The sequence below is a fragment of the Sorex fumeus genome, unplaced genomic scaffold (genome assembly GCF_029834395.1).
Source record: "Sorex fumeus unplaced genomic scaffold, SorFum_2.1 ptg000064l, whole genome shotgun sequence".
Classification (NCBI taxonomy): domain Eukaryota; kingdom Metazoa; phylum Chordata; class Mammalia; order Eulipotyphla; family Soricidae; genus Sorex; species Sorex fumeus.
The window spans coordinates 6,026,421-6,148,634 of record NW_026606121.1 but is presented as its reverse complement, the minus strand read 5'-3'; the positions used below and the strand labels follow the sequence as shown (position 1 = coordinate 6,148,634).

At 54.8% G+C, this 122,214-nt stretch overlaps 2 protein-coding genes across 4 annotated transcripts; both read left to right on the top strand.

Moving 5' to 3' along the window:
- The first annotated feature begins 18,376 nt into the window (after positions 1-18,376).
- On the top strand, positions 18,377-57,752 carry CFAP74 (cilia and flagella associated protein 74). The gene is made up of 37 exons (XM_056128336.1): positions 18,377-18,443; positions 21,938-22,082; positions 23,389-23,487; positions 25,356-25,460; positions 29,749-29,922; positions 30,561-30,671; positions 31,085-31,187; positions 31,621-31,778; positions 31,954-32,158; positions 33,228-33,383; positions 35,419-35,592; positions 35,974-36,092; positions 37,907-37,973; positions 38,356-38,445; positions 40,434-40,583; positions 41,563-41,722; positions 43,528-43,604; positions 43,791-43,913; positions 45,869-45,990; positions 46,766-46,894; positions 48,116-48,203; positions 48,467-48,640; positions 49,807-49,940; positions 53,119-53,359; positions 53,755-53,844; positions 54,207-54,346; positions 54,579-54,713; positions 54,823-54,932; positions 55,023-55,078; positions 55,167-55,286; positions 55,383-55,538; positions 55,880-56,018; positions 56,094-56,248; positions 56,328-56,454; positions 56,537-56,685; positions 57,337-57,471; positions 57,570-57,752. Exons 1-37 carry the CDS (start codon positions 18,377-18,379, stop codon positions 57,750-57,752), a joined length of 4,866 nt encoding a protein of 1,621 aa, XP_055984311.1.
- Positions 57,753-71,678: 13,926 nt separating this feature from the next.
- Positions 71,679-121,928, top strand: GNB1 (G protein subunit beta 1). Of its 3 annotated transcripts, none has more exons than XM_056128452.1 (12): positions 71,679-71,849; positions 98,656-98,704; positions 108,367-108,468; positions 110,122-110,160; positions 110,767-110,873; positions 113,416-113,479; positions 114,980-115,142; positions 118,713-118,779; positions 119,180-119,381; positions 119,509-119,725; positions 120,380-120,496; positions 120,584-121,928. In XM_056128452.1, the coding sequence occupies exons 3-11, from the start codon at positions 108,412-108,414 to the stop codon at positions 120,484-120,486; spliced, it is 1,023 nt and encodes a 340-aa protein (XP_055984427.1). In that variant the 5' UTR covers positions 71,679-71,849; positions 98,656-98,704; positions 108,367-108,411; the 3' UTR covers positions 120,487-120,496; positions 120,584-121,928. The 3 variants fall into 3 exon arrangements, with proteins under 3 accessions (XP_055984427.1, XP_055984425.1, XP_055984426.1); XM_056128450.1 differs by having other exon boundaries at positions 71,680-71,849; positions 120,581-121,928; XM_056128451.1 differs by lacking the exon at positions 98,656-98,704 and having other exon boundaries at positions 71,680-71,849; positions 120,581-121,928.
- The last annotated feature ends 286 nt before the right edge of the window (positions 121,929-122,214 follow it).

Sequence of the window (122,214 nt, the reverse complement as noted above, 5' to 3'; positions counted from 1 at the left end):
TTTGCCCGGAAACTCTGTGTCCTGACCCCCCGGCTAGCTCCCCCCACCCCAAGGACAGTGACACCTGAGAGTTAAAAGGCTGTGCCCACCCTGGTCACTGGGCCACTCAGCCAGACGTTGTGCCACTCTCTCTCTTTCAGGAAAGGCTTTGCCAGGTGCTCGCGGCCTACAGGAAGGATAGTGGCATGTCAGAACCCCGGCAGGGAGCTGGGCGAATTTCAGGGTGGCAGCAGGCTGGGGCCCAGGAGGTGGAGATGAGTCACTGGCCCGGAGGGAAACTGCACAGTTAAATTTAAACCCCTGCCCTGTCTGCCGGGGAAGGGCTTTGTTATTTTCCTGGGGAGATGCTGCAACGAGATGACAGGGACAGAGAAGGTTTCAATGGGCTCAGAGTGGGATTATCAGTCCCATGATTTTCCAGCAGAATCCGCTCACTTGGCGAGCAGGAACTTGGCAGGAAGCACGGGCTGTGAGCCACACACATGCAGCCCAGGCTCCCCCGCCCCTTCCACAAAGACCAGTTCACTAGGAAACCAGCCCAGCTCAGTGGCAGTTTTTAGGCAGGAAGCCTGTGAACCAATAAAGCGTCAAACGGGGAGCATTGTCTGCCCCAGCGCCATGGCGTCCCAGTACGCTTGCCTAAGTGCAACGCGGAGAAGTCACAATTTTATTCTGGAGCTTCATGCTTTGTTTTTGAGGGGTGGAGGGTGCCAGGGGTCAAACCCAGGCCCAACAGACGTGAAAGCATGTGCCACCACTGGGCTACTGGGTTTGGAAGCGGCCATTTGAGTTCTTCTGAGTGATGGACAGCGCTAAACACAAATTAGCATTCCCAACAAAAGGGCTGTCAGGGCAGTGATAACTGCTTTGTGCCTCAGTGCCAGGTGACTGACACGGCTGCCCTGGAGAAGGCTCTGAGGGGGCTGGCCACCTGCCAGCCTGGCGCCAGCACCGGGCCCTGGTCTCTCTCAGGGCTAGCGATAACCCCTATATAGGAAATTTGCTGACATCTTTTTTTGTTTATTAGTCTGGCTTGATTTGGGGCCACACCTGGTGATGTTCAGGAATCGCTCCTGGTGGTGCTTGGGGGACCATATGCGATGCGGGTGATTGAGCCCTGGTTGGCTGCAAAGCTGTAAATCTCTCCGACCCCTTGCTTAAATCTACTTGATGTTAGACTCCAACGCTGCCACTTCCTCCCGGAAAGACCCGACTGAATGAGCCACAGTGCTCCCTTCAGCGACGGGCCAGGCACTGTCCAGCTTCCGGGTTTCAACTGCCAGCATGGAGGATCTGCTGGCCTTCAGCTTTTTTGAAATTTTATTTCTTGTGGGAAGCCACACCTGATGGTGCTTAGGGGTTACTCCTGGCAGTGCTTGGGTGCGAGGCAAGCTCCCTCCCTGCCATCTGTCTGCCCCATCCCAGTTCCTGCCACTTAACACAGAATATGCCTTGGATGCGCAGTGACCCAGTGACAGGTACTGTTGTGTCAGCATTTTTTTATGAAAATGTTTTTGGTTCCTGCCTCCTCAGCCCTGTCTGTAGGTGCTGAGGAATGAAAGCCTGGCTAAAGCAGGGCAGAGAGGCTGTCAGGATGCGAGAGAAGTGGCTTCTGCCGAGGAGAGACTGAAGCACAGGGACCGCCTGGGCCATGCAGCGGGAACTTGATTCACACTCTCTTCTTCCTGGGGGGAGGCTCCCCGCATCAGAGCCAGGCGGGGGCCAGCCTAGGGGGCCTGCGATGGAGGGAGGGGCGTGGAGCAGGGGACATGGGCCTGAGAGTGGAGGCTCCGGCCGGGAATCTGGACTCTAGACTCTGGGCCCCAGCTTCGTGTTCAGGGACCAAGGCGGCCCTCCCAAGTGTATCCTGGCTCAGCCCTCCAGCCCTGGCCCTGGCCCCAGGTTTTATTTATGTTTGTTCCATTATTTCCTCTGTATTGGTGCTACCACGTCTAGGGGCCCCACTTGTGGTTGTGGCACTCACCGGGTGCCAGGGCACAGCAGTGAGTTTGAGAACTACTGACTTACATCCCCAGACCCCTCATATTTGAAAAATTAGCTTTGATGGAAAGGCTGAAGAGAGGGATTCCATCCCCGGCCTCAGTAGCATTGCCAGAACGTGTGTGGGGGAGTTAAGCCCTGAGTACCATCAGGTGTGACCGTTCCCCCAAAGCCCTTTCTTTTGATACTCACATACTTGAAAAGCGATGCCAACATGAATAAAAGTCACTTGTTTTAAGTTCCAACCTTGGCGGGCTCTGTGCTGTGTGCACGGCATGTGCTCCGTCACAATCCCAGCCTACAGTCCAGCCCAGTCAGAGGGACTCCCGCCACACCCCTGCACAGGCAGGGCTGTTCCGGCCCCTTCTAGCTGCCTTTCTGAAGTGCTTCCTGGTGGCAGTGTGAGTCTGCGAGAGGAAGCTTTTCAGAGCACACACATGCATGCACATGCATGCACTCGTATATGTGCATGTGCACACATCCACACATGTACAGACTTTCACATGCACATGCCCCTTACACTCATGCACAAATGTGCACACACCCATACACGTGCATGTGCACACATCCTCACATGTACATGCCCCACATGCCCCATACACACATGCATACATACATGTACACACCTGCACATGCCCACGTGCGCACACATAAACATATGCATGCACACACATGTCCCACAGGGCTCTTGCTCCAGCAGTGTATCAGAGGCACGTGCCAGCCCTTTGCAGGGCTGTGGAACTGTGGCCAGGCCAGTGGCACCCCCGCTGACACACTGTGCAGAAGATGTGTGAGCTCCTAAGAGGCTCAGGCCCAGGCCCTCAGTGCCAGTTTCCTGCCCCTACCCCCCAGCCTGCCTCTATGGCAGGCACTTTTCTCCTCTAGGCACTGTGGTGTGCAATACAGGTACTGACAGGTTATCATGCATGTTCTGCCATCTCCTTTCAGCACGCAGTTCCTGTTCAGAGTGATCATTTCCAACTATCATTATCATAGTGGCCCCTTCTCTGTTCTAACTGCACAAACCCCCTGCATCCCCACAACTTGGGGCAGGCTTCTAACCATGAACCTGTCTTCCTGGCCCTCGTTTCACTGTCTTTGGATCACTGTAACTGTCACTGTCCTCCCGTTGTTCATCAATTTGCTTGAGCGGGCCCAGTAACGTTTCCATTGTGAGACTTGTTACTGTGTTTTGGCCTATCGAATACGTCACGGGTAGCTTGCCAGGTTTTGCCGTACGGGCAAGATACTCTCGGTAGACTGCTGGGCTCTCTGAGAGGGGAGGAGAAATCAAACCCGGCTTGGCTGGGCCGGCTGTGTGCAAGGCAAATGCCCTACTGCTATGCTATCACTCCAGCCCAGTCTTTGGGTATTAGTTTCATATTATTTTTTTTTCAGATCTAACAAATGAGTGCAATCAGTCTATTTCTGTCCCTCTCCTTCTGACCCATTTCACTCAGCACGATACTCTCCATGTCCATCCAAGTATAAGCAAATTTCATGACTACATTTTTTTCCTCAGGGCTGTGTAGTGTTCCACTGTGTACATTTGCCATCATTTCTTTATCCACGCGTCTGTTCTCAGGTACTTGAGTTGTTTCCAGACTCTGGCTACTGTAAATAATGCTGCCGAGAGCATCGAAGTGAGGGGGCTTCTCTGCTTGTGTTTTTGGACCCCCTCCCAGGGGATAGTCCCAGGAGCTGTATTGCTGAGTGTATGGAAGCTCAGTTTCTGCATTTTTGAAAAATGCCCATATTGTTTTCAAGAAAGTAGAGCCCATTGTAGTGCTGCTCAAATCAGTTTTCTCCACTGTCTTTGGGGTCATGCTACCCCCCCATTTTCCTTGGACAGTGGCTTGGCAGCTTTCTCCATGCAACAACGGGGTGCTAACAGCATACCTCATTGTTCCCAAGCTTCAATGGCCTCATTTTTACTTTTCCTTTTATGGGGGGCCACAGCCTGTGGTGCTCAGGGCTTACTCCTGGCTCTGCACTCAAGGATCACTCATGGCAGGCTCAGAGGACCATATGGGTGCAGGGGTGCGGGGGATTGAACCTGGTCAGGCTGCATGCAAGGCAAGTGCCCTTCCTACTTGTCATATGTTTCCAGTCCCTCATTTATTGCTTTTGCGCAGCTTCAGGCAGAGGGCACATCTGCTCATCACTGCTCTACTGTCAGAGCAGAAACGTGCCTTCACAGAAGATTTTCTTCAGTAATGATTTTACTGAGATAGATTTAACATCCCATAGGGCCAGAGTGATAGCACAGCAGGGAGGACGCCTGCCTTGCACAGGGTTTGAGCCCTGGCATCCCATATGGTCCCCCAAGCACTGGTAGGAGTGGTTCCTGAGTGCAGAGCCAGGCATAAGACCTGAACGATGTCGGGTGTGGCCCCCAACCAAATAAAAAAATTGACATCCTTTAACTGCCCCTGCCTTCCTGCCTGCCTTCCCTTTCATCTGCCAGGCTGCTCCTGTCTCTGTCTTGGTTTCTTCCTATTGCTCTGTATCAAGTGAGTCTTGGGGTATGTGTGTGTGGGGGGGTGGGCGTGGGTGCGCCTGCGTGTTTTCTTTTGGATTTGGGGCCACATCCAGGGGTGTTCAGAAGCTATTTCTGATTCTGTGCTCAGCAGTGCCCCCTGGCGGTGCTTGGGATCCTCTGCGGTGCCTGGGAGCAGCCCCAGCTGATGCAGGAAGGGTACCTTAACCCTGGCCTCCCCCTCCAGCCCATGTGGTGTTTTGAAGTTTTTCTTTTTTAGTTCCAGAGAGATAGTGAAGTAGGTACTTGCCTTTCACGTGGCTGCTTGGGCCAACCCTGATTTAATCCCTGCCACTGAACATGGTTCCCTGTGCCTTGCTGGGTTGGTATAAACTTCCCCACCTCCAAAAAGTTTTTCTCATTTTCATCCATTTGATGTTTATGGGTCTTTGTGACCTAGTCGATTCATAGTTTTCAACCAGTTGGAAGGTTTCGGTCACTTCTGAGGGTTCGCTCTCATCTCGGTACTGTCCTACACAATCCCATGGCCTGGGAGAAGGCTCCATCCAGCCCCTCAGGCCTGGCCTCTTGGGAATCTGTGTCTGGCGGTGCATGCTGCACACGAGGCTCAGCGAGAGCTCGACAGGCCTTGACAGCGTACTGGCCTGGCAGTGGACGTGACAGGCGTGTGTCTGAGGGTGGTGCTGCCCCTTCCTGAGGCATGAACCACCTCCATCGGATCTATCTCAGGAGTCCTGGGAAGCATGAACATGGGGGTGCCCTCCTGTGTCCAGGCTTTCCCAGCCAACCCGACCTAGAGAGCAAACCCACCTTGGCTGCTACTCAGCCCGTTTTTCCCAGCCCTCTTTCTTAATTGTCATCTGTGTATCAACTTCTCTATTTTGTGTGTGTGTGTGTGTGTGGGGGGGGGGGGAGCACACCTTGCTGTTCTCAGCGCTTACTCTTAGCTGTGTGCTCAGGGACACTATTCAATGTTGGGAACCAAATCTAGGTCGGCTGCGTGCAAACCAAGTGCCCTAACCCCTTTGCTACCTCTCTGGCCCCCTTCTTCCCTTGTCATAGGTGACAATTTACTGGTTCAACATCCATAACAACCCAGGATAGGCTCCCCATTCCCAGCAACTCATGAGTGACTGAAGTTGGGCTGAGAAGCCATAGACTCTCACATGTTTTGAGGAGCCCTACCTGGCTATGCTCAGGGTTTACTCCTAGTGGGCTTAGGGGACAATGTGGGGTGCTGGGGATTGTACCCAGCAAGTGCCTTACTAGCTGTACCTGTGCTCTGGCCCATGGAGCTGACCCTTGGGAAGAAGCAGGACAGGCAGGAAGAATAGGTGTTTGGGGCTGCCCACCAGGAAGGTGGAGGGCTCTAGACAGTCTGTGGGAAGCCCGTGTTGGTAGTTAGGGCCCTTGCCCTGGTTGATGGCCAGGACCGATAGGGAAAGGCGCAACACTCTTCTATGGCCCTGGCTGCTAGGGGCTGGCAACTAGCTGAAGCCTCACAGGAAAATGCACAGCTCCAGTGGGCGGGACTGTTGCTCACCCTGCTCTCAAAATAGTAAGTGTCCAGCTACCCTGCAGGGTTTTATTTCCAACATGAAAGCGCGGGTTGCATTGTGTGCTCCATTCTCGCTGATACTAGATCTGGTACTTTAAATAGGAAGAACCCCTCCAAGCTGGTGCATGCACCGGCCGGTGCAATGCCAGCCGCTTTGATCATTTCCTTGCTCTGTGCGGTTATGAAGGTCCAGAACTCTCTGGTATGTTTTCTCCAATCTGGTGTCATTCATTTTTCTAAGAAGCTGTGGCCTCTTTAGAGGGACAGAACCCAGGTACTAAGAGTGCTCATTGCTGCTGGGTTTGGTGGCTGTTTTTAGGCTGAAGCTGAACCCAGATGTGGCAGCCAGAGCCGCACAGGGCTACGGGAGAGCAAGATGCGACCATCCATGGTTGGGATTTTCCATGTGGCTTAAGCTGTTTATAGTAGCAAAAGATACAAAGAAAGTTGCCATTTTAACCTTCTTGATGTTGTTTGTGTTTACTCCAAGTAGTGCCAGGGAACCATGGGTGCCAAGGACTGAACCAAAAGCTCCCACGTGCAAAACATTAACTCCATCCCTTTGTGCTGTTTCTTGACCCCTTTTTATTTATTTTTATTTATTTTTTGGTCACACCTGGCGATGCTCAGGGGTTACTCCTGGCTCTGCACTCAGGAATTACTTCTGGCAGTGCTCAGGGAACTATATGGTATGCTGGGAATCGAACCCGGGTCGGCTGCGTGCAAGGCAAATGTCCTACCCGCTGTGCTATCACTCCAGCCCCTCTTGACCCCTTTTTAACCGTTTTAGTATGTGCAGTTGGATAACATCCACACTATGGTGTAGTTGTCACCACCAACCATTTCTAGAACTTTCTCATCCTCCCACACTGAACGTGAGACTCCATGAAAGCGCCCCTCGATGGTGCCCCAAGTCCCCACACCTGCCCCTATGCCCGGCCTCAAGATCCCACCACACTATGAGTCTCAGACAAAGAACGGAAACCCAGTATCTGGTGCCCGCTCTCTGCCCGTGTCTGGGGCCTCAACATGTCCTTCTGTCCCTCCTTCCCGGGGTGGCCAGGCCCGCTCCGGCCACCGTACGCCACGACCCACGAGGCTGCGGTGGGTCCAGCCTGGGTCGCAGGTGGGACTGCATCTGGCAAAGCAACGGTTCAGACTGGCCCAGAACCATCACGCAGGACGCAGGCGCCGGTGCACACTGGGCATCTCTGCGATGCCGCCCCATGAGACAGTCTCTTGCACACAATGCGGCGATCTGGGCTCCGCACACAGCTCAGGCCTCCCGGGCGCCCTCGCCACAGACACCTGCTTCCAGCCAGCGCCCGGAACGCCGCGGACTCCGCACTGCGCGTGCGCGGATCTCGACCCCACACAGACACACAAACACATACCATACCCAGACACCCTTTCTACAGACACACACACAGACACCCCCCCCACAGACACACACCGAAATACACAGACACCTCCCACAGATACACACTGACACAGACACACACTGACACAGACACACACACAAAGCCCCCACAGATACACACACTGACACACCCACACACACAGACACTCACACAGACAACACCTCCCACCGACACATAGAGACACATACACGCTCCTACACTGTGCCTGCGCGGATCTCACACCACACAGATACAAACAGTCACAGACACAATGTGTCCCCTGTGTCTATGGACACACATACAGACACACACACTGACACACAGGCACACACACACCCCACACAGACACACACTGGGACACAGACACACCCCCAGAGAGACACACACACCCGCTCCTGCACTGTGCCTGCGCGGATCCTACACCACACTGACACACACACACAGACTCATCCCCCCCACAGACACACACACAGACACACACAACACACCCCGCCAGACACACACGGACACCGTCCCCACAGACACACATACACAGAGGCACACGCGCGCACACTCACACACGCACGCACGCACGCACAGCCCGGCCGCACCCCCCCGCTCCTGCACTGCGCCTGCGCGGCGGACGGAACCATCGGCGGGGGGCGGGGCTGCGTCCGTCTCTCAGGCTGGGGCCGGTTTCCCGGGAGACCGCTCGCCGCCTAGCGACGCGGGACGGGCCAACGCCCGGCGTCGGAGGGACCTCGGTGAGGGGTCACTGTGAGTGACCGTGCGGGGCGCCGCGGGGGGCCGCGGAGGGCGTCCCCCGAGGGTCCCCGTGAGGGGTGAGGGTCCGCGGAGGGGTCCCTCGAGGGTCCCTGTGAAGTTTGGTGAGGGGCCGCGGAGGGGTCCCCCGAGGGTCCCCGTGAGGGCTGAGGGCCGAGGTCCTCTAAGGGTCACCGTGAGAATTAACTGGGGGCGAGTGGAGTTTCTGTGGCAATGCGACCCCCCCCCCCCAAGGCCGCTTGCTGCTGAGGAGTCTTGAGGGGGCCTTGGGGAGTGTCTCTGGCTCCACCTCTCCCAGTGGCCTCAGGGGTTGGGGGGGACGTCCCGTGCACGTCGCTGTGTCTCACGTACACGCACTGTGCCTCACGCTGTCCGGGTTGCACCCCCTTCCCGCGGTGACGGTGAACTGGAGTGAATGGCTCCCCTGTGCCTCTCAGCACCCTGCTCGGTCTTGGGCCCCGCTGCCCCTGGCAGGTGACCCCTGGCACTGCCTGGGCAGCAGGGGCCTCTCCATCGCAGGAGAAATAAATGCACTCCCACGGGGTAAGGGTTGCTAGAAACCCTCTGTGGCAAGGCATTTCCTTTTGCTCTTTCTTTCCTTTAGGGTGTTGTGGTTTGTAATAGAGGTATTGAGTGGCCATCATGTTCGGTCTATAGTCTACTTTCAGCATGCATCTCCCATCCTGAGTGGGTCCTCCAACCACACTTTACTTGGTGTTCCCTGCTCTATCTGAGCTGCCTTTCCCCCCAGCATGTGCTGCCGGCTTCCAACCCATGGAGCAGACCTGGTACTTATCTCAACTATTCTTGGGTGTTCATCTCCCATTCTGTTACTTTATATTACCCAGATGAGTGCAGTCTTTATGTCTGTCCCTCTCTGACTCATTTCACTTAGCATGATACTTTCCATGAGTGGGCGGAAGTGGGGCAAGCAAGGACAAGCCTACTCGGATCGCGGCTGAGCATCCTCCACCCAGATCCTCCGAATTCCAGTAGGCGGGGGTCACACCCACTAACTGGCCCCCTGGCGCCGTGTAATCCCATCAACGGCCAAGACTCAGAGACTATAAAAACCAGCTCCCGGAACCGGTCTTATTATAACATCTTATTATTTCATTCCTACTTTGTACAAACTGGCAGGCTACCGAATGTAACCTGCCCACATGGCAGAGTCTGGCAAACTCCCCGTGGCGTACCCAATATGCCAAATACCAGTAACAATGATGGGTCTCATTCTCCTAAAGAGCCTTGAATATAGCACTTTCTTAAAAATCTCAGGGCTAGGATGAAGGAGACGTTACTGGGGCCTGCTCGAGGCAATCGACGAATAACAGGATGGTCGTGATTTGTGATTAGTGATATTTTCCATGTAGAACCACTTGAAAACTCACCCATCTTCTTCTTGCCTCAGGCAGACCCCTCTCCTGGCACCTGAGCCGGCTTGTGTTTTAAATCCTTATTGTCCTTAGTTTTATCACTTAAATTTGCACCCTGAAACAATACAGTGAATAGCACTGTTTTTAAATTTTGTGTAAATGGAAAAGTGCTCCGTATTCTTTTAATTTTTGAAACAACTCCAAATTTATATAAAAGTTACAGAATCAGGGCCAGAGAAATGACACAGCAGGGAAGGCACCTGCCTTGCTCCTGGCAACCCAGGTTCAACCCCCAGCACCACATATCTAATTCCTGAGCCACACCAGCAGTAATACCTGAGCACAGACCAGAAGTCATCCCTGAGCACAGCTGGATACATCCCCTCCCCCCCCAAAACTCAGATTTTTAAAAGTTGCAGATTTATCACCAAGTATACTGGATTATTTCCTGGAAGTGTATGTGAGTTGTGACATGATACTGTATCACCTTGAAATACTTTACAGTGCATTTCCTCCACATGAAGACTTTCTCCACCATAATTACAGCACTTCCACTGAGGAGAGGAGCATGGATGGTCATCGGTTGATGCCACAAAGTTGTCAAAACAAAAGAGTCCAGTATCACACATTATGCTGAGTTCTTAAAGCTGCGTTGTGTTAGTCTCCTTCAGTCTAGAACATTCTCATTATTTCCAGACTTTCTGATTTCTGACTTCTCTAGAGTTTGCAGGCTGATTGATTACTCTGCAGCAAACCCTTCCACTGGTGCTTGCTCTAGCTTGACTTCCCTTTCCTACTTCCAGAGCTGTAAATTCACAGAACTGATGCCTTCTGGCCTGTTGCTTCTGTCCTGTCAAGTAGCGTGTGCTTGTCACTTTATTAATGATGATCACTTTGGTTATTGATCAAGGTGGAGTCCACTGCCTCCCTGCAAGGAAGTGACTTTTCCTTTATAATTACGGAGTGTTGTATTGGGGTACTTTGAAACCATGTGATATCCTCTTCCCTCCCAGGCTTGTGCACATGGCTGCCATGGTGGACACCAAGCTCATCCCTCTTGGACCTGGAGACCTCCTTCCCATACCATGGGATTGCCCACCATACACCTCATGCGTACTCTGCCTTATCTGTCTGACCAAGAAACCTTTGAAAGTACAGGAAGTGGGGAGAGGAAGAGCACTAACATTGATCTGTTCTTTCCCGATCAGTGATGAGATACTTCTGCACTATGGAAGCTGCAGTTTATCTTTTCGTCTGCATGACCCCATAGGATTGCATAGTGTAAATCATCACTCTCTGCTGATGGCCCTGGGGATTGTCTCCAGAGTGGCCGCTGCTCTGTGAGGGCCTATTATGTCTCCTGACGTTTTTGTGTGTTGAGCCAAATTATATCCTCAAAAATAATTGTATTTTGAAATAATTCACACCATCTCAGAATATGACCTCATTTGGAAATAGGGTCACTCGCTGGGGAATTAGTTAAAAGGGCCCTAATCCAACATGACAGGTGTCTTTATAAAAAGGAGAAAATTGGACATAGACAAATACACAGAACATTATGTGAAGATTAGGGTTGTATTTACCACAAGTCAGAGAACAATCAGAACCTGGGAGAGAAGCCTGGAATAAATTATTCCATAGTACTTTAGAGGGAGCTTTCTGCTTGTCCCAACCTCATTTTCGGATTTCTGGCCTTCCAACGGTGAGAGAATGCATTTCTGTTATTCTGAGATACCCATTTTGTGTGTGTGTGTGTGTGTGTGTGTGTGTGTGTGTGTGTGTGTTTATGGCAGCCCACGGAACTCAGAACATGTAAGAATTTCCTTTAGGGTACCTGGTAAAGGGAGGAATTGCAGAATCAGAGGATGTGGTAGAATAATGTCCCTCAGTGATGTCCATGTCCTAATCTTTAATCTGCAGACATGGTAGGTTATATGGCAATGGGGAAAATAAGGAGACTACAGATGGGATTAAGGCCGTTAATCATCTGTCTCTGAGATGAGAGAATTATTTTGGTTTGTCCAGTATGCTGTTACCACCACAAGGGTGGCAGAAGAGAAAACCCTGAAAATAACAGAATGAAAATTTCTGCCTGATGTTGCTGCAGGCAATGTGGATGACCTATGGGCACTGAAAGTTCAGTAGCCTGGGATGTGTGAGTTGCACAAAGGAGGCCCAGGTTTAATCCTCAGAAGTGGCATTACATAGTCCAACGAGCATGGAACTGAGAGTAGCCCCCAAGCACCACGAGGTATGTTACTAAAAAAAAAAAAAAATCGTCCCTGACACTGGAAAAGGCAAGAAAATGAACTCTCCCTCCAGAACCTATTGAGCCGATGCAGCTCACCTGATTTGAGCTCAGGGAGACATTCTGACCTTTGACCTCTAGGCTGTGAGAAAGTGAGTCTGTCTGGAACCTCTGGGTCTGTGGAACTTGTCATTGCAGAAATACAGAGGGCACATCTCTTGAGTTTCTCAGGTCATGGCTCCACACGGTTTTCACAACTCATTCAAACACCATGAGTGCAGACTGCCCTCTGCCTGAAGGCTTGGGCCCACTGTTCTTATGAGGCATTTAATGTCTTTCCAACTATGACTTGTATCTGATACTCTGTGATAATATGCCATTGTTTTCATTTGCATTTTCTAATTGCAAAGGAGCGGAGTTTTTCATGTATTACCAAGAAATAGTTTTCCTAAACTAGGACTCGGTTAAGAATTTAAAGGGAAAAGTATTAATGGTGCCAGGAAAAGAGGTATGATCTGGGAGATACTAAACACGTAGCAGCTCCCTTTTCTGGGCATTTAAGTGTCCTTTACTGTCAAGTGTCTTTCAGAGTTTTGCCATTTGGCTTTGGATTCCAAGGCCACACCTGATGATGCTCAGAGGCTATTCCTATCTCTGCTCAGGAATGACCCATGCCAGCACTCAGGAGTCAGCCACAGGCAAGGCCAGCACCTTAAACTGTGTACTATCTTCATGTTTCCTGAATACCTGCAGTGTGGTCTTAATGGTCAATCTTCTGGGTGGGTTATTGCTTTTTTGGAGCTTTTCTTGAGTTCTCCTTAGATTGTAATCTAAACAAGCTTTTAAATGTTTGTGTTCCCCAAGTGTCTACTGTTATTGATATTAAGAAGCCCTGAAGTCAAGAACCTCCTTCCACTTCTCAGTATTGCAGTTTTTCTTTCTATCTTGATCACTTGATTACTTGACATCCCATTATTCACTGATTTGCTCGAGTGGGCACCAGTAACGTCTCCATTTGTCCCTGTTGCGAGCTAGTGTAGCCCAACGGTGTCTGCTTGCTCCAGGAACACGAAGAGCCTCAAGATGTTCATTCAGGGTCTTGACGATGAAGTCTGACCATCTCATAGGTGGGCGGCCACACATTCTTTTGACGTCTCGTGGAAACTAGTCGGTAATGGCTCTAGTCCCGCGGTCATCTTCAAATCGCATTACGTGTCCAGCCCATCTGATTTTCAACATCTTGGCAAATGAGACAGCGTCCCTTATTCTCAATTGTCAATGGAGATCAGAACTCAAGATTCCTTCTCTCACTTGAGTGAAGTGTGATACTTGAAGCATAGCTCTTTCCATTCCTCTTTGGGTGACCCGAATAGCGTTCTCATCCTGTTTTCATAGGGCCCAGGTCTCTTAGGTGTATGTTAGTACAGGGAGAATGGTGGAGTCGAAGAGATGTGACCAGAGCCGGAGGTTCTTCGTCCTCTTTAGCTATTCCTACCTTACAGTCTTTAATCCATAAGGCATGCCGATTGGGTGGGTATTCAGCTAGCATGTTGGTTTGAGCCACTGCTGAGATGTCCACATACTTCCCTCTCCTCCTTCACCCCACTCCGCCTCCTCTTGGGATTGTGGTGGTAGAGGTGTTGGTTCATGAATCTGTAGAGTGATTTGGCGAGAGAAAGGTAACTTGACAACATTGAGTCTCTGTAGTTGAAAGTATATCTCTCCATTTACTTAATTATATTAACTATATTGTGCAAAATTTCAAACTCACAAAAAGTCTAGAGTGGTAATATGAACTACATGTATCCATCATTCTACTCTGGGAGTTAATAGAATTTTATCTTTTCCTCCCACTTTTAGTCTGTTTTTGTTTTTGCTTTTGGACCATACCCAGCAGTAATCAGGGCTTACTCTCAGCTCTGTGCTCAGGGGTCACTTCTGGTGGGCTTAGGGACTATATGTAATGCCAGGAATTGAACCTGGGTCAACCTCATGCAAGGCAAGCACTCTAGCCACTGTACTATCTCTCTAGACTCCTCACTTTTAGTTTCCAAATAATACAGTCTAAAGAAAGTATCATTTTACCTATCAATTAGGGAAGCAAAGTAGGTTTTATTGAGAGGAATTGAGAGAAACAGGTGCAAGAGAGAACACAGGCTTCTCCATAGGGGTAAAAGCAGAGAAGAGAGAAGAGAGATATGTGTTTAAGGGAGAACTTGGGGGACTGGAGAGGTAGTATAGTGGGTAGGGTGTTTTTCTCTCACATAGTTGATCCGGGTTCAATCCCCAGCATTCCATATTGTCTCCTATCCCCATCAGGAGTGATCCCTGAGTGCAGAGCCTGAAGTGAGCTCTGAGCATAGCTGGGTGTGGCACCCAAGCAAAAATCAATATCAAAACATAATAATCTAGAACAACAGATGTTGCAGATATTAAATACACACAGATATATACACATATGGGGGCAGGAGAGGTTAGTTGGTAGAGCACTTGCTTTGCAGATGGGAAACCTCAAGCTCGATCCTCAGCATCAACCACATACTGAGCGCAAACCTGGGGTCTCCAGCACCGTTACAGAGTGTGGTCTCCAGTGCTCTCCAGCCAAGTGTATGGGCACATGAATTCTAGTCACACAGCCACAACAATAATAAGGAAATGGGGATTGTCAGACTTTATGCCGATAAGGTTGAACATTTAGATGACTTGAAAATAAACTAACAAAATGTTTTCAAGAAAAAATGCAGAAATTTGGAAAATCCTTCAATCAATGGTCAAAAAAAAAAAAAGAATCTCAGTTCAGAGGCTCCTTTTCAATATAGTCGAGGAACAAAATATTTGATCTTCATAAACACTTTTTTAGGCAGGAGAACCCCAGGATACACCTGGCTTACTTCATGGGCCTCACTGAACTCATTCAGTTCCCAAGCTTGACCAAAAGTAGAAGGAAGGAAAGACATATCTGAATCTCACTCATGAGTATAGACCCTCCTTCTAAAGAGAAAATGACAAAGTCCCACTGTGTAAAGTTAAAGGAGACCGAAATAGAAATTAAATGGAGTAAATGACCCAGTTTCCTTAATAAGTCAATGTCATGGGGGTGGGGCGGTGAGACTTTTCAATTAAAAGGGTCTAAAGAGACAATGAGAGAACAAGTAATATGGAGATCCTAGTTGGATCCTGATTCAAGCAAGCAACTGTAAAATACTTTTCTTGAGAATCTGTGGGAAAATAACTATAAATTGGTATTGGATTTTATTAAATCAATGTTAATTCTGTTACGGTTGATAATGATTTTGTTTTGTGTTTATGTTACAACTAAGCCTCTGTTAGAATTGTATACTGAGTGTTTAAAGGTGGCTTTTGTTTCCAAGCCCAAGTTCTCTCTCTCTCTCTCTCTCTCTCTCTCTCTCTCTCTCTTTCTCCCCTTCTCCCCCACCCCTATCCCCAGAGGGACATCTCTTATCATGTTTCTTTTTGTTGCATTAATTCTAATGTTTTGAAATTTTTCTTGTCTCTTTGAATTTATTCTTTCTTTCTTTCTTTCTTTCTTTCTTTCTTTCTTTTTCTTTGTGTGTGCCTGAAAATCCAGTTCTCCCACTTTTTAGCTCCTTCCTTCCTTCCTTCCTTCCTTCCTTCCTTCCTTCCCTCCCTCCCTCCCTCCCTCCCTCCCTCCCTCCCTCCCTCCCTCCCTTCCTTCCTTCCTTCCTTCCTTCCTTCCTTCCTTCCTCCCCTGCCCTTCCCTCCTTTTTTTCCACCTTCTTTTTTGGGCCACACCCAGTGATGCTCAGGACTTACTCCTGACTGCACTCAGTGATCACTCATGGTGGGGATCAGGAGCATAGGGGGTGCCTAAGATTGAACCTGTGCCAATTGTATGCAAGGCAAGTGCTCAATTTACTGTACTACTGCTCTGGTCCTTTGATGAGTTTTGACAGTTGCCCTCCCTGTGTAACTGTGAGTTTCAAAAGAAAGGTGCAGTGGCGCACCAGACTCGAGCATTCAGTGGCCAAAAACTGTTCCCCTAATCAGCCCACGGACGGATGAAGCACTGGGGAATGGAGGAACAGGGCCTGGGCCCCAGACTGGTCAGTAGTCAGTTTATTTCTCTCTCCTCCTCAGCATAGTCCAATCTCTCTCCTTATAGCACAATCGTAGTCGTAGTTTTGGTCATAGTCCCAGTCATCATAGTTCTCTCATCCTCATCCTCGTCATCCTCAAAGTCCTCTGCTTCCAGTCATCGACATCATCTAGTCCTCCTTCTAGTCCCTGTTTTCCCCTTACAGCATAATTATATAGAAATCATGAGGGGTGAGGTACACAAAGGTGGGGTTACATTGTCATAACAACAAACAGAGGTAAAGCCACTCCTTCAGGGGTAGTCCTAGGGGATTAACTCAAGGACAAAATCTCATTTGAGGGTTCAGCACTCCAAATTATTAGATCAGCTCAAGGGTGGGATTCCATCCAGAGTGTATTGCTTTATCCTTTCCTCAGCTGGTAATACATTTAAACAATCATAGTACTGCACTGTCCTCCCGTTGTTCATCAATTTGCTCGAGCGGGCCCAGTAATGTCTCCATCATGAGACTTGTTACTGTGTTTGGCATATCAAATACGTCACGGGTAGCTTGCCAGGCTTTGCCGTGTGGGTGAGATACTCTTGGTAGCTTGCCGGGCTCTCCGAGAGGGGCGGAGGAATTGAACCCGGCTCGGCTGGGCCAGCTGCGCACAAGGCACACACCTTACCACTGTGCTATCACTCCAGCCCAAACAATCATAGTAAATTTACTTATAATATTTCTAGTCATTTTGTATGAACACAGTGAGAGATTATATTAAGCTTAAAGTTTGTCTCTTCCTGGGGACATCTCTCTATATATCCTGGACCACCGTCCTCAGGCCAGGTTAGTTTTTCCTAACCCCATCAGGGTCTTTATTCAGTCACTTCTTTTTGGGTCATGATGAGTTTGTCCATGACCGTGCGCTTAACTTATACTTATGGTACTTAGCTTGTCCCCTTTCGATGCCAGGGTATCTTACAGCTTACCCTGGGTGCATCCAGTCCATTCATCGGGACCTTGCTTTTGGAGTGGTAGGAGCTAAGGGCAACTGAGGCTTAAGTCAAGTAAATATGGATGCCCAGGAGTAAATATTATTTTGAAGCCAATTAACTCCCATGAGGAACAAAGGCATGAGGATCCCGGGGCTGAGATCTCCAAGCCTGCTCGGATACGGGCTGAGCATCCTCCACCCAGATCCTCCATCTTCCAGTAGGCAGGGGTCACAGACACACCCACCAACTGCTCCCTGCCCCCCTCCCCCCCCCCCCCCCCCCGCACCAACGGCCAAGACCCAGAGACTATAAAACCCAGCTCTTGGAAGTGCATGGCTGCGCGACATCTTATTATCTCATTCTTAATTTACTCCCTGTGGTGTACCCAATATGCCAAATACCAGTAACAATGATGGGTCTCATTCTCCTAACCCTGAAAGAGCCTTGAATGTGGCATTTTTTAAAATCTCAGGGCTAGGGCGAAGGAGACGTTACTGGTGCCTGCTCGAGGCAATCGACGAACAACAGGATGATAGTGATCGTGATCGTGAACTCCCATGTTACAAAGCATAGCATGAACTGTCTTCTATGTCTATACAAAAAGGATATTGCTAAACCATACGAGTGACATAAAGAAAAGAGAAAAGCAATATAGGATTATTAGTGCTTGATGGAATTGGGTGTGCCTCAGGCGCTCTGTCGTGGGAGTAACTCAATAAACCTAAACTCCCTGAGGGAGGAACATGAACAAATCAATGTTATCCAACATGTAACAACCACCCAAAACCAGGTATAAAGTCTTTCCACCACTACAATTTTCTAAAGCCCTCTCTCTCTCTGGCCCCATTCGCCACTACTCAAACCACCGACTTCTATCCTTGTCAAGTGGTTTACCAGTATTTGGGTTTAATACACACTTTTTTGTGTCTCACCCCTCTGCTTCATAACATTTGAGTAACAAGCTCAGCACTTAGCTACATCTTCACTTATCATATTTATGTCTTTTTACAAGATAAATTGTGCCTACAAAATTCAATTTTTAGGATTGTTTTGTTTTGTTTTGGGGCCACACCCAGCGATACTCAGGGGTTACTCCTGGCTCTGAGCTATGGACTTAATCCTGGTGACACTCAGAGGACTATATGGGATGCTTGGGATTGAATTCAGTTTGACCACATGCAAGGCTAACGCCCTATCCACTGTATTGTCACTCTAGACCTCAGGCTTTTCAAATTCGGTTATTTTTGGGGGTTGGCCACACTAGCAATGCTCAGGGGTTACTCCTGGTTCTGCACTCAGGAATCCTGGAAGTGCTTGGAAAAGCATATGGGATGCTTGGGATTGAACCCAAGTCAACCACATGCTATGCAAGACTAGTGCTCTATCCTCTGTACTATCTCTCCAGCCCTAGGCCCTGTGGTATTTTAACCTCAGATTTTGTTCATCTTTTTTTTTCCAGCCGATTTCTGCTTCCCAACATGGAAGAGGATGCCAACTCATTCCCTGAGGAGGTGCTTTTAGCCAATGACCCTCTTGTGGAAAATGGTAATAAAGGTCTTTCCCTGGGGGCAGCCTTCCAACATCAAGGGGCACAAAGTGGCATGCTTCACAGTTGTCCTTGAGTTCCCTTTTTTTAAGGGGGACTTTATCGTTTCAGTTCATTTTTATTCCTCAGTAAGGAAGCTTAAATTGTTCTGTTTTCAGTTGAAAGAGAAAAATTTGAAAGTGGCAGACCATAGTTCTTTAGTTTCTAACATCTATTTAAAAATCTGATGCCATTTTTATCCCAGTCCTTTGAATATGACCTATTTTTGTTTTCTTTGCCTGGAAGCTTTTAGATTTAAAAAAAAAAAATGATGATCCAAAATTTTCTAAGCTATGCTGGGCACCAGGAGAACATTCCAGTCAGAATACCAGGTTCTGTGACCAGAGGGATTGTTCAAGGCCCTTGCCTTACACATGGCTGATCTGATTTTAATCACAGTACCTCATATTCCCCCCAGACACCTCGCCAAGAGTGAACCCGAGAGCAGCCTAATGTGCCCCTATCCTCCTGCAAATACCAGATTCTATGGTCCTTCACTCCCCACCTCAGTGTTTTGGGGTGTGGTGTGAGTAGTCAGCTGCCACTACCCAAACGCTAAGCTTCCTCTCACCACCACTTTTCCTCTCCCATTCTCCTGTATCTGTGAATTGGTTCCTTTTAGAATCCTTTTCCAGCCACACTGAGATTCAACATGAGTGAAGATAAAACCAATAGTTCTATTTGCTTTGTTTTACTAAAAGTTGCAGTCATTCTCTAAGATAGTAATTTGTGTGTTCGCAAAATGTGTGTGTATGGGCTCTCTCACCACGTCCATTTGGTGGCCTTGAACCTCTTCCCCACCCCTCCAGCAGCCGCCACCAACAGACACATGAAGGAAGGAACAGGGCCGCCAATCTGGTTGGTGATCAGTTGCAGTTTATTCCAATCTACATCCTGCTGTTTACTCCATTCTTCCCGTGTGCCTATTCCAATCTCACTGAGCACCTCATGACAGTCTCTTATGGCTCCTTATTACCATCTCCTACTTCCACCATGCTACTTTGTGTGCCCGGTATTAATAGCCCAGCCTCCTAGGATGAGGGTAGCAATTCCACCCATTTCAGATAGCACAATCAACATATGTAAAGCCCTTTTTTCTGGGGAAGCTCTTCTAAAACAAAGATCTCCTGCTAGGAGATCTGCTCTAGGGCAGAATTTCATCCAAGGGCGTATTTCTCCTTTCCTTAGTCCATAAACAATCACCTTAGATTTACTTCATAATTATCTTTCTAGTCATTTTTTATGGACACGGTAAGAGATACATTAAGCTTACAGGATGGCTCTCCTGAGAACATCTCGCTACATTTCCCAGACTACAGTGCTCAGGCCAGATTAGTCCTTCCTAACCTCAGCAGGGTCCTTATCAGTTGTTTCTCTTTGGATACAGAATTTGTCTGTGACCCTGCTCTTATTGTTAAGTTTTATGGCACTTGGCCTATCCCATTTTGATGCCAGGCTAGCTTACAGCTTGCCTTGGGTCCATCCAGTCCCTTCATTAGGACCTTGCTTTTGGGGTGCTTGGAACTAAGGGCCACTGAGGCTTAAGTCAAGTAAATATGACAGATGCCTAGGAGTAAATATTATTCAGAGTCAATTAACTCCCAAGTTACAAAAGCATAGCATAAACTGTTTTCCTGTTTCTATACAAAAAGGACATTGCTCTAACGTAAACTATGCAAAGGACATAAGAGAAAGAAAAAAGCAATATTTCACTTACATATACAAAATCCGGAGTTCTAACTTAGAAGGATCTGACCCTACAAGTCACAGGGTCTGATTTGGGGATATAGATGATTAACAGGGGTAGCAGAGCACAGAGGAGAAGTTTAAGATAAACCGTTATACAAATGGGAGCACTGTGATGGGTAATCCTACAAACCTAAGCTCCCTACGGCAAGGGAAAAAGGACAAACCAATGTTATCCTATAGTAGTTCTCAAACTTACTTAAATTATATAATTCCTTTATAGTCTTAAAAATTATTGAAGACTCTAGACTTTTATAGGCTATGCATTTCAATGTTTGTTGTACTAAAATTAGAACTGAGGCTCACAGAAGAGCACCTGCCTCACATCTGTGAGGCCCTGAGTTAGATCCCTTCCACTGCCTCCAGAAGCTGAAGAAATGTATGCTCACTTAAGTTAGAAATAATGAGTGGGTCAGAGAGACTCTGCAGTGGGAAAGGCATGTGGTCAAGCCAGGTTCAGTCCCTGACCACATATGAACTTGAGCATGGCAAAGAGTGAGTAAGCCCTGTGCAAAGTTGGGTGTTCCCCCAAACCAACAACAACAACAACAACAGAAGGGGGCAGGGGAGAAAGGGGAGAGAGAGAAGGAAAGGCAGGGTCAGAGTGAAAGCACCGCAGGTAGGGAGCTAGCTTTGCTCATGGCTGACTTGGGTTCAATCCCCAGTACTCCATATGGTCACTCCCCAGTACTCCATATGGTCACTCACCAGGATTGATCCTAAGTACAAAGGAATAAGCCTTGAGCAGTGTTGGGTGTGGCCCCCAACTCCCCTAAAAATAAAATCAGAGAGATAGGGAAGCCTAGTGTCTATATATTGCTTTGCTTTTGGGTTCATACCTGGCAATGCACAAGGCTTACTTGTGGCTTTGCACTCAGGAGTTATTCCTGGCGGTGCTCTGAGGACCATATGGGATGCTGAGAATTGAACCCGGGTCGGCTGTGTGCAAGGCAACTGCCCTACCTGCTGTACTATCGCTCCAGCCCCAGCCTAAAGTCTATAAAGAAGAGTACGGTTTAATGAGATGCTGGATTCTCTTTTAACCCTAGGCTTAGTCTGTTGCAAGCATCTGCCACGTGGGCTCGGCAAAACTCAGCTTCACACATCGAATGAAAATGTTAAAATCCAATAGTGTCTTTTTGCGTTATAGTGAAAATAGCCTTGATTTTGCAGACTCTGAAAGAGCTCCAGAGTCCTCCAGGTCCCAGGTTGCACTGTTTAAGAACCTTTGCCCTCAATGCATTGTCCATGAAGTTTGAGCTTGTCAGGGTTTTTTTGTTAAACTCATTTTTTTCTTTTTTGGTCACACCCGGCGATGCTCAGGGGTTCCTCCTGGCTCTGCACTCAGGAATTACTCCTGGCAGTGCTTGGGGGACCATATGGGAAGCTGGGAATTGAACCTGGGTCGGCCGCGTGCAAGGCAAACACCCTACCCACTGTACTAACGCTCCAGCCCTGTTGAACTCATTTTTATATGCTCAGAATGGCTCTTTGTTTTCTAACTCTTGCTTATTTCTAGAAAGAGATGCACCAGACCATTCAGAATTGGAGGAATCTTCTCCAGAAGCTGCAGAAAATACAGCCACAGGCTACTGGTAACTGCTCTGTGTGGGCACCTCCTGCCCTGCCCCCAACTGTAGCTTTCATCCCAGCTAGGGAAGCTGGCGTGTACATAGGCTGCAGGGCATGTTTGACACACAGTGAGCAGCTTGTGTCCTCTCTTGGTTAAGTTCAGGGAAAGAGCAGAAGAAAAGAGACATCCAGGCCAAGAGCCGGGAGCTGCAGCTGAGGAAGGACTTGAACATCCTGGAGATGCTGCACAAGAAGAAAGAACTCTCTATTCAGAAAATGAGGTGAGGACTGAGGAGATGGCTTCAAAGACTGGAGTACAACTGTGCTTGCTGGAACCCTGACTTCAATTCCTGGCACTGCATGATCCCCCAGCAGTGCTGGAAGCCACCCTTGAGCATCACTAGGTGTGTCTCCCAAGCTAAACCAACCAAACAGAACAGAGATGAGCACCCCCCCTCCCCAGGTGAGCACAGCCTCCACAGCCCTTTAGTTGCAATGCACAGGCTTCCTCCTACCTTCTGGGCACTCTGCTTAAATCCTGCAGAGAGCGGCCCCTTAGGAGGCGGTGCTCAGCTCAGACAGCCCTGCTCCTTTTCCACCCCACCTTGGTCACGGTGTGGTGGGCACCAACACCAGAACCAACACTCAGGTCACTCGACACTTTTTGATGTTGGTGAAGGTTTGAGACTTCCAACTCACAGACTGTGGGAACAACCAGCTCCTGTCCTGGCTTCCTCACTGCATCTATGAGTATGTGTTGCACCTGAGATTTCTAGTGGGAATTTGTTTGAAAGCAAGTTTCATGATACTTTACTCTGAAGTGCTTCTGTGTCAGCCCAGGACTGGCTCGGGTCTAGCAGATGTGAGACCCTTCAGTCAATTCCTGGCAAAGCATACCCACCCCCAGCACCTCAGGCGTGGCCCCTCTTTCAAACAAACAAGCAATTCATCTAAATGCTTCAGTGTTTCCTAAAACAAATTGAATATTCTTCTGCTTGATCCCAGCACTGTTATTTCACTTAACAAAGCCAAGAATGTTTCCCCGTTACCATCGTGAAGCCGCTTGTGTTGTGGTTCGTCCTCCAGATGTCCTCTCGAGTCAGTATTTGAGTTTTGTCTGTGGCCTTTAGTTGCGGTGAAAGTCACATAATGGAAGGATCCCACCAGGGCTCCCAAACCAGCAGGGATACTAAGGAGGGATGATGCCCTGTGTGGCCCCCTGGGACTCTCACTGTGGGACTCTCCAGTGCCCTTCATCTGTGCAGGTCCAAGTTAACTCTGCTCGAAGATTCTCAGCACAAGACCATTTAGGCTGAGGTCACCTGTCTACCTGCTCACCTGATAGGGTTTCCAGAAAGCAGCGGAATACTCTGCTATGTGCTGGATTGTACTAGAAAAATCTTGAAACCCTGATGGGTGAGAGGTCACTTAGTCCAACTGCCATCTTCTGGGCTAGTGGAGCAGTAGTGGAGAGCAAAGGCACCGAATTTCAGGGAAATATTGATCTAAACTCTGGTTCTAGTGTTCAGAAGCAAAAGCCCTGGATTTCAGGGCCATGCTGATCTAAACTCTGGTTTCAACTTTTAGAAGGGAGCTGCATGCTTGCCGCCAGAGGATGGATTTCATCGCCAAACAGCAGGCGACTGTGTCCGCCAATCTGGCTGTGGAGAGAGAGGCCAACAACATGTAGGTGGTTGCCTCTGGGCTGGGGGTGGGGCAGGAAGCAGGGGGCCGTGGGCTCAGCAGTGTCGCCGGGAAGCACTCTCATTTGTCAGGGTGTGTGTATCATGCACCTGCCGCATGCTAGAAGGCAACGAAACATACCAGCCTCTGCCTGTGTGTTGAGAACGAGACTGGAGCTTCCAGGAATGGGCGATCCAGTGGTCAGGCACTTGGGTATCACTGAAGAAGAGGTGCTGGGCTGCAGCGTGATGGTCAGGCTCATTCTGGGCCCCATGAGAAATACCCATGGGAATGGGCCAGTGTGGGGCCGGTCTAGGATACTGGGCGGGCTTGGCTAGCGAAGAAGCATCAGCACTGGCTTACTTAAGGGGGATGAAGAGATGCCTGCAAAACCACCCCACATGGGGCCACGTTCATCCCCAGCACCACATATGGCCCCCCAAGCACCACCAGGAAAACTCTTAAGTGCAGAGCCAGGAGGAAGCCCTGAGTACTGCTGGGTGTGGCCCCCCAAAAACACACACTAAAAGACCACCAGTTTGAACACAGCAGCCCAGAGACCACTCGTGCCTGCACACTAAGCTCCCCTGAGTGGTGCCTTGTCCTCCTGTGTCTATCCTGTTTTCTTGACGGCAGCCTCTGAGGCTCTCGGGGGCATTCTCTCACCTTCCCAAGGTCTCCCAACTGAGAGGTTCAGGGGGATCTTGGTCCTGACTCTCTGTCTGAAGCTCTGGAGGCAGTCAACCCACTCACTTCATGGAGAGAACAGGGGTATCCACCTGTTCGGGCTCCCGGAGCTGGGACTCCACAGGATGTAGGCCTGATGGAACACAACCTGGGCAGGAGCCTCCCAAGGCCCAAGGATGCAGGGATAAGGCCACTTGGAAGGGTTGGGGGTATACCCAGGGGTAATCTGGGGCCTACTCTGTGCTCACAGTTTGCCCCTGGGTGTACTTTCAGGACTATGCAATGCTGGGTATCAGATCAGGGATGGCTACATGCGAGGAGGGGCCTTACCTCCTGGACCATTTTTTTGATCCTTGGAAGGATTTTTTTTCTGGTTTGAGGGCCACACCCAGTGCTGCTCAGAACTCACTCCTGGATCTGTACTCTGGTATCCTTCCTGGTGTGTTTGGGGGACCATATAGGGTGCTGGGAATTGAACATAGGTCAGCTGCATGCAAGGCAAGCACCTGACCCAAAGTACTATTGTTCTGGCCCCCTGGAAGGATTTTTAAGCTTGCCTATCTTATTTATTTTTTTTTTTTGCTTTTTGGGTCACACCCGGCGATGCACAGGGTTATTCCTGGCTCATGTACTCAGGAATTACTCGTGGCGGCGCTCAGAGGACCATATGAGGTGCTGGGAATCGAACCCGGGTCCGCTGCATGCAAGGCCCTACCTGCTGTGCTATTGTTCCAGCCCCCAAGCTTGCCTATCTTTGAAAACAAATGCCCAAACCACTTCGTCTCATTCTGTCCCCATGAGGAGGTGACCAGGTCCTCTGGTCACTGTCCTTCTACACCAATCATCATGGGATGGCCGCATCTCTGAGTGTCATTGGGCTGCCTGTGGGAGAGGGGAAGAAGAAAGACTAGGCACAAGGACAGTCTCCTTGGACAGAAAGGAGAGCCAGAGGGGCTCTGTGTGGCTGCAGCCACAGATATCCCACTTCTGCTCTGTCCTATCAGGGAGACCAGAGCTTCCTGGCCACTTTCTGTGGCTGCAGTTCATGTGCAGTTGACCTTGTGAGTGATCTCTCTTGGAAGTGAAATGGCTGTGAAGGGGGCACAGAGGCTGAGAGAGGCCTTGCAGGACCCCCCATGGGCCTGGCCTCTGCTCACTCTTTCTCCTGTTTCTCCTGTCCCCAGTGCCGCTGTGGGCCGCCTCCAGGCAGTGTCCAGAAGCCTGTGTACTGAGCTGGAGAAGGAAGAGGAGCAGAAGTCCCAGCTCATGGCCATGTTGAGGGAGAACGAGTAAGTGGGACAGGAGCAAGGCTCGGCATCATTCAGGCTTGGTTCTGGCTCAGGGTGGGAGCAGAGTTTTAGGCAGTTGAGTAATGAAAGGGGGGGGGCTTTCTTCATTTTCATTTTGAACTGTTTTTATGTTTACGGATAAGTCAGAACAATAGCTCTAACACTCCATGTTCTCTTACTCAGTGGTCCGTGATGTCCTGTAGCCTACGGGTCCTTCTTGGGGTCACATCAGGCTGTCCTGCCTCCCATAAGCACAGCTCCACATCCTGTAGTTGTTAGATGACAGGCCAGTGACCTGTCATCTGGTCCTGCAGTGTCTGCCATTTCCTCCTGCCTGTTAAAGTACACCCCCCCAGAACCACGGCCTTGGAGGGTACACATCCCCAGAACCATGGCCTTGGAAGGTGTACCCCCCAGAACCATGGCCTTGGAGGGTTCACAGCCCCAGACCATGACCTTGGAGGTTGCATCCCCCAGAACCACGGCCTTGGAGGGTACATCCCAGGACCAAGGCCTTGGAGGATATAACCCCCAGAACCACAGCCTTGGAGGGTACACCCCAGAAACACGTCCTTGGAGGGTATACCCCAGAAACATGGCCTTGGGGGGTAAACAGCCCCAGAACCATGGCCTTGGAGGGTACACCCCAGGACCAAGGCCTTGGAGGGTACAACCCCCAGAACCATGGCCTTGGAGGGTACACAGCCCCAGACCATGACCTTGGAGGTTGCATCCCCCAGAACCACGGCCTTGGAGAGTTGCTCCCTGGGCACCTCATAACCCTGGGCCCCATTCCTGGGGGTGGGGCACCTGAGACCAGGAATTGTTGGGTTGTGATGGTGTGCCGGGTTCTTCCAGTCGGACCAACCCTTACCTTTGGCAGTTGGAAAATCAGTGGGCATGTCAAGGGGAGTTCCCTCTCTCATCCCTTTCTACCCACGAGCTTCTGCATGTGTTGGTTATGATGGCAGCTGCCAAAGATGACTTGCAGAGCCCCTTCTGAGTCGGTTAGCTTTCTTTGGCAGCAGGAGCTTTCCTCTCCCCTCGGGTCACTCGCCAGTGTGGACTCTCTTCTGTTGGGTGGGTTAGTCTTGTGAGGAACGCGTTCTCTGGTCCAGAAAGTCAAAAAGTGGACATGGACACCTGTGCCAGCGCTCAGACCAGGTCTTATGGCTGGTTGGCAGGCAGGCACCCCGGTGGCCCCCACAGGCATGCTGGCCAGTGTGCAAATCCTTGCCCGTGTCCTCACTGGCTAGTCCTGTGGTGCGCACACCCCTCCTGGATATCGCCTAAGTTTGATTGGATAATCTTCAGGCATGCTCTCCTGGGGATTGCCTGGGGCTTGAGAAGTGGGTACTGGCTGTTTCAAGGCTTTCCTGGGGTCTGTGCTTTCTAGCATGTAATCAGTTCCTACATCGACCCCCTCCCTATTTGTCCAAACGTCGTGTCATTTGGTTATTATAGACCTCTGTCAGTATCAGGATTGAATGCTTTGTGTTAAAAATGGTGGGCTGAAGCGATAATACAGAGGTTAAGGTGCTTGTCTTGCATGAGGTTGACCTGGTTTCAATCTCTGATCCTTCAAGCCTGCCAGGAATAAGCCCTGAGCAATGCTGAGTGTGGCACAAAAACAAAAAACAAAACAACCCCGAAAAATGGACTATGAGTTATTTGTCTTTTTTGCACTCTGTCTGCTTTTCTTTCTTTCTTTCTTTCTTTCTTTCTTTCTTTCTTTCTTTCTTTGCCACATTCGACAGAGCTCAGGGGTTTCTCCTAGCTCTGAACTCAGGAATTACTCCTGATGGTGCTCAGTGGACCATATGAGATGCCAGGGATCGAACCTGGGTTGCTGTGTAAAAGGCAAACGCCCTCCCCACTGTGCTATTGCTCCAGCTCCTCTTACTGTTACTGACCCTCTGATCACTGCACATGTGGCCAGCAGGTTTTCTCAAGCTGACTCCTGTGACTTTATGACATGTCCTTCTGTTTCTCTGGGTACACTCTGGTACATGTGCACATATACTTCCCTGCCCCAACCTGGCCGGGTCATTTGCCCAAGGAGCCCTTGCTTCTTGCAGGAAGATGGTGTTTAGCAGCCTTGAGCTGGGTGCCCTGGGTATTCCTGTGCCCTGGCCCCCTGTAGATTCCTGCCCTCCTGTCTGCGTTTGTCTTCTGCCTGTGGTGGTGATCTGCCTGCCTCTCACTGTCCAGTCTTGATCAGTCTTGGTTCCACTGCCACCATTTGATGCTGTCCTTCTGCCTGTGCACCCCCGAGCTGCTGCCAGAGGGTCGCCCTGTCTCCTTTCCACTCCCTTGCCCTGTGCCTAATGTTCCAGGAAGGGCATGCAAATGTCTCTTGCAGCCCCCCTCCCCCATCGTGCTTTCCAGCCACTAGGCGTGAGACTCAGACCCCCGTGGAGTCCAGTTCAACATGCACATCATCGTCTATTCATGAACTTTCACTTCAAAGATCCAGTGTCTCTCCCAGCTGCATTTTCTGTGCAAATCTTTATTATTTTACCCTTATTTTTTTGTTTTGTTTTGTTTTTGATTTTTGGGCCACCTTGGCAGTGCTCAGAAGTTTCTTCTGGCTCTGCCCTTCGAAATCACTCCTGGTGGTGCATGGGGGAATTGTGAGGTTTGAGGGCCCCGAGTAACAAATCTTCACTTTCAGCTGTCCAGGCGTCAGGGGCCCACAAGCAGTGGAATTGGGTTCTGGTGCAGGGTTCCTGAGAGCCAGTGGGAGAACTCACTGGGCTAGGGAACAGGGTGGCGAGTGTCTGAGCTGGAGGGAGGAGAGAGCTGAGGGAACCCTGTGTGTGTTGGGAAGCCCCTGCACGCGGAGCAGCTTGCGGCCAGGTAGGAGCCACCAAAAGGGCGTCATCAGGTCTGGAGCACTGTCGTCTGGGGACACAGACACTCACAAACACTGGGAGTTCTCCAAGGTAGCTCATCGCTTCTGAGCTCTGCTGTAACCGTTTTCTTGTGCGGAAGCTGTGTTGGAAATACTGCCACGGTAAGTCACTGTGACCCCTCAGAGAGTTGTGGAGACGTGCGGGACATACAGGCCCAGAATAGGTGAGAGCCCCCCAGAGCACAGTGCTCTTCCCGCCTTCGGCTCTGGAAGGAGATGGAGGCTGGGTGGCAGCAGCTGGGCTAGCCTGTGGCAGCGCACCCACAGCCTCCGTTCTCACACACTCACCCTCCAGGCCTCTTCAGAGAAGTGCAGCCACCCAAGGCTTCCCAGAGCCTTCATTCCGCTCTCCGAGCTTTGCCTGCTGCCACACTCTAGGTCCTGCCCACTGTCCCGGGGCAGGCCAACAGAGGCTCTGTAGGAGCTGTCCCCAGGGGGCGCTGCCGCACTTCTCTGCCGCAGAGACACCGTCCTAGTAGCATGAGCACAGTGAAGGTCTCTGTCCTGAAGCCCTGTGACAGCCTCTCCCTGCCCTTCAGCTCCCAGAGGTCCCCACGGAATTTGGTTGGTGGCACCTCCTGTCATCTGCAAAGCTAGTGATGCTGCATCTCTGACAGTCCCTTTGTCGTAGACACAGTGGGGATGGTGGGACCTGCACTGCTCTTGCACTAGGCACCCAGAACTGATAAAGCACAACCCTTCAGCCGAGGGTGCTGGCCCTCCTCCATCAGGGTCCTGGCCCCTCCTCCAACCCTGTCATCCCGTCCAGACATCATCCCCTCCATGCCTGATGTCAACTCCCTCCACACCCATTGTCACCTCCCTCCATGGTTATTGTCACCTCCCTCCATTTCCAGTGCCACCTTCCTCCATGCCCAGCGTCACCTCCCTCCATGACTGATGTTACCTTCACCCATGCCAAGTGTCACCTCCCTCCATGCCTGATGTCACCTCTCTCTGTGCCTGATATCTCCTCCCTCCATGCCCAGTGTCACCTCCTCCATGCCCAGTATCACCGCTGCACTTGCCCAGTGTCACCTCCACCCATACCCAGTGTCACCTCCCTCCATGCCTGATGTTATCTCCCTCCATGCCCAGTGTCTCCTCAATCCTTGCCCAGTGTCACCTCCCAACCGTGGCCAGGATAACTGCCCCTCCATGCCATGTATACCCTTCCTCATGCGTGGTTTTGGGGAGGCCAGGGGCTCCGTGGAGATGGAGATGAACCTGTAAAAGTGCTCAAGGTCTGCCTGGATGATGTGATTAAAACCCAGTACCCAGCCGCCCAGATTCCCAGAGTGACCGCTCCGTGGATGGCCCGCCCAGGTCCCAGCACCTTTGCCAGCATAAACAAACGCATCTCCTATCTGTCAGGAACGCCATGTGGCACATTGAGATCCAGAAGGTGAAGTTTAAGGATTTCCAAAAGTCTGTCCATGAGAAGGCCATGGCGGCTAGCAGGTGCCTCCAGGTGAGGGCAGCCCAGCAGCTGCGCCAGCACGAGGCGGCCTCGGCGAGGAAGGCACGCAGCCAACTGCTGAGGGTCAGGTCAGTGCCTGGGCATCCTTTTTGTTTCTTGTCCTGTCGAGCCAGCTGGCCGCTGGCCCTGCTGTTGTCTGGTCATTCAGGTCCTTCCCTCATGCCTTTGTTTCAAGTCCTGAGGCTTCTCTCCCTGCCCTCCCTCCCCTGGACACTCCCGCCCTCTCCCTGCCCTCCCTCCCACCCTGGACACTCCCGCTCTCTTCCTGTCCACTGCTCTTCCACTGGCCTCTGCCTTTGCTTGAAGTGCCCCTAGGGCAGCCCCTATCTCAGGGCAAGAGAGGGCTGCAAGCATTCCCGTGTGCCCCTGCCTAGGTCCCCACAGTCCCCTCCCTGTTCCCAGTTCCATCTCACCCCACAGCCCCATCTTCAGATGGGGCCTCTAACTTCCCACCTAGTCTAACCCAGTGTCGGATCTTAGCGCCCACCGCGCTGTCCTCCCCAGAGTTCGCAGCCCTGCTCCTTCCAGGCTCCCTCTGGTGTTCTCTTGGTGGTTTAGTGGCAGAGCTGCCTGCGGTGTGCCCGCTGTGCCCTGTCTGATGGGCTCCTTCCAGGTGGGAGAGAACAGAGTGCGGTTCTGGGGTTCTGTCCACGGTCCCTGGAGCAGATGTGCCAAGGCCCGTGGCCGTCTCGCCCTGTTGCTGCAGGAAGTCTATGGAAATGCAGAAGGAGCAGGGGCTCCGGCACCAGAAGTTGCTGGCTGACGCGCAGAGGAACCACAGGGTGGCAGTGAAGTTCCTGAAGGCGACCCTAGGCAGGTAGCACTTCCTGCCGCGGGCTGGGGAGCTTTCGCCTCTGTGGTGGAGCATCCCCCCCCCCCCCCCACTTACTATGCAACCCTCCTCATCCCAAAAGATTGAGTCTGTGCTTTTCGTTTTGAACGGATTGCCAGTGTATTTTCAGACAAGATCCACAAGGTGCATGATCCCCCCAGAACACCTGAGGCCATGGCTCCTTAATGTCTGGGGTCAGCCACAACCCCCGTCAGTGCCGTGTGGCTCTATTGAACTCTCTCCTTGTAGACACGCACTTGCGCGCACACACACGCGCGTGCACAACACCACACGCATGCACGCATACATACTCCTGCATCACCCTAAGCTCCTCCCAGCCCTGTGGCCACACGAAAGCAGGCCCTGGTGCCTTCCAGCTCCCATGGACCTTCCTGCAGGGTTCGAGAGCGCACGAGAGAGGAGGAGCTGGCATCACAGGAGCACATGCGGAGGCGCATGGATGCTGTGCTGGCCCTGAAGAACAACATCACTGCAAACCGCGTAGGTCCTAGGGCCACACACTCGCCCCTCTCAGAGCCTGGCTAGTGCCCGGGACACCATCTGGAAGGGTCTGTCCCAGCAGAAGGCTTTTCTGCGTGTGCTCCATCCGCTCCCAGCCCCTCTTTCACAGGGCAGAAAGCAGAAAGCCCTGCCTCCAGGGGAGTGTTCCAGGGCACCGGAGCCTGAGTCATTTCCAAGGCTGAGGGGGCCGCAGTGCTGCAAAGGGCTCAGAGGCACGAGGAAGCTTCCTCACAGAGAACAGCCTAGCTGGGAAGCACAGTGGCAGGAGCTGGCAAGAGCCCGTGTTGCAGAGCAGGGAGGGGGATGGGAGCCAGAACACTGATTCTGTCAAGGGCCACCTCGGTGTCCCCTGTGCGCGTGGCCGGACTCACACAGGTGCAGGTGTGGTCACTGCAGTCTCCTCCGTATTCAGGAACTGCTCCGCAAGATTCAGGCCTGGAGCCAGGCCAAGACCAATGTGGCGCAGCAGAAGGCCCAGGCTGAGGAGAAGGAGATTCTGGCCCAAGGTGGGGACGCCTTCAAGCACCTCGTCCATCAGCGCAAGCGCCAGGAGCTGGAGGCCCAGACAAAGTGAGGCCTGGGAGCAGGCACGAAGGGGTCACGAAGTGTGTCTGTCCCCAGGGGCCCAGCAGCAGGAGCTCCACACCCCCACCCCGCCTCTTCCCTCCAGGCCGCAGTTCCTCTGCCCCCCCCCAGACCCCCAGCCCCATTCTCGGGCAACTGCCAGGTGTCCCCTTTCCCACAGAGCCTTTGAAGAAGAGCAGAAGCTCAGGAAGCTGGAGATCGTGAGTCGGATTTTGAAAGAGGAGAGCGAGGAAGAGAACAGGAAGAAGCAGCAGCATGAGCCTGCGCAGACCACGAGGCGCCTGACTCTGCGGGACAAGACATGGAAGTACATCTCCGACTTCTCCAGAGGGTGTGCCATGCCTGCGGGCACTGTCCACCTACCAGTGAGTGTGGCACAGGTCAGGAAACCAAAGCAAGACCCCTCCTCCAGGCCACCTCCCCTGGGCTCCTGGCAACCTCCTCCTCAGCCCAGTTCCCCTGGCCACTGCTATGGGCACAGGTCTGCACGTCCCCCCAGATTTCCTTGGAGGGACTTGGACCCCCACACAGCTCCTCCTGAGTGGACGGCAGCCAGAAGTGACCATCTCCTGGGGGGCAGACTGGGTGCCACGGGGAAAGGCCCCTAATCATGGCGCTGCTGCAGCAGAACTGACTGGGCCGGTATGTGGATAGATCTGTGAGCAGAGGTCAGTCCTGGGCCAGGGGAGACTTAGGTGTGTCCCCCGGTAAAGAAGCTTGTCCCCCTGCTGCTCCTCGGCCTCACGTCCCAGTGCTGGGGGTGGCTGTGTGTGTGGCGGATGTAGGGATGCCCGCAGAGGGGACTTTCCTCTGCCTGTCGACCTGGAGCTCCAGGGGGCACTTCAGCTTCTGTGCTTGGGCACCCAAACTTGGAGGCCGACTCTGGCTGGCCCAGGTCTCAGCACTCACAGCTGCTGCACGTCCCAGCCCCACCTGTGCTCCAGCTCTGCTGTCCCTGGGCCTCAGCCCCATGGCTGCTGGCACCTTGGAGGCTTGGCACCTGTCACCTCCGTCTGTCTCAGAGCCTCTGAGCCTCAGTTCTGCTGTCCTTGCTGTTCCTGTAGTGGCTCTGGCACCTCGTCTTTCTCAGGGCCCTCTCCGGGTGTCACCCTCCAGCTGTGTTCAACTGCTGGCACAGAGGCACATGAGAAAGGATCTGTAGGTCTGTAGGAGAGCCCACCCAGGCCAAGCAGAGAAACGTGGGGCTGTCAGCAAAGGCAGAAGTCCCTGCGCCTGCCTGTGTGGGCTGAGGGTGTGGTGGAGGGGACTGAGTAACACCCAGAGACCCTTCTGTGGCACCATGCAGGAACGACGCTAGGAGGAAAGGGGTGGGGGAAAGGGGTGCTGTGTCCCACTACGTGGCTTCCTGCCCTCCTTCCTGGGCATGTCTCTGTGCCAAGGTTAGCGTGCTGCTCCCCTTCCTAGGCGCAGGAGTACGACTTCTCTGTGACGCCTCAGTCCTCTCAGTTACTGCAAGCTGCCTCCACTGACTTTGCCCAGAGTGACTTGTGGCCCCTCAACGCAGAGGAGGAGACGCTGGCCAAGCCAGAAATCCCCGGGCTCTGGGACGAAGACTTCAAGCTCTGCCAGGTAGCATCTTTGGCTCTTTGGTTCAATTGATTCATTGATTTTGGGGTCACACCTGGCTGTGCTCAGGGCTTGCTCCTGGCTCCATGCTCAGGGATCACTCCTGCGAGGCTGTGTAGACCCTATGGAGAGCTGGGGAGTGAACCAGATCAGCTGCTTGCAAGGAAAATGTGTTGCCCACTGTGATCTTCCCCAGCAGCTCATGCTTTGAAATCCCTCATCTTTAGATGCCATCAGGGGTTTTTGTTGTTTTTTTTTTTGTTTTGTTTTGTTTTTTTATTGAATCAGCGTGAGATAGAGCATTACAAAATTGTTCATGATTGGGTTTCAGTCATACAATATTCCAACACCCATCCCTCCACCAGTATAATTTTCCAGCACCAGTATCCCCAGTTTCCCTCCCACCCCTCCAAGCCACCCCCCACCCCAGCCTTCCTCTATGGAAGGCACCTCTCTTTTCTCTCTCTCTCTCTCTCTCTCTCTCTCTCTCTCTCTCTCTCTATCATTTTAGGCTTTATGGTTTGCAATACAGATGCTGAAAGGTATTCCTGTATATCCTTTACCTGCTTTCAGCACTTAGTTCTTTCCCAGAGTGACTATTTCCAACTATTGTCATAATGGACCCTCCTCTACCTTAACTATTCTCCATCTCCCACACCACTGACCAGTCATTGACCAGTCCCCATGAAGTGTTTTTAATGGGTGTACACATCCTGTGTCCTCTGTGTGCCAGAACCCAGGCAGCCCAGTCCTGAGGCTTCCTCGGCTTTGACAAGCTGCTGCCCACCTCCCTCCTCATTCATACCACACAGTCTTGGTATTGGCCACACACAGGTCCACAGGGCCAGGAGGGCCAGAGGGCTGGAGTCAAGGAAATGAGAGTTGAGCAGATGGCTCCAGATTACTCTGTGCCCTGTTGGGGAGACAATTGCAGCAGGAGACCCCGCTGCTTGGGGCCCCCTTTCCAAGAATTCTCTGTCCTGCTGCTCTGAAACCAGCAGGCACCATGCTGTGAGCCAGGAAGCCAGAGTACTGCCATGGCCACTCAAGGCCAGGCGCCACCTTGCACCACCCACCTGTCATGGCTCTGGGACACATGGGTGACAAGATCTCTGTGATTCTGCTGGTTCTGGGGACAAGTGACTGACCAGGCCAGGAAGATGACAGATCATCCCTCAAACACGCCTACTTCTGAACACTGACCACAGGAAGCAGGCCCTGGAACCCCCAGGCTGAGAGACCTAGACAGTTCCTATAGCTGCATACTAGGTGCTTTACTAGTTATCTCTCCCACTCACTCCTGTTAGTCTGGGGAACCCTCTGACCATGCCCACATAGACTTAACCAGTCCCTGTAGCCAGGTACTGCTCACAGATATTAGTCACCATGCCGAGCCACTGTTGGTAGGCAGGGAAACCCTCACAAGAATGTGTTGCTTCCTATAGAGCATTTCTTGACTTTGTCAGGGCCAGAGTGATAGTACAACTGGGGTTCAGTCCCTGGACCCTCACACTGTCCCCCAAACACTGCAAGGAATGATCCCTGAGAACAGAGTCTGGCATTGCCTGAGCATCTCCAGGTGTGGCCCCAAAACAAAACGAAAAAGACCCTCTTGGGTTGAAGAGATAGCATAGCAGGTAGGCGCCTGTCTTGCATGTGGCTGATCTGGGTTTGATCCCCAGCATTCCATATGGTTCTCCAAGCACCTCCAGGAGTAAATTCTCAGTGCAAAGCCAGAAGTAACCCATGAACATCGCTGGGCATGGCCCTAAAATAAAACAAAAAAAAAAAAGACTTTATCTTGGCCTGATTGAAAAACATAGAAAATTCCTCTGCTCTTGATCTAGGAGCCTGGTGACCTGGACCTATCACTGCTCTGCCACTCATGGTCCCTGTCCCTGCAGAAAGGCCCTCCCACCTCATTGCCATGGGCCTGCACAGTGGCCTGCACTCCCCTTCCGCTGTGGCCTTTGACTCTGTGTTGACACATGTGGCCCTGAAGGAGGCCTGCATGACGCCCCTATCCTTATGAACCCAGGCACCCAAAGAAGACATGGACCGGAAGCCCGTGGGTGGGACAAAGATGGAAAAAGACATCCTGGCCCGCACCCTGGAGAAGCTACGCAGTGGGCTGGTCCACAAGCAGGTGGTGTCAGGTCGAGAGTTCAAAGGTTGCCCCTTCAACAGCAAACCCAAAGTCATTCACTTCAAGGTGAGGCGGGTGGGGCAGCACTCCTGAGCCTCCCATCCCGGAGCTCGGCCTGAGGCTCTCACCCAGGGACGTGGCTCCGTGGCTCCGGTGGGGCCACAAGGGGTGGGTAGCCAAGAGGGTGGGTGTCCTCGGTCATGTGAGCTGTTACCTGGACTCCAACTCTGGGTCCCAGAAGTCCCTTTCGACCGTGATGGGGACGACTCCCATTCAGTCATGCCTCTGGGTTGCTCTGTGGCACCATGGCCTGGCATCTTTGCCACCATTCATAACCGTTAGATTAGCACCGGTGTGTAGGGGCGGCCTCTGCTCACAGCCGCAGCTGCTTTGGCAGGCTCAGCAGTGGTCTTCGGGAAGCCTCGAGGGCTTCTCTGATCTTTCTAGGACTTTGACGTTGGCAAAGTGTACAAGAAAAAGATCACGCTGATCAACGCCACCTACACCATCAACTACTGCAGATTGGAGGGTGTGGAGGAGCACCTGCGGGATTTCATTCACATCCAGTAGGTGTCCTCAGCCCTTCCCGCTCAGACAGTCCAGAGACTGTGCACACACTGCCCGGTGTGAACCCAGCACCATGCTTGGTGTGAACCCAATGCCGTGCCCAACATAAACCCAACACTGTGCTTGTTGTGAACCCAGACCTGTGCCTAGTGTGAGTACAACACTGGGTTAGACCAAGCCATGTGTGGGGCTGGAGTGATAGCACAGCGGGTAGGGCATTTGCTTTGCACACGGCCGACCCGGGTTCGATTCCCGGCATCCCATGTGGTCCCCTGAGCACCACCAGGACTAATTCCTGAGTGCAAAGCCAGGAGTAACCCCTGAGCATCGCCGGGTATGACCCGAAAAGAAAAAAAAAAGAAAACAAACAACAACAAAACAAACAAAGAAAAAAACAAGCCATGTATGGTTGTATGGTTTAAACCCAACACTGCTCAGTGTAATCGCAGCTCTCCCAGTGTGGTCCCAACACTGCCCGGTGTGATCCCAACTCTGCCTGGTGTGAACCCAGGACTGCCCCAGTTTGAACCCAGGGCTGTATCCCAAGGTGCTGTGCCTACTGTCTCTGAGCTGCGATTGTCTGAGACCAGCTCTGCTGCCCACATAAACGCTTGGCTAGTGTGTTGTGGACCATTGCAGCTAAGACTTCCCTGGTAGCCACACATCTTTTCTATCTGAATATTGGAGCTGTCTCTGTTTATGTTTCTTTGGGTAGGGGCGTCTCTCCAGTGTTCAGGAGCCAGGGCCCCTCTGGCAGCACTTGGTTTCAGTGCTGCTACTGTGCACCAGTGCCATCAACACTCAGTGATGCTCAGGGGAACATTTGGTGCCAGGGAGAGACTCAGGACTCCGCATGCAAGGCTTCTGCTCTCCTCCTTCCCAGGTCCTCCCCAACCCTGACGCCATCTTTTACTCCAGGGTTACTTCCTTCAGCTCTAAATTCTTCACCTGTTCCAATGTTTCAATTTTCTCTTTGGAGACCCCACTTGAGCATAAGATGGATCTTTCTGTATGGCTGTAATTGTCTTTCTGTTCACTTTGTTTTGTTTGTTTGGGGGCTACTGCTGGCTCTGTGCTTAGGGGACTGTATAGGGTACTGGGGATCAAAGCCGGGCTGGCCGTGTGCAAGACCAGTGCCCTCCCTGCCTTATTATTGCTCTGGCCCCCTTCTGGCCCCCTTAATGCTTTCTTCTCTTTCTTATTTCCCCCATTTTCCCCTGATGAGCCCCACTGTGTCCTGGGGAGTCCCTCTCCCCTTCCCCACTGTGTTGGACAGTCCCTCTCCCCTTCCCCACTGTGTTCTGGGCAGTCCCTCTCCTCTTTCTGGGCAGTCCCTCCTTTCTTCTGCTCATGTGCCCTGCACCCATTTGGCTTGTGTTTCCAGTGGCCCTTTGCTGCAGGTTCTCTGGTCCATGTGCTTGGTGTGTATTCTACCCCATGAGCTATGTTCCCAGCGCTTGGTTTGTTTATATTTGGGCCACACCTGACTGTGCTCAGGGCTTATTTCTGGCTCTGCACTCACGGATCACTCTTGGTGAGCTCAGGGGACCATCTGGGGTGCCAGGGAGCAAACCTGGATGGGCAGTGTGCAGGCAAACACCCTTCCTGACGTGTTTTCATTCTCAAAATGACTATCTGCTTTCAAGCGGCGTGTCGGGGCCTGGCTCCAGAGGCCTTCTGGAGGACCTGCCTCCCCGTGCTGCCAAGAGGGTCCCTGTCGGGCTCTGGAGGAGGGAGACCCTGGAGAGGACCGTCCCTGGCCTCTAATCCTCACCTGGGGATCTGACCGTGCTGGGGGTCCTTGTGCCTGCAGCTTTGACCCCCCTGGTCCCATGTCCGCTGGGATGTCCTGTGAAGTGCTCGTCACCTTCAAGCCCCTGGTGAGTGAGGCTCCGCTCTTTCTCTCGGGGGTGGGAGAAAGTTTCCTGTTGCTGCTCGGCTCTGCAACACCCTTACGGGGAGGGAGCACCTCGGGAGGGTGCAAGGGCCTCTGCCTGGCTCTCTGGAATATATCCAACACACTCCCGAACCCTGGAGCCCTGTGGGTCCTGGTCATCTGGACCAGATGTGCCCTTCTGCCTAAATGAGGCTCATCAGAATGTGCCAACAGGTCTCATGAGGCACAGCCACAGGCCTGTCCTTGGAGCTTACCGTGCAGCAGGCAGTGGGCAGCAGGACCTAGGCTTTGGTTCTGTGTGTGCTCCCTTGGGTGCTGGGTCAGTGGACAGATGTCCATGGGCCGGGGCTGTTGGACTTTTCCAGGTGAACAAAGATATGGAAGGGAGCGTCTCCTTTCTGGCGCAGACTGGCAGATTTTCTGTCCCACTGAAGTGTTCCACAAAGAAATGTTCTGTAAGCTCAAAGATATCTAAGCCAGGTTGGGGGCCCGGGGTGGGGAGCCCAGGGTGGGAGTGGGTGACTGACGTGTGGCAGCTGAGACAAGAATGGGCATAGCGGGGCGGCTCCTTGGTAGGGCCCCTCGGGTCAGAGCCGGAGGCGGGGTTTTTGCGGAGACTCGCTTCAGGCAGCTCTAGCCTGGCCTGGGCCTTCTTTCCTCAGGCTGGAATTGCAGTTAAACTTCCCTGACTTAGAATTGGGGGGGCTTGTGCCTTTTGACACCTTCTCTCACGCTGTCCACCCTTTACCCCCACTGTGGTGACTGCCATCCCCTCTCTGTGTCTGAGGACTATAGAGTGTGATGTCCCTATTTCATGCTGCATTTCCCTAGAGTCAGTCTCTGTCCATCCAGTTAAAAGATTTTTTTCACTTGGTTTTTTTCACTCGGAGAGCCCGGCAAGCTACCGAGAGTACTCGATATGCCAGACACAGTAACAACAAAGTCTCCAATGGAGACGTTACTGGGCCCGCTCGAGCAAATCGACGATCAACAGGAGGGCCTTTTCACTTGGTTTATCTTTTTAAAGAATCAACTAGTTGAGTTTATTGCTTATTTTTATTGTTTTTATATTGTTTTATGTACTTGTGTCCTAGTCAAACTTTCTTCAGACTTTTCATAGCTGCAGAACCACATCTGACCCATACCCGCGTCTGCCCCATACCTGTATCTGTCCTGTATCTGTTTGTAAGTGGCAGTTTATCTACTGCAGCCGACTTTGTTTTTAATCCACTTTACACCCATCAACACCGGTCTGCAGACCAGCCTTTGAAGACTACTTTCTCTAGTCAGCGTCATTTCCTTCTTACTAATCTACCTCTTTTATTTCCTTAAATTATAAAGTTAGGGTTTGGATTTTATTTCTTTCTCCTTTTTTAAATTTTAATATATATTTTTTTTAGTTTCAAAGCCACACCTGGCGATGCTCAGGGCTTACTCTGGCTCTGCACTCAGGAATCACTCCTGGTGGGACTCAGGGGACGAAAGGGGGTGCTGGAGGTTGAACCCAGTAGGTCATGTAGGCAAGTGCCCTCCTTGCTACATTTCTCTCCAGCCCAAAAATCTTTATATTTCTTTTTGTCTGTTTGTTTGGGGGCCATACCCGGTGGTGCTCAGGGATTACTCCTGGTAGTGCTTAAGGAACCACGTGGGATGCCAGGGATCAAACCTGGATCGGCGACATGCCAGGCAAATGCTCTACCCATTGTTCTATCACTCTAGCCCGATCTTTAGTTTCCTAATCTGTCCACTCCGGAGAGTATGCCATGTGTCCTCAGGACTGTGTGCTGAGTGGGCCTCAGGCCTGTCAGCGTTAGATCTGGTTGACCTGTGTCTTTGGAGTCTTCCACAGCCTTCAACTGCCTGGTGGTGCTCTGGGTTCTTTCTCCTCTCCTCAACTCTCCCGAGCCTTCCTTGTTTCCATCTGGTTCTTCCGTCCTTGTCTGTCTGGCTGTTCTGGCTGTTATTTAAGAGGAGCACTTAAAGCATCCCTTCAGCTTTCTGTATTTTGGTAATGTGACATAGCTGTGAAGTGTTGATGTTTGTTTCATCTTGCTCTGTTGAAACATTTAATAAAATACAACTAATCTTTTCATCCTTCCCTGGTTCTACCTTTACCCCCACAGGGCACAGCCTTTCCAGGCTGCTTCTTTATTATTCACACACACACACACTTAAGGTTTGTCCACATGTGTGGCTTATAGCTCATTCCTCTTTAGCTGGCTTGATATTGAAGAGTCAGACTTAGATTGCCCCCAAATCACCATAGCCGTGCAGAGATCTCTAACTTGGGATTGTGGATGTCACCGTGGTCTGAGCAGAGGCAGCAGAGGCCACACCTCTTTCACCTGGAGAGTGTCAGCCAGAGTTAAGGCAGCAGTGGGGGTGCCCCGGTAGGGAGGACAGCTCCGCTGCCTGCTCCTAGCTCTCTGGGCTTCCCTGGCAGCTGAAACTGGACAAGCAGCTCATCGACTTCGGCAGCTATGTGGTGGGTGAGACAGTAACGCGTGTCATCACAATGACCAACGTCGGGGGCTTGGCCACGGATTTCATCATCCTCCCAGAGTCAGAGTTCTGTGAGCTGGACGCGAGAGCTGTGAGTGTGCGGGTGCCAGGACACTCACCAGTCTGGGGGGAGGTGCGGGGACCCCCTTGGGGCATGTGGGGACAGACGGGAGCTGAGGGTCCCAAGGACCCCCTCCGCCAGTGGCTTGGCCTGAAGACCAAACGGTCACCTCATGTCTACGACTTCTTGGAAGGTGCCCAGCCTCCTGTGTGTTTCAGCTTAGCAGGTGGAAGGGGCCTTGCGCTTCTAGGGGCCCACGAGATGGTTTCTGCCCCGTCAGTAGAACTGCAGGTCATTTAGTGGTTATGCTGGAGTGGAAGCTGTCCACAGGATTAAGGGTCTTTGCAAATGCCCTCCCTCGAAAGCTCCTCCAGGGAAGAATGGACCCCCCAGAAGGCAGAGGCAGGGGCAGGGCAAATGGATCAGAGTGGGCGGTGGCTGAAGGGGCAGGATGGGACTCAGGCCCAGGCTATTCTGGCGCTCTGGGAGCAAGGCCCTGTGGCCAACGGATGAAGTCCCAAGGGTGGAACTTCATCCCCAGTGCCCTCGCTGTCCCCGGGATCTGAGTCGTAGGTGGCAGACTCAGTCACCCAATGGTGATGTAGGAAAGGAGACGGTGGGTGGCAGCCTGTGGCACCAGGGCAGCTCACAGGCCCGCAGGGACAGGGCTGAGCCAGGGCCTGCTGTGGCAGTGGGGCAGGAAGAACCAGGCTCCCCAGCACTGAGAGAAATGGACAGGGAGAATGGTCAGCTGGACAGGGCCCGCAGACAGGGCCTGGCCCAGCACACAGCAGACTCCATACCAGCGTCAGTCTCTGCAGGACAGAGTGGGGCATGCCCAGCTGGGCTCGAGGGAGTGAGGCAGAGGGTCAGGCTTTAGCCTCTGCGAGAGGCAGGACTGTGGTCTAGACAGGACCTGGAGCAGGCCCCAGCCGCAGCTCAGTTCTGCCAGGTCCTGAGTTGTGACCCCCAAAGAAACAAACATAAAGGTCCATGTTCTCTTCTGCAGACTAACCCGTTTGGATATGAAGAGAAAGCTCTCTATGACAAAATCACCAGTTACTCTGAGAACTTTTCAGAGGCACCTGAACTCTTCACTGACAATATGTTCATCCCAAGGGGGCTGGGAAAACTGGACAGCAGGGACCAGGAGGAGAAGAGCTCTTCTGGTGAGGGGTGCGGGGGAGAGGGCTGCTGGGGCCATCCCACTACCACCATGATGCTTGGCCGGGTCTCTGTTCCTCTAGGGTTCTGACTTTTGGTGATAGGAGATAGGAAAGCACCCATATATTTAAACTATGTGTGCAAAATGTGCTGGCTGCGGAATGGATCGGAACTTGCACAGTTCCTTCTAACACAATTCCTGGGCCTTTGACGAGACCCTAAGACAGGGACCACACATGCACCTACGGAACCACTTTGCCCCAGTGGGGACCATCTGCCTGGGCTGTGGGGCACCCATGGACAGCCTGTGTGCTCACTGGTATGGCCTTGAGCTCTCCCCCGCCAGGGAGCTAACTCCAGTGGGCTGTGCAAGGCTTCTCATGCAGGGCCCTGAGCTCAGTCCTCAGCACCACATGCTTCCCCGAGCACTTTCAAAGTGAGTCAACTGCTGTGGCCCCAAAACAAAAATTACCGGAAAACATAATTTTTTTTCCTTTTTGGGTCGCATCAGTGTTAGTCCTGGCTCTGTACTCAGGAATTACTCCTGGAAGTGCTCCAGGGACCAAATGGGATGCCATGAATTGAACCCAGGTCCACTGCATGCAAGGCAAATGCCCTACCACTATACTGTCACTCATCATCATTTTCGCAATCATAACAAAGAAAGCAAAAGAGGCCCAGAGCCTTAGCACAGCGAGAAGAACAGTGTTACACAGTCAACCGGGGCCAACCAGGGAGGGTCACAGCTGCCTGGCACCCCATATGGTTCCCGGAGCCCTGTCAGGAGTGATCCCTGAGCACAGAGCCAGGAGTAAGCCCTGAGCACCATTGAGTGTGCCTCTGCGCTCCAAAAAACCAAATCAAAACAAAGAGAAAACAACTCTGTAAAGATGATTTTGCTGGATTGGATCTTGTGGCAGGAAGAAGGGGGTGTGGCTGGAGTCGGATGAGATGGCCTTGACCTCAGCTGCCATGGGTTCACAGCCTCTCTCTGAGCAGAGCCTCACATAGACCCGCTGGGAGCCCCGGGGAGGGTCACAGAGCAGCTCTGTAGGAGCCCCGGCTGAGCCCCGCAGCTGCTGTGTGGGGCTATGCCGGTCTCCCGGCCATGAACAGGGCCCTCAGAGGCTGCATGTGTGTGTGAGGGCAAGAGAAGCGAAACACACCTAGAGAGGGACAAATAGTCCCCGGAGAGACCGGGGACTGTCCCTCGCTGCTGAGCATCCGCCACGGGGAGGAAGCAGTTCCTGTGGAGAAGCTGAGCCTGCTGGGGGAAGGACAGCTGCTGCTCAAAGCCAAGGACCTGCACACTGGAGGGCCAGGAGTCAGGCGTGTGCAGCGTCCTTTCCCACAGACCCCACAGAACCTCTTTCCCACAGACACTCCTTCCCCACACCCGCCATCAGGACAGACTTGCCTTCTCACACCCTCATCCTTCCTGCTGACTGCTTTACACTCCATAGTCCGCATCTCTCTGATCCCACACCATCCCCCACAGGGGGATGAGGACATCTCAGGTGGTGTCCTCCTGAGAGCCTCAGGCCTGCCCATCAGTCAGAGAGAGACAGCCTGGCCATTACTACCTGGTGACCCCCTCCCGGAGGGAGGAGACCAACAGGAATGCTGGGAGCTTCCTCCTCAGCAAAGCTCAGAGCCACAGAGCAGGGAGGGACAGGAGGTCCTTTTCCAAATGCATTAATTGGCCCCTGAGAGGGAGGAGAGGGCAGGATAGCCCCCAGTGCCCCAGGGTGGAGGACAGGGGGTCCCATCACGGCCTGTGCAGCTGCCCTCACATGAGTCTCTCTTGCAGAATCGGATGAAATGATGACCACCACCTTCGTGATGTCTCCCCAGAGCGAGGACCGAGTCGAAATCTCACTGGGAGAGGTCAGCAGGCCACCTCCAACAGATACCCCCAACCCGGGCATGGCATGGCCCTCCAGCTGACCCGGCCACTCGGGGCAGAAAGCTCTGGACAGGCCAAGCGAGACTCAGGCTTGAAGCTGGCAGAGGGGCCAGGCTGCGGGGCCCGCCGCGGCACTCAGGCAGCGTGGCCTCTCTCTGGCTGTGCAGGTCCGAGAGGGCAAGATCGACCCCTTCTGCTCTGTCAGAGTGCCTATCATCTTCACACCAGCTACCCCTGGAGTGGTCAGAGCCAAGTTCAAGATCCTGTTCAAGAATCAGCAGTGCCAGGCAGTGAGTACCCACGGCTGCTTCCTGTGCAGCCATCATGGGAGGAGACGGTCTTGCCCCTGGTCACGCCCAGTGTCCATCTCCACCTGGACAGCCTCAGGCATCATGGGGAGGCTCAAAGCGTGGGAGCACATCTGTGTGTCCAGGGCCCCAAGGTCGGGGGATGAATCGATAACACGGCAGGTAGGGCGTTCACCTTGGACGCGGCTGACCCAGGTTCGATTCCCAGCATCCCATATGGTCCCCTGAGCACCGCCAGGAGTAATCCCTCAGTGCAGAGCCAGGAGGAACCCCTGTGCATCGCCGGATGTGACCCAAAGAGAAAAAAAAAGGCCCCAAGGTTGACCCCTTCAGCGTGTGGCCCCCAGGCACCACCAGATACAGCCCCAGCTTCTTGCTTCTTGAGGTCTAGTCACAGCACCATCAGCCCCAGGCACTGCAGAGTGGGCTTCCAGATACACATATGAAGGGCCAGAGAGATAGTACAGTGGATAGGGCCTTGCTTTGCCCAAGACCTATCCAGGTTCAATCCCCAGAATCCCACAGTCCCCTGAACCCAGCAGGACTGATTCCTGAGTGCAGAGCCAGGACTAAGTCCTACACACTGCGGTGTGGCTCCAGAACTCAACAAAATCAAAAATAATATGTGCAAAATTGCACTCCAAGATGATGAGACATTTTACTTTTATATTCTTGTCTCCTGGTGCTGTTGGGAATCAAACCCTAGGTCTCACACACAGAGAGCATCTGTGGCCCCTCAGAATTTGATCTGAAAACTTGGAAATTTGCTAAGAGCAGGGGAAACACTGGAATATGGGCACTGCACCGTCCCCAGGTGAGCCCTAAGCACTAAGACTGGTGTATTGTCCAGAAACCAAAACCAACGAGAAATCTGGCCAGGTATTCCCTGAGCCTCCTGGGGCAGACAGGTGAGTGCCCAGATCAGCCCTGCTCCTCCCACGTCTGCCTGTGCGGCTCTCAGGTCACTCTCCCTCATTTCATTTCCCTCGGGTCTAGGTCACATGACCCTGCAGTCCCTCACAGAGCTCACTGTACACCAGTGTACCCCACCATACCCCACACAGCCCTGCAGTGCTCAGCAGGACCTTCAGGGCCCTTGTGCTGAGCATGTAGCAGCTGAGGTGTTGGCTCAAATAGGGTCTTCCTTCCTCCCCCACCCTGCTCATGGGCTCCTGGGGACAGCTCTGCCCATGATGGGTGTCTGTGGGTGGCGTCTATGGCCCCAGTAGGCTGCTCCTGGGCAGCTGCAATGCGTACACACGTGCTCCTGGCCCACCTGGATAGAGAGTAGCTGGAAGGGCCGAGTTGCCCCTTCTCCTGGGCTGGCCCTGGCAGAGTCGGGAGAGGAGGGTTGGACCCTTTGGTGCTGCATGGCCTGCACAGAAGGCTTCCATCATCCTACTTTGTTCTTTGAAAATCTTGGCAATTAAAAGGATTTTTATTTGGTTTTGGACAGCCCCCATCTGTGCTCAGGGATGACTCCTAGTGGGGTTCGAGGGACTCTGTGGCTGCCGGGGATCGAATGCAGGCTGGCTATGTGTAGATTCTCTCTCCCACCCCAGGGACTTTCTTTTTTTTTTTTTTTTTTTTTTGCTTTTTGCTTTTTGGGTCATACCTGGCGATGCACAGGGGTTACTCCTGGCTCTGTACTCAGGAATTACTCCTGGCAGTGCTCAGGGGACCACATGGGATGCTGGGAATCGAACTCAGGTCGGCCGCATACAAGGCAAATGCCCTACCTGCTGTGCTATCTCTTCAGCCCCTGCCCCAGGGACTTTCACTCTGGTAATCTTGAGTAGTGCCACAGAACTCTAAACCATGGCAGTTTGGTGACCAGCCTTCCCATTTTAGTAGCGTAACATAGACTCTGCCACTGAGTTTGTGTCCACTCGAAGCTGACAGACAGGATGGCTACTGAGTCTGCTCGTCCATCTCAGCTCCTTTTCAGCGCCATTGGCACTGCTGTGGATGTCCCCGTCTGGGTGCCGGACCCTGAAGTGGACCTGAAGATCTGCATGTATGACCGACTGTACCAGACCTCCATCCTGATCCAAACGCGGTGAGCCGGGGCCTTCTGGGGTGTCTGATGCTATACTCTGGGTTGGGAGCGCCGATGGGTTGGGTCAGTAGGACCAGTCCTCCTATGCCAGTCCAGCCTCCCTGGGAACCTGGGGGTGGAGCAGGGTCAGCCAGAGCCCCTCTCCTCAGCTGACTCACAGTGGGCTTTGTAGGGTGATTTCTGGTTCTGCTTAATTTGGCCAATTTTCTGGGCCCAGGAGCGAGTGAGATGCTGGGGACCCCCGAGCCAGCACAGACATGTGCAGTGGGGACCAGCACCAGTGCAGGAAGGCCCAGGGACTCTGGGTGGCCATGGGAGAGGATCAGCCCCTGCCCTTCCTTCCTGTAGCCCAGCCGACTGGCTTCAGGGCCTGTGGTGGGTGCAGCAAGTATTGGGAGGGGTCCCTAGGCCCTGGGTTAGCAGAAACCCTGGCCGGCGGAGAATGGAAGAGCTTTGTGCTAGAGGCCAGGGGCTGGTGGCTCGGCCCTCCCAGGGACCCAACCATCATGCAGACCTACTGCTGAGGGCTGTGAGGCCAGCGCTGTCCACAGCACACCCCCGGTCTGGAGAAATGCGGAGCCTGGCTGGCACATGCCCGCACCCTGCGCCTGCCAGCCAGGTCTTCCGGGAAACATGGCCATCTCCGAGGGCGTTGAGGCCCTGAGCAGGGAGCACCCTTCCTGGGCTTGCCTTTCAGCAGCGCCCTTGAGGCCTGAGGGATACGTGGAGATGAGTCCTGCCATCACTGACTGACTTGGGACTTCGCGGCCCTCAGGTCCAAAGTGGCCCTGCGCCTGAAGCTGGAAGTGTGCAAGGAGCTGAGGGCCCACTTCGAGCTTCTTCCCGAGATGGGCTACATCCAGGCCCTATCGTCTTTTTCGGTGCAGCTCAAGTTCCTGCCACGGTGAGTGTGTGCCTGTCTGTGTATGCTTGTGTATGTCTGCGTGTGTGTGTGCCTGCATGTATGCATATGTGTATGCCTGCATGTATTTGCCTGAATGTGTGCCTGCATGTGTGTGCCTGCATGTGTGTGCATGTGTGTGTCTGCATGTGTGCGCATATATATGTCTGCATGTATATTCCTGCATGCATGGCTGGTGTGTGCCTGCATGTGTGTGGATGTGTGTGACTAGCATGTTTGTGCATGTGTGTGCATGTCTGTGTGCTTACATGTGTATGTGCCTGCATGTGTGTGCATATGTTGTGTGGGTGTGCTTGCATGTGCGTGCAGGCAGGGGAGTGACTGTCAGGCCTACTGTTCTCATGCCCTGCCCCTCATGCTGATGACCACCTGGCCTTCCTGGAGCTTGAGTTGTCCACTCCTCCACTTCCGCAGCGACCGTGCATGCCTGCTGCTCGTGCCATGAGGTGACCCCACAACTTAGGGGGACCTGCATCCTTCTCTTGTCACTTCCGAGACTGTTCCTCCCCCTGGCCTGTGCTTTGAGACTGATGCCACACATTGGGTCTGCGGCTGCCCCCCGCCAGTACCGCCTTCTGCCCCTAGTCACAGCCAGAGTGACCAAGTCCTCGCACCATTAGGGCCTGGTGCTCTGTCTCTCCTTTCTTGTCTTGACCTTGTCTTCGATTCTCTTTCCTGGGGGCTCAGGCACTCCAAGGCCACCCAAGGACCACGCAGTACCAGGACGCAGTGAACGCAGGGCCCTGTCCACCATGCGGCCTCCATCCCCAGGAACCCCTTTGCCTTCTCCTGACATTTCTTACCAACTTAACTCCCTTTCAGGAAATTTTAAGAAAACTTTTTTTGTGGGTGTGTGCCACACCTGGTGACGCTCAGGGCTCTGTGCCCAGGAATCACTGCTGGCAGTGCTCAGGGGATCAATCCCTGGTCAGCTGGTCAGCTGCGTGCAAGGCGAACACCTTACTTGTTGTACTATCGCTCCAGTCCCAGAAAGAAAACTGGCTTTAAGTGATGGTGCCGTTTTAGGGTTCCACATGCATGCACCGTGTACACGCTCTGGAGGAGCGAAGGCACGGGTGCCCCTGGGCGGTGCGAGGGGGGTGGCAGCTCTCAGTGTCCCCCTCCCCTTCCCTCCACCACCTGCTTCAGACCCCTGGGGTCGGGCTTAGTGAGGTGCAGGAGCTCCTGACACACCTCTTCCAGACACTCTCTCCCAGAGGACGCGGGGAAGTACTTTGACAAAGAGAGCAGAGTTCTGGAGGCCCCGATGACCATCAGGGTGGCTGACCAGGTCTGTACCGGGTGTTTCCTGGGATGCAGTGGGGGTCTTCTGGGAGATCTCTGGGAGCTGAACAGTTCCCAAGGAGGCAGACTCTGCCCCTTAGCGCCATCCCCCTGCCCCCTGCCTGTGCCTGCTTGGCTGTCTGATTGTGTGTCCATGTACACATGTGCAAGCTCATTCCCTCCTCTCGGGCACCTCCTCTCCAGCACTGGGTGGTGGTGACAGCTGCATGAACTGCTGATGAATGACCAGCTGTGCCCTTTGCTCCTCAGATCAGACCCGTGGAGTTCACGGTCCACGCCATCGTCACCACATCAGACCTGCAGCTGAGCCCCTCAGTGGTGGACTTCGGCTACTGCACCATCTATGAAGCCATCAGAGCTGAGATCAACCTCTGTAACTGCTCCCTCCTGCCCCAGGAGTTTGGATTTGTCGGGCTCCCCCAGGTGCCTCCTGCTGCAGGGAGAGGGAGAGGGGGCTGCGGGCAGAGCCAGGACTCTCTGGTCAAGGCCCGTCCAGCTGCTGCCCAGGTCTTGTGGCCACCACGGGGCAGCCTGTCCCTCCCCAGACACCACCCTAGCTCAGTGCTCCTCAATGCCTCCATCCCCTGCTCATCCCTCTTCTGTGCTGCTGTGCCCACACCGCTCTGCTGGCCTCATCCCTGCCCTCTCCCATTCTCCCACCTTCCCCACCCTCACATCTCCTATCCTTCTCCTCCTCTTTCCCTCTCTTCCATCCCTCACTCTCCTCCCTTCTCTGCCCCCTCTCTCCTCCTCTGCCTTCTCCCTCTCCATCCTGGCACAGACCCAGAACCCAAGACTTCACCACTCCAGTCTGTAGGGTCCCAGATCAGGTTCCCTTACTCCTCCCTGCACTGCCCCATGCCCCATCCACTCCTATATGCTGGCTCACAGGCACACACAAGTGTGCGTATGATGCAGACACAGACGTGCATGTGTCGTACTTACAAACCCACATGCACACATGCTCACATAGAAACATAAACAACAGGTGTAAACATGCTCGCATATGTAGGTGCACACATAGACATGTGCACACGTGCATTCACACACATGCTCCAATAAGGATTCATGGTACACACTTTCTCACGCACATGTTCACAGAGGTATTAATGACATGCATACTTACATAGCACACATGTTCCTACAGATACCCATGGTGAATGTATGATCATATTCACACACGTGGCATATGCGTGCTCACATACACTCACACATGTTCTCACATGTACTCATGGCGTATGCTTGCACATGCTTGCTTACACTCTCACAGACTTGCACAAGCACTCGTGGCACTTTTGTACTCACACACATGCTCTTATAAGCTCTCATGGAACATGAATGCTCACATACACTCACACAAGCTCACATAAGTGCTCACGGCACATCTAGGCTCACATTCACTCTCATGCTCACATGGTACTCATGGCACATGTGTGCTCATACACGTGCACAGGTATCACGGACATATGTGCTCACACAGGTACCTCGTGACACATACGCTCGCTCACCCTGCGCTCTCAGGAGCTCTGCCCTGTGGCACTCGCAAGCAATCTGTGTCTTTGCTCTCCTCCACGGTTCCTGCTGGCCAGTTTGTGGACATTCAGCCCAGTGATGGTTTTGGGACGATTCTGCCCCTGGAAACTCTGCAGCTCGACGTGATCTTCAAGCCCACCAAGGCCAAGGAGTACAGCTTTGAGCTCATCTGCAAGTCCGAGATTGGCCGGTGAGCCTGGCATCGGGGGTACAGGGAGCCTGGCACAGCCTGCCGGGGGTGGGGGGCACCTTCCTCTATCCCAGAGACACACTGCTGGCCAGTGGGGTTTCAGATCAGGGACAGACACCAGGGCCTGGGCAGCACTGTGCGTGGGAGATAGTGGGCGGCACGTGGCAGCTCGCACTGAGCGGGGAAAACGGCAGGCGGCATGTGGCTGCTTGCACTGCGCAGGAAGACAACAGGCGGCACGTGGCGCTCACACTGCACAGAGCTGCCTCAGGATTCCAGGTCTGAGCTTCCCAAGCAGAGGAAGAAATGGAGCCCCTGAGAAAGAAATGGAGGCCCTGAGCCCCTGGCAGGGCCCCGGAGCAGCCCCACAGCCCCACCTGGTGCCTGCCCCTCTGGGCGCCTGTACCCAGCGCTCACACGCAGATGCTGGGAACCTGGGCCTCCCTCTGCCTGGGCAAATGCCTCAGGGTGGAGAGTGGATTACGGCAGCCTGGTATATTGGCTTTGGGTTTCATAGGAAAGCACTGACTTGCTCCTGAGCACTGTGCAGCGCTCCCACCAGCCACCGCGTGTGTGGCACTGCCCTGGGGTGGGGGGTCGGAGGGCCGAGGGCAGTGTCGGTCCTGAGGTTGGCCATGTGTCCTGTCCTTTGGCCCATTTGGTGGTGACACAGCCTGATAGGGTGGGCTTGTGGTCAGGGGCTCAGCGTGCCATGCATGGCCAGGACTGGACTCGAGGGCTTGCACGAGCAAAGTCTGTGTCCCCCTGTTGTTGGGGTCAGCACATGCTTTCCAGGTGGCCTCTGGGGCAGGGCTCACTGCAGGGTGCTCTTTCGATGTGGCGCCAGGCGTCCCGGGCACAGAGCACAGAGTCTGCACCCCAACAGCGTACTCTGGCCTCCCACCTCCAGGCCGATGCTTGTACACCTATGGGATGTTTGGAGGCTTTTTACAGATCACCGTGAGGTATAGTTACAAAGTTGTTCATGATTGGGTTTCAGTCCCGCAATGTCACCAGGGCACATTTCCTGGTACCAACGTTCCCAGCTGGTCAGACTCTTCAGATTCTCCAGCTAGATTTGCCCAGAGCAGCCCCCGACCTCAGCTAGTTCATTGCCTTACGTTGCTGTCTGTGAAACATTCTTCACAGAGTCCTGTGGGCAGAATTGGGTGCTGTAGCTGCTGTCCGCTCTCTCCTGGCAGCTCTGTTCTCACACCGCCTTGGCATAGCACCCCTGGACTGTGGGGACTGTCTGTCCTTTCGGCACTGCAGGAAGCCTCGCAGGGCTCGCAGGAAACAGTCTACTCACTCCTTTCCTTCCTTTCTTCCTTCTTTTTTTTCCTTCTTTCCTTCCTTCCTTCCTTCCTTCCTTTCTTTTCGCTTTTTGGGTCATACCTGGCGATACACAGGGGTTATTCCTGGCTCTGCACTCAGCGGTGCTCAGGGGACCATATGGGATGCTGGAAATTGAACCCAGGTCGGCCGCATGTAAGGCAAACGCCCTGCCCGCTATGCTATCTCTCCAGCCCCATCACTCCTTTCTTACACCGTTGGAATCAGGGTCATGTTGAGCCAAAACGAGGCTTTGTTCAAATGTCTTGAGTACCTGCTGGGGTGCTGGGAGGTGTAGGGTGGCCTCTGCCAGCACTGGACCTGAGGGGTCCAGCCGCTTTCAAGAAAATGCTTGGTGAGGTTGTCATGAAGCCAGTCTCAGGGCCCGCTGCTTGCTGACCGTCCACGTGAGCCAGTCTCATGGGAGATACTCTGTCCAGCTAGCCACGTGGCTGTGTGTTCAGAGCTACAGCCTGAGCGCCCCTTCTTGCAGCTCCTGAGACGGTCAGAGGGCCACTTGCTGGCCTTACCCTCCACTGCCTTCCAGTTCACTATTTAGTTTGTTTGTTTGTTTGGAGGCTATGCCCAATGGTGTTCATGGCTTACTCCTAGCTCTGTGCTCAGGGATCACTCATGTCAGGCTCAGGTTTCCCCTATGGGATGCAGGACCTTCCCTCTGTGCCGTGTCTCTGGACCCTGCTAAGTCCTTTTCCTCGCTGTCACTGTCACTGTCCTCCCATTGTTCATTGATTTGCTCGAGCGGGCCCAGTAACGTCTCCATTGTGACAATTGTTACTGTGTTTGGCATATTGAATACATCACGGCTAGCTTGCCAGGCTTTGCAGGCGAGATGCTCTCGGTTAGCTTGCCGGCTCTCCAAGAGGGGTGGAGAAATCGAACTCGGGTCGGCCACATTAGCTGCGTGCAAGGCAAACGCCCTACCCGCTGTGCTATCGCTCTAGCCCCAGTCCTTTTCCTACTCTTTGTTGTTCTCCTGGATTCTGGTTTTCAGCGACCGGCCCCCACGGGCCTAGTGCTGGCTGCTCCTGGCTGGGGGCCTTCATGTGTGGGTGCCTCTCTCACTTTCCTGGCTTGCCTGTGCTCCCCTCGCCCTCCTTCCCTGCCACTCCTGCCTGATCTCCTGGTGCACTGCTGTGGGGATGACAGTGCCCTGGGCCCCTGAGGGTGTGCGGCGTTCTCCACGGCAGTGGGGGGAGCAGCTTGCGCCTCGCTCTTGTGGTCTTACTATTTGAGGGAGCATAAAAAAATTGCATGCTGGCACAGTAACCCCTAAGTGACAAGTGAGGCCCAAGGGGCAGGTGAGTGGCCGAAAGTGGCTGCGAGGACCCAGTCCCTGGCACACTGTCTGTGACAGCAGCACAAAGTGGAGGTCAGAGGACCAGAGTCGCCCGGAGCCCCAGGGGCCCCGCAGAAGCTCCAGCCCAGTCTGCACAGACGCCTCTCACTGCCTGGAGAGTTCCGGGGTTCAGATGGGGAGGAATGGGGCAGAGGAGGTGGGAGGATGATAGCTCCAAGCCTGCACGCTGGTGGCTTTTCAGAGGCCCTGCAGCACGTGTGACTCCTCCGACTCTCACTAAAGAACAGCCATTGGGGGTCAGGTCCCCCACTGACCCGGGACCCCAGAGTCCTGTGGCTTGGGGTTCCATAGAAGAGGAAGGAGGGGATGCAGCTGACAGCCTCACCTGTAGCCCAGGAGTGCCCTCACCTCAGGCACTGCTGGCCCGCGTGGGTGCCTGAGACAGGACTTGCCACACACACTGACTGTCCCACGCAGGCGTTCCAGATGGGGGCAGGGGCTTCAGCTGCCCCTCATGGCTCCCCACAGGTGCTTCAAGCTGGAGTGCCAGGCAGTGGCTGTCTCCCCACCACTGGAGCTGTCCCACTGCCAGATCAAGTTTGCTGCCACCGCCTTGAGTGGTTCCTCGGTGGCCACCCTGTATGTCGTCAGCACTCACGGCGTTCCCACCGGCTCCCAGGATGCGGGGCCCACCTCCTTCGAGTTCCTGGTGCCCCTCGACGCACCCATCACCATCTCCCCCTGTGTGGGAACCGTGTTTCCCGGAAAGGTGGGTCTGGGCCCCGTGGGTCCTCTGGGCCAGAGCAGGGGGCCCAGAGGACCCAGCACTTTGGCCACAGGCCTGCTCCTCGTTCCGGTCAGCTGCGCTACTCAGCAGCTGCCAAAGGGTGAGCACGGCTGCACGGCCTCAGGGGAGGTGAGGGTCGGCCCAGCTGGGGGAGGTAAGGGGTCGGCCAGACTGGGGGGAGGTGAGGGTGGCCTGACTGGGAGAGGTGAGGGGTTGGCCCAGCCAGGGGAGGTAAGGGTTGGCCTGGCTAGGGGAAGGGAGGGGAGGGGAGGGTTGGCCAGGCTAGGGGAGGTGAGGAGTCGGCCCAATCAGAGTTGACCCGGCTTGGGGAGGTGAGGGTCAACCCAGCCAGGGCCACTCTCCGGCACTCCCTCTAGAGGTGCCTGGTCCAGGTGACCTTCGGGCCCAAGCTTCCTGCGGAGCTCAAGCAGCAGGAACCCTTCCAGACCAAAGATGAGGTCAAGCTGGTGAGGGGCTGGCAGGGGTGGGAGGGATGGGGGTGGGGGTCCTGCTTCCCGCCACCTTTCCCCTGGCACCCCACACTGGAACCTGGGGCACAAGCCACCTGAGCATTCTGTCGTGTTGACACTCGAGCCAGCTCCTTGGAGGATGGCTGGGAGGCTGACGGGAGCCTCTGTTCAGGGACAGATGTCCAGGTCCTGGCCAGGGGGTCAGGCCTCAGGGACGCAGCAGAGCAGCACCGGGGAGCCCCCCCCCCAGCCTTCTGGGTGGTTCCCAGGCACCCCTGCAGCAGCTGGGAAGGCACAGGAACACTGCAGCTGCCTCGGTTTCCCCTTGGGTGGAGGCTCAGCTGGCGTCTCCCCAGCAGCACCGCAGGAGTACCACCCAGAGGAGGGAGCCGCGGAAGTCCTCAGTGTCGCAGCGGCAGAGCCACGAGCAAGAGCACCGCGCTCGGCAGTCCCAGGCCTCCCACCTGCAGGAGCCCCCGGGCAAAGAGCTAGTGTCCAGGTGGGCTGGACCTCACCTTCTCCGGCACCTGCCCCTGCCCAGAGACCTGGCTGCCCCCTGCCAGCTTGGCCCAGGGCACGTGGCACTCAAGGGGGCGGTCCAGGGCACCTGCTCCCCTGTACTGTCCGGAACTGCTGGGGCTGGGGGCTGTCCTGCGGTGCAAGGCAGGGACTGTCCAGCCCCTGTCCTCTGTGCCAGGGGCTGGAGGCTGCCTTTTGATCCCTCCTTCCAGCTTGGACCAGTACCAGGCTTTGCAGGGCAGCCTGGCCAGGTCTTTCCAAGGCAAGTTTGACAAGTTTGTGGTCCCCTGCGTTGTGGCCAGCGGCGACCTCAGGGACAAGGAGGGGATGGAGCCCCTGAACTTCAGGTGCGAAACCTGGGCAGGGGCAGGGTGTGACCAGCCCAGTCTTTGCTCTCCCTGGCTAAGGTTGGGGCGAGGCCCCGGGCCCTGCCATGAGCCTGTGCTGCCCCTGCAGCCCCCACCACACCCTCTACCTGGAGCTGTGGTGTCCCACAGTGGCCCCATCCATCATGGTGATGTCCAACAACGGCAGGACTGTGGTCGAGTTTGATGAGGTGGCGATAGGTGAGTTGCGGGTGGCCCTGCTGCCTGGCCTGGCCCGCCCCGCCCCGCCCCGCCCCACCCAGCCGGCTGTGACCCCCGCCCCTGTTGCAGGCCACAGCATCTTGAGGAAGGTCTCTATCCAGAATGTGTGCCCCCAAGACCTGGACGTATCCTTGCTCTGGGGCCGGGCATCGAGCGGGGGGGGGGGGGGGGGAGGGCATGCCCTCCCCCGCCTCTCCTTGACGTGGGACTCAGGTGGACTTCTCCCTGTTGAACCCCGACGGCCCCTTTGTCTTGCTGAACCCCATCAGCAAGCTGGCAACAGGCGAGAGCCACACCCTGGTGCTGTCCTTCTCTCCCCGCCAGAATGTCCTGGTGAGCACCGCGACCCCGGGCCCACCCCCGCAGCCCTGCCCGCCCCAGCACACACACACACACACACACACACACACACGCCCGTCTCCCACGCAGGCCCAGGAGGCGTTGGACATCATCACCAAGCGGGGCGCACTGACGCTCACCCTGAGGGGCACGGGTGTGGAGCCCAGGATCACCTGCTCCATCCAGGGTGACATCCTGCACATGGGCTACGTCATCGCCAGGGAGAGTGTGTCTGTGGGCTTCAAGGTGCCCTGGGAGAGTGGGCTCAAGAGGGTGGGCCAATGTGCTAGAGCCCTCCCCCTCCTCCCTTCTGGCCCAGCTTTGAATTGGGCCCTGCAGGCTGGGGGAGGGGGGAGGGAAGGGGGCGGGTAGCGTTAAAGTGAAACATCGAGGAAGGGATCTGGAGGGGAGAGCAGCCCCTGGGACAGAGGGATAGAGACACAGGGGTCTGAGGACAGAGATACAGGGGAGAGGGACAGACGCAGGAGAGAGGCAGAGACACAGAGGAGAGGGCAGGGAGGCAGGGGAGGGACAGACGGAGGGCGGGGCTCGGATGGGCTGGCCCACAGCGCCCCCTGCCCGCCCAGCTGCAGAACTGTTCGTCGCTGCCAGTGGAGTTCTCTATGCAGCTGGACAGCCTGGCGGACAGCAGGTCCAACACGCAGGTGCCCTTGCCGCGCTTCCTGGCAGCAGGGGCCGTGGGGCTACACCGGACGGAGGTCGTAGGTGCGGTGGGCCCGGGACGGGCGTGTGCCGGGCAGGGCTGAGTAGGGCCACCGCTGCAGTGCCCACACCCTACAGGCACGCAGAACTACGGCGGGCAGAGCGTGTTCAGTGTGGTCCCCGTGGAGGGCATCCTGGAGCCCGGCCAGGCGCAGGACTTCACGCTCACCTTCAGCCCTGACCACGAGAGCCTCTACTTCTCGGACCGGCTGCGGGTCGTGCTCTTCAATAAGGTGGTGGCCGGGTGGGACCCATGCCGCCCCCCCTTGCCCGCGGGGCTCAGCCTGACCAGGGCTGTGTGGCCTTCCCCAGAACACGTCCCGCCAGATCCTCCTGAAGGGCGCCGCCCGCGAGCACAGCATGTTTGTGGAGGGGGGGGACCCACTCGATGTGCCCGTGGAGTCCCTGTCGACCGTCCCGCTGCTGGAACACGGAGAAGGTGGGGCTCTCCCGCGTCCCCCCACGCACCCTCCTCAGGGGCCCGGTAACGCCCAGACTCTGTCGCCCCTGGTGCCCCCTAGGCAGTGCCCCCCACTTAGAAGGCGAGGAGCTGAAGGGCATACTGGTGACACTGGACTACATCCAGCTGGATGAGGACACACCGGCTTCTCCAGCCACCCGAGAGTTACAGGTGGGCTGCATCCGAAGCAACCAGCCAACCTCCAAGAAGGTGAGTGCACCCCCAGATGCTGGGCAGTGCTCCCTGCCCCGTGCTCCCTCCCCCGTGCTCCCTGTCCCATGTTCCCAGTGCTCCCTGTCTCATGCTCCCTGTCCTGTGCTCCCCGTGCTCCCTGTCCTGTGCTCCCATGTTCCCTGCCCCATGCTCCCCATGCTCCCAGCACCATGCTCCACATGCTTTCTGCCTGATGCTCCCTGTCCCATGTTCCCCGTGCTCCCTGTCCTATGCTCCCTGTCCTGTTCTCCCTGTGCTCCCTGTCCCATGCTCCCTGTCCCATGCTCCCTGTCCTGTGCCCCCATGTTCCCTGCCCCATGCTTCCCATGCTCCCGGTACCATGCTCCCCGATGCTCCCTGTCCCATGTTCCCCTGCTCCCTATCCCATGCTCCCTGTGCTCCCTGTCCCATGTACCCATGCTCTCTGTGCTCCTTGCTCCATGCTCCCCGTGCTCCCTGTCCTGTGCTACCATGCTTCCTGTTCCATGCTCCCTGCCCCATGTCCCCCTGTTCCCTGCCCCCTATGCTCCATGCTTCCTACCCCATGCTTCCCATACGCCCTGCCCGTGCTACCTGCCATGTGCTCTCCCTGTTCTGTGATCCTCGTGCTCCCTGCCCTGTGCTCCTTGGGGCCTTCCTGCCCTGCAGGTGGTGGACTTCAGCCTGGACAGTGTCTCGTCCCTGCAGCACAAAGGCTTCACTGTGGAGCCCACCAAGGGCTTTGTGGAGCGCGGCCAGACCAAGACCATCAGCATCTCCTGGGTGCCACCCCCGAACTTCGATGTAGGTGCCCAGGAAACCCCCAAGAGCCCACGGGCCCTGGGCGGGCTGGGGAAGCGCAGCAGTAGTCCCTGAGTGTCCCCCTCGCCCCCCCCCCACAGTCGGACCACCCCCTCGTGGTGTCAGCTCTGCTGCAGCTCCGTGGGGACGTCAAGGAGACCTACAAGATCCTCTTTGTGGCTCAGGTGCTGACGAGCGCCACCCCACCCAGTCCCCCAGTTCTGCTTTCTTTGGTCCCGAAGGCCAGAGCACCCACCCCTGCTTCCACCTCAGAGCTGGCATGAGCCCCCATGAGCCTTGGAGCTTCTGGCCCAGTGCCCCTCAATAAATGCTACCTGTCCCCAACGCCCTGCCTCCAGGTCAACGGCAGGAACCACGGCTTGTCATGCCTGGTTGGGTCCCTCCTGCCTGCCTTCTCGTGCCCGCTGGCCACGGCAGCATGGATGTCCCTGCCAGCTGCAGGGCTGTGCAGGAGGCCCAGGACAGTGTGTCCTGGGAGTGAGCCCAACCCCAGGGACAGCCAAGGACGGCCTGGTGCCCTTGGCTAGCCCAGACCCTGTGTCCTCTGCACTCTGGGTGGTCTGCAGAGTGGCCAGCCGGCAGGGCCAGCTCTTGTTCCTCCAGCCCAGGCCCCTCCTGCTTCTGCTGCCTCTGGACAGAAGCCCACGGCACCTGCCGCCCACACCCCCGCCGGGCCTGCTTCCAAACTGCAGGGTGGACAGTGAGAGCCTGGTCCGTGGCACTGTGACCTGTGAGGGCCAGTGCAGGCCATGGTTATGGAGGGGTGGGCCTCCTGCCCTCTCTCCCCCACAGCCCACAGCTCTGTGAAGTACCCCCTGGGCCTAACTGTTGCCCTTACAGGAGCCGGACCTGGATTCCATGGCCCCTCAGCCTACAGCCCGTGTGTCTCTGAGCAGCCCCCTCCGATGAGGAGGTGGTCAAGGTGTCCACACCCCCTCCAGGTAGCCCCCACTCCGAGGCCCAGCAGAGGGTCCGGGATCATCCCCTGTGCTCCCAGCATGGCTGGATGGGTTGGCTGCAGCTCTGGCCCAGCCCGGAGGCTGCCAAGAGAGTAAAGCCCCTCACCACCAGCTGAAGGAAGGTTCTGGGAGGGACCCTGGCCTGCAGGCCACAGTGTGCCCTGTGCTTAGGAGGTGTCAGAGTTCCCAGGCCACCAGGCCCACCTGCGAGAAGCCCCCTTCTGTCACCCCCAGAACAGATGTACACGTGAGCAGGGCCAGAGGTTTTACTAACCGCCCGCCTGGGGGAGGGCCCTGGGGCAGCAGCGCTTTCCTCGTGACCCTACCCTGTGGCTGCTGCCCCCCCTGCACCGCCCTGAAGGATCGTGGGTCCTGATGGCAGAGGCTGGTCACCAGTGGCCCCTGCCCACCCTCCTGTCATGCTACCATCATCCCCGCCTGCACGAGTGCAGGGCTCTGCACCTGTGGGCATGGCGTGATAGGCCCGCTGTGGGGGGTCCTGCTTGGACATGCCCGGTGCATGTGGCCCTTGCCCCCAGCCGCCCCTCGGCCCCGGCTCGGCAGCCCCAGGACTCTACACCTCCTCTTCACGTCCTGGCCGGCTGCTGCTGTACTTGGCGGGCGGACGCCTGATCAGCTCACGAGTCTCTGCAGTTCACTTTCCCCCTGTCGCCTCCTTCACTCCATGTCAGGCGTCAGACCTGCCTCAGCAGGGAAGGTGAAAGCTCAGGCCACAGCCCCCTCTGGCCACCCCCAGGACGAGGCCACCAGCCAGAGGTGATCCTCGGTGCAGGAGCACAGGCTGGTGGGTGGGTGGGGTGATCAGAACTCAGGGAGCACTGTGGGGTCGGCAGGGAGGATGCGGACAGCAGCGGGGAGCCTGAGTGAGGCTCAGGGCCGCCGGCCTAGGGAAACCCAGAAAGATCTGGCGGGGCAGAGGGGCCCAGAGCTTAGCCTCCGCGCCACTGTGCCCTTTCTTTGGAGTGTCCCCCACCCACGGGAGGCCTCCCCTGGGGGGGGGGGCGCTCTCTGCAGGCCCTGACGCTGAAGAGCCTTGCCCTCCCCTGGCCGGGCTTCCCTGGAGGGCCTGGGCTTCCTGTTGTCCCCGGGACTGAGGCCTGCAGGAGGCACGGGCAGCGTGCCAGGTCCTGCCCCCCTCATCCCTCCAGTGCCCACTCAGGGAGGCATTGTTGGCGGCCCCCAGTGCTGGGTGGCACTTTCAGGGTGTACTTTACTTACGGAGCAGAGTAAAGCAGCAGGGTGGGATGGGCCCAAGGGCTTTATGGGGATCTGGATCTTCCTCAGCCAGAACAGCAAGGCCCGTACCCCTAGGCTGCTCAGCGGGCCATGGCCCCACCAGAGTCTGCACAGCGAGTTTGGTGGGCGGGGCTGATAGAATGGGGCGTGCTTGGTGGGCCATGGGGCGGCAGGCAGGTGCACCTGGCTTGTCCTTGAAGCCCTGGGCAGGAAGGTTCCAGCAGCCCCAGGCTGGCCGCCATGGCAGGCCGCAGGAAGGGCCCACCGAAGTTTAGGGGTCTCCCTCTTCGTGCCCACTGTCCGGGCAGTGGCTTTCAGCTCTGAGAGGGGGTAAGGTTCGGAGCCCCATTCCCGTGCCTGAGCCGCTGTGGGGTTTGACCTCCAGAACCCAGATCACAGCCCATCAGGTGAAGTATGACAGACAGGGACACCCAAGCCCATATGGGTGGACACCCCGCCAAGGGTGTGTGTGCCCCCGCGGGTATGGGGAATCCATGGAGAGTAAGTCCTGGAGGGAGGCCCTGAGCCGGAGCCTGGGTGGCCCCAGAAAGAGTCACGAAGAGATGGATGACATGAGGTGCATCACACTCAACTCAAGCCCAGCCAGGGCCCGAGTCCGTGTGCACGTGCATATGTGCATGTGTGTGCATGCAAGTGCATGTGTGTCCACGGGTGCCTATGAGTTCACATGCACGTGTGTGCATGTGTGCGTGTGTTTATGTGTGTACACATGTGCATCTGCATGTGTGTGCATGCTGGTTCCCATGGTGCGGCCCTGAGATATCCTCAGAGGGGAGTGTGGTGTGGTGGCTCCTCTGTGTGGGAGATTCAACATCTTGGCCTCCACAGGAGCACCTGCACGCCCCTTTTTCTTCTTTCCTGACATGGAAGCTTCCCTGAACAGCCTGTCTGCCCCACACCCCTGCACAGTCCCCTCTACCCCATCCCTGGACAGCCCCCGCTGCCCCTCACCCCTGCAAGCCCCCAACTCCCACCCCTGCACTGCCCCCGCTGCCCCCATTTCTGCATAGCCCCCGCTGCCCCCACCCCTGCACTGGCCCTGCTGCCCTCATCCCTGAGCAGCCTCTTCTGCCCTCCTTTCCCCCATCTGTTGGAACTTGGGGGCTGCAGGGTCTTTGCCCAGCTGAGATCCAGCCCAGAGTTTGTCCATGAGGGTCTGAGTCTGTCCCCTGACAGTGTCCTTGTGTATGTCCTCATGTGTGGCTGGGCTGGGTCAGAACCTCTTTTTTTAAATTTTAATTTCATTTTTGTAAAGTTATTCACAATATTTAATTACATTTAACATTCAAACACCAATCCCACCACCATTACACCTTCCCACCACTGTATTTCCAACCCGAAACCTAAACTCTGCCCCGAAAGCAGAACCAAAATAATTTATTTTGTATTGTTTGTTATGAATAATCCACTAAAAATGAGACAGAAAAGTTTCCTTAGAGGAAAGTGTGTGAGGATTGTTGTATTTCACCCAGAAGACCTATAAGAGATTAGTAACATGCTGTTAAAAGTTGAGCCTTGTGTGCTTATACATATCACTGTCACTGTCACTGTCCACCCGTTGTTCATCGATTTGCTCGAGCGGGCTCAGTAACATCTCCATTGTGACACTTGTTACTGTGTTTGGCATATCGAATACGTCATGGGTAGCTTGCCAGGCTTTGCCGTGCGGGCGAGATACTCTCGGTAGCTTGCTGGGCTCTCTGAGAGGGGCAAAGGAATCGAACTCAGGTCGGCCATGTTGGCTGCGTGCAAGCAAATGCCATACCTGCTGTGCTATTGCTCCAGCCCACTTATACATACATATATATATATATATATCACTGTCATCCTGTTGTTCGTCAGTTTACTCGAGTGGTGCCAGTAACGTCTCTATTCGTCCCAGCCCTGAGATTTTACTTTTTTTTTTTTTTTACTTTTTGGGTCACACCCAGCGATGCTCAGGAGTTAGTCCTCGCTCTGCACTCAGGAATTACTCCTGGCGGTGCTTGGGGGACCATATGGGATGCCGGGGATCAAACCCAGGTCGGCCGTGTGCAAGGCAAACGCCCTACCGGCTGTGCTATCGCTCCGACCCCCCAGCTTCTCCTTACCCGTCTTTCCCAACGTTTGGAGGCTCTTTCGGGGTCAGGGGTCACGATCACGATCACGATCACGATCATCCTGTTGTTCGTCGATTGCCTCGAGCAGGCATCAGTAATGTCTCCTTCATCCTAGCCCTGAGATTTTAAAGTGCCATATTCAAGGCTCTTTCAGGGTTAGGAGAATGAGACCCATCATTGTTACTGGTATTTGGCATATTGGGTACGCCACGGGGAGTTTGCCAGACTCTGCCGTGTGGGCAGGTTACATTCGGTAGCCTGCCAGGTTGTCCAAAGTAAGAATGAGGTAATAAGCCTCCAAGAGCTGGGTTTTGTAGTCTCTGGGTCTTGGCCGTTGATGGGATTACACGGCGCCAGGGGGTCAGTTGGTGGGTGTGACCCCTGCCTACTGGAAGATGGAGGATCTGGGTGGAGGATGCTCAGCCCCGATCCGAGCAGGCTTGGAGATCTCAGCCCCGGGACCCGCATGCCTTTGTTCCTCTGCCGGTACCTTCATGCATGTGGAGAGTGGTCTCAGAATGGTTGTGGCTGGTTCTGGAGGTCTTCGGCTGCTGGAGCTCTGCTCGGGGCGGGGAGGGAAACTCAACCCGCCCCCTCCAAGGGGCCCCGGCGAGGACAGCCAAGAGCGGGGGCAGGAGACTCTGCCTGTGACAGGGTCAGGGGAATGAGACCCATTATAGTTACTAATTACTGGTTTTAGCATATTGAATATGACACTGGTAGCTTGCCAGGCTCTGCCCATGTGGGCGGGATAGTCTTGGTAGCTTGCCGGGCACTCTGAGAGGCATATGGGCTGGAGCGATAGCACATTGGGTAGGGTGTTTGCCTTGCTTGCAGCCGACACAGCTGACCCAAGTTCGATTCCTCTGCCCCTCTCAGAGAGTCCTGCAAGCTACCGAGAGTATCTCGCCCGCATGGCAAATGGCAAAGCCTGGCAGGCTACCCGTGATGTATTCGATATGCCAAACACAGTAACAAATCACACAATGTTACTGGGCCCGCTCGAGCAAATCGATGAACAACGGGAGGACAGTGACAGTGACATACATACATACATATATATATATATTTCTCTCTATCATCTGTTGCCTATTGTCTGAACTCCATCAACATGGTGTGGTAATTATGGACAATGGGCAGGAAGTGTCCCATGATGTGTTGTGCGGCCGCTTGGCAGCTGCGTGGTCTGGAAAGTGGCCTGGAGCGTGGTGGCAGTTGGGTAGTGGAGGTCAGCTGCTGGGACTGGGTATATATATTTACACAGATATGTGTGTGTGTGTGTGTGTGTGTGTGTGTGTGTGTGTGACCCTGAAAGAGCCTCCAATGTGGCACTTGCTAAAATCTCGGGTCTAGGACAAATGGAGACGTTACTGGTGCCTGCTCAAGGAAATCAATGAACAATGAGATGACAGTGATACAGTGATACGGTGATATATATATATATTTATATATGTGTGTGTGTAAATATATTTCCCCTTCTACTTTGCCTTCTACTTTAAACCCAATCAAATGCGGTGCATTACACTTGGTATATTGGTGGTGTAAAGTATGAGATGTCGCGTGGACGAATTTGCGGTCCACGAATAGAATCACTCATCTATTCACTTCACAGGTGAGCTCATCCGAGCATGTGGAGCACATCTGTGAGCATGGCGGTGGTTGAGTTCTGGAGGGTTTCAGCTGTCAGGGCTGGCTTCGTTGGGGCAGAGAGGGGCCTCACCCACTCCCCTCCAGGTTGCCCAGAAAGGCACAGCCTAGCCTGGGGTCTGGAGACCTGTCTGTGCTCTCTTCTGAGAGATTTCTATTGAGTCTCTGGATCATGGCTGTTGATGAGATTGCATGACTCCAGCGGCAGCTTGTGGAATGACTGCCAAGCTGCTGGAAGTAAGGGGAGGTGGGGGGGTCACCTGTTCCTGAGAACCTCTCTTTTCTTGTGGAGGACTCATAAGTGTTGCTCAGAGGCCCTCCTGGAAGTCCCCAGCACCCCAGTCACCACCCCAGTGCTAGGGCCTGGGCCGCAGTGACAGTGATACCTGAACCCCAGGCCCTCTGTGCTCAGGGCCTCCAGGGCTGCCTCCCTGCTATGCTTGGGACCATGCATGCCCTGAATCCTCTCTGTGGCACTAACACTCAGTTTTCAGGTGGACTGAGTCAGGGCCACCCTCCGTCCATGGTAAAGAAGCTGCTGTGAATTTGGGGAGCTCCAAGGTTGAAGTTCTGAAGAGAAACCTAATTGTTCCCAGGAAGGGCCATGCCCAGGCATGTCCACAAGCTGCACCCCTGGCTCTGCGCCAGCATCTCCCTGCAACTGGTCTGTGATGAAGGCCACCTGCCTCCAGTCCCATTGAGAGTCCAGCCTGGTCCAGATGGGACGAGAATTGGACAGGAGGCCATGCAGGGCAGAGAGGACAACAGGGACCCCAGGGAGAAGACATGGGTCCCCTACTGCCGGCCTTAGCATGGAAGGGAAATTCAGGAGGAAGCAGCTGTCTCCAAGCAGCATGAACACTTGCTACCCCGAGGGGAAGATGGGATGGGGAGGGGCTCTGAGGTCTCAGCAATTCTTCCCTAATCTAAAGCTATTAAAAAATACAGTTTCAGGGGCTGGAGCAATAGCACAGCAGGTAGGACGTTTGCCTTGCACGAACCTAGCCAACCCAGGTTCGATTCCCAGCATCCCATATGGTCCCCCAAGCACCACCAGGAGAACTTCCTGAGTGCAGAGCCAGGAGTAACCTGTGTGCATAGCCAGTGTGACCCCAAAAGGCAAAAAAAAAAAAAACAACTGTTTCCTCTGTAGTAACATGCAAGTAATCTCATACAAGGGCTCCAGGGTGAGATACAGCAATCTTCACACATTTTCTTTTAAGGAAGTCTTTTTTAATCATTTTTAGTGAATTCATCATAACAAGCAATACAAAATAAATCATTTAGGGCCTGCTCTTGGGGCAGGCTTGGCTGTTGGCTGGGAAAATAGAAAACAATGGGGTAGTGGGAAGGTATAACGGTGGTGGGATTGGTATAGTAAAATGTAATAAATCACTGAACAATTTAAAAAAAAAATTTAAAAATTAAAAAAAAAACAACAAAAATACTGTTCCTTAAAGAAATTAAGGTGAGGGCCCACAAGAGGCTCTGGATCTGAGGCAGGCTGAGTCCAGTACAGCCAAGCAGAGACATTTACTGTCCTAATAATAAAAACTCTCGCCTAGAGGGCCCAAGTATCACTGAGAGTGGCCCTGGGGTCCTCTAAGCATGCCTGGGAGACTCCAAAATTACCCTAATAAAAACACAAGAGATAGTACAAAGGTTGAGACGCTTGCCCAGCACATAGGAGGGGCTGTAACCCTGGTTCCAATCCAATACCACATATGGCCCCTTGAGCACAGAGCCAAAATGTAAATAAATCCTTAATCAAAATAATGCCATATAAATATTTTAAAATAAAAAATAATGCCTTATAGCATGGAGAGATCCCGCAGGGCTAAGGAGCCTTGCATGCAGGTCACCAGGGTCTTCTCCCAGCCACATGGTCTGAGCATAACTGGACATGGCTCTGGGTATCCCGGTGGTCCATAGTGCCACAGGACCCAAGCAGCATCGTGTCCTTGGGCCCTTGCCAAGAACTGCCCTTGTTAGCCGATACTCGTCAGCCGGGGTTCCCTGTACTCCCTGGACACTATTTGGGAGGTTAAAAAAGCCTTTCGGACCAGAGTACAGTACAGTGAGATGGCACTTGCCTTGCATACGACTGACCCAAGCTCCATTCCTGGCACCACATTAATTTCCCAGCCCCACCAAAAGAGATCCCTAAGTGCTGAACCAGGAAGTCCCAAGTACTGCTAGGTGTGGCCCAAAACAAAACAAAACAAAACATTTTACAGTGGTTGTCACTTATTTTTTTTGGGGGGGGGAACATACCAGGCAGTGCTCAGGCATTGAACTCAGGCCTCCTTCATACAAAGCCTATGTCAGACTCCAGACAACTGCCACTTAAAAAGGAGATTGTGGGGCCAGAGTGATAGTACAGCGGGGAGGGTGTTTGCCTTGCATGTGGTCAACCCAGGTTCAATCCCCGGCATTCCATATGGTCCCCCAAGCACCTCCATGAGTAATTCCTGAGTGAAGAGCCAGGAGTAACCCCTGAGCATCGCTGGGTATGATCCTAAGAGCAAAAATAAAATTAAATTAAAAAAGGAGATTGATTGTCAGAGAATGAAGACTAAAGACCTAGACCAAAGGACCCAGAGCAACCACAAAGTGGGGTGGGCAGTTTCATGTGGCCTACCCAGGTTTGATCCCCATCCCATTTGCACTGCCAGGAGTAATTCCAGTATGTAGAACCAGGAGTAACCCCTGGGCATCGCCGGGTGTGACCCCAAAAGCCAAAATATAATAATAAAGACCTGGGTCGAAGCCATAGAACAACAGGGAGGACGCCTGCCTTGCCCGTGGCTGATGGGGTTCAAACCCTGGGACCCCAGAGCACCCCATGAGTACCACCAGGAGAGATCCCTCAGCACAGGTGTAACCCACCCACGCCCAAGGGTGCCTGAAAACAAGCTCCTGGCTGAGGCCCTTCTGGAGAGGCAGAGCATATGACGTGTGTGTGAGTTGCTGGACACCCAACTTCCCCTGTGCTGAGCTGGGCATCACTGGGCACCACCCTCCAAGATTTAAAAATATGTGTTGGGAGGGTCAGAGTAGGAGAGAACCAGGGACCAGGGTAGAGGGGATGCGGTGGTGGTGCAGCCAGCAGCAGAAACGTCATGCAACATGTCACCTCTGGAGCTTAGCGCCGCCTTACGCCCAGTGGGAGCTCCCAGACTCCGTCCTGCGGACCCCACAACCTCACAACACACGGAAACAAGGGGTCTTGTCTCGCAATAGACCTTCGTGGCCATTCCAGAGAGCTCCTGCCCCGCCCCAAAGTCAGGCGCCGCCCGCAGGGTTGAGGACCAGCTCCAGCACTCGGCCCCGCCCCTCTCCAGCTCGAGGCCCCGCCCCACACCTCTCCAGCATTACGCCCGTCCCAGCGCTCGGCCCCGCCCCTCTCCAGCGTTACGCCCCGCCCTCTCCAGCGCCCGGCCCCGGAAGCGCCCTGGGCGTCTCCTGGCGCTGTCCAGCAGGCGGCGCTAGCACGGCCCGGGGCGCAGGAGCCGGGCGGTGCCCCAGCTCCAGGCCCGGGGGGTACCCCCCGAGACCCTCGAGTCCCCCGAGGCCGAGGAGCGCGGCGGCGGCGCGGGGCCGGGCGGCCCGCCGGGACTCTGGCGGCGCCCCGGGGACCGCAGGCTGCGCCCGCCGCTCCCAGGCGCGCGTCACCGGGACCGCCGCGCCGGCTCCGGGGCGGGTTTCCAAAACAGCCGCTCCCAGGGGCCCTGCGGGACCGGGCAGCCTCAGCCCCCGGGACTCAGCGGAGGGGCTGGACAAAGGAGTGTGGCAGCGGGGAGGGGGTCGGGGATCCGGACTCACCTCTAACCAGCACGACCCCCAGGAGCGGCTACTGGGGGCCGAGCACAGGAAGGTCCAAGTCCATTTCCTGGGGGTGCTGTTGTGCCCCCCACTCAGTGTCAGGTGCCTCCCGGGATCCCGCCCCTTTCTCAGCCTCCCACCTCCTGCTGCAGGTGGACAGGCTCTCAACCCCTGATGTCCTTCCACAGCTGTCCCCCTCCCCCCAGCTATGAGCTTCAGCCAGGGGCCATCACTCCACCCCTCCCCGGTGCTGGGCTGCAGGACAGCTGTTCGGCCCTACTGCTCAGGGCACCCACCTGGGGCAGCCACGGACCCACAGGGATGGAGGGGACGGGCGGGGGACGGCACTGGAGACTGGGGCAAGGTGAGGAGGCAGCAGGTCCCCCCCCCCACTCCAGCCTCAGAAGGAGGGGGCAGAGCCTGAAGGACACCGGAGGAGGCCAGCGGAGCCTCGGAGGGCACTCCACGGGGACCCTGCACTGGCATCCAGACCTCATCAGCCACAGCCAGGGCAGCAGGCAGAGGGGCCGCGCCCACACGTCCCCGAAGCGCCCCTGCTGGGCTGGGCCAGGGCCACATAGCCAGGGGAAAGACCCTCAATACCCTCAGAACTCGAAAGCCTGTGTCCAAAGTCAACTTGCAGGCGCGACAGTGCTGTAGGCAGGTGCTGGTCTTGCGTGTGGTCGACTCCAGTTTGACCCCCAGCATCTCTTATGGCCCCCCCCCCCCCCCCCCCCCCGCCCCCAGCCTGCCTAGAGTGAATCCTGACTACCACCCATGGCCCAGAAGACAAAACATGAAAACTCTTGCAGCTGGATTGCGGATGGCACAGCAGTGAATGTGTCCACCTGGGCTGGAGCCCCACACCGTGGGCATGGACCCTCGAGCCCCTGGTATCCCCAGGTGTGGCCACGAGGGTGCTCAGAAGGCTGGAGCTGCCAGGCCCCCAGACCTGCACAGGGGCCACACATGGGGGGACTATCAACGGCCCTGCTAACGTGCCACGGGTCTGAGCCCTCATAGGCATTAGTGGACAATTTTGTGGCTGCCTAGACTGGCCAGGGTGCCCAAGGCAGCAGCCCGGAGAGCCGGGGCCCGGGAGGGCTCAGCGGGTGCTGACCAGAGTGGGAGCGGCAGCCAGGGTGGGGTGGCTGAGGGCTTGGGGCCTTCTGCCACCCTGCTGCCCACCGCCTCTGGCAAAGGCCCAACCAGCTCAGGCAGCTTCTAGGAGAAAGGGCAGCACCAGGCAGCGCGCAGTCAGGGCTAGGGGCGACTCCTGCCCATCCCCCGCAGACTCCAGGTGCTGTTTACGCAGCAGAACCTGATTCCCCACAGAACTGCATCCCCGCAGGAGCCTGTGCCACAAAGCTGTGGCCCCAAGGCCCCTGGGGCCAGTGGCAGCTGAGGGCAGAGGCCCAGCAGGCAGGCCAGAATGAAGTGCCGGTGGGTGGGCTGGGGCTCAGACCCCCTTGGCGGCCACTGGGCCCTATCGCCTGTGAGTGGGTGGGGTTTGGGGTACTCTTGGCCTTTCTCCATCTCAGTCACTGCAGCTCTCCAGCCCCGCACTGCCCTGCACCAGACAGCTGGCCTGAAGCCTGAAGCTTCTGGGGGTCCCGCCAGGCTGCAGGAGAACAATTGGGGCCTGGGAGCCAGGGAGCCGCCCAGGGCGGCCAGGAAATGGGCGGCGGCTGAGGGCTCTGGCAGGCGCTCAGGCTGGGGGGTCTGTCTGTCCAGTCGGGCTGGGCCCCACATCCGGCTGCCTGTCCCCCATCCGGGGCTGTCCTGCAGACAGAACCTCGCTCCCTTTCTCCTCAGTGGATTTCTCGGCCCATTCTTGCTTCAGCTTTGCAACAGGGCACCTGAGCTGAGCCCTAGGGACTGTATCGGCCTCTGCCCCAGCATTGGGTCCCCCAGGGAGCCCTTCCCCAGCTCGGGTCCAGCTGCCCAGGCTTTGGCCCCTGTGGAGGTGGGGACTGGCTGCAGCCTCCGGCCGGCTTTGTCCAGCTTTATTAGGAAATAATGGGCCTTGCGCAGAGAGATAGGATGGCATTATGAAGACGCTGACCCCAGTTATATTTCCGCCATGCAGGGGTCCCCAAGCATCACGGGGAAGTGATGTGCCCACAGCAGGCGTGCCACCCCCCTCCCGCAGAGAGACAAAGATGGGGTCCCTGGGGTCTGTGGAGGCTAGTTAATACCCCATCTCCAAGAGAGGCACAAAAGGGGCAGCAAGTGGGGCCAGGGAGACTGCACAGCGGGGAGGCATCTGCCCGGGTTTGGCCCCTGGCACCCATAAGGTCCCCCGAGCCCCGCCGTGTCCTGAGTGACCCGAGTGCAGAGCCAGGAGTCAGCCCTGAGCACCGCTGGTTGTGTGGCCCTCAAACAAGCAAACCAACCACCCCCCAGAGGCAGAGCTGCCCTCACTGTGCCCTCTGCTCAGGCAGGGACCTTATCCAGAGCTAAGTCAGTGCCTGTGATCACTCCTCCCCATCACCCCGTCTGACACCTCCTTAAGGTTTGGTTTTGCCTTTCTGGGGCTCCTTAATGCCTTTACCCCACGGGAGGTCTGGCCCCAGGGTTCCTTGCTTAGCTGCCTGCCAGGGGTGCATCCCCCTTCACATGGGACCTCCCCGCTCTCTGCCCCGATGGTGTCTGGGTCCAACCGCAGGTGACTGGCCAGAGGTCAGGGCTGGTGGGGTTGGCTAAGGACGGGCTCTGGCTGGCTTCAAGCCACCTTCCCACCAGTTCACCCACCAACCCCTGGTCCTGCAGTGGCCACAGCTGGGACTGCACCGTTCTGGTCCTCAGGGTGCACTGGTGGCTGCCGGAGAAGGAAGGAGGGGCGGACCCCTAGAGCTCCTGGCCCGGTTCTTCCCGGCGTGGCCCAGGAAGCCCAGGACTAATTAGCCGCCTTCCGGATCACCTACATTTGGCCACAGCTGCCTGGGAGGGGGCTGGGCACAGTCTTGGCAGGGCCAGACCTGGATACTGGCTCCAGCTGGGCCCCAAGCCAGACCCAGGCCTCCTGCCTGCCGGCTCAGGAGGCCCCTCCAGGCTGGCCTGGGGGTGCCGGGTCCTTCAAAGCCTGAAATGCAGCTCTGCTGCTGTGCGCGGATTTGAATAATTCAGGGGCTCCCTGGTCAGAGGGCCCAGGCGCCTGCAGGGGGTGGAGGGAGCATCCCCAGAAATCACACAAGCACTGCTCCCCGCAGAGGGCCTAAGGCAGGGCGCAGACTTGCCTCAGAGGCACCCCGGGGAGCCCAGTTGGAGCCCGCAAGCTGGACCCAGTGACCCCAGGCCAGGCCACCCAGAGCGAGAACCTGCCCCTTCCCCTTCCTGCCCTGCTCCTTTGCCCCCCCACACCCTGCCTGTAAACGCATAAACGAGGGCAAATTCCGCAGAAGGCCCTGCCGCCTTGCTGGGGCCAGGGTGGCACTGCCAGGATGGCACTGCGGGTGCTGTCACAGGCCGGGACGGGCCTCACCAGGGGGGCCACCTCAGGGGGAGACCCCCACCTGACGCTACAGCCCAGTCTGCTCCTGCCCTCCCCTGCGCTGCAGCCCTTGGCTCCCTCCCCCCACCCCCACACTGCAGCCATGGGCTCCTGCCCCTCCCACACACTGCAGCCCTCCTGCCCAGCCCCTGGTCCTCTCCTGGTCCACGAGACCAGGACTCAGAGCACTCCCAAGCATGTGCTCCCCAGGCCCCCCCCGGTGTCCTTCTGGTCCTTGGGGCTGGTGGGCAGGGGGAGCTGTGAGTGCTGGGAAAGTGCAGGGGAGGGGCGGTGTGCCTGGGAGATGTCCTGCGGGGAGGGGGGGAACCCCAGGGTGGAACGCAGTGGCCTATGATTAGGAAGCAGCGCTGCCCAGAGTGGGGGGGCCACTGGACCTGGGCTTGGGAGGCCTGTTGGCCCAGAGGGACGAGGAGTCAGCGCGGTAGGACAGAGGCCAAGGGGGGTCTCTGGCCGCCCGCTGCTGACCCTCCCCTGAGAGGCTGCTGACCCTCCCCTGAGAGACCGGCGACGGGAGGACCAGGGGCTGGAGGGGCTGGAGGGGCGGGGAAGCGAGGAGGGGTGCGATTCCCGGCCAGGGGTCACAGCACGGGGCTTGTCAGATGAGATAAGGGCCGCCGTGAATACCGAGCCTGTCCCTCCGGAGCTGGCCCTCCTGCCCTCGAGGAACATTCTGGAGGTTTCTGGGGGCCTGTCCAGCTCACCCCGGGCGCACCGCCGGCCCCGAGCGCGGCAGCAGCACGTGCGGGCAGGGTCGCGGCGCGGCGCGGCCCGGGCTCCGGCCGCGGCCCCTTTAAGCGGCGCGCGCGCGGGGCGGGGCGGGCGCGCGCGGGCGGCGGGCGCGCGCGCGCCTTGCGCGGTGACGCGGCCGCGGGGTTTCCCGAGCTGCGGGCAGGGGCCGCCGCGCCCATCCCGATGGCTGGAGGCGTCTGAGGGGCGGACTGAGGCGGCGGCGCAGCGCACGGCCGGGAGACAGCGGCCGCGCGGGCCCGAGCGACTCGCCGCACGCCCGACGCCGGGCCGGCCGGGACGCGGCGCCAGGTGAGGGCGCGGGCCGCGGCGGGCGGGCGGGCGCGGGCCGGGGCGGGCGGGCCGGCGGGCGGGCGAGCGGGCGAGCGGGCGGGGCGCGGGCCCGCCGCGGTCCCGGTTCCGGCCCGGCCCGCTCCGATGAATGGCCGCGCGGCCGGCCGCCCCAAGATGGCGCGCGCGAAGCCTTTGTCCCGCGCCCCCCGCGCCCCCCGCCGCGCGGGCACGCGCCGCCCCCGCCCCGCTGCCCCGACCCCCGCCGGCCCCCGCCCAGCCCGGGCCGCCGACCCCGGACCCCGAACCCCGCCCGGGCCCGCCGACCCCCGCCCCCCGACGCCGACCCAGACCCCCGCCCCGCCCGGGCCTGTCGATCCCCGACCCCGATCCGCGCCCGGGCCTGCCGACCCCCGCCCCGCCGGGCCCGCCGACCCCCGACCCCCGCCCGAGCCCGCGGACCCCCACCCCCACTGGAGCCCCGACCCCCGCCCGGGCTCGCCGATCCCGACCCCCGCCCGGGCCCGCCGACCCCCGGCGTGGACCCGACCCCGACTCCCCGCCTGGGCCGGCCGACCCCCGCCCCGCTCGGCCCGCGCGCCCGCCGGTAACGTTTCCTGCCGGGGCGGGAGCCGCGGGGCCGCCCTGCTGCCACCGTCTGCGGACGTGCAGCCCCCTTGGACACATAGGCCCCGGGGACGTGCGGCCCCCGCATGGACACGCAGGCCCCGCGGACGTCGGGCCCGTGGACGTGCGGCCCCCGTGGACGTGTAGCCCCCACTGGACGTGTAGCCCCCCCCCCTCCCCGGACGTGCGGCCCCGGCCCTCCCGACTCAGCAGGGGCAAGACGCCCGCGCCCTCGCTGCCTGCCCGCTGTCTCCTGGGCTGACCCTCCCGGCGGACCCTCCCGGGGCCGAGTCGGCGCTCAGGCTTTTCTCTGCCGTGTTGTTCCGTTCCGGAGACGGAGCCGTACAGTGAGCTAGCCCAGATTCTGTTTGGTTTTTGATTCTGGGCCACACCCGGCAGTGCTCGGGGCCCTGCCTGGAATCGCGCCCCCAGATGCGGGTGGGCAGCTAGTGGGCAGCGAGGTGGTGGGATGGCGCCAGGCAGAGCGGGCACCCGCTCCATTCGAGCCCCCTCTCCGATGATCCCAACCTGGGCAGCCCCAGGTTGCCCGAGGAGGTGCCCCGGCCCGTGGATATTTGTTTTGGTCCCGGCCTCTGGGTCCCTGGGCAGTCCTGAGAAATGGACAGATTTTATGAGAAATTTGATTTCTCAAAGCTCTGTTTGTCAGCTTGACTTTCCTGCAAAGTAGGCTTATCGCAAGGGTTATTTCTGCAAATGGCATCGGGAAAGGGGCTCCGATCCCCTCTCAAGCTACTACTGTTAATTGACTTTCAGCTGATAACTGAGTGGATTCGCGTTCTATTTCAGATGTGCGGTAGCAGTGTTTATTAGAGATGCTTCATTGGATTGTTTTTTCTCTGCCCAAAGATTTGGCTCACGCTGGTCTCTGAATTGGATTAAATTCTTAACTGCCTACAGACTGGCTTTTAGCATTAGTGGGTTGGTAATAGATAGTTATATTAGCTGGGCTTGGCCATATGGCCTATTGTATTATTTTGAAACCCCTAGTTAGCATAAGTCTAGCAACGTATTGAGCATAGCGTTTTAGAATTTGGGGGGGCAACCACACCCAGTGGTGTCCAGGGGTCACTCCTGGATTGGGGATTGGCGCTCAGTGGGCTGGACATGCAAGGCCAGTGCCTTACCTGCTATATTATCTCTCTGGCCCCATGTTTTACAGAGTTTCTTTTTCCCTTTTTTTTTGGCCACACCCGGTGGTGCTCAGGCCTTACTTCTGACTCTGTGCTCAGGGATCAAACCTGTATTGTCACTTGCAAGGCAAGTGCCCTCCCTGCTTTGGTCTCTGTCCCTTGTTTTGAATTTTTTTTAACCCTCTTTTGTTGCAAGTTCTGATTTCATGCTTCCATCATTGATGCAGTAGTCGAAGACCTGATGAACCAGGGAGTTCAGTTTGATCAGAGAACATAGGCTGGGGGAGGAGGTAATCTTCATTTTTGGCAGTGAGATTAGAGGAACGGTTGACAAAATGTAATGTATAACATTGAAAAAACACAGCTCAATTTTATGTGGAGGGTTATTTTTTGTTGAAAAAATTTGATTTATTTATTTTGGTTTTGGGGTCACACCTGGCAGTGCTTGGTTTACTCATGGCTCTACATTCAGGAATTTACCTCTGGCTGTGCGCAGGGAACCGTATAGGGTGCTGTGGATCGAACCCAGGTCAGCTGTGGGCACTGTGCTATTGCTCCGGCCCAATGTACATTTTTGGGCCACACCTGGAATTGCTCTGGGGGGTTCTGTGGTGCTGGGAGGTGTCCCACATGCAAAGCTTGGGCCGCAGCCCGTCAGACGCCTCTGACCCTCGAATGTCCAGTAATCATGTACTTAGAGCAGGCTGAGTGTACAGCGGCCAGCTGGAGTTCGATCCCTGCCACCCCAGAACCCCACCTGAGTGCAGAGCGAGAACTGCCGGTTGTGGCCCCCAGACCAAACCCAAATTGTTAACTTGTATGCATATGCCGAGAGACAAGGGAGAGAATACTGGAGAGCAAGTGTCAGCCCACAGGGCGCGCTGAGAGGACTCGGTGTTCCTCCCTCGGAAGCTCGGAGTCCAGGCCTGAGTTTCTCCTTAAGCAGTGTAGGGTCTGGAGAGTGGGCCCAGGGGACAAGGATGCGTTTAAGCCCCGTGGCTCCTGGTGGCAGGGCGTGCTGTAGTTTGTTCAGTAATTGCTGTCTTCCCACAGTGGAGAAGCAAATTTATGAAGTGGGGGGAGGGGTGGCGGGTTGGGGGCCCGGCCTGGCGGTGCTCGGGTTACTCCTGGAGTTGCTGGGGATCGAACCCAGTCAGCCACGACCTGGTCGGCCTCTGTGCTGTCCTGTCCCTCCGGCCCTTGTGTTTGCTCGGCCCACCACGCCTTGCCGTCCGTGGGGTCCTCCTGGCTCTTGCCTGTAAGCGGGCCCTGGGCTTACTGGACTCGCCTTGGCCGGAGACGAGTCTCAGTCTGCCAGAACTGGAGGCGGAGAGCATGCGGTTATCTGTACCTTTATGTGTCTCCGGCCTCAGCCCTGTGGCGATTTTAAACCATTCCCACAGAGGATTGCAGAGTCTTTTGGTTACCTGTCCTACCAGTCAATGTAGCTTTGAAAAATTTAGATACTTGATAATTGGACAAAAAAGCTTTCAGAAACAATATTTGTAACTTCAGGTTCCTGAAATCCAGGCAGGGTGAGGAGAGAACTCCTTATTTCTGGGGGCTGAGGGGGCCTGGGCTGCCAACCGCATCTCGGGAGGCTCTACCCAGGGCCCCCCTTGATGATGCCCGCTCCCTTGCTCCCTAGGGAATGTTCCAGGGCACACGGGTCTTTCTTCCCAAGGGCTCCAGCAGAACAGGGGATGGAGACAGACCCCTGTCACTTCCTCCCTCTTGTTGCTCCCGTGCTGTTACTTGTGGGGGGGCAGGGCCGTTCCGCTTTTGGGGGGGAGTGGGGATTGGGGGCAGCTGTGCTACACCTGGCAGTTCTGGGGATCACGTGGTGCCAGGGATTGAACACAGCGCTCCCCCTTACACAAAGCCTATAGTCCCATCTTTTGAACCCTCTCTGGTCCTTACTTTCCCCTTGGAATGTTCTCTTAACAGTACCTGATACTATGTAGGTTTTGAAAACTGTTAAGAATCATTTCTTAGGGATTTTACTTCTCTCCTCTTGCGTGCTGAGTCTTGGGAAGGGCTGGCTGTGTTCAGGGCTTTCTCCTGGCTCTGCACTTGTGGGACCATGGCGGAGCTGAGGATTGAGTCTGGGTCAGCCCCGTGATGCTGAATTTCTAGAGTTCTCCATTCTTAGGGATGTCCCTTGGTTAGAGACCATAATAATGACAGATTTTTTCATTATTCTTCTATCTGGAAGTTAGTTTATGGGGCTTAATATTGGGCCTCACCTGGTGGTATGCGGGATGCTCCTGGTACTATTCTGGGGACCTGCGGTCTTTGGGGTTGCGTGAGGTCCGCTGCTCCTGAAGCCTCCTGTGGCCCACAATGCGAGTGTGTGGAAGGAATGGGGCTCGGGACGCACCAACGTCAGGGCCCAGTCTGGGACGGAGACGGGCGGGGGAGGGTGCACACACAGTGGCCAGTGCCAGCAGCACGGCACAGCCGGGGAAAGAGCGCAGTGGTTTCTGTGCTGAAAGGTTGGCTACAGCACTGAGGTCCGACTCGCATATGACTCACTGGTTTTCCCTCACACAAGCCCTTTAATTCTAAAAGATCGTGTCCACCTGTGATGCCATCCCATCTTCGTGATAGGGGGAGGACAGGTGAGTATGTCAGGAGAGGAGACGGCATGGAGGGAGGGTGAGTCCGAGAAGGACACATACAGGATGATCCGGGGACCAGAGAGACAGCGCATGGCCATAGGCAATATGAAAATGGTGACAAGACCTTGGCCTGGGATCACAAAGCTGAGATGACCAGCAAGGGGGGACTGAAGGAATGGACTGGGTGTGACACTGGGATGGTGGTGTGCGCTATTGGCCACTTGGTGGTGGTGAGGGGCAATAACTATCTTGACAACAGCACTATTGGGACCACAATGTTAACACTATTTAAAGGTGGTACCTTGTGAACCCGAGAGATAGGGCCGCGACTGAGGTGCTTGCCTTGCATGTGGTACAACCGGGTTCAATCCCTGGCATCCCCTGTGGTTCTCTGGTCCCTCCTGGAAGGATCTGATCCTTGAGCTCAGAGCCAGGAGGAAGCCCTGGGCATTGCTGCCAGGTGTTGCCCAAAACCTAAGTAAACACGGTACCTTATCTACTAGAATAAAAGAAAAAAAATTTTTTTTTAGGCAGTAAAATATTACGGGGGAAAAAGCTACAAAATCAAGAGAACTACTCCCCCCCCCCCCCCCCACATACCCTCACCACAAAACACATGCAGAGAGGGGAACCCAGAGCCATAGGCCATAGTACAGGAGGCAGGGAGCATGCCTTCCCCGTGGCCAGCCTAGGGGCCACCCCCAGTATTGTGTCGCCTATGGTTCCCCTGCGCCCTGTCACGAGCGATCTGTGAGCACCGCCAGAGTGTGCCCAAAAGAAGTAGAGGAAATGGGTGCTGAGTGAGAACTCCCTCACCTGGATAGCGGGGCTAAGATTGACCTCATCAGAGGGACCCTCACTGGCCTTGCTCTAGAGGGAGGAGAGGAAGGGATGGAAATGGTGAGGAGACCGTCCGCGAGAACAGAGAGCAGGAAAAGACCTGGGTCTCCGTGCTCCATACCCTAGTCAGTGTAGGCTGCGACACAGACTTTGAAGTTTATTGGGGGGTGCTCGGCCAGTGGTGCTCAGGGGCATCTGGTCCTGTGATTGAGAGACCCCTGGCTGTGTTGGGAAACCATCCATGGCACCTGGGATTCAAACCAGCCACATGCTAGGCCAGTGCCTTGACCTCTTCTTGTGGCCCCTTGTACTGAGCAGTGCCTCCTGGTCTGTAGTCGAGGGGGCTGCACCAAGGATGCCCCAATCCTTGTTGAGGGGGGGGGCCTAAGATCCCTTCTGGATGCTCTGGCTGCCCTTGGGCCCAGGAGTAGGGCTGGACATGCATGTGCGCGCGCGCGCACACACACATACGTCCATTTTGCTTTATTTTGTTTTGGGGCCACGCCCTGCAATGCTCAGGGGTTACTCCGGGATCATGGATTATCTCTGGTGTTCTGGGGACCATCTGTGGTGCAGGGAATTGAACCCTGGTTGGCCACTTGCAAGGCAAATTCCCTCTCTTCTACTTTCACTCTGGCCCTGTTACTTCATTTTATTTTTGCCTCACCTGGAGAGACTGAGGCAGAAGTCTTACCTCTGCTCAGGTATTGCTCCTGGTGGTGGCAAGGATCAGACCAGGGTAGACTGGACACAAGTAAGTACCTGAGCCCTGCACTGTCTTCTCTGGCCCTGTGATGGCCCCAGGGTTAGACCACAAGTCCCTCAAACATCTCCAGGAGTCGCCCCTGAGCTCTGCTGGGGCTAGCCTGCCCCAAGACTGTGTGTGTGTGTGGGGGGGGGTGACTTCAGGGCTATGAGCAGAGTCTGGGGGCCTTTCAGGGCATCACTAAGTGGGGAGTGGATTCCTGGCGTGTGGTCACTCGGTCTTCCAAGCAGCCCTGTGGACTTAGAGCTGATGCACCTTTACAGGCACATCCGGTGTTTCTGGCTTTCGTTCTGGACATTGCATTGAAGGGACAGAAGCTGTGGTGGGTGCAACTACAGGTAGATGAGCCAGCATGCATCCGTGTGAGGGCAGCGAACAGGGCTGGGAACCACCCTCACTGCCACGTGCTCGGGTTAAGACAAGAGTTCCTGGGTGAAGTGGTAAAGATCTGTTAGATTCAAGGCCTTTCCCCTGTAATCTGGGGAAATGACAGTGTCCCAGGACACAAGAACATCCGAGGGAGGCAGCAGAGAACAGCGGCAGGAGGTCCTGGGGGTTTCTGTATGGAGTTACTTTCTGAAGGCTAAGCCATTCTTCAGAGAGGACAAACGGGAGCTGGAGCCATAGGACAGCGGGGAGGGTGCTGGACTTGCCCACTTGCCCAGGTTCAGTTCCTGGCATCACATGGTCCCCTGATCTCTGTCAGGTGTGAATGCTGAGTGAAGAACCGGGAGCTGGGAGTAAGCCTTGAACACCAGGCGTGGCCCCAAACCCACCATCCCACCTGCCCAGCCATCTTAAGGGGAAAAAAAAAAGAACTAAGTAAGCTAATTTGAGGGGCTGGAGAGGTAGCACAGCGGGTAGGGCATTTGTCTTGCTTGCGGCCGACCCAAGTTCGATTCCCAGCATCCCATATGGTCCCCTGAGCACCACCAGGAGTAACCCCTGTGCATCGCCAGGTATGACCCAAAAAGTAAAAAAAAAAAAAAAAAAAAAAAGTAAGCTAATTTGAACAGCAAGGTTATATGAGAAGTGAACTCAAAATTCTTTTTGATATCCTAAGTGCCTTGTTCTTCAAACCTGAAAAAATAATGATTTTCTAACAAGTTATTCACTTATTTATTTTGATATTTGGGTCCCAACTGATTGTGTCCAGAATTTACTAGCTTTACATTCAGGGATCACTCCTGGCAGGACTTGAAGGACCATATGGGGTGCTGGGAATCAAACCCTAGTTTGCAAGACAAACGCCCTACCTGCAGTACTATCACTCTAACCCCTGCTCATTAATTTTTAGAGTGGGCTATACCGATCTACTCTGTGGTTCTCTGATTCAGTGCTCAGAGCACATTTGGTAGTGTTCGGGGGATTGTGCAGTGCTAGGCAGTGAACCCAGACCTAGTTCGCAGCTCCTCGAGATGGCTCCAGCCTTGTGATGGCTACTGGGTGGGGGTTAGATGTTTTCTCAGGCATGAACACAGTGAACCAGAATCTAAAAGGGAAACCACTGACGGCATTGGTGACTGTGATAACATTGGCACTTTCAGGTGGAAATGGGAGTTTCCTTTTGAAGAGGTGACTCTGGGGGCTGGAGAGATAGTACAGTGGGTGGAGAGTTTGCCTTGCACAAGGCAGACCCAGGTTTTATCCCTGGCACCCAACATGGTTCCACAAAAAACAAACAACAGGAAAACACAAAGAGAAACGTAATTCCACTACCACATCTCTTTTATTCCTTTTTGATTTTGGACCACTCCTGAAGGCCCTCTATTCCTCCTGACTGCAGGGATCTCTCCTGGCAGTGCTTGGGAAGCCCTATGGGTTGCTAGGGATTGAGCCTGGGTTGACAACGTGAGTGACTGCTTGGACTGCCCGCATTACTCTCTCCCCAATCCCATTTGTTTTGGGCCACTCCTGGTACTGCTCAGTGCTTATTCCTGACTCTGCTTAGAGATCACTTCTGGCAGTGTTGGGGGGGGAACCCATGGACCACGTGCACTGCTGGGTTCTGAACTGGATCAAACACCTGCCTTCCTCACTGGACTGTCTCTCCAGCCCTATGGCCAACTCTTCAAGCTTAACGCCTTGACCAGATTCCTCATGACTTGCATCACAGTTATCTCCTTTCATAGAATAGTTGAGGGCTCAGTGCGATCATATCTCACAGATCGGATTAACTGTGTTGTGTGCTTAGCCTGAGTGGGAGCATAGGAGTTTGCTGCATCACCTGCATGCTTAGCCTGATGTAGGCACAGATGTTAGCTTCCATCACCTGCATGCTTAACCTGAGTGGAAGCGCAGGTGTTAGCTGCCTGTTAGCAGCCGTCACCTGCATGCTTAGCCTGAGTGGGAGCACAGGTGTTAGCCATCACCTGCGTGCTTAGCCTGATATAGGCACACAGGTATTAGCCACCTGTTTGCTATCTCCTGCATGCTTCACCTGAGTGGGAGCGCAGGTGTAAGCCATCACCTGCGCGCTTAACCAGAGTGGGACTGTAGATGTTAACCGCTGTCACCTGCGTGCTTAGCTGATGTAGGCATACAGGTGTTAGCCGCTGTCACCTGTGTTCTTCGCCTGAGTCGGGGTGCAGGTGTTAGCTGCTGTCACCTGTGTGCTTAGCCTGATGTAGACACAGGTGTTAGCTGCCTGTTAGCCATTTTCACCTGCATGCTTAGCCTGAGTGAGAGCACAGGTGTTAGCTGCTGTCACCCATGTGCTTAGCCTGATGTAGACACACAGGTGTTACCCGCCGTCACCTGTGTGCTTAGCCTGATGTAGGCATACAGGTGTTAAGTGCCTGTTAGCTGCTGTCACCTGTGTGCTTCGCCTGCGCAGTAGCTCAGATATTACCACCCCTGCTTATGACACCTCCTTCCTGCTGACATCTAGGACATGTGGCCCACCTCCCTGGTGGTGTCTGCCTTAGCTTCCAAGGGCCCTTCTGCTGGCCTTGAGCTCTTCCTCTGGGTGTGGCATGTGGCTGCAGTGACTCTCAATGGTTCTTTGTACTTTTCGGTTTAGGGCCACACCCAGCAGTGCTCAGGGATCACCTCATGGCGATGCTGGGGGAGCGTGTGGGATGGTAGGGGTTGAATGCGGGTCAGCCCTGAAAGGCGAGTGTCCTACCCACGGTCCTATCTCTCCGACCCCAACTCTCCTGAGTTAAGAGGCCAGAAATTTCAGCTACTGACAGGGCAGACCTTTGCCCTTTTCTCCCTTCTGGTGGTTGCTGGCCATGCAGACCAAGCCTCTCTGCCTTCATATTGCCTCTCCTCTGCTTCTGATGCCAGTCACTGGGTTTGCCTCCTCCCACCCCACGCACTGGGAGCTTAATGAAAATTGTACCAGGGAAGACCCTTTTCCTAAACAGTCCTTTACAGTCCTAGGTGGCTGGGAAGTTTTCAGGGGATGCCCTCCCGCCCACTGCAGTCTTAGAGCTTTTTGGCCCTGCCCTTGGCATTGCTCTCACCATCCTTTTGCCCCTGCCTCTGCCAGTCCTGTGGGATGAGCCTCATTGGGGGAAGAGTACAGGCTGAAGGCTCTTGCTCTCTGCAGCTGACCCTGCTGTGTCCCCCGGAGTCACTCCTGAGCACACTTGCCCCCAGGAAACACTTGCAAAAATGCCTGGTGTCTGGTCATGCTGCAGACCCAAGCGTGGGAAAGGAGCAGGGCTTCTCTGGTGGGTGTGGGGTCGGGCATAAGACCCTGTGCGGAGCGTGCCCTTCTCAGCACTCTTCCCAACAAGTGCCAGCTCTGTTTTTTTCTTTCTTTTTTTTTTTCTGAAGCAAGATAGTTTTTATTTCGACTTAGATGTGAGGGGAGAGGCAAGGTCAGGACACTGGCTTCTCCAGAGTGGGACAGCAGCCGTGTAGATAGCGGGTGTGGCTCTCCGCCTGGCCTGGATCTCACTCAGCAGTGCTGGGGTCCATCTGGGTGTGTGCCACCCTGCTGCGCGATGGCTCGGCCCCTTGGCCCCGTGCAGGTCCCTCCTGTGCTTTGCTCTGCAGGGCCTGACCTGATGCATCCGTTGGCCACCACGACCCTCGATTCAGAGCTCCCTGTTGCGCTCGCATCTGCCCCATCTGTTGCTGTTGCACGCTGTCCTGACTTTGGATGGCTTAGAGCCAGGTCTGCACCCCAGTCTTGCTGACCTTGGGCCATCCCTCCAGCTGGCCACCACCATTTGTATTTATGTATTTCATATTTTGGTTTGGGATCACCCCCAGCAGTGCTCAGGTCTGCACTCAGGGGTCACTCCTGGCCGTGCTTGTGGGACCAGGTCAGCTGTGTGCAAGGCCAGTACCCTCCCTGCTGGACTGCTGCTCTGGCCCCAGCATCTTTGTTTCTGTTGTGCTTTTGGTTGGTGGGGGAGGAGACTGTTGGGCCACCCCCAGCAGTGCTCAGGGGTCAGGGTGGGGAACCCATATGCCTTGTGGGAGCCAGCTGGGCAAGCGCCTTACTCCCTGTACTAGCCCTCCAGCCTGCCTTTTTTTTTTTTATATACAACCATTTACTATTTTATTTTGAAAAATATGGGGAGTATTACATGTTTTCAAGAGGGTCACTGATTTGAGTAATACAGTTTCCTTCATAACAAAATTAACATGGCTTCCATCATCTTTATTACAGTTAATACAAAGAATAAAGCCTTTAAACCTAGACTTCACAAGTTGACAGTTTTGCCTTTAAATATTCCGAACTCCGTCCATGTCAGCTTTGGGATTCTAATCTCGTCTGATACCGTGAAGCAGGGTAATTTGATGAGAGGCCAATTCTGAAAGGCCAGAAGACATTGTTCTAACTTATGCAGTTGAACCATTTTTCTTGATATTGTTCTCTAATTCCTTACATTCCAGAATGTTCAGTGGATTTCTAATCAACTCTCAAGATGAAGGGGAATTGATCATTGTTTGCCTGAAATCTTGGCTTGTGTTCATCTTATTAGACCAAAAAATAGGCAGGGCTGGAGCAGTAGGACAGTGGGGAGGGCACTTGCCTGGCACGTGGCCAACCTGGGTTTAATCCCCGGCATCCCAGTCCCATGAGCACCACCGGAAGTGATTTCTGAGTGCAGAGCCAGGAGTAACCCCCTTAGCATCACTGACGGTGGCTCAAAAGCCAAAACCAAACAAAAGATCGGCTCCGTAAATGCCCACCAGTTCTGCAACGGAAACTGGAAAGCTCTTGTTTGCCACTGGTTCCTCGGGCAGGCTGCCCTGAGCAGTGGGCTCTCCTGTGTCCCAGTCATCCGGGCCAACTTGAGTGTCGTCTCCTTCCTGCTTTTGGATTTGTGTCTGGGCCACACCCAGTGGTGCCGACCGGCCTCCCGCAGGCAGAGGCCGCGCTCAACCTCTTGGGCTCTCCAGCCCCCTGCCATTCATGCTCAAATGTTGTTCAGTCCTTGCCTTGCTGGCATTGGCATCGCCCAGCAGCGACGGGGCGTGTGGAGCCGTTGGTCTAAGGCCCACTCAGATGCTGTGGTTTTGGAGGTGCTGCTGAAGACCTCGTGGGTTGAAGGGAAGTGGAGAGTGTTTTCAGGGAATCAGAGCAAACAGGTAGTCTCTGCCTGACACTGCGCAGAACAATGCGCTTATTCAGTCGAGCCTTTCTCCCTGTCTACAGTCCCACTCTTCTCTCTTCCTCTTCCTCCCCCCACCCCCTTCCTTCCTCTGCCACTCCCGCAGTGTTCAGGGTTTTACTCCTGGTGGTGGCTGTGGTGCTCATGTGCTTGCCAGAAGGCAGAGATGATGATATGGCCGTGTCTTTTTGCTTCGGTGCTCACCTGGATCGTACCCCGTTTTTGGCACTTGCATATACCTGCCTTGGATTGTTCTCTGCGCGTGCGGACTCAGAGATTTGAACTCGTGACCAAATCAGTTCCTCAGCCCCTACATTGCTCCTCTGGACCCTAAACTTGTTGAGATTTCTAAGTCGGGACAAGTGATTGGGGGTGTCTGTAGTGTGGTTTGTTTGGGTTCCACTTTGGGCAGTGTTCGTGCAGGATTACCAATGGCTGGATGCCTGGCCTTGGAATGCAGAGCCTGCAGTGTGCTGTGCCTGGAATCACTCCTGACAGGCTCAGGAGACCGTCAGGGTGCTGGGGGTTAAACCTGGACAGGCAACCACCCAAACCACTGTACCATCCTGCCCGGAGATTTACCTTTTGATTGGGGCTGGATTGTGAGAAACAGGCCCCAGCCTGCCAGCTCTTATCCCTGGCCCTTCCTCAGTGTGCTTGCTTCTGTAGGGGAGTATTGAACCCCGACTCTCACAGACAAGGCATGTGCTCAGCCCTAGGAGCCATCTCTGACCGCCGGGTGTTCAAACCCAGTGCTGGGTCCCCCAGCCCACCCAGTGTCTGGCACGTACAGGGCTATTTCGTTGTTATTGGGGCCTCACCTGGTGATGCTCAGGCTTTCTCTTGGCTCTGCATTCAGGAATTAATTCCTGGCAGCGCTGGGATCCAACCTAGGTCAGCTGCTTCTTACGAGGCAAATGCTCCATCTGCTGTACTATGGCTTTGTGTTTGTTTTGTTTTGGGCCACACCTGGCAGTGCTCAGGGTTCCTTCTGGCTCTGCACTGAGGAATCACTCTTGGTGGTGCTCTGGGACCATGTGGAATGTTGGGTATCAACCCTGGGTGGGCCGCATGCAAGGCAAACGCCCTCTGCATGCAGGAATCTGTCCTGTGAGCTCAGGGGACCATATGGGATGCCAGAGGTCCAACCTGGGTGGCCACATACAGGTGGATGCCCTCCCCGCTGGGAGGGTTTTTGCATGTTGTGTTCATCTCAGGTCAAGCTGAGACCCTCCCCTTGTGCTAGTCTGTCCCAGAGCAGTGGTTGACGACCCTGTGGGTGGCTTCGTCCGAGTAAGTAAGGCTCCTGCTCACTGTATGCTAGGAGTCAGGTTGGAGCAAAGGTTCGTGAGCGGCCAGCCAGGAATGCTCCTGAAGCCATGAATCAGCTTTTGCCGTGTGCAGTCTCTGGTCTGGCCCCATGTGGTGGTCATGGCCCAGGGTGTTGTCTGGCATCAAGGGGTCGGCCAGCCCCAGATGCCTGCGGTGCTCAGGTCGAGAAACTGCCTTAAATGGACACAGTGATATTGCGTGGTCTGAAGAGTTACGGTTTCTGAGTGCAGAGCCCGGAGCGAGCCGTGCACACTGCTGTGTGGCCCCAAGCATGCCGAAACAAAGGGAGGAAATGGCTCTGCTGGGGCCTGAGCGGTAGGATAGCCAGTAGGGCGTTTGCCTTGCACACAGCTGACCTGGTCTCCACCCACCCCCCTCCCCCGCATCCCGTATGGTCCCCCAGGCACCAGGAGAAACCCCTGAGCATCGCTGGTGTGGACCCAACCCCCCTCCCCCCAAAAAAAAAGATATATAAAAGAAATCTGGTTGTATTTCTGTTGATACGAAGGGCAGTTGTCCATACCTGGCTCAGGGAGGAAGGAGAGAGGGAGTCTGCAGCGGTTCCTAGAGATTTGCTTCTCCAGCTTGGGGGTGGCACATCTGTTGGTGCTGTGGGCTCACTTCTGGCGGGGCTAGACTCAACTGCAGTTCTGCAGATTGAACTGGGCTGTGTGTGCGGGCCAAGCCCTCACCCGCTGGGGTGATCGGGTGGGGCAGATTTATGGCATAGAGGTCAGGGACTCTGATTGCACCTTTGAAGTTTGGGCCCCTCACTGTGCTCTCAGGGTCACGCACTCTGCTGGCTTCGTGCTGCGTGTGGAAGGAACCGCCCTGTCCATGGCTTGAGGGTACGTTGCTGTGGCAGAGAAGGGCCCAGTGGCTGCGGTGTGATGAGGGAGTGGACTTTGTTCCTTTTCTTGGCCACGCCTGGCGGTGTGCAGGCTTCCTCCTGGCTCTGTGCTCAGGGATCACTCGGCCCTGTGCAAGGCAAGCTCCGTGAAGGGAGGTTTGTACTGTCTGTTAATTGGGGTCGCGTCCCAGTCCCCTGGGGGCTCGTTAGCTGCAGTGTGGCGCCTGGAGCAGCTTTGCTAACAGGCCCCCGAGCGCACTCAGCTGGTGACAGGTGAGGGAGGCTGCTGGCATCCTCTGGCCTCTGTCCAGTGACTCCGCGGCTTGTTTTTCAGTTGGGGAGCGGAGCGGGGGGCTGGGGGGGGGCGCACTGGGCTGTTCTGGAGAGGCCGTGGCGTTGCTTCCGGCCACAGGTGCTGCTGGGTCCTCGGCAAGTCTCCAGCCCAACTCCGTGATGTAAACAGCCGTGTGAATTTGTTTTAAGTTTTGATTTGTTTCATGTTTAATGTCAGCTTTCAGCTAATACTAACCTGACTGTTGAGTGCAGGTGGGTTTGCAGAGACAAGGCAGGTCTGAAGGGCTGGTCTTTGTCCCTTGTCTGACACACAGCAGAGCCCCTTACTGACCTGTTACGGAACAGGCGCATTCTTAGGGTAACTGGGTCACCGCAAGGGGCTGAATGACTGTGATTAGGCAGGTAGGTTCCTCTCACTACCGCCCCCTCGTCTTCCCTCCCATTCTTCCTGCGACTGTGACTGCCTGCGAGATGGCAGAGATTCATGGGGGAGGAAGTGGGGACAGTGCCAGGTGCAGCTGTGCCGCCCCGCCCCATCCTGTGACCTCACGCCACACCCCGCTGGAGACACAGCTTCTGCCGAAGTCAGTGATGGGTGGGAGCCCCACAGCCAGGGAAGAGGCTGTGGCCGCCAGGGGCTGGGAGATGCTGGGATCTACCAAGGGCTTTGCACTTTTTTTTTCCTAATTTAGTCCTTAGTAGGAACTAACCTTGGGGTGCAGTGACTGCTTTGCATGGCCAGAGACCTGGGTCCAGCCCCATGCACCCCACTGAGTGAGCACTGCCAGATGAGGCCCTCAAAAAAGAGTTGTTTTTGAGTTCGTAGGCAAATAGGAAATGCCATTTCCATTTTTTCACTTTCATTTCTGGTATTGTTTTTGCTTTGTTTGGGGGCCACACTTGTGGGGCATGGGGCGCTGGGGGTTCGAACCGGGGCTGGCAAGTTGCAAGGCAGGTGGATCAGCCCTGCTCCTCCTCTCCTGTCCGTGACCCTCACCTCTGCTCCCCCTCTCCTGACCATGACCCTCATCCCTGCATCCCATATTGTCCCCAGAGTAAGCCCTGAGCACAATGGTTGTGCCCCCCAAAAAAGTCAATAAACACAAATGCAGTTTTCCTATATTACATGACTGAGTATTTGGTTTAGTTTTGGGGCCCAGTGGTGCTTAGGGGTTACTTCTGGCCCAGTGCTTAGGGGGTCACTCCCAGTGGTGCTGGGGATCATCCAGTGTTGCACATCACCCAGGCCTTTAACATGCAAAATACTTATGCTGGAGTATTTTAAAGATGTTGCGTCTCTTTGCTGGAATAAATGTCCTAGGAATGAGTTTTCTGTAACAGAAAGATGAGGGGACATTGTTCTTTCGGCTGTAAACGAAATGAGAGTGTGGCAGTGAGCAGGATGAGGAGTCTAACAGTGTCGGAGTTCAGGGGAGCTTGTTCATGGCTGGTGCAGCATCTTGGGCACTTGGGAGAATGTGGCGTGCAGTGAGATGTTGGGTCAGTCGGCAGTCCATTGCAGAGTCACGTTGGCAGGGGCCAGAGAGAGAACACAGTGGTTAAGGCTCTTGCCTTGCACGAGGCTGACTCCTGTCATTTGTTCCAGCTCTGCATGGAGTTCCCCCTTATCCTGCCCCTGCCCCCCACAGTACAGCCAGGAGTAAGACTTGGGCACTGTGGGCTGTGGCCAGAAACAAATGAAATAAAGTCCAGGTCACAGTTTTGCACCCATGTGTGGGTTTTGGATGTATTAGAGGTGTCGGGCCCAGAAGGGACAGGGGTTAAGGCACTCTCCCCTGTACACTTCTGTACCAGCTCGATCCCCAGCACTGCAGAAGTGAGCCTGGCCCTTCCCCCAAGAACAGATTCCATGTTGTGGGGGTGAGCAGGGACCAGGCACATGTGGCACCGAGGTACATTCTCCTCTGCTGGGGGTCACTTGGAAGGGCTTGTTCACGTTTGCTGTGCCTGAGCCCTGGGTTCCATCTCTGGGACCACGTGAGCAGTGTGTCAGGAGTAGCCCCTGAGCACCACTGACTGTGACCCAAAACAAAAAAATGCATTTTCTCCGTAGGTGTGTGGAAATATTTTGCCAATGTTGTGACAATTGAGGAAATGTGTGTTCATTTTGGAAGAGATATAGAAGTGGATCGTTTCTGTTTGAACCCCCAGCTCTTAGCGATGGAATGAGGACATCAGAGATCTGTAGTTTTACTACAGAAGGTTAGGTGTTCTTGGTTTGGGGCTGTTCCCGCCGCTCCTCCAGGGCATCCAGGCAGGACTTCCCACCTGCAGCCACGTGTGCTAGCCCTTGAACCTCTACTTGACCCGCTGCACTAACACTCCAGCCCATGGTGAATACTTTTTATGGAGAGAAATGTACTACTTAGAAGTGTGAGGGGAAACGACCCAAATAATTTCCCTTTGCCCTCTCCACCCCTCCCCCTAGTACGTTCAGGGCCACACCCTTCTCCGGGAACATACTGGGCTGAACCTTGGACACCCCGTACTGGCTGGGGGCGAGAGCGCTGGCCCCCAGAGCACCGTGAACAGAAAGGGGAACCAAGTATCTGCTTTGGTCTGGAGCACCGTGGAACTCGGGACGCCAAGGACACCACGAACTGGGAAATCTTGGCTGAAGATGCGAGCCTGGGTCTTCGAGGGAGGAGGGGTGGGAGGGCAGGCGGTGCCTCCCCCAATGCACACGCGGCACTTCCCACACTTCACTGTGGTAGGCCTGGAGCCTGCCACAGCAGGGGGGCCGATGTGTGGCCCAACAGAGACTGAGTTTAGTGAAGGCCTTGTGGTGTTGGTGTTGCTGGTGGCTAGGGGGAAATTGGACAGGTTGAAGGAAAGATCAGTTTGGTTGTGATGGTGTCTGCAGTGGCCTTTGATGGGAGCTGTGTCTCAGTTGAGGAGTTGGCTTCAGAACTGTCCCCTGCCAGGAAACTGAAACAGCACGGCCGCTGCCTTGGCCTGCTGGAGCCCTGGGCTTGATCCCTGCCACGGCCGGGCACGGCTGCCGAAAACAGCCCCGACTTCCGGGGGTGGGAGAGCAGGGACGCAATGCTGGGGCCTTGGTCCCGACAGGAACGTCTTCTCTGGGTCCATGGAAGCAGGAAACTGGGGCAGTATGAAAGCAGGAGAGGAAACAAGATAAGAGACGGGGGAGGGGCACTGGCTGGGGGGAGGTCACAGTCCGGAATCCGAGTTTGCCAGGTAACGCGCCTGGGGAGTGGGCAGGTATGGCAGAGAGAGAGGGAGATGCGACGGGAAGCCTTGGTGTCTGGGAGTGTGTCGGGGGCAGCTCGTGTTTGTCGTCTGTTTCTGGGAGCCGAGTTATTACTTGATTTATGTATTTGGATGGTGTGTGACACTTTGTGACTCACCCTTTTCAGCTGCAGTGGGCCCCGGGCTGTTGGGAGTGCTTTCGTGACCTGCCTGCCTGCAGAGAGAAGCCAGGGGCATGGCGGATACCCCATCACGGGCTGGAGGCACCTAGTCTCCTGTGCCACTGGCCTGGGGACAGCAAGCCCATGAGCAGGGCTGAACACTTCCTGATACGTTTCTGGCGTGCACTGTCCCAACACTGGGGGCTGGTCCCTGCTGCCCCCTCCACCTTCCGGCCTCCCCGTCCTGCTTCCCTTTCTCTTGCCTTTGAGCATTGTTCCTTTGAGGCTTCTCCCAGCCCTGGGGGGTGAGGCGCTTCCCAGCGGAGCTGGTGGAGAGGGTGGTGGGGAGGAGAGAGCAGCGCCCACAGGCCCCTCTGTCTCCCCTGAGGCCTGTGGCGCCTGCGCAGGAGAGAGGTTTACATCGGCAGGCTGGTCGGAATGGCCTGTTCATGGACACACCCCCTGTTCTGGGCACTCCCTCGGAGGTTCAACAGTTCGGAAATGTCTTTTCTATCCTTGAATTGATGCTATTTTGGGCTTTAATTTTTTCAATTCTTTTTGGTTTTTGGGTCACACCCAGTGCTGCTTAGGGATCACTCCTGGCAGTGCTCAGGGAACCAGATGGGGTGCTGGGGATCAAACCCCAGTTAACCATGTGCAAGACAAGCGTCCTACCACTATACTATTGCTCTGGCCCCATCCAAACTTATATTCCTGATTGCCTGACACGTCATCATATTGGTATTCTATTAGGTTGAATTGGAACGAGGGGAAACCACATGTTGGAGAAATAGGGGTGCAAGGATGTGACTTAGTGGTAAAGTACTCACCCTGACTGTGAGGCCGTGGGTTTGATCCCTGGCATAAGGGAGGGAAAAGGAAGAAGGAAGGAAATGGAGAAAGGAAGGAGGGAGGAAAAGAATGGAGGGAGAGGGGAAAGGTGGAGGAAAGAAGGATGGACAACAACAAGCACTGCAGGGGCTGGAGCCGTTGTACCGCAGGGAGGGCGTTGGCCTTGCACACAGTTAACCCAGGTTCGATTTCCGACATCCCATAGGGTCCCCCGAGCACCTCCAGGAGTGATTCCTGACTGCAGAGCCAGGGGTCAGCCCTGAGTATCGCCAGGTGTGAGCCAAAAAAGAAGAGAAAACAAACCTTGGCTCTGCAGGGTCTGGTACTTAGGAGTGCCCGGCGCTATTCCTGACCCTGCTGATGCCCAGGGTCCATATGTGATGTCAGGGATCCAAACCAGGGTCATGGCCACTAAGGCAACTTGCCACAGGGTGGGGAGTCCAGTTGCTCTCACTGCCCTCTGCTCGGGCAGCTCATGGTTGGGCATTTGCCTACCGTGACACTGAGTCCTGGCTGTGGGCGGCGCCTCCGGCTCTGCCGTCACTCAGGCGCGTGGGTGGGATCCCTCCTTGCCTCTTCCCTTGTTATTCCCAAGGCTTCTGGGGGAATTTTTGCACCTAGTGATTAAGGAGCTTCACCTTCCTTGAGTCTTTGCCGGCAGCTAGATTAGGAAGGAAAGCCTGGGCCACAAACTCTTGCTGCCGCCCCCAGCTGCCCCCGCGCAGGCTCAGGTTTGGCTTCTGGAAGCTCCTGAACTGGGTGCTGGGTGGAGGAAGCACATGGGCACGTCTTTTCAGGAATGGAGAAAGTAGGTCTGTCCACTCCTGTGCTGGCCCAGACACGCATGGGAGCAGCTGGGCCTTGTCTGGCCATGTGCGAGGCAGGGCCTTCCCTGCTGCCTGCCGTTCTCAACCGATTGTTCCTCTAAGTGCTGGAGGGTACCTGAGGCCTCCACCGATGTCTGCCCGCCAATGTCTGGCACAGAATTGATTGGCACCTGGAAAGGGTGGTTCCCGGATATGAACTCAGATGCCCGGCCATTTTACTGTGCTCAGGGACTACGCCTGACTCTGTGCTTAGGGATTACACCCTGCGGTGCTTGGGGGACCACATGGAGTGCAGGGGGTTGAAGTTGGCTCAGCCACATGCAAGGCAAACGCCCTCCCCACTGTACTCTCTTCAGCCCTGGGAATTGAACTTTGATCGACTAGAGGCTCAGGAAGTGTCTTCCCTGCAGTACTGATCTCTGGAACACTAAGCTGTGCTAGTACTTACTCCTGGCAGGGCTGATGAGACCATAGTGGTGCCAGGGGTGGGACTCGGGTTGGCTGTGTGCAAGGCATGTGCTTTCCTTCTTTACTATGTCCACCTGACCCCCTTTTTAAAAAAGGTTTTTTGTTTTTTTTTTTTTTGGAAGACACTCCATTTTGGAGTTGGCTTGGGGTGCATAATTTCTCTTTTTGGGCCCCTCCCCTCATCCTCATCCTCCTCCTCATTTTCCAGATCTAATTTGCTTTAGAAAAACACCAAGATTTGTTTGTAATAGGAGCTGGAGGTAAAGGAGCTGGAGACTTACCTAGGGGCTTGGTGCTTAAGCTCCACCCCTCGTTCTGAAGCGCACCTGGGGAGCTTGTGTCTGAGCTGCTGTGAGTTAAGTGGAGGTGCGTGCCCCTGTGTCTGTCCTTCAGGCAGACCTCAGCTGGCATGGGGCAGCCCCACATGGCCGAGGATGTCAGAGCAGCTCTTTAGCTCGGGGCCGCCTTCTGTGCAGGGGCTCTGGTTTCTGGGCCTCCCGGGCGCTACTCGGGACTGTGAGGTGTGGGGAGTGAGCCCAGCGTTGGTATAGGAGTTAGACCCTGTGGCTGTGAGGGCGGGAGTTAGGGGGGGTGTGAGGAGATTGGTCCTTTCTTTTGTTTTTTGGCCGCTTCGGTTGGTGCTCAGGGATGACTCCTGGTTGTGCTTGGGACCTTGTGTGGTGCCAGGGATTGAAATTGGGTCATTCGAATGTAAGGTGAGCACCCCGTGTGCTGTGCTGTGCTGTGTCCCCCGCTCGCGTGTTCTTTTTCTTGATGGTGGGGTAATACTCTGCTTCTTAGCCTGATTCTTCTAGGCAGGAACCCCTTCATGCTTCTAGGATTTCTGTGTGAGAGAATAGCAGTAAGGGTGCCGACCCTGACAGACAGACAGTACCCTGGGCTCTGGAGGGCCTCAGGCGCACCTCCTGGGGCTTTTTCACTCCTACAGAACAGCCATGGGGGAGCTCTGGGACGCTGGTGGGGAAGGGAAAGGGCTTCAATTAGGTCGGCGGAAAGTTCGCTCTCCTTCCGTGGGAGGCCTATTTAAAGCCTGCAGAGCGGAGGAGTCAGGGAGTCAGATGTCAGAGCCGTCCTTCAGAACGCTGAGTGAGGGAGAGGGCGGCTGGTGGTCTCGGAAGGGAAGGCCTGAAGCCACGGTGGCAGACTCAGTGGGGCCTAGAGCCAGGAGGTCACAGCCAGGCCACAGGTGCTTTGTGTCGGTGTGGTTCTGCGTCTCGTGCTTTCATTTTGGTCACTTGATGGCAGGAGACAGAGCAACTGCAGCTCTAATTGACAAAAAGAATCCCACATCCACCCCCCACACCAGAACAGTATTGGACAAGGACTGGCAGGGCCCAGAACGGCCTGGTAAGGGAGAGCGCCCGCGCCCTTTGCCTCTGGGCAGCTGCTCCCCGTGTCCCTGCCCATTCCCCACTCGCGGGTTTCAGGGCCACGTTGTTTGGGGCTGGGGCTCATTTGGTCTTCCTGAGCTGGGTGCTTGGGGGAGCAGGATGAGGGGGAAGCTGAGCAAACACCCCTGCTGCCCCCGACCTTCCCACCATCTTGAGGGGGGAAAGTGCTCCAGGGCGGGTGGCGCCTGGCGCTGGTCCTCTCTGAGGGTGGGTGGTGTCTCCTGCCAGATGCGTTAGGGCAGAGGAACACATTCTAGTAACTGCGTTTGCTTTTCTTTTAAAATATAGATTCATGATTCTAAAATGAGAGTCGGGCTGGGAACGTGGCTCGAGGATCCCAGCTTTGCTTTGGTCACCAGCACTGTGTCCCCCACCCCCCGTAGCTCCATAATGAATGTGATCTAGTGTGAGTGGCAGGGCTCACTCCTTCACGTCCTGGACTGAGGCAGGCTGCTCCTGACCCCCTGGCTTGAGCTAGTCACTGGCCTCCGGTTGCTCTCAGGTGTCTCTGCTGCAGTTCTGCAGGCTCACAGTCGCGAGACAGGATAATTGTGTTGGGTTCCTGCGGCTTAATCAGATGCTGCCTATGAAGCCCTTAGTGACGGTATCCGGTCTGGAGTGAGTGCCTGGCACACATTTGTGGTGGGTTGAAAATCATTTGAGCTACGCTGGAGCGATAGTACAGTGGGTAGGGCGCTTGTCTTACACGCGGCTGACCCGGGTTCGATCTCTGGCATTCCATATGGTCTTCCGAGCACCACCAGGAGTTATTCCCCAGTGCAGAGCCAAGAATAACCACTAAACATCTCTGGTTGTGATCCAAAAGGCCCCCCCCCAAAAAAAAAATTTGTTTCCGCTTTTTCCTTTGACACCCTTTGTGGATGAGGTGGAGGATTTGGACCACACCCAGCAGTGCTCAGGGCTTACTCCTTGCTCAGTGCTTAAGGGTTGCTCCTGGCAGTTAGTGCCCCAGGCATCTTAGGGTGCTGGAGATTGAACCCAGGTCTCCTTCTGCACACAAAGTCACGTAGTAATCAGGTGAGTCAGCTTCTGGCCCCTGAGCTCTGTACTTTAAGTTATTTTTAAGATGAAATTTTATGTTTTATTAAACACCATCGTTTATAAAGTTGTTCATAATGTAGTTGTTCTGGTTTGTTTGTTGTTTGTTGCTTTTTGGGTCACACCCAGTGATGCTCAGGGGTCACTCCTGGCTCTGCACTGAAGAATTACTCCTGGCAGTGCTCGGCGGACCATATGGAATTCTGGGAATTGAACCTGAGTCTGCCGCGTTCAAGGCAAACACCCTTCCCGCTGTGCTGTCGCTCCAGCTTCCTCAATGTCGTTGTTTTAAGTGTTCAGTGTTCCAGCAGTGGTCTCAGCACCAGTATCCCCAGGTCCCCACCCACCCCCCTTAGCAGCCTGAAAATTACTTACTTTATATTGCTTTTTACAGCAAATACCTCAGATGGTGTTGCTGAAGTCATTGTCCAGGGCTTTGCTGAGCTGCCCTTTAGTGTTTTCACCAGCTGAGCTTCGTGGGCCCCATGCAACCTTCCCTTCTGTTTTGCAGTGCTCCTGCTGGGCTGTCAGCACTGCAGAGTCTGGTGGGGTGGCGCCCGAAAGGCCTGACTGTCTCAGCCTGGGGCTGCACTCTGGGGCACTCAGCAGCCGCTGACTCGGGACGTGTAAGTTATTTCATCTGAAAAAAAGAAAAGAAGTTTGCGGCCTCACCTGACGGCGCGCAGGGTCAGTTTCTGAATCTGTGCTCAGAAGTGACCCCTGGCAGTGTTCAGGGGACCATAGGGTGCCAGGAATTGAAGCAGGGTTGACTGCGTGCAAGGCAAGTGCCTTAACTTGGCCCTATCTATGTTCCCCAGGATTGACAATACTGTTTTTGCCAGTGGGCTGGAGCGATAGCACAGCGGTAGGGCCTTGCACTTTGCCGACTTGGCCAACCCGGGTTTGATTCCTCTGCTCCTCTCGGAGAGCCCAGCAAGCTACCGAGAATATCTCGCCCGCACAGTAGAGCCTGGCAAGCTCCCTGTGACAGATTTGTTATGTCAAACACAGTAACAACAAGTCTCACAATTGAGACGTTACTGGGCCCGCTCGAGCAAATCGATGAACAACGGGAGGACAGTGCTACCGTGCAGTTTTTGCCAGTGTTCAGGAAGGGCAGCTCCACTGGCGCCTGTGTGCCGCCAGAGCCCAGTGTCCCGCCCCACTTTAAGCTCACTTGTCCCAGACTCTTGTCTTGGGGTCATCCGTGAGCGGGGATCACCTGGCTTTTGTCCTTTTCTCTCTGACACATTTTGCTCAGCTTGATTCCCTCCAGTTCCTCCTGTGTAGCAATGAACTGCATGATTTCTTTTTTTTTTTTTCCCCTTCCTCTTTTGCTGTTTGGGTCACACCTGGCTCTGCACTCAGGGATCCCTCCTAGCAAGCTTGGGAGGGCACCATACTGGGTGCTGGGGATCAAAGCCAGGCTTGATGCAATGCAAGTGCCCTGCCTGCTACACTATTGCTCTGGCCCCTTATCTCTTTGAAGAATTGTTAGTCGTGTACTGGGGGTTGGGCTAGGGGCTCTTACGCCTGGCGCTGGCTCTAAGCATCATCACAGCTGCAGGCCAGGCCTTTGTCCATGTACCAAGTCTCCTGAGCAGCCTGTCTTCTCACGCGTCTGAGCAGTGCCCCGTGGTGAAGAGAGAGGGTGCAGTTTCTGTATCCGCTACTGTGGGCACTTGTTTCCAGATCTTGGCTCTTTCGAGTAAGGCCTGGAAATGTTCTTCTTGTTACCTCCCAAGCAGTCAAGGTAGATGAACAGGAAAGCTGAGGGGTGGAGCTAAGTGGTAAAGGAGGCAACTGCGCACTGTTGGTGCTGTTGCGCTTGCCCCAGGCCCCATTCCTCCTGCACTCCTGAGAACAGCCCCCAAGCAGCAGTAGAAACGCGACCCTCTCCTAAGCAGCGCTGGGTGTGGCCCCAATACAACTACAGCCCTATGAGTAACAAAAATACAAGCTTCTGTACTGGGTGAAGTAGCTGGAACTCTCGGATTTGAAAAGGTCTCATGGGGCCAGGAAGATAACTCAGCAGGCCACGGAGACTTCCTTCTGTGAGGCCCTGGGGTGAGTCCCCCTCCTGAAACAGTTAAAAATAAAAGTAAATCTTTACAGAAGAAGGACTTAGAAAACGTAACTTAATTTCTTCTGCTATCTCCAAAATGCCATCTTCGAGCAGGCGCAGGGTGTGTGGGGTCTCGGGGACCAGACAGCTCCAGTGAGGCTTCTGGGGGGTGGGGGGGCATGGACCCTTTGGACATGTGCTTCACCACGTAGCTGCTCCCCTGGCCTTGTGTCGGTAAGGGTTTAGACAGGCCGGGACTGGCCTTGGACTCACCCCCTCTGTGGCACTGACTTTGGGGGAGAGTTTGGCCACCGCCTAGAATGTCTTGCTTTTGGAAATATTCCCTAATATTTCTAAAGAACGCCGGTGAGATGTTGTGGATTTTTTTTGTAATTCAAGTTGTTCAGGGCAGGATTTGGTCCCACCAGGTGTTGCCCAGGGCTTGTTCCTGGCCGAGCTCCGGAGTGACCCCTGTGGGCGGCCCCCTGGAAGGCGTCTGACCTGTACTTACCTCTGGCCCCCTTTCGGTTTCTTAAAAATGTGTTGTTGTCGTGTGCTGTGTTGAATTTCGCTTGTGTTTAGGGTCAAACCCAGGGTGGAGGGTGCCCAGTAATTAGACCTGGCGAGGATTGGAGCCCTCTGGGGTGCTGAGGAGGAGCCAGCCTGCCTGCCCGGTCCCCTCTGTTGCTGTGTGTGGCTTTGCCAGGGGCGGCGCCCTGGAGCTCCTGGTCCTTGGAAATGGTTCCCAGAACTTCCTTTCATTTAGCAGAAGTCCAGCTGTGGGCGGGCACGGGGGCCTGCAGGGTGGATGCTTATGGGTGGGGGTGTGTGAGCAGGTGTCTTTTGGGTTTGGGGTCACTAGGAGTAAGTGCAGGACTTACTCCTGGCTTTGTGCTAATGGACCACTTTGGGGGGGGCTTAGGGAACCATGTGGTGCCAGGGAGTGAGCCCAGGTCCCAGATAGTAGAAAATCACTGTGTCGTATTTTAAAGGGCAGGCTCACCGCCCCCCACAGCATATTGTTCCAGAGACCCTCTTTTCTCCCCTCCAGTGCCCAGGGCTCCTGGTGGGTCTCGGGATGGAACCAGGTCTGGTCCAAGCAAGGCCAGCACCTTTGCCGCTCTCTCCAGTTCCAACTTTGTGACTTGTTACTGTTCCTGGCATTACTCGGGTCTTCCAGAGATCACTCCTGGAGGGGCTCTGGGACCCTCTCAGTTCCAGGGGTCTAAGCCAGCTTGGCCGTGGGTGAGGCAAGTACCCTACTGGCCTAGCACCTCTCCAGCTCCGCAAAATTTTAACTTTTTGAGGAATCACCAAACTGTTTTCTTCCACACTCACTTATTGCCAGAAAAATATGCGCTTCCTTATAACATAAGCAGTGTAAATCAAAAATTAAAATATTTTGTTAAATAAATACCTTAGAATTCACAGTTCAGCTGAGGACATTGCCCTTGGCCGATTCCTCTCCTGCTGCCAGACTGAGTCCATGGACAAGGTGGTGTATTCATCAATGATCAGTGATGGTGCGGGCGGGGTCTGCCCAGGTGGGCTCCAGGGTCACTCCTGGTAGGGCTCTGAGGAGCATGAGGCTCCTGGGGACTAAACCCGCTTGGCAGTGTGGAGGGAAAGTGCCGTATCCACTGTGTTCTCTCTTCTCTCCCCAAAGGGATTATCTTTGGGTTTGGGACCACACCTCGCTGTATTTGGGGCTTGGGGACCATTTTGGGTGCAGGTGCCCTCCGGAACTGTCTCCCTGCCCTTCATAGTGGTTTTCCATGCAATGTTCAGTTTGGGGGAGATTACCAGAATGTCTTTTAAGTGTTTGAAACTTTGTTTCTGTGGAAGAACAGCAGATATTTCTGAAGAAATCTGGTATTGAACATACTTGGTGCTCACTGCAGGGGGGGCGGGAGTGGGGAACCTGCTCTGTTTGGGTCTTGTGGTGGTAGAGACGTGCTTGTAGAGCTGTACCAGGAATCAGGGTGCAGCCCATCCCTGAGGCCATACCCTGGGCAGCATAATCTGGGTCCCAGCCAGTGCAATATCTGCTCTGAACTCGCTTCCCAAACCCTCTAAGGATATTTTTGGGAGGAGTGGCGGTGGGGGGACACACCCAGGGATGCTCAGGGGTTATTCCTGGCTCCGCACTCAAGGATCACTCCTTGGGGCTAAAGCGATAGCACTGTGGGTAGGGCGTTGGCCTTGCACGCTGCTGACCCAGGTTCGATTCCCAGCATCCCATATGGTCCCTCGAGCACCGCCAGGAGTAATTCTTGAGTGCAGAGCCAGGAATAACCCCTGTGCATCGCCAGGTGTGACCAAAAAGAAAAGAGGGGAAAAAAAAATATCACCCCTGGCGAGCTCAGGGGACCGTGTGGCGTGTCGGGGATTGAGCCTGGGTTGGCCGCCACATGGAAGTCCAACACCCTCCCTCCTGTTTGTCACTCAGTGCCTATGAGGAATTTTAAAAGAAATTGAGAACAGATACTTTCCCCTTCCCCCCTCTGAGAACCTCATTCTAAGCTAAGATAACAAGTCCTAAGTGATTCTGGGCAGGAAATGCTTCTGGGGAAGACTTGGGCTGAGTGTGTGGAACTGCCTGTTCACGTGCAGTGCGAATGGGCCTGTTCTGAGTGTGGAACTGCCTCTGCCCGCATGCAGTGCGGATGAGCCTGTTCTTTTTCTTTTGCAGACTATTTTACATGTTGTGGAGACCAGACCAGAAACACTTCTGATTAAAGGTAATTTTGTTGTGTAATTCTGATTCAGTCTTTCAAATATATTTAAATTTCTGTTTGGTTTGTGTTATGCTTTGTCTTTTAGATCACACCTAGTGGTGCTCAGGGCTTCCTCTTGTCCTATGTTGGGGAAACCGTGTGGGGCGGCAGGGAATGAACCTGACTAGCCCTCGTGCAGGGCCAGCATTTTATTTCCCATACTACCTCCGTGACTCCGTGTAATTTTTCATACTTTGTTTTTTATGGTGCCACAGATCAGGTGCCTGGACTCACACGGGCCGGACCACGTGCTTTCCCACTGAGTTACATCCCTGGCCTGGCCAAGTTGCTTTTATTTTTCTTTTGGGGTCACATCTGGCAATGCTCAGGGGTTAACTCCTGGCTCTCCACTCAGGAATTACTCCTAGCAGTGCTCAGGGACCAGATGGGATGCTGGGAATTGAACCCGGGTTGGCCGTGTGCAAGGCAAATGCCCTACATGCTGTGCTATCTCTTCAGTCCCTTTTTAATTTTTTTTTTATAAGGATGAAGCCATCTTCAGCAAGGATGAAGGTCCAGGGGATTACGGGTTTGAGTAGAAAACAGTTGGAAAAGAATTTCTCCAACTGTTCTACACATTTCTAATCAGTAGAGCTTCCCCCCTTCCCCAAACTAAATCTTAGGTGGAATATCTATAGAAAATGTAAAAAGATAAGGTCAGAGATTTAGAAAAACATTCCAGCATGTTATTTGGCAGGGACATGTATGTGTGAGCCCCAGCACTGCCTTAGACTGATACCTTCATCCCTGTGGCTGGCCACAGCCTCAGGGAGGGATGAGGCAGAGGGATCCAGCCGCAGCGCTCTTACTGTTCTCTGTGCTTGTGAAATCATTTTAGATGCAGTGAGCTTCGTCTGAGAGGTTGGACAGGGGATAGGACCTTCCAGCACCAGAGTGACCCCCACGAGCCCCACACTTGGGGTCAGTCTGGGTGTGACCCCAAAATCTAAACAACAAAAAGAGTCAGCTCAACGGAATGAGTCAGGTGCTACGACAGGGCGTCCGTCTAGGGGAGGCGGGATCGACAGCGCTCACAGATGAGAAAGCCTCAGGAGAACAGACCCTGGAGACTTGAGTTAGGCGAGAATTCCTCAGTTACTATGCCAGGCCTAAAATGGCAAATATTTTACATTGAACTTAGAAAAAATATTTAGCCACCGTGAACTACAAAGTTGGTGATCCAGCAGCAATCCTTTCCCCACCGTCCACTCCCTGTGCCCACCCACTTGCTGCCTCTGTGCTTTCTGTTTAAATAAGTATGTTCGGTGCTATGGCTTACAGAGCTGTCTCGGAGAGGTTTATGCATGATGTTTTAGTGCCTTTTAGCTTTAGCACCTTTTACCGCCCTGTTGCCCTGTCGCCTCCTGCTCTGTCCCTTCCCCGGCTCTCTGCCCAAGGTCACTTCTGGTTTTCATTGTTTCCCTTGCCGTTGGGCTTTTGTTCTCTCACTTTGTTCCTTCGCATCCTGAATATGAGAGGGATCCTTTCTGTGTTGATCTCTTTTCCTCAGACCGACTTCGCTCAGTGTGATACTCTCCAGATCCATCCATGGAGAGGCAGAATTGCGTGATTCTATCTTTCTTTTCTAGCTGAGAAATATTCCACTGTGTGTTTGTACCACTGTTCCTTTATCTATCTTGTCTCTTCTTGGGCACTCGGGTTGTGTCCAGGTTCTGGCTGCAGTGAACACAGGGTGCAGAGGGCTTTTATGCACATGCCTTTGGGCCCTTAGGGGTGTACTCCAAGAAGTGGAATTACTGGGTCAGATGGGAGAACACAGTTCCTAGTTTTTTGAAGGTTGTTCCTATTGCTTTCCAGAAAGGCTGGACTGGTCCACATTCCCTTCAGCAGGGAACGAAAGTCCCCGTCTCCCACTGGTTGTTCTTGCTCTTTGTGATGTGTGTCTGTCTCTGGTGCAAGGTGCTTGCTCTCATTGCTGTTTTGATTTGCATGTTCCTACACTTTAGCGTAACGTGTCAGGAGTGGGATTCGAACCCACACCTCCAGGGTAGACTGCGACCTGAACTGTCTAATGGCAGCACCTTAGACCGCTCAGCCATCCTGTCGCCTCCTAGTCCTCCTAGTTAGTGTAAGACTGGAATGATAGCACAGCGGTTGGGCATTTCCCTTGCATGCAGCCGACTTGGCCAGCTCGGGTTCGATTCCTCCGCCCCTCTCAAGCCTGGCAAGCTACCGTGACGTATTAGATATGCCAAACTCAGTAACAACAAGTCTCACAATGGAGACATTACTGGGCCTGCTTGAGCAAATTGATGAACAACGGGAGGACAGTGCTGCAGTGCAACTCTTTAGTGTTGCAGAGTATTTTTTGGTTTTTGTTTTTGGGCCATACCAAGCAGTGCTCAGGCCTTACTCCTGACTCTGCTCTCTGGGATCATTGGGATCACTCCTGGTGATTGAGCCCCACTCAGCCACGTGGCAAGATAAACGCCCTCCCTGCCGTGCTAGCGCTGTGACCTCATTTTTTTCATATGGCCGTTGGACCATTTATATATCTTCTTTTGAATTTACACTGAACTTCTTTGGAATTCAAAGCATCTTTTAAGATTTAGTGATGAGAGCGAGAAGACAGGGTGGGGTGGGGGATTCACGTCTTTCAGGTGACCTTATTCCAGGACGTAGGATTCTGATTCCGTTTTTGTACAGCGCGTCCTGGATAGGCACTTCCTCCAAGGGTTTGCAGCACTGGCTTAGCCACACCGACACCGTGGCAGAATGACTTGGGCCTTGGGGACTGTGTCTGCTCACCCTCATGTGGTGAGCTGGCACCTTAGGGCCACGGCCACATGCGCATTAGTAGGAAAGGACTCAGAATGTTCTAGAAAATGCCGAGAGTGAAGGAAAGCAGGTCTCGGCAGAGGGTGGACCATGGGGGCCCTGAGGAGCCTTGCGGTGGGGATGTTTCATGGATGATGGATATTTTCATGTTTATTTTCTTTGGGGGCCATACCCAGTGGCTTTGCCTCCTTATGGGGTTGTTCCCAGGAGTGCGTGGGGCCATGCCATGCCAGGAGTCAAACCTGGCCCTCTTACATGCAAAGTACATCTTCACACCATTGGTCTCTCTCCAGTTTCATTTATTGACCTTAATTGTGGTGAGGTTTCAGAGGTGTGTGTACCTGTCAAAATATGTTGAGTTCAGGGCAGAGGCGTGGGCAAGGGATGAGCAGCATGTGTTAGACCCTGGGCTCTATCCCCAGGTATTAGATCATGTGCCACATACGTAGAAATAAGGAAATTAAGGCGGTAGAGCACTTCCTTGTCTGCAGTTGTAAAGGAAAAGGAGGAAAAATCAAACAGGATCCATACTGTACAATGTGGATTTTTACCCTCTCCTTATCCAGCTGAAGACTGCTTAACTAAGGGACTTCACTTCTCATTTAAAATTGTATTGTACGCAAAAGTGATAGTACAGCAGGTAGGGTACTTGCCTTCCATGCTGCTGACCTGGGTTCGATCCCCAGCATCCCATATGGTCCCGCCAACCTCGCCAGAAGTAATTCCTGAGGACAGAGCCAGGAGTGATCCCAAAACAATAAAATACACGTATTGTGGGCTGGATTCAATCTCAGGCACTAATAAGATTCCTGGGCTTCTCATTAGTGAGTTCTGTGCACCGCTGGGGATGGCCCGAACACCAAAATAAAACAAAAAAATTGTATCAGAAAACTGAACAGAAGGAAAATCTTTAGAGAGATGTAAATCGTAAGGGTAGAATGTTGAAGTATGTGCAACCTAATCAATTAACTATACATAGGTGTTTTCAAGTAATAGATGTAAACATATTTTCTATACTTTAAACGGTTAAATTCGTATTTTATATCTACTAGGTTTCCTGTCTTTTATGTTTTTTTTGTTTGTTTTTGGGCTACCCCAGGGCTTACTCCTGGTGCTCAGAGATCACTCAGGTGGGGTCCAGGGGACCATATGGAGCGCTGGGGATGGTTCAAGTCCAGCGCCCTCCCCACTGTTTGCTGCTGCCCCTGCCCCTGCCCCTGCGGCAGTGTAGCCAGTTCAGGCTCTCGTTGTCCCTGTGATCACTGGTGCCTGAGGTGGCAGGGTGACTGGCTAGGGGGGCTTGGAGCCTCGCGGGGACAGAGTGTGGGAGAATGAGGGGAGCCCTGGGCGTGGCTCTGGCTAATTTTAGGTGGGATGTGTGTGTGTGTGTGTGTGGTGAGCAGGGCACCTTCACCTCACTGAGACGCCATGCGGTACTGGGGTGTCCCCTCTGGCAGCCTGAATTGGGACTGAGATGGGCCTGGGAATGATAGTTTAAAGAACTAGTAGAATCAGAGCGATGCTGCCATGGGGCGGCGCTGGCCTTCACATGGCTGGGACCCTTGAAGCTGCAAGGAGAGTTCACGTGCTGTGAGGAGCTCCCCAAGCATCGCGTCTGCGGCCCCCAGACAAACTAGAATATAAAAGATGGAAGCGCAGATGGAGTCGCTGTTACCCCGAGTGACGGCGTAGGTGAGAACCGCTTCCAGAGAGGCCTGGGGCACCCTAATGTGTTGTGTGAGCTGTGGAGTGCGGAAGGGTGTCCTGAGCCCTGGCGGGTGTGGGCCGGTGGGCAGATGTGGGGCTCTCAGCAGGGCCAGTCTTAGTGGGTTAAGCAGGCGAAGGCGCCGCGTCAGCACAGCCAGGGCTTAGCGGGACTTGGCGCTGCCGAGGGGCCCAGCCACCTGGAGGGAGGGTTCCAGAGGCACCCAGATCGAGCGAGAAGTGTTTCTTTCCATGTAAGTATGGGTTTAGATGGGCGGTCTCGAGCAAAATAAGGAAAACTCATTCTGGGAAAGTGAAGAGAATGATATTGCCAGTCATTTTTTAAATCAAAGAATGTGGGATTAGGGGCCGGAGATCTAAGGGTGCTTGCCTTGCACACTGCTGACCCAGGTTCAGTCCCTGGGGGCCCAGATGCTCCCCCGAACACTGCCAGAATGATTCCTGAACACAGAGCCAGGAATGACTCTCAGCATTGTCGGGTGGGACCCAGAAAACAACAACAACAAAAAAATGGGATATAGCCATCTCCATATATGCCTCATTGAAAATGAGGATATAATTTAACAAAAATGCTTTTTAGTGTTGTCAACTGTCTTTTTGTACTTAACTGTTTACACAAATGTTTTCATTTAACTATGATCTAGGTTTTTTCCAGATTTTCATGTGTTCCTTATTATTCTTAGAAATCTGTAATACTTCGTCCAGTGACAATTTCATGTGAAAACGATGATCTCACAGTAAGAGGTGGCTCCTTCCAGGCAGTGCCACAGGCCCTGGGCATCCTTCTGGTGATTCAGGAACAGATGGGGAGATGGTGCCCGAGGGCTTTGAGACAGGGACCACATGGTGCTGGGAACTGAACCAAAGCATCCCTCTTAACCCCTCTACTTTCTCTCTGGTCTCCAACTAGGTTCTTTTAAAAAAAAAGGGGGGGTGCTGGAGCAATAGCACAGCAGGTAGGGCGTCTGCCTTGCATGCGGCCGACCCGGGTTCGATTCCCAGCATCCCATATGGTCCCCTGAGCACTGCCAGGAGTGATTCCTGAATGCAGAGCCAGGAGTAACCCCTGTGCATCGCTGGGTGTGACCCAAAAAGCAAAAAAAAAAAAAAAAAAAAAAAGGAGTTTGGTTGTGCTTTTTGGGCACATGTGGCAGTGGTCCAGGCAGACTCCTGGCTCTGTGCTCAGGGATCACTCTTGGCAGGACTTGGGGGGACCACCTGGGATGCCGGGTATTGAACCCCGGTCAGCTTGGCGAAAGGCAAGTGCCCTGGCTTTCTCTTCAAGCATGTTCTCCATGTAACACAGAGCTCACTGGCTCATCTCTATCTTTGCCTTTTTTATTCCCACTTTCTCCCCAGTCTTGTCTTCCTAGGTGAGTTTTATTCAAGAAAAATGATGTTTCCTTACCACCCCCAAAAATAGTGCCTTATCTACGTACTATCTCTCTGACCCCCCTACTAGCTTTGTAAAATACAGAGTATGGAGAAAGTAAAATAGCTCTTTCTTGGTTCCAGGCTTCAGACACCCTGTTAATTTTGTATATGTGTGTGTGTGTGTGTGTGTGTGTGTGTGTATTTATATATTTTATAAGAACTGAAATCAATAATGTGTGAAACCAAAGCTGCTCCACCATTCCTGTCTTTCTCCAAAAATAACACTGTTAACATTTTCTCATATATACAGAAAAGATTGCTTACATGAGCGTAGATGTTTCTCATTGTGTACAGGAGAAGTGTCGCTTTTCTCTGGCACTCTGGGTCTTGTTTGTTTCAGCTGCATCTCCTCAGGACTGGAGCCTTCCCAGGCAGCGGGAACCGGGAGTTTCATGCTTCCTGTTAGCTCCAATGGCGTCTCTACTCTTTGCACAAGATGATTGTGGCTCCCTCTCCCTCTCCACCCTCAGGGCAGTGTTCTCCAGTTTGGGGTGGGGGGTGCTGATGCTGTCCCTGTGCCAGACCCACCCTGGTGCTGTGAGGCTGGCAGGTCGTTCACCTGCTCTTCCCAAGTTTCTCCTCATGATTTGCTTGCTTAAGGCCCCCAACAAGTGCTGTGTTCCTGTCGGTCGGGAAGTGCCTGGGACCGGCCCTATGCCCTACAGTAGGCACACGTGTGCCCATCAACCTCTCCCTGATCTGGTTTCTTTTTTGGGTTTTTGTTCCATACTCAGTTGTGCTCAGGGCTTACTGTACTCAGGGGTCACTCCCGACCGGGTCAGTGGACCATATGGGGTGCTGAACCCAGCTGGGCCACTTGCAAGGCAAGCGCCCTACGTGCTGTGCTTTCTGGCCGGCTCCTCTTCTCTCCCCTGGACCTTCATACAGCTCGGGTTAGGTCTTGCAAGATCGTTCTCTTCATTGCTGGTCGAAACAGGAGCACTCGACATGAGTCCAGCCTCACTATGTGCTCACCTCAGCCAGCGCCACTGGGCATTCAGTTGCAGGCCTCTGGGTGTGGTGCTGCTGAGGGCCTGCAGGACTTTCCAGAGCTCTTGTTTGGGGCAAACTCTGGGCTCCTGGAGCCCTCAATGCCAAAGGCCATGCTCAAATTCATCGTGACTGATGACAAGAAATGCAGCTGGTTGGCTTTCTTTGTGAGTAAAGATTGAAGTCGCTGAGTGCGGGAAGCATTTTTGCCTGAATTTTACAAATAACTGAATTAAGTGAGCTTCTAATTTTAAAATTACTTAGGTTTTGAGGTAAGTATACATTTCTGGAGCAATAGCACAGCGGGTAGGGCATTTGCCTTGCATGCGGCGACCCCTCTGGGAAAACCCAGCAAGCAACTGAGAGTATCCCACCCACACAGCAGAGCCTGGCAAGCTCCCCGTGGTGTATTTGTATGCCTGAAACAGTAACAAGTCTCACAATAGAGACGTTACTGGTGCCTGCTGGAGCAAATCAGTGAACAATGGGAGGACAGTGGTACAGTGCTATAGTGCTAGGTTTTGAGAAAATTAACTTCTCCAGATAAAAACAGAATAACTGGCTGGCTGGTCACTGTGTGTTGATGTAATCTCATGTACAATGTCGTGTATGGTTCGCAGCAGAGGCATCTCCAGAGACTGGACTACACTGAAAGTCTCATTCTCTCCTGTTGGGGTTTGTGGTCTTTCCACCAGCCTCCCCACACCAATTTCTGTTTATCTTGATCCGAAGAGAGTGGGTTTTTTTTTCCATCCTTTAAAATGAGTCTGTCTTTTTCTGTCTTTTATATTAAAATAAAAAATTATGGGGCTGGAGTAATAGCACAGCGGGTAGGGCTTTTGCCTGGCATGCGACTGACCCCGGTTCGATTCCCAGAATCCCATGTGGTTCCCTAGGCACCGCCAGGAGTAGTTCCTGAGTGCAGAGCCTTGTGTGACCCCTGTGCATTGCCGGGTATGACCCAAAAAGCAAAAAAAAAAAAAAAAAAAAAGAAAGAAAATTGTGGGGCTGGAGTGATAGCACATTGGGGTGGGCTTCAGCTTCACACGTGGCCGACCCAGGTTCAATCCCCAGCATCCCATATAGTCCCCCAAGCATGCCAGGAGTAATTCCCGAGTGCAAAGCCAGGAGTAACCCCCTGAGCATTGCTGGGTGTGATCCAAAAAGAAATGTTTATTGGGGCTGGAGCGATAGCGCAGTGTGCAGGGCGTCTGCCTTGCATGCTGCCGACCGGCTTCAATTCCCAGCATCCCATATGGTCCCCTGAGCACTGCCAGAAGTAATTCCTGAGTGCATGAGCCAGGAGTAACCCCTGTGCATTGCTGGGTGTGACCCAAAAAGCAAAAAAAAAAAAAATTTTTTTTTTCGTTGACTAAAACGAACCATTTAATTCAGTGTTCCTATGAAAGTTGTGATTGTGATTTCCTCACTGATTTTGTGGAGATTTAGGGGGTTGATCTGAGATAAAAGTGCCCCAAGTATGTGGAAGTGAGTCCTGAGTTAGGAACAGGGCTCGGGAGCACACCCTTATCTCCCGTCTCACAGGCACTTCTGCTCTGGGCTCTCTCCCTGAGCCACACATGGGTGGTCACACTGGCTCTGTCCAGCCTCTGTGCTGCGTGATGCTCTGCGCACACTGGGGTTGGCTCGGCTCCTCAGCTGATGGGCTTCGTGGACAGGGCGCGTGGACAGAGGTGTGATAGGAACAATCCTGTGCCAGGTCTTGGAGAGGCAGGTATCCTTAGCTCACAGCTTTTGTTTTCCTTTGGGGGCTACACGTACTGGTGCTCACGGCTTACTCCTGGCACTCGAACCCAGGTTGACCTCACTTGCGAGGCAAGGCCCTGCCCACTGTGCTGTCATTCCTGCCCCTCCACCCGCTCGGAACTTGTGATTTGGGTTTCGTTTTGTGCAGAGCAGGCTTTCTACGCACCACTGTGCAGTGGCACTCGGGGCCTCTCAGCTACCAGGTTTCTTGGGTCCCTGAAATCTCGAATGATTACATTAATTGTTGGCATGTGTGCTTGTGACTGACACAAAAACTAACTTGTGCAGAATTTTCCCAGTGTATTTGCATTAAAAATGTAAATTGGGTTTGCATGTGGGGGCTAATTAAATAATTATATTTAAATAATCAAATATTTAAATTTATATTGGTCATAAAATCTATTTTGAGGGGTTGCACCTGGCAGAGCCCATGTGAGGACTGGATCTGAGCTATACCCTCTCCCATCCGAGCTGCCTCCCAATCACAGTCACTTTTGGGATACTCGGGCTGTTCCTGACTGCTCAGGAGTAATTCCTGGCGGTGCTCAGCAGGACCCTGTGGGTTGCTGGGTATCGAGCCAGGATCCATCATGTGCAAGACAAGCCCCTAAGCCCTGGTGATCTTACTTTTGACGGGCGGCGTGCAGGCTGCTTGCCTTGACTTGCATGGCAGGCTGCCTTGGGGGCCTGGGCCGTGTCCCCCGCACCTGCGCAGACCAAGTGGTGGTCTAGTCACCCACCTTGTGTAGCATGCGCTGTCCTGTGGGACTCGGTCATGTGTCAGGGTCACTGGGTGCCCCTGAGCTAGCAGCCCTGGGCCTTCTGGGAGCTGCCCTGCAGGTCCATATTGGGCTCTGGGCTCCGCCGACAACTTCAGCCTCGTTAATGCTTCGTGCTTGTGTCCGTTTCAGATCTCCTATTCTCTGGGACAGCAGTGACGAGCGCCGACGTCAAAGATGAGCGAGCTTGACCAGTTGCGGCAGGAGGCGGAGCAGCTCAAGAATCAGATCCGAGTATGTGGCAATGTGCTGGCCCTGCCCCGTGGTCCCTTCACTTCCGGGAGTGACCCTGATGGCAAGCCAGCTTTAGGCCCAGTGTGGCCCAGAAAAGAAAAAGGGGGGAAGAAAAGTTCTTGTCACTGGCCTAGGATGTACTGATCAGACCCAGAAATTTGTCCTAGCAGATGATTTTTCAGGGTGACGTTTTCTGAATATATGTAAATGTGCCCAGAGATTGATGCGTATCTTGGGTATTTTGGCAGGCTGTTAGCGAGAGGAGAGCACCCACTGCAGGTCGCTAGCCGGTGAACTGCACCGTGCAGACCCCATTGCAGTTGGCCTCCCCGGGCTAGGTGGGGAGAGGGGCTGAGGGCACCAGCTCTCTCCGTCCAGAGGTGCCTGTTTGACACTGAGGACCTGCAGGACCACAGGGTGCTGTTTCCTTTCTCCGACTGTTGCCCTGAAAGTGACGGGAGTGGACAGGCCCGGCCAAACATGGCCCAGCTGGAGCTTGTCCTTGATGAGGAGCTTCTCTCTGACCTGTCGGATTTCTGCCCAGGCGTCAGCTGCTCGCCAAGCAGTATTTTCTACACACTTCTCAACAGCCATTTAAGTTTTCTGAGTTCACCATAAGGACGGAGCTTAATTATGTTCTTCTAAAGCACTGGGTCTGTGTTCTGAAAGTCTAATCTCAGGGGAGGAGAAAGCGTCAGCATCATTTTCCTTGAACTTAAGTGATGGACTTATCTGAGAAATCTGCAGCCAAAGGGGAACCCAAAATAGCCTTTTACTGTAAGAATTCAGTTATGGGCAGCGGGGAGGGCATCTGCCTCGCATGCAGCCAGCCTGGGGTTGGGTCTGGCACCAGCCAGTCCCTAGCCTCATCAGGAGGGAGCCTGAGCCAAGCATTTCCCACCCCAAATTTATTTTTTATTGCTATTTTTGGTGGTGGCAGGGGCACATTCAGCAATGCTCAGGGGTTGAACGAGATCTGTCACCAGCCATCTCTCTGGGCCCCACTGGATGGGTGATCCAGGGGCCATTCCCAGCTCTGTCCAGGGGTCTCTCCTGTGGTGCCCAGCTGACCAGACCTTTGTGTGTTCGTGCTCCAGCCCATCGGGCCACACTCGGGCCCTTAGACTGGATCTTTGTGTGTTTGTTGGTAAATATCTCCATGGCTGAGGATTGTTTGGAACCCCATCAGGAGTGAGCCCTGAGCGCACAGCCCAGAGTAAGCCTCTGGCAGCGCCAAGTGTGCACCAGAAACCTGGCACAGGGGCGGCCTCTGGAGGGACTGGGTGGACGTGTTTCCTTTGCAATGGCGCCCGCCTCCTGCCGCTGACCCTGTGGACAGCCGTAGTCACATTGGCCGTCAAAAGGTGCCATGGACTGAAAACGGAACTTTCCCCTTGAACTTGGTTCTTCACTCCAGACCTTTTGCAGCTTTCCATCGAGTTCAGCATTAATGCTTAGTTCGGGGGAGATATAGTCACCAAGGTTGCTTGGGGGAGCCAAGAGGGAGCTCAGGGCTACATCCGTGTGAGGCAAGTGCTCTCAGGCCCCACGCTGTTCCCTCTGGGTCTCGAGGCTTCTGACTGCGGAGAGCCCGGAGGAGGCAGGGAGCAGCTGGGGTCGGTTCACGTTCCACTTCTCTTTCTCGTGCACTAGGATGCCAGGAAAGCCTGTGCGGACGCTACTCTTTCTCAGGTAAGTGCCATGGCTGCAGGCCGGGCCTGGGGGGTGGCGGCATCTGGGTTGGGACGTGCCCGCTCAGGCGCCCTCAGCGGTGGGCTCCTGAACACTTTTAAGCGTCCTCTGTGCGTGGGGTCATGGCCGTGCTGGCCGCTCAGGCCTTGGAGGCCTTTTCACTGGCTGCACCACAGCTGGGAGAACCTCCAGAAGAGGCTGGAGCGAATGGGCAGATCGCCCCTCAGGCCCGCTTACAGGAGCCACACAGATGGGTTGGCACCAGTGGGGTGTAGGGGCCCAGGACGGAGGGGAAAGGAAGCGTGTCCCCTTAGCATGCTCCTGCAAGTAAGCACAGACTCACTAGGGTCAAATGAGACCTAAAACAGTCGCTGCACAGAATTCTTGCACAGGATTCTCACACTCGAGACCGGACATTTGGAAAAGCTGCTACCATGCTGCATTCATTCAGTCCTTTGTGAATGTCAGCTGTTGATGTTGGACTGTTCACCAGTGTTGTCAGGAGCTCTGTGCCCTCGGCCTAGCCCGGGTTGGCAGGGCTGTGGGTGGGCGGGCGCCATGTCAGCTCTGCATCAAGGTTACTCACCTGCCACTCCTGTCTCCTAGATCACAAACAACATCGACCCAGTGGGCAGAATCCAGATGCGCACCAGGAGGACACTGAGGGGCCACTTGGCCAAGATCTACGCCATGCACTGGGGGACAGACTCCAGGTGTGTGGCCGCGGCTCCGCCCAGGTTTGGGCCTCTTGGGGAAGTAGCCTGAGCTCCTTGGCAGTGCTTTGCCCGGAAGGAAGATGTACGCACTGGGGCCAGCTGTCACGCATTGCCTCCTGTGCCCGGTGCTCACTCCCTGCCGCGATTGGGGCTCTTGTGCTATCTCTGGGGTACCTCCTCTCTGTAGCCTGGCCAGAGGAGGCTTTGTGCCCGGGGGGACTCAAGAAGGAGCAGACTTGACTCTTGGCATGGGTGGGTGCCCATGCTATGCTTGGCCCAGCAGGCCGGGGCATCTCGCTGCCACCCTCCCCTCTCCAGGTGTGTTTGCTCACCTCCAGGCATGGCCAGCAGCCTCTCTGGGTTCCTTCTCTTCTGAGGCCCGTCCCTCCCTCCCCAGAGCTGGCACTTGTCCTCTGTGGCCCCACCCTGTGCTCTGCTCTTTGAGTGTCTTTGAGTAGTATACTTTTGTCTTTGTCGGGGTTCTCTTTGTTCATAAAATTGTCTGCTTTAGAGTGTAAACAGCTACGAACAAAGGATGCTATCTTTAGTTTGTTCTATACAGTATTCCATACAATTCCAAATGCAAATGAGAGCCAGCTCAGATCATTTTAATGAGCGCTGTCATCAAAAGGAGCTGGAAGGCAGATGAAAAGCTGGCGGGTTGGCCAGGGAAGGGGGGCTGGAGGGGCCTTCCTCCTGTCCGAGTGGTGACCGGGGGCTGCTGGCCTTGCTGCAGGTGTGAGTGAGGCGAGGGCTGAGGTGTGGAAGGGTGCGGTAGGGCACTGGGCAGTGCGGGATCTTGGCCTCCTTCCAGGCTGGAGGGGGCAGGATGGAGCGTCAGGAGCACCGTCCTGCTGACCCGGAGGCTTTGTTCCCAGTCCTGGACTAAAGAAGATGCAGAGTGGTCTTCATAGACCTCTCTTCTGGCCAGCGTCTCAGACCACTGCGTTTGCCATCCAGGTGCATTCTTGGCTTTCACACCCACAAAGCTTTCTGCAGTTACCCAGTGATGTAGAAGAAAAACTGTGTAGTTGTAGGGATCAAATGCGGGTGCTTGGGCTTATTCCGGGCACCCTCACCCCGGACTCTCTGCAGTTCCTAGGTTCCTTGTTCCAAATGCACACTCTGCTGAGGCCATTTCACTCACATTTCTGTCTTCAGAACGATTCTTGCCTAGTTCACTGCATCCATTGTGACTGATCCCTAACCCTGCCAGAGCTCCTAACATGTCGCCTGCAGATTCTGGGAATCAGCCGGAGGTTGATGTGCTTGAGTGTTTTGGTGTGTTTTCGGCGCATTCGTGCTTGTCCACATGGTGGTGCAGTCCTGCAAACAGATGCTCTTTCTTTCAGTCAGACTTTGAGGCCGGAACTGGCCTGGCATGTGTGATGCTGGCTTCTGCTCCAGGCCCCACAGAAACCAGGGAAAGAGAGGGTCCAGCCTCCCCGGGCCAGTCTGTAGAGTCTGCCCCTCGGCCTGGGATTAGGCATGTCCCCTCTCACCTTCCCGAGGATCAGTGTGCAGCTTAGCACTTCCCGACTCTTCAGCGAGTCAGCAGGTCTTAAGTCTCGCAGGAGCCTTTGTAAGGTGACCCTCGGGGCCGCGTGTGCTGACACTTTTGCTCTGCTTCTTCACCACGCTGACACCTGGAGCTCGACCTTCGTGCTCCTCGGATGCTTTTTCTTCCCAGTCAGTGCCTTTGCCTGTTGCTGCCACTTCCTTGCTTAGTCTCTGGGCTTTGCTGCACGCGGGCAGGACGAGGGTGCTCACTCAGCCTCCACCAACAGCCCCGGCTGCTCAGCGCAGGGCAGGGGAGCGAGGGGCTGTCTTTACCCCAACTCCACCGGCAGCTCGGTCTGGGAAATGTGCACGGGCTTTTAGTGAGAAATGTCTAGAAACTGTTAATTCTTTGTATCTGGACTTTCTGAGTATCAGAATTTATGCCTCCCTACTTAGGCTTTTGTCTCTTCACTTGTTTGGGGGCCACACCGGGCAGTGCCCAGGCTGACATGTAGTGCTGGGGACCAAACCCGGATCTACCGTGTGCCACTCAAACACCACCCCCGCTCCCGCCCACCTCCACCCCCCCACACCCCTTACTAAAGGTGCGTTCGTGTCAGGATTGGTTGATGGTGAGAAACCCAGCAGGCGCGGTCAGAAGTTCCTTCAAGTCAGGAAGAGGCTGTGAGTGCAGGTGCGGCCTTCATTCGGACGTGCTTGCTGGGAAATGACACTGTCTGCAGAGTTTGCTTCCTTTTGTGTGGGGATTTGAGGGATTTGAATCAGACTGGTGTTGCCCAGGGGTGACCTGCCATTCTGGAGAACCAGACAAGGCAAGCACCTGAAAACCGTGCTCTTTCCAGCCCTCTGAGGTTGTTTCGGTGTTAGGTTTTTTTCTTCCCTGCTTTCCAGTCTACTCTGAGAATGAGATTCTTTTTTTGATGGTCTAAGCGAGCGTCCCTTTTTTTAGGCAAATGAAAGGTTGGCTCGTGTGTCAGCGGCTGCTGGGGACTGAGCTATGTCTGTCTCTTCCTTCCAGGCTCCTAGTAAGTGCCTCGCAGGATGGGAAGCTGATCATCTGGGATAGCTACACCACGAACAAGGTAGGCACAGACTGCCTTCCCTCACGCCACCCGGGGAAAGATGGGGCTGCTTTCGTTTCTCTCCTACGGACAGTTGTGTCTGGTTCTTGACACACAGCAAGTGAACAGGACAGAACTCCGTGAGCATTACCCATTATGGTTTGCCACCTCATTTACCTAGTTGTCACCTGACCCAGTTCCGTCCCCTGAACACAGCCAGCTGTGGCCCCAAAGACAAAGTAAAACTATTTAAATCCCACAAGCATAATTTTTGGGAATTTAATGCAAAGCTGTACTGAATGAAAACAGAGTATCATTGGTCCAGGTATATTTTGAAAGATGAACTTCATTGTATTTAATTTACGGAGATTATTCCGTAATGATCATGATAGGGGCCAGAATAAGGACACAGAGGGGAGGGCACTGGCCAGGGCATGTCGCCTGCCTGGCTTTGGGCCGTAGTATCCCATATGGTCCCCCGAGTCCCTCAAGGATTGACACCTGAGCAGAGTCAGGACAGCCCTGAGCACAGCCAGGTATGCCAAAAAGAAAAGACTGTTTAAACCAAATCTACCTAAAATCCAGGGAGCTATGCAGCAGAATTATTTTTAAAGTTATTAAAATAATTTTATATGTAGTTTAGTGGCCTGTGAGATAGTACAAGGGTTAAGGTGCTGGTCCTGTGTTCTGCTGAGCACAGTTTGGATCTTGGAACTGCTTCTGGCCCTGGTTACAGAGCCCAGAACCAACTGACTCCAGATGTGACACCCCTCCGCCCCCCCAAAAAATAAGTCTGATTTGGTCATGTGAGTAGAAACCCTTTGTTTGGGGTCAACGGGCTGTGCATGTGTTTCTGCCTGTCCAGTCCCTGACGCTGACCCAGCCCTCAGGACACTGAGTCTCTCAGCTTCAAACCAGGCAATGACTTGGGTGCAGGGGGCCGCCCGGCTGGATGCCTCAGGTCAGCTGCCACCGAGCTGATCATTGGCGCAACCCCCACAGACACGGTGCTGGACAGAGCCTCCTGGCAGGAGCAGAGAGCTTCAAACATTCCTCCAGCAAAGTCCCCACGAACGTTAGGGTGTCTATAAATGAACCTGTGGCTGTTTCCACAGGGGCTGGCACCCCTTTCTCGGTGAGGGAGTTGGAGCCGGAAGCTGTGTCAAAGCCTGTGTCAGACTGGGGTCACCCTTTGTGCTTCAGCAGTCGCCCTGTGTGGCTGGACACAGTCTCTGAGGGTCAGCGATGGAGTCAGCAGTGCACCACTCTTGTCTGGCATGGTCAGGCCCTGGGTTTCATTTCTGGCACTGGAGGTGGGCGGGGGGAGAGAGGAGAGAGAAGAGAGAGAACACGGGGTGAGCCATGGCTTCCAAACACCCCCAGAGAGAGAGATTATAATCCTTGCCATTATTTTCGTCTTGTTCTGTCATATATGCAGCGAGTTGGAGAGTAGAAATAAGAGTTGGCGCCACTGTTGGTTCCCACCTGTGTGAGTTGGCGTCTTCTGTGCTTTGCCCTCAGGTCCATGCCATCCCCTTGCGTTCCTCGTGGGTCATGACCTGTGCATACGCCCCTTCTGGGAACTACGTGGCCTGTGGTGGTCTGGATAACATTTGCTCCATTTACAATCTGAAAACACGTGAAGGGAATGTACGTGTGAGTCGTGAATTGGCCGGACACACAGGTAATTTTCTTATCAGCACTGTGTTTATTTCATGAGATCAGGTGCGGTGATGGCCAGAGAGCCAACATCAAGAAAAGGGACCCACGCCCATCCTTGGTCGGCCTGGCCTGTGTAGGTCTGAGTCCCCCTGGGTGCCTGGGCGGAGCTGCTCCATGCCCAACTGTTGGCCTCCTTCACCCCACAGTGCAGGACACCACGGGGCCGTGCGTGCTCGTGCAGGGCTCGTGTCTCACCCTGAGAGTCCCCACTTGTCAGGAATGCCTGCTCGCCCATCTACTCTGTGTGTAGCCGGGTCCCAGCCCACCAGTTGCCTGTCCTTCGGAGAGACTCCATGTCAGCCCCTGTTTTGTCCTTGCCTTCCTCTTACCTTGAGGCTCCTTTCTCCTGAATTTCTTAGTTTTTCAGCTTCTGACTTGGTTTGGGTTGGGTTGGTTTTGGATCCGCACTGGTGGTGCTCAGGGGTACTCCTCCCTCTGTGCTCCGGAGTGAGCCCTTGATGGTGCTTGGGACTGTATGAGGTGCCGGGATTCACACCAGGGTCACTGCATCCACAGCCACAAGCTGAGCGAGTGCCTTGTGGCTCTGACCCTAGTTGTGTAGCCTCTAAGTTGGCGTTAGCCTTTCTTCTCGTTCAGGCATAAGCAGTGACACTCTAATCTCACCCTTACGCTTGGCTTTAACTACTTTCTCAGTTAGTGTAAAATCTTGGTTTGCTTTGTCTTGTTTGTTTGGGATTCACACTCTGTAGTGCTCAGGGCTGACTCTTGGCTCTGTGCTCAGAAATCACTCCTGGAGATGCGTGGGGGGGACCATCTGGGGTACCAGGGATCGGACCTGGGTTGGCCACAAGCAAGGCAAAAGCCCTACCCACTGCATTATTGCCCCAGCCCTGAATTTGTCTTTTAATGAATTTGAGACTTTTCAATAATGTCTTCGAAAATCGTTTCTGTTCTTGGGTCTGTTTGTGCAGCCAGCGTCTTCGCCCACTCTGCCGGGTCCCTGTGAGTCCTGGCTACTGGCGTCTGTCCTCAGGCCTGTTCCCCCGCCCCCCAAGTCGGGTCTTCAACTCTGAGCTGCCCTCGGGTGCCACCACCCGCTCCCGTGCTGCTCTTGATGCTGCTGGCTGGCAGCTCCTTCCCATGTCACACTCTGGGCCAGGAGCCTGGCCGGCCGGATTGTCTCCATCCGTGTTGTCACATTTCACTTGGGCTGGCCTCACCATCTGCTGCCCTCTGGACCTCAGGAGTGGCCCCAGGAAAGGCGCAGGAGACACTGCTCCCTGGCCCGACCCAGAAGCCCGACCTCTGCTGCAGGACCCTTCACAGAGATGCCTTTGAGGAGTGCGTCTTTGTTTTGGGGCCATGCCCACTAGTGCTCAGGGGTCACTCCTGGTGCAGCACCAGGAGCGAGTTGGCTTTGCCATGCGCCGTGCAAGGCAGAGTCCTACCCCTGTGCTGTCTCTCCGGGCCCTGAGGAGATGCTTTTTTAGTGGTGGTGCTTGTTTGGGGTTGAGGGGGTCACTCACACCCAGCGTTTTTAGAGCTTAGTCCTGACTCAGTGCTCAGGGATCACTCCTGGCAGGCTTGGGGACCATATGGGTGCCAAGGGTCAAAGCAGGTGCCCTTCCTGCTATGCTGCTATCTCTCCAGCCCTGAAGAATGTGCTCTCAAAGTACTTGGTTTACTTACCAACAGTCTTATCTTTCTGATCACATTCTCTAGACTGATTTTCTTGTCTTTCTTCCTGCTGGTTCTGGGGGGAGGGGACAGAGATCTGAGACCCAGGAGGACCCACCACCAGCAGCATCCTGGGTCCCTGACTGTGGACCCAGTGGCAGGATTTTACCTTGGGGCTCTGCCACTCGGAACCATCATTCCTGGACCCGTGGGCTCCAGTTTTTGGAAGGGGAGTGGTTTAGTTCACATCTGGTGGAGGGCTGCTCCTGGCTTAGTATTTAGGGGTCACACCTTGTGGTGCTTGGGAAACCATTGGAGTGCTGGGATCAAGCTTCGGTCAGTCATCTCTGTGCTATCTTTCCAGCCCAAGCTTTTGGACGGACGGACACACACACACACACACACTTGCCTTGCACGCAGCCGACCCACATCTCTCTTGGAGAGCCCGGCAAGATGCCGAGAGTATCCCGCCCACACGGCAGAGCCTGGCAAGCTCCCCATGGCATATACGATATGCCGAAAACAGTAACAACAAGTCTCACAATGCTCATTACTGGTGCCCGCTCAAGCAAATCGATGAACAACGGGAGGACAGTGCTGGTGCTACCTTTTAGCTAAGGCACCATGATTGACAGAGTTGTTCTGCCAGAGTGACCTTCCTGTTCTCAGTGTCCTGGCCTCCTCCCCTCCCGCTTTTGAGTCTGGTTGCTGTCATTTGGGTCTTGTGTTGTTGGTTTGGCAGTCTGGGCATGTGCCTACCTCTCTACGCCACCCAGGCCCCGTCCTGCAACCACTCTGCACCTCTTATTGCCCCTTGGCTTCTGGTCGTACCTGCCCACTCCTGGGGGCCTGGGTAAATGGGGTGTCCCGTCTCCCCTTGGCCCCGTACATTTCCTTCTCCCAGTGTACGCATCTGGTGTTGGTCACCCTCATTCTGCTGTTGGACATCTTGTTGGAAAGGTGGCCCAAGTGGCAGACCACAGACTGTCCCTGGCACTGCGTGTCGCTTTAGCACTGCCGGTCGTTGCACCTATTAAAAAGGGACAGAAAGGAAACTGTCGCCCCAGCAAAAAGCAAGACAGTGTCGGGAGGAGGATTTTAGAAATTGTTGCCTCCCATATCATTAAGATTTTGGTTTCTTTTGGTTTTGGTTTTGGGGTCACCTCTGGCAGTGCTCAGGACTTAATTCTAGCTCTGTGCTCAGGGTGGTGTGTGGGGTCCCTGTGCCATGCCAGGGATTGTACCTGGGATGGCCATGTGTAGGGCACCACCTTCCCCCCGGGCTTGCTGTCTGTCCCCAAGATTGATTTGTGATTGTAGTTTCCACATGTTGTATCTCTTGAGAGTATTTCAGGACTTTCTTCGGATCTTTTGTGTACTTTTCAATTTCACTTGAGTTAGGTGAACACTTGGTAAGCTTTGCCTGTAGGAGGCCTGGGTTCTACCCTGGCACCACCAGGGCTGCCCTGAGCAGCCTGGATTCGATTTGGACTCCACACACGTGCGCACACATACACACGCGCGCTCGCACAAACACACACACACACACACACACATTTTCTTTTTGAAAGCTTAGAATACTCACTGTGTCAGAACTGTGGCGGAGGTGTGGTTAGCGAGTGAGTTTGGCGGGTTGGACACGCACCACCTCCTCGGCCAGTCCCTGGGGCCTTCTCCCTATTCCTCGCACTGTACCTCAAGTTCATGCGGGCATTGGCCAGCAGGGTCTCCTGGGCACCAGGCTGAGTGCCGCTGTTGCCAGTGTGCAGGTGTTTGGGCCCAGAGTCCCGCATGCTCAGTGCCCACTGTTGGGTGTGCCCCTGACTGGGGTCCCAGGAGCAGGGGCCAGAGTCCGCAGCTCTGCACGGCATTCACTGGTCTCTGTCCTTGCTAGGCTACCTGTCCTGCTGCCGCTTCCTGGATGACAATCAGATCGTCACCAGCTCTGGAGACACCACCTGGTGAGTGCCCGGGCCGTGCGTGGCCTTCATCATCAGCTCTCTGGGGCCATGTGCTGGCCCCTTCAGTCTACCTAGGCTGACAGCAGTGGTCTTGCCCTGATCGCCTTGGGGACTCGCCTCCCTCCAGCCCTTAAGCAGTCCCCGCACGCCACCAGCACCTCTCCTGTTTGCCAGTGTCTCTGCATCCATGCCTGGAGAGAGGCACTGGCCAGGTACGGTGACCTGCCCAGAGCCCGCGTCCCCTATGCTGCTGTCAGTGGTCTGGAGTGTGGTGTCTCCTAAGCACCGCCCCAGGACGTGTGTCTGTGACGGCACGCCCAGGGCCACTGTGACTCTCGGCGATGTCTCCTCACCGGGCATCTAACCGGGTTCCATGGCTTGTTCTGTGCTCCCAATGCAGTGCTTTGTGGGACATTGAGACGGGCCAGCAGACGACCACGTTCACTGGCCACACTGGGGACGTCATGAGCCTGTCCCTCGCTCCTGACACCAGACTCTTTGTCTCGGGGGCTTGCGACGCGTCAGCCAAACTCTGGGACGTCCGGGAAGGCATGTGCCGGCAAACCTTCACTGGCCACGAGTCGGACATCAACGCCATCTGCGTGAGTGGGGCTCGGGGGTGGGGGGGCGCTCCTTAGACCCCACAACCAGCGGGGGTGCTCTTTCTCGGCCCAGGTCCCTCTCTCCACACTGCGCTTGCGCCCACCTTCACTCTGCCTCCCTTCGCAGTTCTTTCCCAACGGAAATGCGTTTGCCACTGGCTCGGATGACGCCACCTGCAGGCTGTTCGACCTCCGTGCGGACCAGGAGCTGATGACCTACTCCCACGACAACATCATCTGCGGGATCACCTCCGTCTCCTTCTCCAAGAGCGGCCGCCTCCTCCTCGCAGGGTACGACGACTTCAACTGCAACGTCTGGGATGCGCTCAAGGCTGACCGGGCAGGTGAGTGGCTGGTGACCCTCGGCTGGGCGGGGAGCCAGGTGCTTCGGCGCTTTCTCGGCGGCGTGGGCCTCCCTGCTGTATCTCTTGCGGTGTGTGTGCGCTCAGGCCGCATCTGGGGGACTCGAGGGACCTTAGGCAGTGCCAGGCATCTGGGGCCGGTTCACGGCAAGCGCCTTGGCCCACAGCCCTCTCCTTCCTCCTATCGCGGCAGCTCCAGAGGTTGCCGTGCACTGCCGTGGTGACTAGAGAGGCCCATTGAGGCAGTAGAGCTGAGGCTGGTCCCCAGGAGACCCACCAAGGACCTGGGAGGGTGGAGGCTAGACCAGGCTCCCCAAATGGGCCCTCACAGAAGCCTTGAAAGAGAGGGACTGTTCTAACTGGTTGCCTGGGCACTGTTCACCGAGGCTGCTGGAGTCCCCAGCTCAGCGCAAGTCTGTCAGTGACAGAGAGGGAGAGTGGGAGGGAGAGAGAGAAAGGAGAAAGAGGAGGGGAGAGGGGAGAGAGAGAGGGAGAGAGGGAGGGAGAGGGGAGTGAAAGGTAGAGAGAGGAGAGGAGGGGAGAGGGGAGAAGAGGGAGAGAGAGGGGAGAGACCCTTTGCCCTGCTCCCGTCCTCCTGGCCCTGCCTCTGCAGCAGCTATGCCGTTGTCACTCCAGGTGTCTTGGCTGGACACGACAACCGTGTCAGCTGCCTGGGTGTGACCGATGACGGGATGGCCGTGGCCACCGGGTCCTGGGACAGCTTCCTCAAGATCTGGAACTGAGGCCCACCAGGTAAGGGAGCGGCCCTGCCCCACTGTCCCCCAGGTGGGCAGCCTGCCCTGCAGTCTCACCCTCATGCCTTGGCCTCTCCCACAGCAGACCGGACATGCAGCGACTGGCGGACCATTCCAACGCACAGCGTTGCAGTGATAGCATTTCCACCCCTACTAACGTGGACGTCCTGCTCCTCCCTCCGAGCCTCTGAAGGGCCCCCTCTCCTTCACTTACTGCTGAAACTAAGAGCACAATTCCCACTGCGAGAAGAATTTCTGTGCTGGCAACTAAAACAAATTGTGCATTCCTTCCGGGACCATTGTCTTTGTTTTCATTTTTGTCTTGAATGAATTTAAAAGGAAATACTATAATAAACATGTTAACCAGCAGGTAAACTGGTGTGCTTGTGAGAGACACACGTTTCGCTAGTGACCCTGTTGGTTTCCTGCTAAGCGAGCAGAGGGCATTAGCTTGTAATCGGTTCTGAGTTGCAGGTTGTGTTTGTAGCAGGATTTTGAAGACACTCAGATTTCCTTTTTCAAATACTCCTTTGTGTTCTGTAGTCAAGCAGAGAAAGGCCAGTGCAGCCTCCCAGAAGTCGTCGCTGCCGTCACCTAATCTCTGGGGTCTCTTTCCCGTGAGTGTCCTGGCAGAGACGCACCTCGCACCGCAGCCCCACGTGTGCGGCGCCCACTCGGCCAAGTCCGGCGTCTCCCCCGCCCACGCCCTCTCCCCACGCACTTCCGTTCAGTCTCAGCTGGGTTTTCCTTGTGCAGTCGGAGGAAGCTGACGGGGCGAGCCAGACATGGCCGTGCCCACCCCGGCAGGACCCTTTCCTGCGCTTGGTCAGCGGTCAGTTCTCTGTGTATGAACAATGTACAAATCAATGTTTTGGAAATAACGATCTCACACTTTCTAAGTTAAATTTTAAAAATTTGATCATTTACCATATTGGGTGGGTTTATTCTTAGAATCGCATGCTGTAGAAATGCTCCAAAGTGCATATAGGACTCGGCCCTTAAATGTTCTTTCCTTTCTGATGGACCCTCTGTCTGCTGCCGACCCCCGGCTCACCCACTCTGCTGCTCCACGCAGCGCCCCGCCTTTCTCTGTTCCTTTCAAACGCCCCGTCTGGGTGACACTTGGGCAGGGGCAGTGGAGGCCCCATGGTGGCCCCCGCCCCCACCCAGCCTCCTCCTTAGCAGCAGTAGTGGCTTCTGTCCGTCCGTGAACTGTGCTGTCACCGGCAGGCCTGGACCTGGCAGAGAGGAAGCGCGAAGCCCTCCCCCTGCCCCCACCCCACCCGCCCTCTGTAGCTCTGCGCCCGTCCCCCCTCTTCACCTCTGGTATTTAATTTTAAAGTCCGTGTACTGCAAGGAAGCTGGATGCAAGATAGATACTATACTCAACTGTACTGTTATTTAAGACGTAATAAAGCAGTTTGACATGAGGGATGCTGGTGTGGCTGTTTCTTTGCAGGCTGTCTCACTGGAGGGTGGGGGGGGGCCTTGGTTGCATCCAGTTCTTGTACCAGAAACGAAAGGTCCAGGGCTCCTGGGGAGATCTCCTGGACTCCCCTCCCCTCCCCCATGACACTGCTTTGGCCGTCCCTGAGCATCCAAGCAGATCCCTTGTTTGGCACCTTATTCTGGGCCTCCAAGGCCCAGCCATCACTAACAGCTGCCCCCAAACCAGGGTGGGGGTGTGCTCGTAGATGGGGAGCTGTTCACTTCGGC

Excerpts from the sequence above, each read along its gene's own strand:
- CFAP74 (XM_056128336.1), top strand. The coding sequence starts at position 18,377 with ATGGAAGAGGATGCCAACTCATTCCCTGAGGAGGTGCTTTTAGCCAAT. Across the intron at positions 35,593-35,973 it reads CCAAAGTCATTCACTTCAAG|GACTTTGACGTTGGCAAAGT; the intron begins GTGAGGCGGGTG and ends TGATCTTTCTAG. Across the intron at positions 49,941-53,118 it reads TGCAAGTCCGAGATTGGCCG|GTGCTTCAAGCTGGAGTGCC; the intron begins GTGAGCCTGGCA and ends GGCTCCCCACAG.
- GNB1 (XM_056128452.1), top strand. The coding sequence starts at position 108,412 with ATGAGCGAGCTTGACCAGTTGCGGCAGGAGGCGGAGCAGCTCAAGAAT. Across the intron at positions 113,480-114,979 it reads ATAGCTACACCACGAACAAG|GTCCATGCCATCCCCTTGCG; the intron begins GTAGGCACAGAC and ends CTTTGCCCTCAG. Across the intron at positions 115,143-118,712 it reads TGAATTGGCCGGACACACAG|GCTACCTGTCCTGCTGCCGC; the intron begins GTAATTTTCTTA and ends TGTCCTTGCTAG.